This window comes from Miniopterus schreibersii (genome assembly GCF_964146895.1).
Source record: "Miniopterus schreibersii genome assembly, chromosome: 7".
Taxonomy (NCBI): domain Eukaryota; kingdom Metazoa; phylum Chordata; class Mammalia; order Chiroptera; family Miniopteridae; genus Miniopterus; species Miniopterus schreibersii.
This window is the reverse complement of record NC_138108.1, coordinates 23,164,223-23,268,464: the sequence shown is the minus strand read 5'-3', so window position 1 is coordinate 23,268,464 and position 104,242 is coordinate 23,164,223. Positions and strand designations below refer to the sequence as shown.

The 104,242-nt window shown below is 37.8% G+C and overlaps 5 protein-coding genes and 1 pseudogene across 15 annotated transcripts; 2 read left to right on the top strand and 4 right to left on the bottom strand.

Annotated features, from left to right (window-relative positions):
- The first annotated feature begins 1,894 nt into the window (after positions 1-1,894).
- On the top strand, positions 1,895-16,188 carry BZW1 (basic leucine zipper and W2 domains 1). Its single transcript, XM_081141922.1, has 12 exons — positions 1,895-2,010; positions 3,194-3,267; positions 4,974-5,150; positions 6,756-6,850; positions 7,887-7,952; positions 9,012-9,147; positions 10,128-10,237; positions 10,373-10,543; positions 10,998-11,144; positions 11,653-11,791; positions 12,755-12,877; positions 13,255-16,188. Exons 2-12 carry the CDS (start codon positions 3,204-3,206, stop codon positions 13,284-13,286), a joined length of 1,260 nt encoding a protein of 419 aa, XP_080998048.1. The 5' UTR covers positions 1,895-2,010; positions 3,194-3,203; the 3' UTR covers positions 13,287-16,188.
- Positions 16,189-24,375: 8,187 nt separating this feature from the next.
- On the bottom strand, positions 24,376-32,472 carry CLK1 (CDC like kinase 1). The gene is made up of 13 exons (XM_081141756.1): positions 32,328-32,472; positions 30,853-31,013; positions 30,312-30,540; positions 29,203-29,293; positions 28,735-28,801; positions 27,381-27,497; positions 27,122-27,288; positions 26,313-26,407; positions 26,088-26,217; positions 25,714-25,796; positions 25,220-25,299; positions 24,864-24,954; positions 24,376-24,747 (listed from the first exon to the last, which is right to left on the bottom strand). The coding sequence occupies exons 2-13, from the start codon at positions 31,011-31,013 to the stop codon at positions 24,604-24,606; spliced, it is 1,455 nt and encodes a 484-aa protein (XP_080997882.1). The 5' UTR covers positions 32,328-32,472; the 3' UTR covers positions 24,376-24,603.
- Positions 32,473-33,937: 1,465 nt separating this feature from the next.
- On the bottom strand, positions 33,938-46,178 carry PPIL3 (peptidylprolyl isomerase like 3). 3 transcript variants are annotated; one of them, XM_081141767.1, is made up of 7 exons: positions 45,823-46,178; positions 45,175-45,244; positions 43,768-43,842; positions 42,404-42,497; positions 41,626-41,693; positions 37,665-37,783; positions 33,938-34,905 (listed from the first exon to the last, which is right to left on the bottom strand). In XM_081141767.1, exons 2-7 carry the CDS (start codon positions 45,175-45,177, stop codon positions 34,779-34,781), a joined length of 486 nt encoding a protein of 161 aa, XP_080997893.1. In that variant the 5' UTR covers positions 45,178-45,244; positions 45,823-46,178; the 3' UTR covers positions 33,938-34,778. The 3 variants fall into 3 exon arrangements, with proteins under 3 accessions (XP_080997893.1, XP_080997894.1, XP_080997895.1); XM_081141768.1 differs by lacking the exon at positions 45,823-46,178 and adding an exon at positions 45,587-45,610; XM_081141769.1 differs by lacking the exon at positions 43,768-43,842 and having other exon boundaries at positions 45,823-46,134.
- On the top strand, positions 46,172-63,246 carry NIF3L1 (NGG1 interacting factor 3 like 1). Of its 6 annotated transcripts, XM_081141762.1 has the most exons (8): positions 46,208-46,458; positions 48,083-48,161; positions 48,266-48,726; positions 49,468-49,630; positions 52,231-52,357; positions 54,042-54,180; positions 55,784-55,867; positions 60,014-61,984. In XM_081141762.1, the coding sequence occupies exons 3-8, from the start codon at positions 48,291-48,293 to the stop codon at positions 60,196-60,198; spliced, it is 1,134 nt and encodes a 377-aa protein (XP_080997888.1). In that variant the 5' UTR covers positions 46,208-46,458; positions 48,083-48,161; positions 48,266-48,290; the 3' UTR covers positions 60,199-61,984. The 6 variants fall into 6 exon arrangements, with proteins under 6 accessions (XP_080997890.1, XP_080997888.1, XP_080997887.1 ...); XM_081141764.1 differs by lacking the exon at positions 48,083-48,161 and having other exon boundaries at positions 46,172-46,252; positions 60,014-63,246; XM_081141761.1 differs by lacking the exon at positions 48,083-48,161 and having other exon boundaries at positions 60,014-63,246.
- On the bottom strand, positions 61,963-62,408 carry LOC308559249 (centrosomal protein of 19 kDa pseudogene; annotated as a pseudogene). The gene has a single exon. The product of its transcript is annotated as a centrosomal protein of 19 kDa pseudogene (transcript).
- Positions 63,034-94,943, bottom strand: ORC2 (origin recognition complex subunit 2). Of its 3 annotated transcripts, none has more exons than XM_081141753.1 (18): positions 94,628-94,943; positions 93,809-93,861; positions 92,903-93,006; positions 92,334-92,477; positions 87,125-87,214; positions 84,137-84,229; positions 83,414-83,445; positions 80,995-81,055; positions 78,584-78,777; positions 77,261-77,359; positions 76,805-76,914; positions 75,103-75,235; positions 74,175-74,271; positions 71,760-71,906; positions 70,979-71,150; positions 66,722-66,783; positions 65,929-66,047; positions 63,034-64,758 (listed from the first exon to the last, which is right to left on the bottom strand). In XM_081141753.1, the coding sequence occupies exons 3-18, from the start codon at positions 92,997-92,999 to the stop codon at positions 64,672-64,674; spliced, it is 1,737 nt and encodes a 578-aa protein (XP_080997879.1). In that variant the 5' UTR covers positions 93,000-93,006; positions 93,809-93,861; positions 94,628-94,943; the 3' UTR covers positions 63,034-64,671. The 3 variants fall into 3 exon arrangements, with proteins under 3 accessions (XP_080997879.1, XP_080997880.1, XP_080997881.1); XM_081141754.1 differs by having other exon boundaries at positions 93,809-93,888; positions 94,628-94,920; XM_081141755.1 differs by having other exon boundaries at positions 93,809-93,855; positions 94,628-94,919.
- Between the last annotated feature and the right edge of the window lie 9,299 nt (positions 94,944-104,242).

Genomic DNA, 104,242 nt, shown 5'->3' with positions numbered 1-104,242 from the left:
CTCTTTCCATTCCTTTGACAGGTCAGGCCCCTCGCACTGCTGTTTACTTAGCCTGGAAGGGCACAGATTCTGGACTCAATAAATACTTAATGATTCAATATTTGAACTTGGAACTCTTAAATGGAGATAAAGCTACATCCCTGGGAAGGTATGAGACTACCATGTGTGACGGGTAGTCATGCCCAGGTCTATAATTTTTCTTTTCTTTTTTTTAAATCCACACCCGAGGATATTTTTTCCATTGCTTTTCAGAGGGAGTGGGAGAGAAAGAAACATTGATGTGGGAGAGACACATCCATTGGTTGCCTCCCGCACGTGCCCCAACCGGGGCCAGGGATCCAGCCTGCAATGGAGATAGGTGCCCTTGGCTGGAATCGAACCTGGGACCTTTTAATCCGCAAGCCGACGCTCTAACCCCTGAGCCAACCGGGCTGGGGAGGCCTGTAACTTCTTTAGTAAAAGTAAGCCAGCCCTGCCTGTTGTTCCTGGGCATCTGGGCTAACACTCCTTGGAAATGCCCAAAGCAATCCTCCTTTCCAGGCCCCTGCACGAAGTACGCACCTCAAGAGAGCACATAATGTTAACTCCCCCGTAATCCAATCCCCATCTTGCTTTCTCCCACTTTCACTCCCTCCTTAATTCCAAATGTATAAAAGAAACTTCAAAACGCACTCCGGAGCATTGGAGATCTAGCTTCCCCACATATGCCGTCAGAGCGGCCCACATAAACCCTTGCTGTGAGACTCACTTCAGGCTCGGGCATTTAAGTCCGTGACACGCGTCAGAAGGCAAGACAGAAGACAAGAGGCGCGAGCACAGAAAAGAGGGGCCGGCAAACACAACGAAGCCTCGGGGAGGTGACGAGGCCAGAGGGAGCGACGTTTCGGGAGGCCGCCGACACCGCCTTAACCGCTCAGAGGCGGCGGCGGATGGTACCGAGCGGGGGCCGAGGGTAGAGAGTTAAGGAAGTGAAATCACACAGACTAATTTACCAGAGCATTTGATAAAGGGAAGCACGATCCGGAGAGGGTGATTTTAGGGACAAACCCTGTTTGGGGGGTTTCTCTGGCAGGAGGAGGGTAAGGAAGCCATCGGCGAGGCAAACAAGGCGCGCGCGGGCGGCCGGGCCTCGCCGCCTCCCCGCCCGCACCAGCCGCGGCCTCCTCGCGCCCCTGCTCGCGCCCGGCTCCCTGACGACTCGTCCCCAGGGCCTCTCCAGAGCGCGGCCTCCAGGGCGGCGGCGGCCCCGCTAGCGACTGGTTAGAAAGGCACGCTCTCGAGCGCCTCACCGACCTTCCTAATCCTGCGGTGAGGCCGACCGAAGCGCTGCCTCAAGTCCCCCCCACCGCCGCACTCGATAGAGGACAGCGACCGCTGCCAGGAGTGGCGACAGCAGTCCTAGCGCAGACGGTCGCCCCGACCATGCAACTGACCCTCCCTGCCCTCGGGGACAGTGCGCGGCCCCACCCGCCGGCCCCCGCCAACCCGTCGCCCCGGGCGCCTCGGACCCGCTCGGCGCGAGGGCTAGGACCCAGCCCGCAGACCCCCGGCCCCGCCCTCCGGCTTCGACTTCCGGCGCTAGAGGGGGGTCGCGGGGGTAGGGGCTGGGGCGCAGGTGCCCGACCTCCGAGGCTGGGGGAGCCTTTGTCCTCCCAACCCCTCCATGTGCAAGGAGGCCGGATGACGGCGCGGTGAAGGAACGATAGGCTAGCGGAAGACGAGTGTACGGGAAACCTGGCACCCGTAACGGAATAAGAAAGGCTACAAACCCCCACCCTCCCCTACCCTCCTTTCCCGCCGCGAGCTCCAGGGAATGGAAGAGGCGGGGGCTCGGCGCCCGGAGAGGGGCGGGGCAAGGCCCCGGAGGTGGAGATCTCGCGATAGGAGGCCGGCTGGGCGGGGGCGGCGCCTCTTCCCTCCTCCTCGCGTTAGTTCCGGTCGCAGAGGAGAGACGCCGCAGTTGTCGCCACATCTGGAATTTCTGGCCCTTTTCTCTTCGCCTTAAATTCGGTGAGGCTCGGCGCCCTCTCGTCTGGGGTCGAGGCTGTGGCCCCTTGTCGGGGAGCAGAGAGTGAGGCAGGCGGCAGGCTCCGTGGGCCGGGCTTGGACGGACCCCGGCGGAGGCCGTCGCCTGAGACCGGGCGGGACCTGGAGCCAGTATTCGAGGGCCGGGGCCGGGGCCGCCGCCTCGTCAGGGAGGCCGAGGGGCGGCCCGGGCCCGAACGTGGGCCCCGAGGGTGCGTCGCGGCGCCAGAGGCGGACGCAGTGGCCGAGGCAGCTCCCCTCCGGCCCTGCCCGGCCTGGGTAACAAAGCCGCCGCGGCCTCTGTTGGGTGGTGTACGCGTGGGGGGTTCCGGCGGGCGGGGCGGAGGAGCCGCCACCACCACTGCGGCCGCCTCCCCCGCGGCTGCTTTCGCTGGAGGGCGGGCGGATGTACGGGGCGGCTGGGCCCCCGGCGCGAAGCGCCTCGGCGCCTGTGGTCCGCTCGTTGCGGCGGGCGTCAGCGCCGGCAGCGGGGTCAGTAGAGAAGGGGCTGCCGCACTGGGAGCAGCCCCTGTGGCGCCCCGCCGAGACCAAGCGGGTACTAGGCGGGGTCGCCGGTGGTCGTTCCCGCGGGAGGCACGGGAAGGGTGTGGATAGGGAGACACGTGCCCTCGGAGGAGGCTTGGACTGTAGGGCATGGGGCAAGGAAGGCTAGGCCGCTGTCAGTTTTGCGGGCGGGAGTGGTGAAGCGTCCCTGCGGTCACAGGTACGGCTTGAGGGTAGGATCTCCCAGAAGGGATTCGCGTTTTGACAAGTGTCCTACAGTGACATACACGTTGACTGACTAGTTGGTAATCTCTGTTAGCCTCTGTGGTGCTTAACAGTGGAAGGTGTCGGGGAATTTAAAGAGGAATGAGAAAGGGACCAGAAATTATGAGTGGGTGATTTGCCACCAGTCACTGGCTCTATAGTCGCCTAAAAGCGTACTTCAGGTTCCATCTTTAAAGGGTTTCTTGTAGGGAGAAATGCAAGCTTTGAAGTTATAGTTAATTAAAGCGAAGGTAATTATTTTTGCCTGTCCAAGTATATTGTCAATACTGAAAGTGCGTGTACAATTAGTTTTATAAGTAACTCGACCAAGGTTTGATGCTTTGTTTTAGAAATGAATATTATAGCCCTGATTTTTAAGGCCTTATTTTTTTTCTCCTAGGGTGTCTTTTATGAATAATCAAAAGCAGCAAAAGCCAACGCTATCAGGCCAGCGTTTTAAAACCAGAAAAAGAGGTAAATAATTTATGTTTTAAAAATATCTCTCTTTAGACCTCCAGAATAACATGTCTTGGTTCCTCTGGATGGCAGTTGCTCAGTACTAGAACCTTAAGAGAAAATACCAGAAAGGAACTTGAATTTCTAGTTGACTATTTCAGATACCCTAAATATTTCTAAGTAATTTAAATTTATTTATTTATTTGTTTATTTTAGAAAAGTAAAAAGTACGGGCTGCATTTTCAGTGGCATATATTTCATTTAAGCAAATTTTTGCTTGAGGGAAAAGGTTAATTCATACAGAGAGAGCTCCTAATGTGATCACTAATTTCACCCAGACGTTCTGAAGATTCATGAGAAAAATCAGACTTGGCCCCTGGGGGTTAGTTGTGGAACAGAGTTAACATTGTAATGTTTTTTGAAATTAAATATTTCTCACAGGCTTAGTAAGAAAAGTACTAAATACAATCTACTACTTTGTATCAGGGCACTTAGATGAATATTGAATTTTGTAGCAAGGCACTATTATACACTGGTGATACAAAGTTAAATGAGATGTGGTCTCAGGTATATTTTGTATTGAGTTTAATATTTTTCTCCCAAACTTTTCATTGTTGCTCAAAAGCACATATCAGCCTTATTTTATAGGAGATTTTGAGGAAAAGGAGAGCTGGGTCAACTACTGGTTATAAATTGTTTTTCTACTCTGTGTAGAGATACTTTGAGATATATATTTTGACTCTTTTGTAATGTCTGATTATAGTTTGTCCCCTTGTAGTGGGGAGACCAAAGAGTGATTTGATTCTAGCCTTTGCAGATTCGTTTACATTTAAGCCAGTAGATTTTATGAAGAGGAGAAACAGAGGTTGGAAACCAGAGCAATTTAGCAATAATAGGAAAGACCCTGGATCTTCTTAAGTACGTGGATTGCTGGTATCACCTTTATGTAAATAATTTTATCGTTAGCATCAGGAAGAGATCTCACTTCCTCGTTTCCAGATTGAGATCACTCATGCCCTCCTAAGTCTTGATGATTGGGTCTTGGCTAGAGTGAACAACCATCCTCATTTATCTAGGACTGAATAGTTCCCAGGGCTAAAAACACAGTGGGAACAAAAAGATCTACTTCACAATGTTATAAGAATGAATCAAGGGAGCTACTGCAGTTTCTGTCATATATTGGATCTTCATAAGTACCAAAGGAGTGGATTATTTAGAAAGCATACAAAGTATTATGAGCATTTAAAGAAAAGAATCAACAGCTCCAGTATTTGGACAAAATTTCACTTAAGAATAAAATTTATCTGAGGTTTAGAGGATGTCCTAAATTTCAGGAAAGCCCAGAGGTGACAGAAGAACATTCCTGGTAGAAATTGTCCCCTGGCAGTAGGAACACACTAGCTTATTTAGCTCACTTAATGAGACTTATGTGAAAAAAATAGTGGAAGAAAAGCTACATAATTCTGTGCCTAGGCACCTGCCTTGTGCTAGCAGAGGGGAAACTTGCACAGGATGTGTGTTTAGTTTCCTGTTTGTTTGCTGGCATTCCAGGTATTGAATAATCTAGCTTGTGTTTGATTTTTTCCAGCTGTTGAAATAAATGAAATTGTGATGAATGTGATTGACTTATTCAGTGGTTATAACTTCCTAAGGTGGTGGTTTCATGGCATTTTGGTAAGCCTTTTAAAACTAAATGTTTGGGGGTTTTCTTTCCCCCCCCCCAGATGAAAAAGAGAGGTTTGACCCTACTCAGTTTCAAGACTGTATTATTCAAGGCTTAAGTGAAACTGGTACTGATTTGGAAGCAGTAGCAAAGTTTCTTGATGCTTCTGGAGCAAAACTTGATTACCGCCGATATGCAGAAACACTCTTTGACATTCTGGTGGCCGGGGGAATGCTGGGTAAGTGTCTGGGTTTTGTGGGAAGTGTGCTATATGGAGAAGATTGTTAGAAACCAGACTATGAACTATTTGAAAAACCCATCAAATTGGGGTAGCTTTGGTTTTTTTAACCCCCTTAGGATTTTTCCACTTTTAATTCCCAGTTTTATAGCAAGTTAGCATATTGCCTTGCTCTGTCTAGCTTTATATTTAAAAGTGTTACAGAATTATAACATTTGGACATAATTTTTCTTTTCTGATAACCTAAAGCCCCTATGAGATCCCCAGTCAGTGATTCTCCCCTCCCGCTCTGTGTTTGAACAGGTTGAAAGCCCCTCCCTCTTGTTCTGTCTTACGAAATACTTCTATATATATCTGATGCCTCTAGTCCTGTATGCTTCAGTACATTAGCTACTAGATATATATATGTGGCTTGTCCAAATTGAGATGTGCTAGAAGTGTAAAATACACTGGATTTTAAAGACATATTTCAACAATACTTTGAATACTAGAATGTTAAAAACTATTTTGATATGTTGTGTTAAAGTATAATAAAATTGATTTCACCCTTTATTTTTAATATGGCTACTAGAAGATTTAAATTACACTACATGGCTCACATATTTCTGTTGCAGTGTTGCGTTAACTTAACTCCTGCCTCCACCCTCAACAGCTCACGATATCTTAACAGAATTTGCTAGTTAGTTACATATCTTCAAATGTGATGGTGATTTCATTTCCATAGCTTTTTAAAGTATTTCAAAATGTTTTCATGGTATTATTGTATTGACCCTCACAGCCAAGCTGACAGAACCAGAACTCCATTTGTATACGTGCAGAATGGAGGCTTAGAAAGGCTTCAGTGATTTGCATGCAGTCAAACAGTTCAGTTGCTTAGTGGTAGAACCAGAAACTTAACATTCATACATTCTAGTGACTAGTCAAATGAATTTTTTTTTCATTTTTACCAGTTTGTAGTAAGAATTATGAAATATTCTATCTGCTTACTATTCATAATACTGCTATCAATGAGCCTGTTTATAAAATTATTTTAAAACATTAAATAAGGAAATCTTCAAACAGATCCTAGAGAGAATAGTATGAACTGCTGATCTGTTACCCATCTTCAATAATTATTAACAGTCTTACTCTGTTTATGCCCTGCCAATTTCATCCCCCCCTACCCCATATTTTAAAGTATATAGACATCATTTTATCCATAAATACTTAGAAATGTATCTAAAAGATAAAGTTTCTAACTTGTGGATTTTTATAGCCAGCCTTTTTTGGAAGCTTGAAGGGTGGTTTTCTATATGTGAAGTTATATATTAAAACCAACTTTGAATATCTCCACTTGAGTGACAGATTTGGCACTATTGATTGAATGGTTAATGCATCGAGTTTCATTGAGTTGGCTAAAGTGGGTTATTTCTGTAAATTGTTTCACTTTATTCACACATATTGAACCACCTAGCTGTGTTCCTACTGAGAAATTGACTTGGTTTTAAATCATCTGCTAGAATTTTTATCATTTTATTTTATAATGAGAATCCTCACAGAAAGTAAGATTGAAATGGTTACTTATTTTAAATGAAGGTCACTGCAAATTTTTTGTATTTGTCCTAGCCCCAGGTGGTACACTGGCAGATGACATGATGCGTACAGATGTCTGTGTTTTCGCAGCACAAGAAGACCTAGAGACCATGCAAGCATTTGCTCAGGTAAATAAAACTTTACATAATCATTTCAGTTAGCTACTATCTATCTGACCGTTTAAGGGAAAGTCTATTTTTAAGAGGTTGCAGTAGAAGATTGAAGGAATTTGAATTGAAGGTTTTAGAGTCAATGTTCTTGGTGAAATATGATGAATTAGAAACATCAGAATGTGTTGAGGAAAACAAAGTAGAAAAAGATTGAATTAGCTCTTTTCCTCTTTGTCTCTCTGAAATGAATCCATTTTTAAGAAACAAAAAGTCAAATTGAAAAGGAAAATCAGTTCCCTGTCATGATTTCCATCAAGTTATTCTGCATATAACTTTTTTTTTTAATATGTCTTTATTGATTTCGGAGAGAGAGGAAAGGGGAGAGAAAGAGATAGAAACATCAATGATGAGAGAGTCATTGATTGGCTGCCTCCTGCAGGCCCCTGATTGGGGATCGAGCCTACAACCCAGGCATATGTCCTGACTGGGAATTGAACCACTATCTCCTGGATCATAGGTTGATGTTCAACCACTAGCCATGCCCGGCAGGGCTGCATATAGCTTTAAAACTGAATGAATTACAGGCAGATTAGCTTACCAATCAAAATCTCATTTGAAGATTTCATATGTAGTTATGTTTCCATTACTGTAAGCCAAAAATTCAAATGCATCTAACAGATATTGTTATCTATGTCATTAGGAAAATAGAACTGTATTTTATGATCTTATGCTGTTAATGTCCTGCAAATGGGTAAATGACATATTTGAGCAATAATTAGTCTTTGCTTTAATATTTGGCAATAAAAATCTATTGTGGGGTGCTATTAAAGTGTTAACAGCATCACATTGGTACATTGGAGGGTTTGGGAGTTAGCAGACTCTTCCCAAGCTGGTTTAAACAGCTTATAAACTTATATCTAGTAGAAGGTTCACTTCTTTGCTGTTTTAGGAGATACTACTAGAGAGATTTCAGTCGCCCTGACCTAGATATTTTTAGGAATCTGGCATCTGTACATGTGAATTTATTATTATATTTCTTTACTGTTCTTCATAGGTTTTTAACAAGTTAATCAGGCGCTACAAATACCTGGAGAAAGGTTTTGAAGATGAAGTAAAAAAGGTACGAGGAGCAATATGCTTTGTGGGAAACAAAGTTGAGGTCAAAGAGGGGAGTGTTAAATCCTAATTCTGCCACAGATTTGAGATCATTTAAAATGTAACTGTCATTGGTACTTGTTAATCACTTCCACTTTTTCACCAATCATCATTCCATCTGGCAACCATCAATTTGTTCTCTGTATCTGTGAGTTTGTTTCTGTTTTGTTTTTAGATTTCCACATATATGTGAAATCATATGGTATTTGTCTTTCTCTGATTTATTTCACTTAGCATAATATTCTCTAGGTCCATTCATGTTGTTACAAATGGTAAGATTTTGCTCTTTTTTATGGCCAAGTAATATTCCATTGTGTATATGTACCACAGCTTTTTTTATCCACTTGTCTGTTGATGGGCACTTAAGTAATGCAGTGAACATAGGGATGCATGTATCTTTTTTAATTAGTGTTCAGATAAATACCCAGAAGTGGGATTGTTGGGTAATATGGTAGTTCTATTTTTTAATTTTTTGAGGAACCTTCGTACTGTTTAGATTTGAGATAATTTTAGATATTTAGGTAGGCTGATTCTGAAATGTAGTTTCGGGATAAATCATTTAGTTTAATTTGCTATACACTGTTCCTTAGCTCTGTGCCCAAACAAATGGCAAAAGAACTAAAAGCCAAAGTGGGGTTTGTTCAAAAGAGAGAGAGTAGAGGATCAGAGCTAAACACATTGAGAAAGAGAAATTTAGCTTACTTGCTATTTGAGTCTTAGATATACTATGTATAGGTGTACAGAAAATCTGGTAATTTTTTTAGTAACACAGAGTATCTGGCACTACTCTAAACTCATTTAATATTCACGAAAACCCTGTGAAGCAAGTTTTATCCACATTTTACATATGAAGAAACTGAGGCACAGAAGTTACCTCTCCTAAGATCGCTCAGCTAATGTGTATTATAACTGAGACACAAACTTGGATGGTACTCCAGAGCCCATACTTGTAACCAGTATAGTATGCTTTACTGCTTCTCTTCATATAGTTGCTCTTTTAACCCATAACTGTTTATTTTTATAGCTGCTGCTGTTCTTAAAAGGTTTTTCGGAGTCGGAGAGGAACAAGCTGGCTATGTTGACTGGTGTTCTTCTGGCTAATGGAACACTTAATGCATCCATTCTTAATAGCCTTTATAATGAGAATTTGGTTAAAGAAGGTAATTAACTTTTAGTAAAGTACAAAGTAACTTTTAGTAAAGTTTTTAGTTGGCTGAGAATAGGGTAGATAAGAGCATGAAAGATGAACTGATACAAAAGTTAGGATAAAGTTTATCTAGATTTGACTTGTTTAATAGCCTTTTTAACTGTCCTTAAATTTAATAGGTTGATTCAAATTTGTTAGACATTTGTATACTTTTGGCATTCAGGGTTAATGGCTTGCTTTTAAGCATACAGCAAATGTCCAGGATCCAGGCACAATGTGATTATAAAGTAAAAAAAATTTAATTCCATGGTAATCCATAAGGAGATTAATTACAATTGGGAGACTTTGGAACATCTTTAATAGAGAAAGTGCCAATGGGGAAAATGTCAAGGAAAATAAGTTCTTAATATAGATTTCCATACTTAAATTATACTTTACAGTAGTAAAGCTGACCTTTTTTGTTTTTTTTAACGGAGTACTGAATATTTTTTATTATTTTTACAATCCTCACCCCAGGATATGTTTTTATCAATTTGAGAGAGGGAGAGAGAGAAACATTGATTGGTTGCTCTTGTTAGCACCTGGACAGGGAAATCAAACCCACAACCTGGGTATGTGCCCTGGACAGGAATTGAACCCATGACCTTTTGGTGTACAGGATAATGCTACAACCAACTGAGCCACACCTGCCAGGGCAAGAGTACTGAGTAATTAACGTTCCTTATTTTAATCCTCACAACAACCCTGTAAAGTGTAAAAACTATTAACATCATTTTACACATTAGAAAACAGTTTAACTTGACTAAGAAGCAACCAGCAAATGGTAGAATAGAGAAATTGGAGTTGAATGGTGAGCAGTAGCAGAGGGAAGTTCAGGGGTAAGTGTGGGGATAAAGTGAGTAATCCTGTATGGTTGAACTATGGAGGGAGGAAACGGAGGTGCAGTGGTTGAATCCAGGAAGGTGGTTATGTTAAGTGTGTTCTTCTCTTTAGGCGTTTCAGCAGCTTTTGCTGTAAAGCTCTTTAAATCATGGATAAATGAAAAAGACATCAATGCAGTGGCTTCAAGTCTTCGGAAAGTCAGCATGGATAACAGACTGATGGTTTGTAACTTCTTTCATTCTTTTTTGGCAAGAAAGTGTAATAAGGGAACTTTGTCATTTGTAATCTGTGAAGAAAGAGAAGTTTTTCTTAATCTGATTTAGAGATAATTTAACTAGATTAAATTCTCCTTTCAGGAGCTTTTTCCTGCCAATAAACAAAGCGTTGAACACTTCACAAAGTATTTCACTGAGGCAGGCCTAAAAGAGCTTTCAGAATATGTTCGGAATCAGCAAACCATAGGAGCTCGGAAAGAACTCCAGAAAGAGCTTCAAGAACAGATGTCCCGTGGTGATCCATTTAAGGATGTAAGATACTTTTGTTTCAACTGTCTTTATATGGCTAAGTTTTTGTAAAAGAAAAATTTTAAAGTATTTCACCAGAGTGGGCTTTAATTAATAGCTATAGAATATTATGCTGGGGCTTTGCCTCTAGTGCCTTACTGGCACCAGAAATTATAGCACTTGGGGGATTTTGTAGGGTGCAAGCCAATGGACAGACCTCTGTTTCCATCTCAGTCCTTTCCTAGCTAGTTTGCCTATATCTAAAATAAGGTTTGAACCAGAGGTGCATCTCTTCCAGTTTTAGAAGCTTTCTGATTACATGTGGTACACGTGGTGGTTGCCACTTACATGAGAACATGTTTTTATGCTTTAGTGTAAGATCTAATTTTGATGTATGGAGTATGTACATACATAATAACATGTACATACATACATACATACATACAATTTTTGTTGACTAAATTGGATTCTTTTGCAGATAATTTTGTATGTCAAGGAGGAGATGAAAAAAAACAACATCCCAGAACCCGTTGTCATTGGATTAATCTGGTCCAGTGTAATGAGCACCGTAGAATGGAACAAAAAAGAGGAGCTTGTAGCAGAGCAAGCCATCAAGCACTTGAAGGTATTAAATCTGTGCCTTGGCAAGACATTCTGCTTTTAAGTTGGGAAAAGTGAACTGTTACTGGGCTTTTCTAAGAGCATTTATCACATCTGATTCCTGGGGATAATTCACAAGTACATAAATAACAATTCTTGATGTAACTTTTTAAAAAATCTGACTTGGGCTTTGTTTGGTTCACAGGTTAAAAACGAATACATGTTTAAAAGTAGCTTATGCCTGTAATTTGGTGGTTATTTTTTAGGGAATATTGGAAAGTAGAAACATTTTCTTTTTCCTTTAAAATATTAAACATTGTATTGACAGTTATCTGGAATCCTTGGTGCAGTATTGCTTATTTGACGTAGATGCTTAGCAGATTTTTCTGCTTTACTATTTGTTTTGATTTCCACTAAGTATAATATAATTCACAGCGGTTGTAAAAGATGAGTTATATTCTATATTTTAGAAATTTTATAATGGATGGTTAGCAGAATGAATGACTAAATCTTTTCTCCCTTCTCTTCAAAAGCAATACAGCCCTCTCCTTGCTGCCTTTACTACTCAAGGTCAGTCCGAGCTGACTCTGTTACTGAAGATTCAGGAGTATTGCTATGATAACATTCATTTCATGAAAGCCTTCCAGAAAATAGTGGTGCTTTTTTATAAAGGTAATTTAAATTTTCAATTTTGTGAATACATTTAATAAAAACCCTAGAATACTCAAAATAATTCCAATGAATAGTTGTCTTAGCACCAGCTCCCTAAAATATTTTACTCTAATCACAGGATTGAGTTTCTCCCAGGTTTGATCCCCAGTCAGGGCACATAAAGGATCAACCAAAAGAAAGAAAGAATGAGGTAACGAACTCCAAGTAGCCCATGCTTCAGTGATTATCAGCTTGTAGGTTTCTTGAAAGAATCTATAGCCCTGCTTATTTGCTGCCACTCACATTATTTAGAAACAAATCCTAGACATCTTTATTTAATTCTTAATTCTTCCAGTATGAATCTGTAAAGTACATGGGCTTTTTTATTCTTTTTAATAAAACCAGTGTCATTTTCACACTTTGAAAAAATTATCAAGAAGAAAAAACTCAATGGGAAAGATTTAAGAATAAAATTACCTATCAAATATCTCTGATCATTTATCACAAGGTTTCTCAACCTTGGTACTACTGATATTTTGGGTCAAATAAATCTTGTAGGTCACTATCCTGTGTGTTATGGAGTGTTTAAAAGCATCCCTGACATCTTCCCAATAGATGCCAATGGTACCTCTCCCCATTGTAACTATCAAGAATGTCTCTAAACATCGTCAAAATCCCTGGGGGGTAAAATTGCCTTCAGTTGAGAGAATCACTGGTTTAATGGGTGTGTTTATTTTTCCTAATAGTAGATTCAGACTTTGGCAACAAGTTAATTAAAAGTTTTTTTTAATGTAGGGCTCTCATTTTGTCTTTTACGTTTTTCTTTAAAAATTAACTTGTTGAAGATATAAATTAAGTGTTTTGAATGCAGACGTACTTTTTTCAGTAGAATCTTTTTTGCACCTTAGGTGGATTCTGACTCTGCATGAGTTAGAGAAGTGTATGAGAACTCCCCAAATGTAATGATCACTCTCTTCTTTATAGCTGAAGTCCTGAGTGAGGAGCCCATTCTGAAGTGGTATAAAGATGCACATGTTGCAAAGGGGAAAAGCGTCTTCCTTGAACAAATGAAAAAGTTTGTGGAGTGGCTCAAAAATGCTGAAGAAGGTAAGCCTCCTCTTTCGTGCAGTTTGCTTGGTAAAACAGAACTAGTCAAGTGTAGCCATAGCATGTGTCCACATATGCTGCCTTCTTTGATTCAGATACTGCTTTGTACCTAGAGTACAGATTTTTGTTGATTTATTTACTGTAAGGCAGGTGAGGAAAACTAGACTGTCGAAATATTTTGATTGCCATAATACTAAACTTTCATAGGAAATTTGAAAATTCTGAGATTATCTAATAACTTTGAGATTTACAAATGAATACTTTTGAATATCCCTCTCATATAAATAGGACATTAATAAAAAGCTTTGCAGTTATAAATGGGAACTTTTGCTTTCTGATATTATATAATGCTTGACTGCATTTTCCCCCTTTTCTAGAATCTGAGTCTGAAGCTGAAGAAGGTGACTGAATTTTGAAACTACACCCTCAGTAAAGCAAACAGGAGTTGTAGATAAAATGTCATGTCTCATGTGTCCTGGTTCTTACATCTTCCTACCTCCCTATATCAAGCATGATATAAGGGCTTTCATGGCAAATTTTATTTTAACTGTTTCTATGGTTACTGGAAATGTTGGGTTTAGTTTCTAAAACCATGTTTTAAGTAGCTTACAGGAGCTATAGATTTGAATCTAATGTTGCATTATTAGTCTTTTCAGTTATCTTCTACCTCCTGTATTTTCTACTGTAATAATGTAATTTAAGGCCTTCCACAATGAACAGTTCACTTTTTTCCTGGGTTTTCTATATAAACAGTTTTCAAGATATGATTTGGTTAAAAATAATTTGTTATAAAAATTCTGTTTGCAAATTAAACTGTAAAAGTATCCAAAGTCTCAAAAAGCAATGATTTGTGTGATAATTTGGTATGCCCAAATCCCTCCTCATTTATGAAAATCTCATATACAGTAATTGAATTAATTAACATGAATCTTGAGTATTTGAACCATTGCTTACATGTTAATATTTTCTTGCATTTTTTTTAACCCCAGATGTTTTTCAGCTCAGTTGTTTGCTCTTTGATTTTCATTCCTTAGTGAAGCCATGGAGAACAAGCTTGAAAGTGAGGTCTTTGGGAAATCCCATGTGGCAGAGGTGGTGGGAAGAAGAAAGTTGAGCTTTTTCCCATTGAGAAACTTTTGCAATTCAGTTTATATCTTTCTAGGCAAAACATAGAAGTATTCTTTTCATACTGTTTTCAACTGTTCCTTTAGAAAAGTCTTGTCATTTAACGAATTTAACACTTGTCATACATTTAGATTGATAGGAAAGGACTCATGAAATAGTGTAATGAAATGACTGTACTAAACCCAGTAAATTGTTGAAAATGTTAAGTGTCAGCATGTTCTAATTGGAACTCTAACTATAACTCTTATTTCCTATTGGCTTAGAGTATTTGGTGTAAAGAATGGATTGCAGTGGTAGGACCAGCATCATTCTCTTAACATTTCCACTAATTAATGACTCAAGCATCTGGCTATTAACGTACCCTAGTTGCCTTTTTTTAGTTTTTAATTGCCATGAGCCAAATACCTTTTCTATACAATTCATTTATTTTAATGGCTGCCTTTTAATTTTCGTCTTTTCTTGCCGCCACCCACTATATATGTAGTGAGTAGAAAACAAAAGGTGACCACACTTTTTGGTGGAAAGACTTCATCTTAAAAGATGATTTTGGAAGTTTTGATTGTTGAAAGAAACTAGCTTGGAATAATGCCACCAGAGCCTGAGTGGAAATTGCCCCTTTCAAAGGTGCCATTTTTGTGAGCCAAGAATTTGGTGTTTAACAGTTCATCTGGAGGGAATAACATGTAGTATAATTTGAAATAAAGGTGTATAGTAACCTTAAGAAGAGCATTATTACTGATACCATTGTGAATGGGGTGAAACTGTTAAATGAATAAGTTTGATTATAAAGTTTTCATGCACAGGCAAAATATATTCACTAGGTTTCTACGTAGTGATCTGCTTTTGCTTTGTAATTTGTAGTCCTCAAGAGACTTTTAAAAAAAATAAAGTCCATCCTTATACTTAGGTTATATAGATCAGTCTTCTTTATTTTTTATTTTTTGTAAATTCCATGTTAATGTCCACTGGTAACTGTATTTTATACATTCAGCCATCTACTATGTAAGCATTAAATAATTGCTCTTTTCATCCTTATAGCTCCCAAACTATAAACACCTACAAACAATTCTGATGTAGCGGAAACTACATAACATTTCTACAACCAAATCATTGCATGTTACCGCCATTTAAAGTGTACCCTGTTCTATTATATACTGTGTATAGTGAAAGAATGTGTAGTCTTCCAGAACTACATTATGATCCTTGTCTGATCATAGTTTTTTTCTTCATAATGACAAAGTAGTGTTTACTTACTACAATATTATAGTAAATGGCTATCACCTATAACAGTATAAAGAAAGGGAGTGCTTTCTGAAAAGACTGCAGATTTTCTTTTTGAATTTTAAGTGGTAATTTTGGAGCTCAGCTGCCAATGCCAACCTATGGCCTCAAATATGTAATTCTTAATCCAGATGTTAAAATTGTACTTGTATGATTGGATAAATGTTGATTTTCCTAACTTGGTGTCAGTTTCAGAGGATAAGTCTCTTAGATGCCATAATTAAATGTGTGTTTAGAGCTAATCATAAGTTTCTTAATTATTCTGGAGTATTGTCCTAGAGATATTTATTATGCTGTTCTTATGAAAAGTCCAAATACGAAAAACACCAAGGATATTTTACACAGCATTAATGATGGTGGTAAGAGGAAATGCATGTGACTGAGAGATTGACTTCTAATTCAGTGTTTCTCAAAGTTCATTATCACCCTCCCCCAGGAAGCCTTTTTAGAGTTTTCTAATAGCACCCCAATAAATTTATTATAGATAAGCTTGTATGTGTATTGTATCTGCTTTATACATTAAAAGAGTAAGGGTTCTTTTGGCCCCATTTGGGGGTGATAACCCCCTTTGAGGACGCATACCCTAGTATGTCTTTTTTTTAAACAGGAGAGGACCTAGAGGTAGACATTTGCATTGGCAGGCATATCTTCATGCAGATCCATATCCTGAAGCAGTTATTAGAAAATAGAGAAAATTTATTTTCTGCCGATCACCATCTTTTAACAGTTACACTTCGCTTGTCTGATGCCACCATAGGCATCAGACAAGTCATTTCCCATTGACTTTGGAGGTCTTAAGAGATTCTTACTTGATTGTAAATGTATCGTAATCATTGGGGTTCCTTCTAATCTATAAAAATGAAAATCCTATGTGAGTGATTTAATTAAAGTTCTTGGGCAAAACACTTTGGCAAATGGTATTGAAATGTTCTTGATGCATCTACTCTCATACTCAATTAGTTTGCTCGCAGGAACTTGCAGAACTATTGTGTTTTAAATGTAACATAAGTCCCAGGATTTTAGTGTACATTACTACCTAGACTATTAAATTAACGTGGTAAAAATTTTACTTAGATATTGTTTACAGGTGCCATGTAAAATAGATTAATAAGCGTTTCTGTGAGAATTTTTCAGTAGGCTTTAAGTGGACTCTGGAAGATATAATCAGTACTCTTGACTTTAAAATAATTTATAATTGGCTTCTGTCTAAAAACTTGGAATGAATTTGTACCTGAACACAGTCCTGTGCATAACTGTATGAAACTTGGTGTGGATCAGGAAATCTCCCCAGCTCCCTTTCCCCTCCACACTTCCCCCACTATTTAACTGTGGACAATTAGGAGCCACATCACATCCAGTCATTTTAATTTTCCAGTGCATTTATAACCCTTTTATCCCTATTCTAGGTTATACTCGTACCTCTAAGTGAATTGAGAAAAGGGTGAGTCACTGTCGATTTAGTAGCTCTTAAGAACCTTGGTTGACCTGGCCATTGTGGCTCAGTTGGGCATCGTCCCTTGCAGCAAAAGCTTGCCAGTTTGATTCCTGGTCAGGGTGCAAGCAGGCATTGTGGGCTTGATCCCGAGTAGGGGGGCGTGCAGGAGGCAGCCAGTGTTTCCCTCTCACGTCAATGTTTCTCTCCCTCTCCCCCTCTCTAAAAATCAATTTTTAAGAACCTTTTTAAAAGAACCTTGGTTAACAAGATGGCGGCGTAGGTAACAGCCACCTCCCGCAACCACATCAAAATTACAACTAAAACACAGAACCACCATCACTCAGGGCCTCCTGAAATCTGGCTGAACAGAAGCCCCGCAACCAGGGAGCTGAAGCAGCACCGAGAGCGGTAGGAGGGGCGGAGATGGGGGTGGATCGGGGCTGAATCGGGGAGGCACGGCTGCGGGCCCACACCAGGTGCTGTGGTTGAAACCTGGAAGGGAATCTCGGCGGCGGAGGTTTCCCGGAGGAGCGAGGGGTCCCAGCCCCACAGCAGGCCCCTGGCCCAGGGCTCCAGGCTGGGAAGAGACGTCCCCACAACTCCAGGCTGTGAAACCAGAGGGGACTGTCCCTGAGGGTCGCGGAAGCTGAGGGAGCCCAGCAGCTCCTATTAAAGGGCCCGAGCACATACTCAGATGCTCCCTCTGAGCCCAGCGCCGGGCAGCAGCCTGAAAGGACCTGGGACACTGGGAGGAACTAACCTGCCTGAGATCCGGGCGAGAGGTGGAGGGGCAGCTTCCTCCCAGGCAGAAGGGCTGGCAGAGGCCATGGCTCCTTTGGCGAGTCCTCCCCGCACACAGCTGCAGGCAGGCGCCATATTTGAATCTCCAGCACCTGACTCACACCTTAGACCCCGCCCCGTGATTCCCGGAGGCCCCGCCCCTACCCATCTGCAGGCTCATCCAGGCCATTTCCAGGGGCTTTTCTGTGCAAGTGGCCTCTCAAGCCTCATGCTTAGGACTTTCCTAATATCTCTCAAACAAGCAGCAGTGTGCCCCATACAGGTTGATAAGTGGCCCCAGGCCTGGCACTAGTGGCAGCCTGCATTGGCTCATAGCTTGGCCTCTCCTGGGCTCCTCCAAGCTCAGCACAAGTAGCAGCCAACTACAGTTTGCTGTGCAGCTCATGCTGGGTGGCCCTGGGCGAGGCACTGGCAGAGGCCTCCCGGGAGGCCCCAGAGACAGTGTGCGTGGTGACCAGATTCGACCACGCTGGATTGCAACCCTACCACATCCATGAGTGACACTCAAGGGGCGCACTTGGTGAACACCAAAGCTCCACTGAAGTAAATCCTGATCCATAAGGGTGTCTCCAGCACAGCAGCTCTTTGGCTGTAGTTGCAGCTGGTCCTCATAGCTGATTGGCCTGGGGGTCAGTTCCTCCCAGGGACGCCAACAGCAACCAAGCCTCAACTACAACAGGACAGTGCACACAGCCCACACAGGGGAGCACCTAGAGGGCCCAGCTCAGGTGACTGGGGAGGCTGAGCCACTGGACCCTACAGGACACCTACTACACAAAGCCACTCTACCAATTCCAGGAGACATAGCAGCTCTACTTAATACACAGAAACAAACACCTGGAAGCAGCCAAAATGTGGAGGCAAAGAAACATGTCACAAAGGAAAGAACAGAAGAAATCTCTAGAAGGGGAACTAAATGAAATAGATCCAAGCAAGCTAACAGATACAGAGTTCAGAATAATGGTTATAAGGATGTTTAAGCAGATGGTTAGGGAAATAACTGAGAAAATCGATAACATAATAAAGTACCAATTTGAAATGAAGGCTACAGGAATTGAAATGAATAATTTACATGGAATCAACAGTAGAGTAGAGGACACTGAGAATCAAATCAGCAATTTGGAACATGAGGAAACAAAAAACACCCAACCAGAAGAGCAAAAAGAAAAAAGAATCCAGAAATATGAAAATAGTATAAGGAGCCTCTGGGACAACTTCAAGAGGCCCAACATTCGTATTATTGGGGTTTCAGAAGGGGAAGAAAGACACCAAGGAATTGAAAACCTATTTGAAAAAGTAATTACAGAAAACTTCCCCTACCTGGGGAAAGAAATAGACTTACAAGTCCAGGAAGCACAGAGGGTCCCAAAGAAGAGGTACCCAAAGAGGCCCACAACAAGACACATCATAATTAAAATGCCAAAGGTTAAGGACAAAGAGAGAATCTTAAAAGCAGCAAGAGAAAAGCACTTAGTTACCTACAAGGGAGCACCATTCGACTGTCAGCTGATTTCTCAACAGAAACCTTGCAGGCCAGAAGGGAGTGGCAAGAAATATTCAAAGTGATGAAAAACATGGAACTACAACCAAGACTGCTCTACCCAGCAAAGCTATCATTTAGAACTGAAGGTCAGATAAAGAGCTTCACAGACAAGGCAAAGCTGAAGGAGTTCATCACCACCAAACCAGCACTACAGGAAATGTTGAAAGGTCTTCTTTAAGAAGAAGCCAATGAACAAAAGAATCTGATGAACTAAATAGATCCAGGGACATTGACGCATGCAACAGACGATCATATTTCAGAGGAAAGAGGGAAGGGGGTGGAGGGTGGGAAGAGATTAACCAAAGAAGTTATATGCATAACCCATGGACACAGTTAATAACGGGGTGAAGGCCTGGGAAGGGGGTGGGAGGGAAGTGGAGGGGATCAATTGGGGGGGAAAATGGGATACCTGTAATACTCTCAACAATAAAGATAAATTTAAAAAGAAAAAGAAAAAAAACAAAAAGAACCTTGGTTAAAATAAAAGCCTAGGTGCTTGTGGTGCCTACTATAGTGCTTTAGAGGAGACAGTAGTAAACAATCTACTGAATCCTTTGCTTTGCAGGCTTTATCTAGAGTGACCAATATCTCATTAAACTGGCATTAATTAGAGTGTTGTATTAGTGCAGCTTTAGGACTATGCATAAAATGTGTAGAATGAATTTGGGGTGCTAGAGAGTTATCAAATATAATTGAGCTGTTCCATTTCAGACAATTTCCAATCAGTGTAACCATTTAAAAATATCTAAGGAAGCCCTGCTGGCGTGGCTCAGGAGTTGAGCACTGACCTATGATCCAAGAGATACGGGTTTGATTGCTGGTCAGGGCACATGCTCCAGTTTCGGGCTCAATCCCCAGTGGAAGGGGGTGGTGTGCAGAAGGCAGCCAATCAAATGACTCAACATTGATGTTTTTCTCTCCCCCTCCTTCCTCTCTGAAGTCAGTAAAGACATTATTTTATATATATAAGGAAGAAAACATTTTTTTAAAGCTGAAATCCTGAAGGCTCTGCCTAAAAGTTAACTTTAGAGGTAAACCAGCTGGGGGAGTAAGTAACCCATTTATAGACTGAAGCCTCTGTTTACTTCAAAACGATGTTCTACATTCTCTGGCGTCTTAACAAAATATTTTCTCTGTAAATACACCTCATTTTCATTCTAGTTAGGAGTGATGGATCTCAGGATGGCAAATATTTGAAAAATGAAAAAAACTGGATAGCCCATAATCCAGATAGTTCATGGGGCTCTGAACAACCTCAAGTGCAGACATCCAAGCCAGTCATTATATTGCTGTGTTATTTGTTTAACTGAAATTTGCTTTTTGTCTGTACCCTTGAGATTGAATAAAATTTCATGAGACTCTCTGTTAGATAAGCAGTAACTGTTGCGTTGGTTGTTATATGCTAATAATCCTTAAGTGCTTGAGTTGCTTAAGGCTGAGTCCTTGTAATACCATCAAAGGGCCTGTACCTCCAGAAATTTTTTTCTTCAGTTTTGCTTGTTTGGCTCACATGTACTTCAAACACATAACCAAACATGTACATGTTCAGAAAATGCCAGTGTTTCACTTCATAAAATAGTAATGCCATCTATCTTCCCAGAAAGGGATCTTTCCTTTTCAGCCCTCACAGGTAATAGATCAAGTCCTGCTCATACCAGTTCCAAAATAACTTCTCCATTACCACTACCCTAATTCAGGCCACCAGGATCAGCTAGGGTAGTCTTAAATGCAAGGGTTAACACAACGGAATACCAGTATTAATGACATACATACACCCACTAGGCACTGTGGTCCAGTTACTAGAAAGCTTTATTTAAAAAAAAAAACAGTTCGGCTGGTGTTGCTCAGGGGTTGAGTGTCGACCTATCAAACAGGAAGTCACCGTTCGATTCCAGTCAGGGCACACACGTGCCTGGCTTTTGGGCTCCATCCCCAGTTGGGGGCATGCAGGAGGCAGCTGATCAGGGATTCTCATCATTGCTGTTTATATCCCTTCCTCTCTAAAATATATTTTAAATTTTTTTGTTTTTAAAAGAAAAGGGCTGGGACAGGGCCCTATGGTGAAATTCCTGCTTGATCACTTAAAAAATATATAATACATATATGTATATATATATATACACACATACATTTACAAGAAAATAAAATACAGTGAGCCCTCATTGATCCATCACCCAGTTTCAATTGTTATCTCATGGCCTCCCTCCAACTCCTGGGGTTTTTGAAGCAAAACCAAGATATCTTAACTTCTAGGAACCTCTCTCTGTGACTGTGGAAAAGGAGGCAATTCTCTTCTATTGGAACCAGGGGCTACAGGCAACCATTCTTTGCCAGGTGGAAGCTTTAGGGACTTCCTATCTCATGCAAAACAAAATCTACAGTGATCTGCAAAGCCCTTCATGATCTCAACCGTGGCTGTTTCTAACCTCATCTAAGTCTCCAACACCAATTCAGCTTCAACCACCCTGGGTCTTGCTGTTCACTGAATAGGCTGACTTTTGTCTGGGACAGTTTCCTCTCTGCCTGTACAGTTTTTCCTGGGTTATCTACATGCATCTGTCCCTAAGAACTCTGCTCCAAAAACGTCATCCATTCAAAAAATATTTACTGAGTACCTTCTATCTACCTGGCATTGTTATTACTCTTGGTAAACGCAGGGAACAAAACATCTGTCAGAGAACTTACCTTTCAGAGTTGCATAAAAATAAGTTCCTATAGAAAAAATGCAAAGGGGCATATGCATAGTGTTGGCAACAGCTTGTGGCAAATTTAGTCAGGAAAGGCCTTGCTGAAGTGAACAAAACCTGGGAAATGTATATTATCAAGAACTACACTTGGTACAGGAATAAGGCCAGTAAGGCTGTAGCACTGCATTAGAGAAAGCTGTAAGTGTCAGAAAGATGGAGTGGCACAGCAGATACTACCAAGGTGGTTGTAAGGACTTTGGTTAAACTGATAGACCTTTGGAGGCTTTTGAGATGAGTGATACGGAGTATACAGGCTCGCTCTGGCTTGTTAATAGTCGGGGTAGTTGGGTGGGTTCCATTGATGGTCTAAATTCTTTACCGTTGCCTTTGTCCACACCTTTTGCTATGTAACCTTGTAATGCCCTCCCATGTAGATTCTGGGGCTCTGAATTACTCCAACCAATGGGATTTTAGCAAATTGGCTCCAGAACACCCCCATTCCTGAGGCAGGATAAGCCTCAAAGCCTGAACTGCCTCTTAACTCTAATAGGCCCGTAAGGTTTGTGTCATCCAATCGAACACATTTTCCTTCCAGTCACGCATGTAGCCAATTCTCTTTTGACTTTCTTAGGCTAGGAATTAGTACAACTGAATATCCCTGTCAGCATCTTCAATGGTAAAATCTACACATGTCAAAATTTAGGGTTATAATGAATTTGTGGCTCTTAAGAAAAATTCAGAGAAATCCTCTGCACAGGGAACTTTGGTGTAACTTTAACTTCATTAGTTTTATGACTAATTAGGAAATGCCATGACGATTTTGCTCATTGTTGGCTTGAGGACTAAAGGGTCCTGGGTTTGATTCCAGCCAAGGGCAGGTACCTTGGTTGCAGGCTCCATCCCTGGCCCCAGTAGGGGTGTGTGCAGGAGGCAACCAATTGATACGTCTCTCAATCAGTGTTTCTCCCTTCCACTCTCTCTGAAAAGCAATGGAAAAAAATATCCTCAGGTGAGGAAACAAGTAATATAGGCAAAAGCACGAAGATTTAGTGACATTCCAAGGTCATGCAGCTTAAGGGCTAGATTTGAATTTAGGCAATCTGGCTCTGGAGTTGGGATCCTTACCTTGGCAACGAGGAATTTATAGTATGATCTACACATCTGCTTAAAACCTCTTGGCCTTTATTGTATTTTTAAATTTCTAATAAAACCCTAACAGCTAGACATTCAAGTACAAGAAAATTCATCTAGACAGACCTTACATCCTTTACAAAAATTAACTCAAAATGGATTAGGCTTAAATGTAAAACACAAAACCAACCACCAGAACAGAAAACCTAGATGATTCTGGGTATGGTGACTTTTATAGGTACCACCACCAAAGGCATTATTTACGAAAGATAAACTTCCAAAAAATTAACTTCAGCCCTAGCTCAGTTGGTTAGAGGGTCATCCCTATCTTCCCCCGCTTTCTCTATCAATGAAAAACTTAAAAAAATTATTTCTGCTCTGCAGAAAACAGAATACACGCCACAGACTGGGAGAAAATATTCACAAAAGGAACACCTGATAAAGGACTGTTACCCAATATATACAAAGAATTTGTGTAAGTCAACAGTAGGAAAACCACCTAATGAAGACAGTCTAAGGGGAGAGAGGTCAGTGCCCCTGACTAGTCAGGTATTGCATGTTTTAAAAATTCTTGCGGCACGTAGACTGAAAAATGTTTTTAGTGAAAGCCCATCTGAAAAGGACATGTACAATGATTCCAACTACGACATTTTGGAAAAGGCAAAACTAGAGACAGTAAAAAAAAAATCAGTAGTTACCAGAGGTTGAGGGTGGGAAGGAGGGATGAGTACACTTTTAGAACAGTGAAAATATAGCCTATGATGATGGATATGTCATCATACATTATTCCAAACTAATGTACAACAGCAAAAACAAACCTGAAAGCAATCTATAGGCTTTGGTAGGTTCATCAATTACCACCTCTGGTGATGGGTGCCGATAATGGGGGAATACTATACAATGTGAGGGGTGGTGCAGGAGGTGTATCAGAAATCTCTCTGTACGTTCTCAATTTTGCTGTGAACCTAAACTACTAAAAGTCTTAATTAAAACCATGGACAAAAACTTGACTTACAGTGACTTGTTAATTCAGACTTGGCTGTAAAAGATTTTAGAAGCGTCTCTGATGTCCTGAAGGGAGCATAGGACCTTAAGCTGTTTGCAGAATCCCATTTAGGAGGAGACAGGAAAGCAGCAGTATTAAATATGAACAGGAACAAAGGGAGAACAAATCTTCCTGGTTTATCTCTAGTTCTTTATATCCTGTAATTTGTTTTACTTTGTTACTGAATTTATTGGGATGATATTGGTTAAGAAAATTATATAGGTTTTAGGTGTACAACTCTATCACACATCATCTGTGTACTGTATGGCTGTTCATCATCCCATGCAATTTGGTTTAGTGAAGGAAGGCATTAAATCCCAATGCTGGCAATCACTAAAATGAAAACAGTAAAACTAAATATTCCCAAAGACTTAGGAAAAGCTCCAACAGAAGAAACATGTCCATTCTTTAAAGTGCCAAGAAATAGAAAAATGGTGCTAAAAACAAATTGTACAGATTCATATAAATTTCATAAAAACAAAATTTATTATGAATAAATCATTTTATACAGAAATCATTGAAAAAAATCATTATTTAGCTATAGACTTAAATCAAATTATCCAAACAAAATAAACATGGCAATACAAAAATTTAAGAAATTTACAAAAGCTGTACAAAATAACTTAATTAGACTGATACAGTCTATAAAATTTCTTCTCTCACTGTACAATTAGAGATCTATGCACTTTTTTTTAAGGGATGAAAGAAAGGATGTTTTAAGGCTTCTTTGAGTGTAATCCTTTTAGTTGGATCATACTCCAACATTTTCTGAATGAGGTCAAAGAGAAGCTCATGTTCAGCATCCTGAGAAAGCATAAATTCCTGAAAGGAAAAGAAAGACAGTCAACAGCTTTTTCTACCACCACTTACTATACTTTTATTTCTCCACCATAAAGAGACTTCACTCTAGGATCATTTAAGCAATGACCCAGGCTTACCTTCAGAGGCTTACAACGCCTTGACACATATCTGCCAGCAGAGCTGTGTTCATCCCAGTCCAATCGATCATGATGGAAATATTTACGTTTCCTAAGAGTAAGTCAATATCCATATTTATATTAACAATGAGAACTTAAACATCTACCAAGAGTGACTGGTTTAATCAATTACTATGCTTTACAGATAAGACTAATGTCTTTCCAGAGATTTTAAAAGGCAGCCTAGAGGTAAGTAATTACCTTGCTAGGAAGCCAGTAACTACGTGAAAAAGCATCAGTCCGACTTCAGTTTTATAGTTCTCATCAGGACAAGAGATCAAGTGGTACTAAGGATAGCATTTACTCTCAAAACATACCTGGTTTTCTGGATCATGTGTTTTGGTAAAGGTCCAAGAATCCTTTCCATCATTGCTAAGTGCTCCTTACTATCATGCGTCTAAAATAATAAAAAGAAGCTGTTAACTACCTGAGCTTACACATTGTGCTTTCTCATTTAACATAGCTGCTACATTTCCAATCCTTGCATGATTTAGACACAAGGAAGGCGATTACTAAAAAAAGGCCTAGTTTCAGAAGTTACAGCTAACAACAAAAACTATTTAAGGCTTCCAGAGTAAGATCACCAAAGATTTCCCTAATTCAACAAGTTTAATTGTTTCTAATATAAAGTATTTTAAATAAAATAATAAATCATAAAATGCCCAACATTAGTATTACATAATTTTTATTTGTATTTATATTTATTTATATTAACAGTCTATGATGGTGGGGGGGAAGCTACCTAAATAAATGTTTATGAGTTAGTGGTTCATTCACATAAACAGGCACTTTTCTTGTGCAAAGCACTTACTGGAAATACTGTAAACCCAAGGTAGTATTCAATAAGAATACATCCTATACTCCAGACATCACATGGTTGGGACCATCCTAAGGCTGCAAAACAAAACAAAAACTGTTAGGGAAAAAAAAATCCTCAATGTTTCTTAAAAACATTTAAAATAATGTGTATCATTTGATGTTTGAGCTAGATTCTAAAGAAATCACTTAACCCAAAGTCCTTAATGTGGTTTATGACACTAATTCCTTAAAAGGGAAAAAGATGAAGTCTCACAAAAATAAAACCTAGAACTATAAGTAAATTTTAAAATTTACAACTGTAAGTAAAATTTTAAAAATCAGCTTCAATAAAGAAAAAGGTTCCCAAAGGAATTAAGAAATACTTACCTAAAATAACTTCAGGTGCCCTATAATGTCTTGTAGATACCAATGTACTGTGATGTTCATCATCATATGTTGCACTTCCAAAGTCTACAACTTTAATATCTGGATTTATTAAGGTACGTTCATCACGTTTCTAAAAGCCATAAATATGATGGTTAAGAAGGCATAATATTAAGAAGGCATAAAATATTAATTTAAAGCCATGAAGATGACACACTGAAGACTTACCATTTTGGGATTATATGCCTCTGTGTAGTCAGATTGCACAAATAAGATGTTTTCAGGCTTTAAGTCTGTGTGAGTCAACTTATTACTGTGCAAAACTGAGAATGAAACAAAAAGTTGCTGTAACCTACAAATCAAAGCCCCAAACCCCTACCAAACAAAAGCAAAAACACACCTCCTCTCATGTCTTTCCCACAAGCCTGAAGTAGTAGTCAACATTCAATAGTCTGCTAGAAAACCACCAGGGACTGAAAACCACTACCCTCCTTAAAAAATTAGCCCACAGACAGCTAATTCTTTAAAAAAAAAAAAATGAAGAGTTGCCCAGCCGGCATGGCTAAGTGGTTGAGCTCCAACCTACGATCCAGGAGATTCTGGTTCAATTCTCGGCCAGGGTACATGCCCGGGCTGTGTGCTCAATCCCCAGTGGAAGGCGTGCAAGAGGCCACCGATCAGTGACACTCTCATCATTGATGTTTCACTCTCTCTCCCCCCGCCCTTCTGTCTCTGAAATCAATGAAGATACATTAAAAAATAAAATAAATGAAGAATACTTTCACTGAATGAAATGCAGTTAAACTGACCAACTTTTACAATGAAGTGATCACCCTGGTAAGTCTGGTACCCATCTGACACCATATAAAATTATTACAATATTATTGATTATATTCTCTATGCTGTACTTTACATCCCTGTGACTTTTTTTTTTTAACTGCCAATTTCTACCTTTTAAGATCCCACCAAGATCCAAATCAGACTGACATTAAATTAGTCTCAAGCTCAAGTTTCTGGAGGATATGCCAAATACTTACAATTCACAGACTTGCATATCTGATATGCCATCTTCCTGATATGATCCAGTCGAAATGGCAGAAAACCATTTTCCTTAATAAAATCATAAGTACTAAGTCCTAGTAGTTCAAATACAATGCAAATGTGACCACGATGCTCAAACCACTCCAACATCTGGACACAGCGGCTAAAACATGTGAAAAATAACTTAGTACAGCTTCTTACAATCTTCTGAAAATTTACCTGGGGCCATTTTCTAAGTTCTACTTTGATACTTACAATGTACTGTTGGGGTCTGTTGTATTTAAGTGTTCCAGAACTTGTATTTCTGAGCGAGCAGCTTCACAGTATCTATCCACATTTTTAACTATTTTTACTGCTACATGTCTACCTCCCCTGTTAGAGAGAAAGTTCAAGTTATAAAAATAACAGATCTTTGGTTATATGTAAGTACTCTCTTCTAACTGCAACTCAATGTAAGCAACTAGAATGACCTTTGGGCATATGGTAAGGTCAGCAATACAAATTATTTTTTGATCCTTCAATTAAACTATGTATCAACAGTAATTTAACAAAGTATTAGATATTACTACCTCAATTTGCATGCCAACTGAGAATTAAAACTAATGTACATAAAGCAATTGCTTCCTATAGTGCCTGTCACTGGCAAGTATTCTCTCAAATCTTCTTTTGGTCCAGGTTAGCAGAAAACTTGCACTCTGAGGAGGCATGGATCCCATCTTAGGTCAGCATCTTACTAACCAATAGTAGGAAGCCTCTTTTAACAAACTACTTAGAAAAGCTTTGCCATTCCAAAGGAAAAATTGTCAAACAGGGAACCAAAAAAGAGGGCAACAGAAAAATTTCTTATGCTATCTTAAAAAATTCCTACCAGTAGTTTGATGGGCAAAGATAATTAAACTTGTAATACCAATCCGGCAAAGTCTCAGCCCTGACAGTGCTATCAGGTTAAATTACGGCACTTTCTAAAACTACAAGGTCCCTAGAAAATTACTCTAAAGGCTGCTTCAATAGGTACGGGATAATTAAGCAAAGCTCCAAAGACTCCTAATATATAAATCAGGGCTGAGAACCACTGTCTAGAAGAGGGAAAGAAAAAAAAAAGATGGCCACAGCTGTGCCTAGTGAGGAAAAAATCCTATTTTCTGAAAAAAAATCTGTTTTCAGCTTAAAACTGAAAGTAGAAGCTGCATATACTACTAATTACTACAGCTTAAAAATACAAACAGCTAGTATCTTTTACTGGGTGGGACTTTCCTAAATACAAATAAAAAACTCAAGCTAAAAGGGTAAAGATACATCTAACTCATGGTCAGGACAGACCATATTCTAAAGCTAAATATGTTTTCTTTTCTAAAATGTTTCTATTGATTTTTATTTTGGGGGGGGGGGGAAACAGCATTGATGGGAGAGAGAAACATTGATCAGCAGCCTCCTGCATGCCCCCTACTGGGGGCTGAGCAGCAACCTGGGCATATGCCCTGACTGGAATCGACCCAGTGACCTCTTGGTGCACAGGACAATACTCAACTGAGCCACACTGGCCAGGGCTACATATGTTTTCTATACTGTTGTGATCACTCCTAGTACAATCCCAGGATAGGAAACTTACGCTTTACGATCGATGCACTCCACGACTTTTCCAAAAGCTCCTTCACCTAAAGTATCAACAATTTCATCTAAAAGAGAAAAATTAATCTCAGTCACACCAAGAAGTGAAAATACTTTGCTTATCATAATAAATGCTATAAATGCAGATTATTCTAGTTGATGCTATAAATTCCCTTATCACTATTTTATTGGTCAACACTGTCAAAAAACATGTAACTATTTTTAGGTCTAATTTCAGTCTTAAAGCTAATTTCATTTAATTTGATTTACTGTTTTGGAAGTTCTACATAGCAAACATTAAATTTCTAAAGAAAGCAAAAATATAATTCCCCCCACCACCAAAAGAAATGGAAAGAAACAAAACAAAACAAAAACAGAGAAAGAAAAGATTTCCAAATCCCTGAAATCTTAATCTATAGATAATAGATGTTATCTGAAAAGTTAATAAGTGTTGAAAAATATTCTATACATCTTGCACTTAGTACGTCTCCACTCTGACAGATCAGGTGACCCTCCTCATCATCCTCTACACTCCTGGATCTTTTCCTTCGGTGACTCTTCTGGAAACGTCAAGTGGGCGGCACCAAGATCATCCAGCCAATCAATATACCCGAGTGAATTCAGGGCAGAATACGAAATTCATTCAGCGGGGAGATATTCAGGCATTCAGATACACGCCAGGCCACAAACGGTTGGCAGGAGCAATTTCAAATTCAGTCCCCAGAAATTCACAGGGCACATAGTTTATGTTAACAGGAGAAAAACATGGCAAGGAACAGATTTTCAGATAAGATACTCAAAGTGGCAAGGCAATAAAACATAACACAATTGTTTTCTTTAAAAAAAAAATGCTTAGTTGTAGCATTCACTGAAATATAATTTTAAGTTTCTAGTGTCCCAATTTACTGCTGCAAAATTGTAGGATGTAATATTTACTTGTAAAAGTAGACTGTGGCCAAATTAAGATTTCCTAACTAATCTAAGAAAACAAAGTTTTAAGACAGTAAATAAAATTAAAGTCCTAATTTTGGGGAGGAAAAAATGATTTGGCATACAAGAATAACACGACGATATTTTAAATGCCTTCTGAGCTGATCTCCAAATTAATACACATCCCATAATTTCATATCTGTTAAGTGGTTTGCTTAGTGAAAAAAAGTATTAGAGAGAATGCTTTGCTAGAACAAAGATACATCTAATCCTCAATCATACAAAAATAAAAGGCCTAGTCTATCTTTGTGGTAAGATTTCAATTTATCAAAACAAATCAGATTTCTTGAAGTACCATGAAAAATCTGTCACACTATCTTGTAATCATTTCTATGAACCTAAATTAAATCCCCTCCACTATTTCACTGAAATGACAGTTGCCAGCTAGTAGTAAAATCTATTATGTAATTAAGTATATACTGTACTCAGGGAATTTCCTATCCAATGCACAAACAGAAAGAATCCTGTAAGTTAAAATTGAGATGACTTCATCTTAAACAGAACTTTCTCAAATGATCAAACACAAATTAAAGTTTCCTGTTCAACACGGGAAATAAAACTTCCAAAATGTTTTAAAAGAGCTCATACCCCATGTGAACGATGATGTGTAGTGCTGTGGTGAATCCTGTGTTTGCTTTTATAACTACTTCTTCCACTTCTACCAGAGGACTTGCTACTATGGTTCTGATATCTGCTTTCATGGTCCCTATGACGATGTCCAGATTCACACCCTTGACTGTAGTCATTTCTATATTCATCAATGTAGCGTCGACTATAATAGTCTCTCTCATTTATGGATCTGCTTTCCAAATAATGGCTAGAAAAAATTTAAGAAAACAACACTTTTCCAATGCTTTATGCTAATACCAAGTATCTTCCAATTCTCAGTAAATCTCTTAAGGTAACTCTTAGATTGTTTTCCCCACCAACCAAAAAAACCCACACAATTTTACAAACATTACAAGCCATCATTGGAAACAGAAAGGAATGGTAATCAACGTTACTTATTTTAAGTGACATTAGTTTTAATTATGAAAATGGATCCGCCCCCCCCCCTTTATCGAGACAACCGACAGATAACACTGTAGTGAAAATGTATTTATGTATGTATATGTAATACCCCCCTTACCTATCAGATGTTTTAGAGTGATCGTATTTGCAGTGCTTGTTCTCCCGGGCACTGCTATGTGATCTCTTCCTCCTCTTATGACTGCTGCTGCTCCTCCATTTTCCACACTCCCAATCTTTTTCCTCCCAATCAGGACAGTAAGTTCTCTTCGAGTGTCTCATCTACACAAAAGAAAAGTTTTCCCCAGTTTTAAAGGATCCCACGTCAACAATGAACAGTTTAATAAAATTCTTCTTTGCAAATTCACTCTAGTTAGAACATTATCAATTTTGGCAAAATCGTATTTTCCTGCCTGCGGAAATTTAATATAGGTTCACATATGAAATTCTCCCCATTTAAACGTGCATCAAAAGCTAGCCTCCAACTCACAAGGAACCACAAATGTTCTCAGCAACAGAACCATCGTTACTGAAAATTTTTGTAAAGGGGTAAAGTCAATCATACTACTAAGGCCTTAAGTCAACGATGGCATCAGAAAGCAAAACGAGGAGAGAGTAACCAAATAATTTAGATGCATATATGCACAACCCAAGGACACGGACAATGGTGTGGAGAGGGACTGGGGAGAGGGATGTGACGGGGTGGAACGGGTCATTGGGGAGAAAAAGGGACATCTGTAATATTTTAAACAAAAATTTTAAAAAACACACAAAAAAAACCCCGACAAAACACCGTCTTTTGAGTGCCACTCCCCAGCACGTACGACAATGTAACAAAGCCTAGGTCGTCCTCAGAACAGTCTTACGCAATCAAGTTAGGAGAGAAGAAAGCCATCTTCCTTTCAGAAATGTTTCGAAGAAAAATCTCCAACAACTTGACTCCTCGTCTCTACACTCAATCAAAACGCTCCAAATGAAGCACAGAAATTCAACACGAGAAATGCCTAATCACACACGCCTTCAAATACTATACTATATCTCTCTTTTCTCGGGTTCCCCGAAGACACTGAGAAGACAGACCCTGGCGATTTCCACACCAGTCCTATAAGAATCAACTAGACGTTAAATGATATCAAGTTATAGCAGGTCAATGCGTTCTTTGTCTCAGTTTGCTACGAACACAGTTCCTCCAGAAACGTAATTTACGCAGAACCCAAGTAAACAACCCCCGCAACAGGCAGCTTCGCCGCCTCCGCCCCGCCGCCATCTTACAGCTCGGCGAGGCGGCCACTGCAGACAAGATGGCGCCAGCGCCCGTCCGGGCTCGCCCCCGCCCCGAGAAAAGCAAGCGTTCGCGCAGCACTCTCCGCTCGCAACTCACTGTCACTACCCTCAGTCAGTGGCTGGGGCGTCGAGGTTCAAGCAGAAACTCGCAGCGACTGGCTCGACAGAGCTGGAGTGGGGCGAAGGGAAAAAAGATCCCCGTGCAGGACTGCGGGCAGCGGCCGACAAGCCTGGCTAGGGGGGCATCACCAGGCGCTCCCGAGGCACACAAAAAAGGCCCCGACACCTAGCCCGCTTCCTCCTGCGTCTTACCGTCCTGGCCAGAGAGTTCAAGCCGAAGGCGACAAAGCTTGTAACGCGACAACGGAGAAGGCGCAGCTGACAGCGGCTGGCTGCGATGGGCTCCGAAAACAAAATGGAGCTGACAGTCCTCTGCGTCAGGACTCTTCTCGAAAACAGTGGTGACGTTGCGAGGCCGACTCCGCCCCGGGGCGGGGCCTTTGCCCTGCAGGGGGCGGGGCGGCGCGCGGTGGCCGCCGTGTGCGCAGGCGCCGGGCCCGGACGGGCGTTGCTGAAGGTGAGGGCCTGAAGCTGCACACGGCGGCCATGTTGGCCAGGGTCCGGTTCGGGTCATGGGGCAACGGCGCAGTTATTGGAAGAGTCTCGTCTGTGCTCTTTAAAAATTGTATTTGTGAACGCTGGAAACAAGGAAAAGTACGTTCTTTAGCGTACATTATGTATGGCCTGCGTGTTTGGGAGTATGTTCCCAGTTAATTTTAAGTCAATCCCCACTATCTCAGTGACTATTTGTAAGCAGTGCCTTTACAGAGGCAGAAAGGTTCAGTGCGGTCATTAGGGTGGGCCCTAATCCAATATGACTGGTGTCTGCCTTTATAAAGAGGTTAGGACACAGGCACAAACGGGAAAGACCATGTGAAGACAGAAGTTGGTCACGTTCAAGCCGAGAGGCTTGGAGTAAACAACCCTACCCACACCTCCATCTCCCAATTTCTGACAGTCTGGACCCAGGGTTGGCCAACTTTTTCTTAAAGGGCCATATAAGTCTCAGGTTTATAGGCCATTTGGTCTCTGTCACTACCAGTCAATAGTGCTGTTGAAGCACAAGCCAACCAGACTCAATACTAAATGAATGGGACTGACTTCCAAGAAGACGTTATTTACAAAATCAGGTGGCCAACTATGTTTTGCCAACCTCTTATTTAGATGGGGAACCATATTCTTGTCCTTTTAAAGAGAATTTTGGATGATTAACATTATAGTCTTCTTCATAGTTCATTAACACATGGAGCTAACCAGTCAACTCAGGGTGAGTGGGCAGAAATCAATGTGCTGCATCTTGTCCTCAAGGTGGGCAGCCAGTATCCCTCCCTATCTGAACTCCTTATGGCTATGACTGAGCTGACTTTATAAGACTGAGGTCTAAGAACCAAAAAGTGACTCTACTGGCGCTACTTTAAAAAATGGCAGAGTTTAGAATAAAAATTGACGGGATGCCAGTCAGTGCTAAAAAATCCTGACAATCAGTAAAAGATTCTTAAAAGTGATCACAAAAAATTCAGTGACATGTTTGGAGAAGAATATCAGGTATAACAAGTGGCAAAACAAACTCTGGCCAAAAAGGGCCTTTAATACTAATTCTAGAAACCTAAATGATTAAAAGGCTGAAGCAAAATGCAAGAACATTAGTATAATTGGCACCTCAGTTTAGTGGAAGGCATAGATGGTAACGACAGGACTGCTACAAGCTAACTCCCGAACTGTAGTTAAGAACAAACCAAAACATTTAAATCAGCCATCTGCAAAAATGTTTGGTTTTAGGAACACCCAACATCTAATCAAGGTGATCTAAGCAGTAAGTGGAACATGGTTCTTGACAAAATCAATGGTAAGAGTCTGATAAATGGCCTGATTAGGTAAGAGCCCTCTGGTGGAGACAAATATATTAGGAGAGCAGCTTCCATTACTTAATACAGAATACTTACTATATGCCAGAAGCTTTATACACATTATTTCTTTTAATCCTCACAACAGTCTGAGGGAATATTATTTATGAATGAGGAAACTAAAGCTTGGAGATGTTAATTTGCCTAAAGTTAGTAGGAGACAGAGCTGTGATTCAAACACAGACCGAGCTCTACAAGTGGTGTTCTTAACCAACTAATTACTTTTTTCAAATGGATCATCTGTAGAACTTTATCTTGTAATATTTTAAAAGATATGCTTTAATGTTCCACGGGCAAATCAGTTGGGAAATTCTGAGTGTTTACTGGACTCTAGGATATCTCTGAGCCTTTATTATAAATCTAAAGACCAAAGAAAATAGCAAATACATTGGCTAGCCTCTATACCATCTCTTTATCTTGCCCTTCCTCTCTCTAGCTGCACAAAGTGAACAACTATGGAAAATAATACTTCCATGATGTAGTCTAGATATAGTAGGAGTTTATAATTAGGGTGCTCAAAAATGACTGATATGAGACTCAGCATTTAAAAATGAATGTTTCTATGTAACAAAAATTAAACATGTTTAGAAAATTAAACACATTGGATAATAGTTATAGAAAAGAATATGCTCAAGAATGGGAGTAAAAGCTATTTGGTTCCCTTTGGTACCACCAACTCAGGAGATCTTAGTTGTAAACAAGCAGGATGATGCAATCTCTGACATAATTAAAACTGGATAAACAACAATAGGTGTGTTTCTCAAATACTGTGCCAAGTATTTGTCCATGTCCATTATAGCTATTGAGCAAATGGGTTGGCATGAATAGTTATATCCTTAATGTGTACATCATTAAGAGGTCGGTATGTCTTCTCATTTACTGGTAACTTCTCCAATTCATCTAGAGTCTCCAGACCATCTATTACCCTGTAAGAGAAACAATATAATGAATGAACATTTTCTCAGATTGAAACACAATATCCAAATACACATAGCAATTATAATATCCTTAAGAGAAAAGGACCATGACTCATAGTTCTCTGAATTCCCTAGTTGAGTGTACAATAAAATACTGATTTGACTTTCTAACATAGATATGGGCCAAAATTCAGAAACAAAAATGCATTCTTATGCCTTTAGACAGTAATAACAATGGGTAGGAATATTCCCACCAAAGTATCTAAGCATTGTATTCTGCCCCATTTATACAGCATAGCTACAATGGGGCCAATATAATTAGTCAGAAGATTTCTTTGCTATAGGAAATATCCAGAGAAAGTATGTAAGGATGACACTATTATAAATACTGCCCTACTCTGAAGATCCATAAGTGAGTGGCCACTTTGCACTTGATTGTTTTTGTCCAGAAGCAAAAATTAAAAACACCATATTTAAACAAAGAGCAATAATAATAAAAATAGGAAAATAGAAGCCCTGGCCAGTGTGACTCAGTTGGTTGAAGTGTCGTCACATACACCAAAAGGTCGCAGGTTCGATTCCCAGTCAGGGCACATACCCAGGTTGAGGGTTAGATCCCTGGTCAGGGTGCATACAGGAGGCAACCGATCAATGTTTCTCTCTCACATCAATGTTTCTCTCTTTCTCCCTCTTCCTCCTCTCTCTCAAATCAGTAAAAACATTTGAAAAATAGGAAATGAAAAGATGAACAGTTAAGCCCACTTGCAGCAAGCTTACTTCATGTTTCCATTAAGAAAAAGAAATATTGAGAGCTATCCTTCAAATATGTTTTGAAGTTAGTTTAAAACATTTGCTAAGAAAAGGCAGCTTTTTAGATTATACCTCTTAGTACAACTCAAATTAATTCTCAAAATATATGTATAGAATGTATTTACATTTAATTTTGCAATTTCACTAAAATAGTACTGTAACCAAACCTTTTGATTTTACTCCCAAATGTATGACAATTAAGGTCTTTAAATTGTAAATTTTAAAGGTTTTCCCACTTCTGGGTCAGTAAGAGAAATAGAGGATATAGAAAACAGAGCTCAGGCACAAAAAGCAAGCAAACTGTGCTAAGTCAGTCCAGTCAAGTATCTGGGACATAGCCCCTTTGAGAACGAGTGGAAAGCTATATACCATCTTCCCAGAAAAATGTGTGTGCATATACCTGAAACACACAATTTCAAAAAGTTAATGGACTTAAAGGTTAAAGGATAAGAATCTTTGTTCTAGCCTAGCCGGCGTGGCTAAGTGGTTGAGCATCAACCTATGATCCAGGAGATCTAGGTTCAATTCCCCGTCAGGGCATATGCCTGGATTGCAGGCTTGATACCCAGAGGGGGGCATGCAGGAGGCAGCTGATCAATGACTCTCTCATCATTGATGTTTCTATCTCTCTCTTTCCCTGTTCCTTCCTCTCTCTGAAATCAATAAAATAAATTTAAAAATCTTTGTTCTAAATTTTACAGTTTTGTCACAAATCCAGTAAGATCTTGGTAATTACCCATCAATAATTATTAATGGTGGGTTAAGGGAGAAAGTAAAAGGAGGGGAACCTAGATTACCTACATACACACAAAGAATACTAGAGACTGTAATACTTCATTAATTATTAATAATCTAAATTAGACATGTATATGGAATGAAAAAGAAAGTTGTAGAGTCTTCTATTTTTAATTAGCCTAACTTGGCACTCAAATTATCAAATAAAACAAACTCTAGAACTGTGCCTTAGTTTATTGAGCAAAGTAAATACTTGCAGACAGACAAACTGACTTCCTATTGATTTACAAAAGCAGTCCCCAGGAATACTGTTTATAATGGATATTCTGGCAGAGACTACTAAACACCTCCCTAGCATCCAGTTTCCCCTTCTCCTTACTCACAGAAACCTCATTTCATTGAGAACAGTAATGCGTCTGGCTAAAAAACATTTCCTATCCTCCCTTGTAGGTAAGGGATAGCTACATTGCAAAGTTCTGGATCTTCTAGAAAAACTCTTCTAAAAAGGGGTAGACTTAGCTAGGCAGACCTTTTGCCCTTTCTTCTCTGTTCTGCCTGGAACACAGATGTTCTGGAACTGTGTTGCCCATACTATGACCACGTGGTGAGCTTAAGGATGGAAGCTAAAGATGGTTGAAGCTAAAGACAGAGGCACCGAGAACATTGGTGACATGATGGAACCACCATCCTAGTCCATCTTGTTTAAGCGACTATTTTTCAGATCTGCTGCAAAATGCTATTCTCAGTGAAAACAGACACATTACTATTAATTTGCACAATGAACCAGGAAAAAAGTATTAGCTTCTCTTTTATAAAATCAGGAAACTGAGGCTCAGAGAGGTTATAACTTCCCAAGGTCACCAGGCTGATAAATAGTAGACTTAAATTCCAGGTATGTTTAGCTCTCATACTGCATTTTCTTTTTTTCTTTTTAAAAATATATCTTTATTGACTTCAGCGAGAGGAAAGGAGGAGGAGAGAGAGAGAGAAACATCAACGATGAGAGAGTCATTGATTGGCTGCCTAGCCCGCAACCCGGGCATGTGCCCTGACCGGGAATCGAACCCCGATTTCCTGGATCCTAGGTTGATGCTCAACTGCTGAGCCACGCCCGGCCGGGCTCATACTGCATTTTCAATATTAGTTATGCTACTATCACAGCCACTTATATACATCCCTTTCAATGAAATTCCAAAGAAGAAAACCATAACCAGGAGACTCACTTTCCAAATACTGTGTACTTCATGTCCAAATGTGGCTGCTTGCCATAGGTGATGAAAAACTGTGATCCATTGGTGTTTGGGCCATTATTAGCCATAGATACAACACCTCTAACATTGTGCTGAAAAAAAACAGACCAAAGTATTAATTTATCTGTGTTTTTAAATAAATATTCCAAATACAGGACTAAAACAAGACATGCACTCTTTAACCTCCCAATATTTAAGGAACCAAGAAAACATATTAAATGATTAACAGCTTCTACTTGGGCAAACACAAATGTACAGTTGCTGTATTATCTGTATCTCTGAAAACATATATGTAAGTTGTTTATATATCAAATCATATCCTCCAATTTCATTTTCACTTTGGAGATGTACAGCTACAAACACTTTAAGCAATGCCAATGTATAACAGAAAGAATCCTTACATTTATATTAAGGAACAGTGTGCTGGTATGAAATGATCAGGCAGACAATAAAACCAAAATCCCCATAATCTCTTCACACATACACTGGACTCTGGCTAGTTTCTTTATCTGTAAAAGAAGGGAGTTTGGACTAGTTCTGGGGTTTATTCATAATTCAAATGCTGCCCAGCCGGGCATGGCTCAGTGGCTGAGCATCAGCCTAGGATGCAGAAGATCGCAGTTCAATTCCCAGTCAGGGCACATGCCTGGGCTGCGGGCTCGATACCCAGTTGGGGGCGTGCAGGAGGCAGCCAATCAAGGACTCTCTCATCATTGATGTTTCTATCTCTCTCTCCCCCTCTCCCTTCCTCTCTCTGAAATCAATAAAGATATATTTAAAAATAATAATAATAATTCAAATGCTCACAAAGGTCAGTAGATAATAAACTGATGAGTGGGCAGAACGTAAACTTTAGGGAATGGTGGAGTCTAGCTAAAGGAATAGTGTATCTCTTGCCTAATGGCATTAAACATTTTTTTAACCAACTGCCATAGAGAATGCATCTATGAGTCTTCTACCCATTGGCAGTCAGTTCATAACCTGAAGACTAGATGATCTAAGGAAGGTCTCTTCTAGGTCTAATATTCGTGATACTGTTTGTTATACAAGGGACTGTGTACAGGAATTAAAAGAACTTTACAGATAAGATTGAAGACGTGACAGCTCATGTTATAGGGAGGTGCCTGAGTATGAAATACACTATAAATAACTCTAATGATTAGTCTATATTTAGTTATTCACCAGGGGACACTAATGAGACAAGCAATAGAGATACATATTCCCCAATTAATTTCATTTTCACTTTGGAGAAGTACAGACACACTTTTAGCAATACAGTACCAATGTATAATAGATGTAGCTACATCAAGATATTAATGCTTTATTGTCTTCCTAAAAGGTGACTACCAATCAAATGTAATATTTAAATGTATCTATATTTTATTGATTTCAGGGGAAGGGAGGGGGAGAGAGAGAGAGAGAAACATCAATGATGAGACTCATTGAATGGCTGCCTCCTGCATGTCATCTGCTGGGGACTGGGTCCACAACCTGGGCATGTGCCCTGACCGGGAATCAAACTGAAATCTCCTGGATCATAGGTCAATGCTCAACCACTGAACCACACCAGCTGGACTCAAATGTAGTCTTTAATACATACACGAGAATATATGTACCATTTATAACTTAATAAAATACATACCCATTAACCCATTTCTAAGCTTTAGGAATTTAAAATTTATCAAACTTGCATGTGTATGTGCTCCTCTCATGGATTACCTTAGCCTTCTTCTTATCGAAGAAGTAACCACTATTCTAATATCTTTATACATGCCTATACAATATACAGTTGATTCTTGAATGGGTCTTGAACACAGGTTTGAATTGTGTGGGTCCACTTATACACATTTTTTTAAAATCTGTGGTTGGGAGTCCACAGATTTGGAGAGAATTCTATGCACTGATCTACACATAAAGTCTCCTATTTTATGTAGGGGACTTCAGCATCCTTGGATTTCAGTATCCACGGTGGTGATGGGGGTGTCCTAAAACCAATCCCCCATGGATACCGAGGAATAAAAGTTATACATGGATAACTTTTGGGGGTCAAAAGCTATACATGGATTTTCAACTATACAAGGAGGGTAAGTCCCCCTAACCCCCACACTGTTCAAGGGTCAACTGTATTGTTTCCTTTTCCTTGTTTCTGAGCTCTATAAAATAGTATCATACTATTTGTAGTCTTCCAGGCATGCTCTCTACACTTATGTTTCTATGATTCCTACATGTATATGAAGCTGTAGTTCTTTTTTACTGCTGTATATTTCACTCCTGAATATACTACAATATATCTATCCTATGATCAATAGACATTTGAGTTGTTTTTAGCTCTCTGCTATTAAAATAATTCTCTAGGAACACTCTTTTATGTGTCTCCTGATGCACATATGTGAATTTTCTAGGGTAAACACTTGGGAATGGAATTGCTGGGTCAGAGTATGTGAATATTCAATACACACCCTCAACTTTGATGTATAAGATAGTGATTCTTAACTCTGGCTGTTGAAGGAATCACCAGGGAACCTTAAAATATAGTCAAGGCCCTAATCAGTTCTACTGATTATTTTTCTCTATATTTGGGGATGGGGGGATGAGAGGAGGTAAGACCCTAATTTTTTATATTTTTAAAACTTCCTCTGGTGAGTCTGTAACAGCCAAGGTTGAAAAACACTGGTATAGGATTACAGATTAGTGTTATGAAAGCTGTCATTAATTAATGTCTAAAAGGTTGTTTTGTTTCTAATTCAAGAAAAGGATGACTTTTAAATAATTTAGCATTTCCCAACCTCAACTCCTATAACAAAAATAGTATTTCTTTATGATAGAAAAGCAAAAAGATAAAGTAAATTACCCCTAGTCTGTCCATCCAGAGATAAACACTGCAATGAATTTTTTTTTCCAGAAGATTTCCAGGGTATATTTTATTGATTTTAGAGAGAGAGGGAGAGAAGGAGAGAAACACTGATCGGCTGCCTCCTGCACGCCCCTACTGGGTGGGGATCAAGCCCACAACCCGCACATATGCCCTGACCAGGAATCAAACTGGCAACCTTTTGGTGCACGGATGATGCCCAACCAACTGAGCCACACCAGCCAGGGCCAGGGCATATATATTTTTTTTTCAAGGAGAAATTAGAATTTTATTTTTTCAGGGCATATTTTAATGTAACTGAAATATAATATAATAAATTACATATTCTGATTGTAGGGAATTTGTCTCTTTTTTTCTAATTATAAAATTATCATTCTATGCAGATACAAAGTTTAAAAGACCATAAAATAAACTGTTAATTGTTGTCCTCTCTGGGAAGTAGAACTGATTTTTTTTTAATAGGCATGTATTGCTTTTTTAATTTTAGAAAACAAAACAAGAAAATGGTTTAGAAAGTTTTAGAAAAAATATGATAAAGAAAATAAAAATCCCTAATTTTAACATGCTAAAGATATATTTATATGCACTTCTCTTTCACCTCACTGAGATCTACTACAGGCATTAAGTAACGTTAATGCATGAATATTTAAACATCTAACAGATGATGATAAAAGTTGGTGATTGATAATGGCACTATTGCAACCAGGAGGTCTGCTAGTCTTTCCTTTTCACTCTCAAACAAGGCTAATGATTTGCATCATTCAACATGAATTTTATAGTGAGACATTAAGCCCCTTTGGTATATTACTGATAGGCTGGACCCAAAGATGAGCTCACTTAGTATCAAGATCCATGTGATAGTGAGATTCCAGTATATATTTTAGGCTAGAACTGCCATGTATATTTTCTCCCTGATATCATTTATCAATTGTGCAGAAACTACAAAAAAGTACATATATATGTTTACTAATGATGTTAACTTGTGTTACTACAACATATGTATCAAAGTTTCCAAGTGTACACATGGCATGAGAAAATAATTTTGAAGCACTGGGGACATACCTTAAGATATTCACTGTATTCATCCTCAAATTTCTTGCCCCAGATACTGTTACCTCCTCTTCCAGTACCTATATTACAAGACAAATAAAAGAAGTATCTAATTAGAGAAAGGGTTTATTTTCTTAAACTTAAAGGCTAGTTCAAAGTATAACTCTTTAAGTACAAATAAAATTTGATATGTCCCTTTTTTTTTTAAGCTGATATCTTTTATTGGTGAGAAGAAGTGTTTTTATTTTTTATTATTATTTTTTAAAATTTATTTTTATTGTTGAAAGTATTACAGATGTTCTCTTTTTTCCCCAATGACCCCTTCCAACCAGCACCCACCCCTTGCCCTAGGCCTTCACCACACTATTGTCTATGATATGTCCTTTCTTACTTCCCCAAAATTTCACTTTATAAACCAGAAAAATAAAATATCTCTACAAAAAAACAAAAACGCTCAATACTATTCATACTTTAGAGCTAGGTACTAGTAGCTTCAGCTTAAAAATTGCTTGCTGCCCTGGCCAGTGTGGCCAAGTGGTTAGTGTCAGCCAGCAAACTGAAGGGTTGTGGGTTCAATTCCCGGTCAAGGCCATGTACAATCCCTAGCCCTGGTCTGGGCACCTGTGGGAGGCAACCAATCCATGTGTCTAATAAAAAAATAAAAATAACTCGCTGTTGCAAGGTAGCCCAATTATAAGAACTCTGCATGCTTTTATTTTTCTATTGTTTGTCTACCCCCACTTCTTCACACTATATACCCAATTCTCTAGATATTAATGGAATAACTTACCTGTGGGGTCTCCTGTTTGAACCATGAAACCTTTGATATTTCTATGAAATATACAGCCATTGTAGTAATTACTGGCACAGAGAGCCAAGAAATTCTGAAGAGAGTAAAAGTAATGATTAAGAAATCATGTAGCAGAAACACATTTAAGATAAAGAACTAATTGTACTTACTGAAAACACTGTAACAACCTATTTAAATGCCTATGTCTTTTAAGCATTACTTTGGATGATGTCGCTTCCCTACCTAAAGCACTTTAATGACTTCCTTCAGTTTTTGGACTAAAATACAAACTCCTAAGCAGAGCCTAATATGCCCTGCATGACCTGGCCTACCTCTACATCTCATCATAATGACCCCTTCCTGTTATTTACTATGTTTACCCCATTAGCCTTCTGAAAATTCATCCCAAAGAGGCAGGCTTCCCCCGCCTTGAGGACTTCATACCTGCTATCTTTCTATCTGGAATGTTCTTTTTATATATCTTCCTTTTTTTTTTTAATATATCTTTATTGATTTCAGAGGGAGAGGGAGGGAGAGGGAGAGAGAGAGGGAAACATCAGTGATGAGAGTCATTGATCGGCTGCCTCCTTCACACCCTACACTGGGGATCGAGCCTGCAACTCAGGCATGTGCCCTGACCAGGAATTGAACAGCGATCTCCTGGATGACAGGTTGATGCTCAACCACTGAGCCATGCCCGGTCAGGCTCTTTTTATATATCTTTTCATGGAGATGCCTTCATTACTTTTCACACTCAGTTTTAAGTATCACTTTCTTGACTAGGCCCACCCTCACCTTCTTTTAAATAATTCCTTCCCCATTATTCTCTGTCTCAACATTTTATATCTTTCAAGGCATTATCACTCTCTAGAAATACTTTTTTTCTAGAATAAATTCCCCCCGCCGCCCCCGCCTATATTCCCACCTAGAATATTGGCTCCATGAGGGCAAGGAATGTGTCCTGTTCATCACTGTATTTGCAGATACTGTCAAGATAGCCTTTTATAGATAACTGTTGAATGAATAAATTATGTATAGCTGACTCTTCTTCCTTCTGTCCTTGTCATTTAAACAAGTGAAATAATGTAAGGAACAGTTTTCTTATCTGATATCTCATGATTACTTATGTTTCCTAAGGAAAATGAGCCAAAAGGAAAAGATACCAGCCACTCTACCTACCCTTCGATATCAAGAAAGGTTAAGTGGAAATCAGGCCAGAAATGATGGTGGCTGGTTTTTCCTGACAATGGTTTTATACGAAAGTGGTTTGGTTTTTTATGTTGTTGACTTTTTAGATCAGTCAATTTCAAAATGATTATCCTGTTGCATTAACTCATTTTTTATTTGTACATAACGGTACTCACTTCACATGTTTTGGGTGTCCTCTCACAGAAGATTTCTATTTTAATATCACCTACATCCGTATGCAGTGTCACCGACTAAAAAGGAGAGAGAATGTGAGAACAAATGAGATTTCTTCAGGTGACTATATGCACTGTATGATTTCCCTAAGTAGATATTAAAGATGATATCTAAATAGCATAGAAGTACTGTTTCAGAGATGACCTGTCCATATAGCAGCTCTAAGAGATAAGTTGTATTCCTTCAAAATTTACTTCAGCAGTAGGAAAAGCCTCCAGGAGATAAATATAAAGGTTAGGGTAAAATAGTATCTATGCTAAAAATTGGGGAGCAAATACTGTGCTGGAAATAATTATTTTAAGCTTGAATTTTTCATCAATAAAAATAAAAACAATTGTAATATTAGAATTACTGATTTAAATGGCATTCACTATCATTACTATTTATTGAAAAATAGTAAGAGAATGACTTTCAAAATATAGTTTCTACCATTTCTCTTATGTAATTTAATGGTAAGGGGCCAGGTTAAAAAAATTCCTGCCCGGCCAGGAGATCACAGTTCAATTCCTCGTCAGGGCACATGCCCAGGTTGCAGGCTCGTTCCCCTCCAGGTCCCCAGTCAAGGGCGTGCAGGAGGCAGCTGATCAATGACGACTCTCTCATCTCTCTCTCCCCCTCTCCCTTCCTCTCTCTGAAATCAATAAAGATATATTTAAAACAAAACAAAAAAACAATTCCTTTCTCGACTAAAGACAGGACATAAAAAGCATCAGTGTTTCTAGATTCTAAATGTGCAGAGGTAACCGTAGTACTTTTTCCCCCCTAGTATTCTTTATTTTTGCTTTTTGTTTGTTTTGGTAGCTTGAATACTCCTTTTGAATACATCTCATTCCAGAAAGAATGAAAATTATTATTCTGGAGCTTCCTTTTTCATTTCTCTTCTTATTACAATAGTATCTAGCAGTCAGAGTATGGCCAGGTTGAAGATAGAAAGCAGGGGGTGTGTGTGAGTTGGGGGAGGGGGACATGGGGCATTATTCTTATTGCTGTTCTTCTACTTCAAGCTCTAGTTGCCCACCTTAGATACAGAGCAAAAAGTTCCAATTAAAATTATAACACCAGGGCTATACCCTTCTGCTCCTCCTACTCCCTCTTTTCATCTCTACCTTGTAATCAATTTTTTTTCTATAAAAGGCAAATTCTGTGTGTTTTAAGTGAAAACATACATAACTTAAAAGTAATTTTGCTTATTTCTGGTTTTGCTTAGAATCATTTTTCACTGTAGACTTCTACAGTTTATCATTTCCCTGTCTTGCCATTGATATTTCCACGCAGTTTTATTTCCCTTGACTGAATTTCTAAAAATTACTTCTAATGAAAGGCACTCATAAGAATTCTATAAAACTTACCATTTTCCTTCTTGATGGTTACTGTTAGTTTATTTCTCACAGTCTTATTGAAAGAAGTCCGAGAATGAATCTCCATTCCCAAAAGGAAAAAAATAAGTTCGTTTTTCTCTCTTACTTCACACATGCTTATGTTTACTGAATATTTAAAAGAAAAAGTCTCGAAGAGCATCTCCCTACCCCCCCCCCCCCAAATAATAAAAATGCGGTTATGGAAGCGAGGAAGAGATCCCCCCGCCTTAAGCCCCTCAGCCTCCTACCCGCCCGGCTCGCTCTCCCGCACGAGCCCCGTGCGGTCCTGCCCCAAGCGGGGGCCCCGCCGCCCGCGCAGCCCCGCAGCCCCCCGCGCCCGGAGCGCGCCACCCCCACGCCTGCGCCGCCACCTACCGCCCCGCCTGCTCCAGTCCCGTCTCACCGACCCGACAGCCCTGTCCAAAATGCCTTCATCCCAGTACCTTCTCGATGTCCTTCCCCCTAGCAGCCATCACTAATATGCCATAGGCTTTATCAAGTTGTTTTATCTGTTTCCACAGCCTCCTCTCCACCCAGAATGCTCACTCGGAGCAGCCCAGGAGCTGCAGCCCACAGCGCTCCGCGAGCGCAGAACCTGAATAAGCCCCTGGCCGAGCGCGCACGCCGGCCCCCACTTACCCGGACGCTTCGGTCAGCGCAGCGCCGGTCAAGTCAGACAAGTGCGGGCGCCCGCCACCGCTCTGTAGATTCCAACTTAGTTTCTTCAGGCCACCGGAAGCCGAGCGCGCAACCCATTAGCGAGAACGCCCTCGCAGGCTCGCCTTCTCCGCCCCCCTCCCTATCGCACAGCAAAACGACTAGAACTAGGAAGACAACGTCACTTAGATCCCACCCGGAACACTTCAGACAGTGAAAAGGAGCTCTTTCACTAATTCCACTAGGTCAGGAATCCCAGCCCGGAACTACTCTGGACAGCCTCTAGAGGTGCCTGGGACTCAGAGGTAAAATGCGAGGGACCACTTCCGGCCGGCTCCTTCTCCGCAGCGGATTCCCACCGCGCGGCGAGTGCGGGGCCGGAAGTGACGCCCAGGGAGTGTTCCTGGGATCGGTGAGTCTTGAGAGATTTAAATCACCGCGGACGAAGCTGCAGACTTCGTGGTCTGTGCAGGCTGCGGCTGTTTTGCGAGTGCTGCAGCAAAAGGAGGCCGAAGAGGCGATAGAGGCGGAAAGCTGGCTTGCCTCCTGAGAGCCTAAGACTCTAGTGGGGCCGTGCCACCTGGGCTCTTCATTATCCTGGCAAAGGCCTGAAAGTAGGTGAGGTAACTTAAGAAGGCGCAGTTTGCAGGCTGTAAAGTGGGATCTACTAATGTTACTTAATAACACACTGGGTGCTGACTCTAGATCAGGTATTGTCCCCAGCTTTACGTTTCCGTCTTGCGACGAACTATGAGCTGAGCACCTCCTTTCTTCAGAAGTGGAAACCGCAGAGGTTGAGTAATTTGTTACACAGCTGTGGCCCTTTAGAGTCTTTGCTCTTATCCAACATTACCACGCTGCCTCCCACTGTTGTTAATTCTGGCACCAAGGTACGCAGCTTTGCCGTTTCCTAACGTGTGAAATGAGGGCTGTTCCGTTATTTCCAAAGCCTCCTTCAAATGTAACAGTAGGTAACTCAAGTATAGGTGGTGGCCCACCTGAGCTTCACTTTCGTGCCGCGCAGATTTAGAAGAGCCTGGAGAGTGGAGTTCTGTCAGGACGTGGAATCTGGAGAGTGGAGATGATATAAGGACGTTTGAAGATCTTCCAGGACCCCAGGCTCCAGTGGTTAACTCAGGCGCCACATCACTTCAAATCATATATTGAATAAAAACTCACATATTAAGTATTTTAGCTGTAGAAATGTTTTAAAATTTCTTTTGAAATCACCGGGTTATGAGTATTTTAATTAAATTTACAATCGGCTATGCTTTCTTGCTAATTATTGTGCATACTATTAAATGCTTTTCTTCAAAAATTTAGGAATGGAGTTGACAATGTTATCTTTTGTATTGGATATAGCTGTTTGAACGATTTTCAACCAGTGTGCAGCAAGAATTTTTAAAGCATGCAAAACCTGACTTTAGTCAGGGGCACTGACCTCTTGGCCCGTAGATTGTCAAATAAAAAAATGACAACAGCCAATACAACAATAGCTGTCTTGTGTGAAGGAATCAAAATTATACCTGTATTTTTTGTCATATCGGCAAAAAATATATTTTTTGGTGTGCCTCAGAATTTAAATAATTAGTGTATGTGTGCCATGAGATGAAAAAGGTTGAAAATCGCTGCTCTAGAAGGCTTACAGACTCTGGGCACTCTCCCACCTCTTGATCCTAGCCTTCCTGTAGCAGGTGTTGGTTCAGGGGCAGCAGCTCTGCCTTTTTCTGTCTTGACCCTGCCCAAGTGACGCATCTGTACACTTAACTTTTTATATCTATTATTTTTTTTTTAATAAAGTACTTTTTAATGCCAATATATTCTGCTGTGATGGGGGTAGGGGACTGTATCAGTCTGTACAGTAAGCATTTAGTGCTTGCTGGCCTATGTTGGTGATACTGAGATATATAAAAGTTCCAGTTTTCCAGTAGCATTAGCATACTGGGGAGACAAACAGGAATATAATCTGAGAATACTAGGGCAGAATGGAGCAGGGCAGGGAGGAGGGAGACACTGAAAAGGAAGATTTGTCAAGACAGGCTTTATTTTAGGAATTTGAAGGGGACTTGGAAGGATCATATTTAGAGAAATGGAGAAGGCAGGAGGGTGGCTGAAGCAGGGATGGCAAGAACAAGAGCAAGGGTGTGGTAGGCTCTGGGGAGGAGGGGGTGAACATCTGTATGTATTATGTGCCCGGCTTGAGCCAGGTGACTTACACTTATCAATCCATTTGCTCTTCCAGATGGCCTGTGAGTGTTTTGGTTTTATAGATGAAACAAGCTCAGGAAGGTTAAATAACTTACCTAAGATACCATGTGCTGGTGAGTGGCGGAGGCAGTGTATTACTGCAGCTCTTTTGCTCATGATTTGCAAAGGTCCTGGCCTAAAGTGTACATGTGCACCATTTTTTGTGTTTTAACTTCAGATACTCAGTTTTACCTGATTTCTGTATGTTGTCATCTCACGTACGCCTGGTCCCCACAAGAGTCCGGCTTGTTCATTCCCTGATCCGCAATCCTTCCTGTTACTTCATGGATTTGAAGGCTCTCCTTTCTTCCTTGAATGACTTTGCATCCCTCTCATTTGCTGAGAGTTGGGACAATGTTGGCTTACTGGTGGAACCAAGCCCACCACACACTGTAAACACACTTTTCCTGACCAATGATTTGACTGAAGAAGTGATGGAGGAGGCACTGCAAAAGAAGGCTGATTTCATTCTCTCCTACCATCCGCCTATTTTCCGACCCATGAAGCGCATAACTTGGAAAACCTGGAAGGAGCGCCTGGTGATCCGGGCTCTGGAGAACAGAATTGCTATATACTCTCCTCACACAGCCTATGATGCTGCACCTCAGGGAGTCAACAACTGGTTGGCTAAAGGGCTTGGTGAGAAGCCTCTTGTTTCATATTTTCCCAATAAATAACTTTGAAATTTTAGAATGTCTTTTCAATAGAGTTTTAACTGCTTTAGGGATGGGACCATTATTCTGTGTTTACATAATATATTCAAAAACAATGTTGTTAAAGTCTGGCAATTGCATTTAAAAATAAAAGTTTTATTTATTAATGAGTGAGGAGAGCATAGGAAATCATTATTGCTAGACCAAGCTTTGTGAGTCCTCGCTCATGTAACATAGTACCTACCACCCAGGCACTCCAGGAATGCTTGTTAAATTGAATTGAAAGCTCAGGCCTCTTCTCTGATATACTTAGAGTTTTAATGAGGGAATTCAGCATATGTGTTTTAGCTTTATTTTTCGTCTTTTTAGTTTACTTGCTCATTTTGGGCTGAAGCTTTTATGAGGATATAGTCTGGATTGATGTGGTCAAGTAGGTATGAGCATTTGTACCCTGAATCATGGTTTACATAAGTAAATTTAATAAGCAGTCACAATTTTACATATCTAAAATTCATGCATCAGTCTTTCTCCAAATTTTCATGATATTTAAGAGTCTTCTGGAAAATAATTCGGAAAATAAATTTGATTTTGTATGTCTGATTAAATCCCTCATTTTGGGGTACTGTTTTGGTTGTATCTGTAAGGGATATGTATATGTGTGTATAGTATATAAGCATCTGAGAATGAAAATTTACCAAAACTCCATTTTCCTACAATTTTTTTCTAGGAGTTTGCACTTCCAGGCCCATACATCCTTCCAAAGCACCCAACTACCCAACAGAGGGAATGCACAGAGTAGAATTTAATGTTAACCACACCCAAGACCTGGACAAAGTCATTTCCACAGTGAAGGAAATTTCAGATGTTTCCGTCACTTCTTTTTCTGCTAGGTACAGTATATTTTTATCTTTTTTTGGTGTGTATTTATTTGTAACGATCTTCCTTAAAAATTCTATAATTCTGGTATTTAGGTTTGAAACATTGTTTTCATAAAACAGCATGCTTCTCATGCTTTTCAAAACAGTAAAAATGTTAAGTAACACTTATTTCCTGTGTGGGAGAGATTATACTATACTATTTACATACAGTATTTCTCATCCTCTTGGTAATGGTGAAAGGTAGTTGTTTTTACTTACAGTACAGGCATACCTCGGAGCTATTATGTGGGTTTGGTTTCAGACAAGCATAATAAAGCAAGTATGGTAATAAAGTAAGTTGTAATCTTTTTGCTGGTGGAGGGTCTTGCTGTCGATTTATAAAAAATGAAACACCTCTGAAGCTCAATAAAACGAGGTATGTCTGTATATAGATAAACTCTGGTGATATACTGATAACAAAGTTTTACTTTTATCAGTTCCCAGCAAATCAGTGATTCCCAAGCCCTTTAAAAGAAAAATAAATTGCCCGGCCATAGTGGCTCAGTGTTTGAGCCTCAACATAAACCAGGAGGTTACAGTTCGATTCCTACTCACAGCATATGCCTGGGTTTCAGCCTCTATCCCCTTTGGGGAGCCTGCAAGAGGCAGCTGATTGATGATTCTCTCTCATCATTGGTGTTTCTCTCTCCCTTCCTCTCTCTTCCTCTCTTTGAAATCAAAAACATGTTTAAAAGGGGGGGAAAAGAAAAGAAAAATACATTAAGGTGCCTCTTAAAAAGTCAGTCATTTATTTATTTAGGACAGATACCAAAATGTTGCCTCATAGATTTTCTTTTAGGTTCATTTATCCTATAAAGACAAATTATACAAAGCTGGGATTTAATAATTGTTTAAAAAACAAAGATAAATATAATGACTTTTTAATAAAATAGAAACCTATATTAGGCTACACCAAAAAGTGACTACTTTGATGAGTGGTTTAAGTGTAGATAACTTATAGTAAAATCATTGCAAATGTTCTCTAACAGTATTGGAGAATTTCAAGAATCTCAAGAAAAATTATCTCTAGGAGTTTGCATAGATTCTAGTCATGAATGTCTTTTACCATACTGAAATACTGTGTAAACACTGAAATTCAAAGAAAATTATACGAGTAAAGCATGAAAAAGGCAAACAATATAAAAGCCTTCCTTGTCCCTTCTACCCAATCCCAGTATCTTCAACTTAAGTCATCTTTTTCCTTGTTTTCAGAGAAGTGGGTATCTTTCCAAACACATATGGAGACATGAAGAAATGTATTGTTTTGTTTTATTTATTGTTCTTTTAATTAAATGGTCTGCTGTATTTGCCATTTTACTAACAAGATGTCTTAGAGATCTTCCCATGTAGGTGTATATAAAATCTCTTTCTTTTTAACTGCTGAGTAATCTTTCTTATTATGGATGTACTATAGATTCTTTAAGCATTCCTCTTCCTAACTGGTGGAATTTTTTTTTCAATGGATGTACATTTAGTTTGGTCCTAGTTTTACCACATTAAAGAGAATATTTTACCATTTTGTTTGACCGTTAAAATTTGACCATTAGTCAGGACCCAGGCATTGTTTTTGCTTTTTCTTTTAAAAGCTCCACAGATTATTCCAATATTGACAACTACACTTCCAGGTTATATTTTAAGGTGCCTTTTAGTTCTAGAATTCTATATTTATAGAGTTTATGGTTAAATACACAACTTTCTTGATGCCAATCTTTGGAGTATCTCTAGGGCATTGCTTCTCAAAGGGTGATTCAAGGACCCCCTGCCTCATTGTTAATGGAGTATTTATGAAAAATGCAGATTTTTGGCTTCATCCTAGATCCATGTGTAATTAGAATGGGGTTTGCCTGAGAATCTGTTCAGGAAATCTTGTATACAATGTTGTTTGAAAATTAACTTCTTGCCCGGCCGGGCGTGGCTCAGCAGTTGACTGTCGACCCTGGATCCAGGCGATCCGGATTCGATGCCCCGTCAGGGCACATGCCCGGGTTGCGGGCTCAATCAATGACTCTCTCATCATTGATGTTTCTGTCTCTCTATCCCCCTCTCCTTTCCTCTCTCTGAAATCAATAAAGATATATTGAAAAAAAAAAAAGAGAAAAAAAAGAAAATTAACTTCTCTGGGGCTTTAAAAAGAATTCAGTTTGCCCCAGCCCATTCACAGATATTGTTTCACATCTGAAAAGGGTCCAGCAGCTGTCATTTTAGGAAGCGACTCATGACCGGATTAAGAGCAGTTAGAACTGTGATTTCAAGGTGAGGTCCTTGGACTAGCATCAGCAACACCAGGAACTTGTTAGAAAAGTAAATTCTTAGACCCCACTTAGACCTAATGAATCAGAAACTAGGGGTAGGTCCCAGTAATCTGAGATTTAAATAGTCTACAAGGTGCATTTAGAATGCATTTTGATGCATTCTAAAGTTTGAGAAACACTGTTCTAGAAAATAATTTGATTTGGGATTAAATCCTAAATTCCATATAAATCTAATCTATTATAGGAGGTTGTAAACTACAGATTATTTAAAATACATTTTGTTTCTATTTATCCTAAACCAGTGAGTGACTTTTTTTCTAGGACTGATGATGAAGAACAAACACGGATCAGTCTGAATTGTAGTCAGCAGGCTTTGATGCAGGTGGTGGCTTTTCTTTCCCAGAACAGACAGCTTTATCAGAAGACTGAAATTCTGTCACTGGAGAAGGTAATAAAAATATCTTATATTGCCGAGCATTTTTGTTCGGCACAATGATGTTGAGGGAGGGCATAATATTCCCTGGAAAGTATAGTCAGAAAGGAAGACATTCCAGGAATAGAAAATTGTTGGTACTTGTCTTAGTCCATTTGGGCTGCTTTAACACATTTGGGCTGCTATAACAAAATACCACAGGCTGGGTAGCTTATACACACATTTATTTCTCCCTGTTCTGGAGGCTGGGAAGTCCAGGATCATGGCACTGGTGCATTTGGAGTGGTGTCTGGTGAGAGCCCACTTCTGGTTCATAGATATGCTTTCTCTCTGTGTCCTCACGTAGTGGAAGGGACTAGGGATCTCTCTGGAGTCTCTTAAAATGCACTAATTCCATTTGTGTGGGTTCCACCCTCATAACTTAAGCACCTCTCAATGGCTCCACCAATACATTTGGGGTTAGGTTTTCAACATGCATTTGGGGGGCGGGGGCAGAAACATTCAGATCATAGCCGTACTGTTTAGTTACAGGGTCACAGGTTTGGTCTTTTATTTTATACCCTCTGCCTGGACCATTTTATTCATGCCTTTAACTTGACCGCCATTTGTATGATGATTCCTACATCTTTACCTTTTGGCTCAGAATGCTTTCTTAAGTTGAACAATGAAAAGGAAAAAACACACACCCATATTTCCAACTAGTTTCTAGACATTTTCCATTTATGGATCCCACAAGTATTTCAAATACAATAAATATATACAAATATTATTCCCATGCCACCCCTTTAAGTACTACAATTCTTGTTTCTGTTTCGTTGGTGTCACCATCATCTACCTTATTTTCCAAGTTTCCACAACTCTCCCTGCTTCTGTAAATCCAAGCCCTGCTGATTCTGTCCCCAAATCTATAAAATGTTTCTCCTCTCTATTTACTTTGCCATCACTGTGGTTGAAACTCTCATCTTCCCTCATAACAAAATACCACAGGCTGGATACTTATATACACATTTATTCCTCCCTGTTCTGGAGGCTGGGAAGTCTAAGATCACGGCACTGGCACATTTGGAGTGTCTGGTGAGAGCCTGCTCCTAAGTGGGCACCTACAGAAGACAGTCCAGGCATAGTGTGCAAAGCCTTTCATGACTGGCCATGGCCGTCTCCAGTTTCTTGTCAGTCCCTATCCCCTGCTCTGCACACCAGCGACACTGTCCACTTTTGGATCCGCCCTCAGTGTGCTCTCTCATACCTTGACACCTTTGTGCATGCTGTTTAGAATGCCTTTCCACCTCTCACCCCATCCCTCTCCTTCCACAATGAACTTGATATCACTTCTGTTTTAACTCCTTTCTGGTCTGTCCTTTGAGACTCAAGTCCTTGTAAAACCTTTGATTCTACTTTCTCTAAGACCCATCTCATTTATTTTGTCATTCCTTTGTGCTCTCATTAAAAAGTAGTACCTACCTTGTATTTAAACACTTTTATTGTGATTGTTTATTTAAACATCTGCCTTTCCAAGAGACTGAGAGCTCCTCTAAGTCAGAGAATATTTTTGTCAGATTTGTATCCCCTAGATATAAACTTTAGCCTTGAGCTGGCTGTAGTGAGCCCACAGTATGCATGTTATATTGATCTCAGCGTTTGCTAATAGGTTTTCTAGGACTAATGATGGACAGTTTTTCTAACTTCTGTTTCTCTTCAGCCTCTGCTTCTGCACACTGGAATGGGACGGTTGTGCACCCTGGATGACTCTGTCTCCTTGGCAACCATGATTGAGCGAATCAAAAGGCACCTGAAGCTATCTCATGTTCGCCTTGCTCTTGGGGTAGGGAGGACCTTAGGTAAATATGTCTCTTTTATTTGTCCAGTATACATACTGTTAACATTGGGCAAAAGTTGAAACTCTTGATTGTATTAAGTGAAAGAAAACCTGCTAGCAGTCATGGGAGATGACTGACTGGTTTACCCTATCGATCAGGGTGGTCTAGGTTGTGCTATAGTAAACATCTCATTGGCTTCAATAAGATTTATTTCTCCAGTCTGTTCATCTTAAATTGGCAGGGGAAGTCTGTCCATTGTAGGCTGGTTGCTGTTGCAGAGGGAAGGTTTTGGAGAGTCTTAAACCATCAGTTAAACGTTCTAGCCTAGAAATGAACTTCTGTTTAACTCATAGTCCAGGGTTAGTCACGTTGCCCAATCTAACCCAAGTGCCATCCTGCCACGTGCCAGGAAGAGGGCTGGAAATTATGACTTCTCCAATGTGACTGTTGGCATTTTACAATATGGTGATATTTTATAGTGAGGGGCCACTAAGTGAAGGGATCCACTGTTGTTTCTGAGTCTTATAGCCACTGTCTTTTCTTTTGGCTTTTCCCAGTACTTTTGGGAACAAAAGGAACGAACCGAACATTTGTTGGATCCCTGTAGTTTGCCTAGCACTGTACTGAGTGTGTCAAGCATGTGAGTTCCCACTGCAAAGGAGCCCAGAGGTTGAGTGTAGATTCTGAATGTCTTGGGTTCAAATTTATCTGTCCTATTTGCTGCATGACTTTAACAAGTTATTTAACCCCTTGTGTCTTGGTAGCCACATCTGTAAAAACTGTAGTAATAATAAAACCTAACTCATAGATGTATAATTGATTACATGTGACAGGGCACAGTGACTGGGACACATTAAGTGCCATAAATGCTATTAGCTCTGTGGCAGGTATTAGTGTTCCCATTGCATCAGTAAAACACTGAGGTTCAGAGAGATACTTATCTTATCCAGAAGTCCACAGTTGGATCAAATAACTCATGGGAGTTAATTTCCAAAGAAAATAGGTCGCAGAAGTGGGATTTGACTTCGGTTCCAACTCCAAAGCCCCTCTTTTGAAATAAGCAGTTACGTGACCACTAATGAAGCTTCCATTCTAGAAACCTAAGTTATCAATACTTGTTGGATTTTGGCTTGAAAGTTTCTGTTATTTCACTATTCAGAGGATGCTCTTTTGAAGTAAATATGGTATTTAAAAATTTGTTAAATCCATTTGTAGCATTCCACCTAGCCCTTTTAGTTCCTCTGCTTCCACACCTGAGAACAGAGATAGTGCTGCCTACCTCTCCCTGTTGCCTGGGGACCCAGGCGAGGCTCCTTTACCTAGTAGCGTTGCAGTATAGCCTAGAGCTGTACTATTAGCATTATTTAGTGGTGCCTCATATGGCCTTGTGCAGCCATGTATGCGTAAAGGAATAGTAACCCTGCAATACCAAAGAATAATCTGTTTGCCTCTATGAAGACGTGTTTTGTTATTTTTTAAAATTCAGTAAGCAAAATTGATACACTGGTGATGAGACAGACCAGGAGTGAAATCTGCATTCCATTTAGGGTTCTTGGTACAAACTGTAATAGTAAAATGAAGGGGAATTATAAAGTATTAGTATCTTGTTTCTTTTATCTTGCAGAGTCCCAAGTCAAAGTTGTGGCTCTGTGCGCGGGTTCTGGGAGCAGTGTTCTGCAGGGGGCAGAGGCCGACCTTTACCTCACAGGTAGGCCAGCCTTTGGATTTCTTTTCTACCCTTTTGTTTTTGTGTATATCCTTTCCTAACCTTGGTTTATTTTTTAGAAGTTAAAAAATAGCAAATTTTAGGGCAGTATCTGACATATACATGGAACTAATAAATGTTTTTTAAACCCAAACTAATTAGGGACCACACGAAAATTGGGAACATACCATATTCTTTGTGGAGGGAAAAAAACCATTTAATAGTTTATTATTAGATTATTTTAAAATACTGATGTTTAGCATTTATTTAACCTATCTTCTTCCTAAACATGCTTTCTCTCCGATTCCATGTCACTTTCTACATGTTGCCTTAGCTAAAAGATGGTTCCTCTTACTCAGCCCTAAATTCAACCATCAGTTCTTGTCAGTTCTAGCTCCAAAATCTTTCTAGGACCTTTTCCTTTCTATCTATCTAGACATCATCTCCTACCCAAAGAACATCACCAAGCCTCTAATCTTTTATTATTTTTTTAATCCTCACCCAAGGATATGTTTTTATTGATTTTAGTGAGAGAGGAGGGGGTGGGGACAGACAGAGAAACAGAGAGAGAAACATTGATCGGTTGCCTCCCGTAAGCGCCCCAACCGGAGATTGGATTTGTATGTCCCCTGACTGGGAATGCAACCCACCACCTTTTGGTGTACAGGACAACTGAACCACCTGGCCAGGGCAAGCCTCTAATCTTAATTATCCATGCACTCCCCCAAATTTTACTCAAAAATACAAATTTAATGGTGTATAATATCCTGGCTAAAAAACCTTCAGTAATTTCCATTGTCCTGGTGAAGCCTGAACAATGTTTCATTCTCTTTATTTTCTTTCTTTCTTTTAAAAAAAAAAGATGTTGAGGGAGAGGGAGAGGGAAAGAGAAATAGAAACATGGATCGGCTGCCTCCTGCATGCCCCCTACTGGGAATCAAGCCCACAGTCTAGGCATGTGCCCTGACTGGGAATTGAACCTGCAACCTTCTGGTGCTTGGGACGATGCTCAGCCAACTGAGCCACACGGGCTGGGCTCATTCTCTCTCACGTAGCCTTTACTTACGCTGTTTTCTCTCACTGGAGTGCCTTTTTCTTGCCCCTTTCTTTGTACTTCTAGAGATAAGCTCAAAAGATACCTCCTCTGAGCAGCTTTTTCTGCCACTCTCCGGCTCCTTCCTTGATGGTCATGCCTCCTGTCCGGTCCCTGTCGCTTTGTCCTTAACTTCCTCTTTGCATTTCTATTGGATAGTAATTGTTTGGCTCCCAGGCTTTATGCTGTTCTTTCAGATAATAACTGATAGGTAACATTGCTCATCGCTCCTCCAAAGGATTTGGAGGCACCTTGTACATTTGCTGCTACCAGCTGCATTTCCACCTTTAATCCTTAGTGTTAGGAGTTAAAGGTTACTTTTCCCACTTCTAGGATCAAGACTTTAGAGTTTTAACTCTCTGGCCATTCCCTTGGCTACTTCTGTGCCTCTTCATTACTTTGCCTCCTCCTGCCTCCCACACTCATGCCTTTTTATCTAGCACAGCCTCTTACGAAGACTGATACACCTGAAACATTGTCACATCCGGAAGTATAGAGGTGCAGCATCCCAGCAAGCCTGATGTAATTGCTCTGAACCAATTGAAAATATACATAACCATCGTCTGCTTTCTTTTCTATCCTTCTGAAGATGTAAGATTTTTATAAGCCCTCAATCTTGTAGCAGATTGAGATAAACTTTTAATGTGTAGGCAATTTGACAGCATTTGTAACATTTTGCTTTGAAGGAAATTCAGACCTATAGAACAGTTGCAAGAAGAGTACAATGAACTTCTGTATGCCCTTCACCTAGATTGCTAATGGGTATATTTTGCCACTTTTGTACATTCTTTCTCTCTCAGTGTACATATTACATATGTATGTATATTTTTGTGTGTGTATAAATATGTTTATATATTTGTTTCCACAAAAGACATTTTGTAATCTGTTGTAGACATGATGACCTTTTACCCCTAAGTATATCAGCATATATCTCCTAAGAGCAAGAACATTCTCTTATATTACCATGGAATACTGTTCAAATTCTGGAACTAAATACTGTTAAAATACTTATTTAATATAGTCTGTATTCAAAAAAAAATTTTTTTTAAAATATATCTTTATTGATTTCAGAGAGAGGAAGGGAGAGAGAGAAAGAAACACCAATGATGAGAGAGTCATTGGCTGCAGCCCGCAACCTGGGCATGTGCCCCGACCGGGAATCGAACCCCCCAATCTACTGGATCCTAGGTTGATGCTCAACCGCTGAGCCACGCCTGGCTGGGCTGTATTCAGATTTTGCTAGCTGATCAAAATGTGTAGTATTTTTCTGGTTGATACCCAATCCAGGGTCACATTCTGCATCTGGAATGGTTCCTCAGCATTGTCTTTAGAGCATTGATGTTTTGAAGAATGTAGGCCATTTGCTTTGGTATATATTTCTTAATTTGGGATGTCTGATTGTTTCCTCATAAATAATTACTATTTTAAAACTGAGTGTGTTTTTTAATTCTAAAGCAATATGTGCATCAGATAAATTCACAGTTCACACAGTTCCAAAATGTTGAAATGTCCTTCCTATCTGTTTACTTGGGGAAAAAGAACATATCTTCTTACCTGGCCGACTTTAGATGTCTATGATCTGTGAAGCGTCACTTTGGATCTAACTTCAGGGATGAGAAGCATCTGTCAGAAGACCAAATATAGGCCTCTGCTGCCATTCATCACCCTTCCTTTGAGCTTGGCATGAAATTAGGTTGTTAAGGGAAATATATCCCACGAAGACCAGCAGATGGGGAGCTTGCTCCTAGCAAATACTGTATAAATGCTCTCATTTGCTTTTTCTCTCCCACAGCTGCCATCCTGTGCCAGGCTTTTCTTTCCTTTGCTTTTGGCTACTATTGTAGGGCCTTCATGGATTTCCCCATTTCTGTGCCTTCTCCAGCCAGTGCATTTATAACCTGGGCAGCCAGACTTGGCCGTTCTTAAAGCATGGGTTCTCTTTTTTTTTTTTTTTAATGTTTTTATTGATTTTAGAGAGGAAAGAAGGATATAGACAAACATCGATTGGCCTCCCACTGGGGATCAAGCCTGCAACCCAGGCGTGTGCCCTGACTGGGAATCAAACCAGTGACCTCTTGGTTCACAGGGCGATACTCAACCACGGAGCCACACTGGCCAGGCAAGCATGGCCTCTAACTGGGCTACCTTAGCGTCTTTTTCTCCTCTTACTTTACCTTCACTATTATAGATTAAGATGTTTTAATAGGTGCTTGAATAAAAAAATATTTCTTATAATGAAATCACACTTAGGGGGTGGAAATGTGGGCAATAGAAAATTTGGGGGGGAACCCTTTTTTTCCTTATTTTTATGCCTTTATATTTCTACATATATTTCAAAATTATGCTTTTTGTGAACAAGCCAAATTGTGCAGAGAATCTTTCTGCTCTTAAATTAGAAGTTGTCAAGTTCACAAATGGTGCTCTTAGAAATTCAGAACATTTGAGTTTTCCCGAAATCTTTTCACAAAAGATGAGACACTCTCCCCACAGCAACAGAATTTCTAGGAATTTTGCTTAAGTCAAAGGAAAAGACCATTTTTTAGTTTAGAAATAACATGAAGATCGTTTCACCCTTATGAATGAGACTAGGGTTGCTGCTGAAATTTTTGGTGCTCACAAAGCACAAAGCAGTCTTCTGGAAAGTATACCTAGGGTTTTCCTGAAGCATTTGTTATTTAATCCTTACATAAGAGATTTTCTGAAAGCCCCATTTTACTTAGCAGGTCTTTAATTTTATTGTGGAAACAATTTGAGTGGATGTTCTTGCAGGTCTGGTTCTCACAGTATTAGATGCTGTTTGGATATGCGAGTTTGGCTACTTGTCTTGGGTCTGCCGAGGAGAAAGAATTTAGAATTCTCAGTAGGATGGTCTCTGTCTCTTTAAACTGGAGGGCATGTAAGAAACCTGTACGTAACTTTCTAGATTTATATGTGAAGTTCTGCTGTATTACGTTTGCTTCATACAGCATGCAAACTTCGTTTTTCTGTTGTTATGGTTCAGTATTGCAGACTCTGTGTCTAATCTTTTAAGTATTTGCTCTCTCCTTTTCTGACAGGTGAGATGTCCCATCATGATATTTTAGACGCTGCTTCCCAAGGAATAAATGTCATCCTCTGTGAACATAGCAACACTGAACGAGGCTTTCTTTCCGATCTTCGAGATATGCTGAATGCTCACTTGGAGAATAAGATTAATATTATCCTGTCAGAAACAGACAGGGACCCTCTTCAGGTGGTATAACGCACACGGGAATAGAATGACAGTCTGCTTTGCAAGTCATTTCGCTCCTAACTCAAATGCACATGATAAGTGGAGTTTGTATCCTTCAGGAAGAATGTTTGGAATGTACATTGTCATTTCTGGTTTGTTAATCTGCTTTACCAAATGTTCTGTAGTTTTTAGGGTAAAAAATGTAACTATTATTAAAGACCAAATATTCAGCCCTGGCCAGGTAGCTCAGTTGGTTAGAGCGTTGTCCTGATATGCCAAGGTTGAGGGTTTGCTCTCTGGTCAGGGCACATACAAGAAGCAACCAATGAATGCATAAATAAGTGGAACAACAAATCGATATTTCTCTCTCTGCACCCCAAAACCAATTAAAAAACACACAAATATTCATTATAAAGAACAAATTTAACATCCTTGGTAAGTAGTTCAGGTAATCCTCTCCTTAGCTTAATGGATGGAATGTGTCATTCTAGATCTCTCTGCCCATGGTTAATTTTTAAATATACTTTAAAAACTTGGGATTTGAACACTTATTTCTAGGTAGTATTCTCTAGGAGGTGATAGCTCTATGTATTCCTGTTTCTAGATTACTAATGTCCCCCCTAAATTTCAGACTCTGGATGAAATTTATCAGCATGAGTTTTGTTTTCTTAAATATACATGGTAATTATATAACTTGTTTTATTATATTATTTTTTAGGTAATGTACCTATAATTTTATTAGTAATATGTAAAGATGATTAGCTTTCAGATAATACTAGTGATTATACAATATTAATTTTGTGCCAGGCACTCTACTAGGTGCTTTATAAACACTTTCAATCCCTTATAAACAAGCATACAAGTATTGTTCCCATTTTAACAGACTAGCACACTGAAACAGTCATCTCACCTCCTAGAATGTAGGAAAACACTTTCTGAACAGTGCTGCTGGCTCCACATTTCAATTAGCTGAGGGGAAAAGTGTAGATTTCTATAAGTTTTCTATTTTCCTTTTTTTGGCAGTACCTATTGTTCATTTACTGTGGGTAGATTTCACATTACAAACCTCTTACCTATGGGAAGAGATTCAAGGTTTTAGAATGTCTTTGGTGTATATTTCCTGGGCAGAGGGGCAGAATTCCCCTGCTGCCCATCAAATGACATGCACTTGCAGCTGCAAGGAACAGTGCAGGGCTATTCCTCTACTCCCAAATTAAATACTTATAAAACAGAGTTAAAATATGTATATATAAACACACACACATACACATAACATATACAAGATAATCCCCTGGTACCCATATATATATGCCCTCCAATCTCTTTACTACCCTTCCCTTCCCCCCCCCCCCCCCATTTCTCTCATCTGGAATCCTATATAAGCTTCTATTCAAATAACTTCCATTTCAAGGGCCAGGCAAAGTCCCATCTTGCCACTAAAGGACAGTCTTCCTTGACTACTCTACAGTAATGTAGGTTTGGACCCTTTTTTACCGTAAGCATTTGGCTTTAATCTTTTTGCTGCCTAATACTGTTAATTAGCTTTTCACAAGTTTGTGACATATCTCCCAATTAGATTGTAAGCTCCTTAAAGTCAGATTCCTATATTCTGTTTTTCTTATATTCCTCATGTACCTACATAGTAGGTGCTCTACATGTCCTGGTTTTTAAAAGTAACATGGTCAATCTAAATATGACCCAACATGTATATTTAGTGTTTACAGATTTTTCTAGAACTAATCTACATTCTCTGTGTAAACATGCAGTTTCTGCTAGCCCAATAAATCAGCTGTCTCAGTCATAGGACTGCAATTGTTCATCCTGTGGGAACTGAGCTTCAATGTCATAAACAAAATTTGGATCATCCTTCTAATTTGTCTCAAAAAATTCATCCATGATGTTCTTCCTTTTGGCAAGTTTCCTGTCATCAAGTTTGTTCAGGTCTTCCTCAGGATCAATGGTGGTTTCCTGTCGAATTTGTTCCACTGTTTCTGCCAAGCACTGCCCCCACAAGTAACCTCATAAAAAATGGAATAACTTCTGTAGCTGTCTCAGGGACACTTGTTCCAGGTAACTCTTGTGTCATGGATTATTCTTTAATTGTTCAGCAGTTCTGTTGTAATCTGAAAACTTTAGAAAAGTTTCAGACAGGCATGGCTTTTCCCCTTCATTTCATCTTCATAGATGAAGATAACAGCTGGAAACTGGAACCTAATTCCACATTTCTTGGCAGTGCACATCCTTCTTACACTTCTGATGAAAACGTGTTAGTAGCATAAAGACTTCCTGGAAATGGAGGCAAAGGCTGACAGCTGGGCGAGCTGACTCCCAAGCCAGGGTGTTGGGCTAGGGGCCCACCTAAAAGTTTTCTTAGTAATTTTTTTTAAAAGTTAAGCAAAAATCTATTAACCATAATCCAGACTCACTGATTTTGTGTATGAATGAAATATTCATATATTAAAATGACAATGATGATACTAAAAATGTCGAATTTCTGGAATGTCACAAGAATTGATTGAACACTGCCTCAGGAATTCAGTCTTATGCCAAGGTAGTGGAGTGTAAATGTCTGTTTTACATCCTCTGTGCCCTTTCTTGGCCTATTTACTATTTTATTAAGAGCAGCCAGAAAAGTCTTTCAAGGTTTCTGGTCTCTTCAGTCTCACGAGAAGTAAGCAACAGCAAAAATTGAAGCCTTAGCAGCCAAACTCTGATTGAGCTTAAGAAGCATTGATGCTGAAACAAGTTAATGAAGAGCATGTAATTCTACTGAAGTCTTCATCAGATCTGTAAGATGCATTCATAAAATTTTTAAGGAACTTCAAGATGATTTTAGTGAAAAAAACCAATACTATAAATGAGCGATTCCATCCATATTGACTTTTTATTAGTAGTAAAGACTATTGACATACTCCTTGCAAATAGTATAGGCACAAAAATTATAAAAATAAACTAGTAGATATTTAAGGGCAAATGTAAAGTTTTCACATTAGGTCATAAAAGATTTTGTATATTTTTTTATACTGTGTTGTTATAAACTAGATATGTTAAGCAAAAAAAAAAAGGAAAACCAGTAAGTATCATATGCTACCATTTCTGTTTTTAAAAGGAAAAAATACAGCCCATGTGCATACACTACCTCTGCAAGATTACTTAAACTACCAATGGTTGCCTAAGGGACTGGATCAAGGAATAGAAAAGGAACTGCTTTTCATTGATTAGCCTTTGGTATAATTTAAAAAATTTTTTAGACTCAATCATGTACAAATTCTTAAATATTTTAATTAGTAATTGTCTTTAAACCCTTAATTCATGGACTTAATATAAAATTGATTAATTATATACCACAAAAAAATGATTAAAAAATTCTGAGCATTTGGGGAAATATTTTCGTGAAAGAAATGAGTAAAAAAATGCTGATGTGGTACATACTTTATTACAGTGACATATTAATGAAATTCATTTCCAATTATGAAACCTTTCATGGAGTATGTGAAAACTGTAAGCTGACTACAGTGGCCAAAGTTAGCCTTTTTTCTTAGGAAAGAGAAAAGGCCCATGTAAATATTTAGGAGGCTTGAAATTGTCACTGTAAGAAAATAAATGAAATGTCTCACAGTGCGTTAGCCAGCCATTAATATGCTACTCACCTGCATGTTATTCAAGACAAAAAATAATGTCAATATAGAAGAATAATTAAGTTTTTATTTTCCGTTGTCTTGAAAATAATGACTAATATGTAGTTCAGAAGTGTATTTCTCTAGCCTGGCTTCTCACTTGTATGTGAAAGTGATGGCACAAATGTTAACTTCTGAATACCACGTTTCATTATTTTTCGTGTGCTTTCTAGGCTGGGTATACACCCTATATACTTGTTACACTTTTCCCACTATCCCAACTGAATAGTGTCATGCCCTCGCCACCCCTCCCCCCTTTTGTAGCTTATATCCAAAAGGAAAAAGCTGGATCACCTAGTTGTCCCCAATTTAACACCTTTTGTTAAGCAATTTCAGAAACAGTAAGCCTTCTTTGTTTCACTTACCAGTTCTGACACACAGAACAACAAATAAAGCAGACTTATGTGATGCCATTGTCTTTGTACACTCTGGAACAAGCACATTTGCAAACAATCAGCTCCTGGAGTGTTAAAAGGCCCTCAAAAAATCAGGAGTAATATCACCTCTAGTATAAAAGAATTAAAAAACATCTAGTTCCACACAGTCCCTGAGCACACTGTTCATTCCAGCAAGAATCTCCAGAGAGGTAATGAATGGAAGGCACATTTTCTCCAACCTGAGAACCACTGAACAGCACAGTACTAGAGATGGTAATTAATTAGCCAGGCTAATCGAGGTTAATTCATGACATTCCCCCTCCCAATTTTAAATCTTGTACAATGGAAAAAGAGTCTGATGTTGGAAATAAACACACCACTTTAGACTGGAGGAGTGGCAGCTGGAGTACAACCACCTTTCCACAGGATACTCAGGATCAAGGACAGCTTCAAGACTCCTCTTCTTCCTTTTCCAGGAACTCGGTCAATGTTCCAGTGTCGATAGGAATGAATAAATATTCCACTCCATCAGTTCCCTAAAAGATGTAAGAATACCCTGGATGTTAGTCATTTGTAAGAGATAAATTTAAATCCCATCATAGGTTAAAAAGTGTATTTAATATTTTATATAAATTTAGAAGTATAAAAGTTAAGGGAAAAGGGCACACAGACATAAATCTATTTACACTGAGTTTATAGTTAAGTCACTTTATAGTGGCAAAGACTAGAGGGTGAGTAGGTGGGTATTTATTTTCTTCATCCTGCTCTTTATAGACAATCTTACACTACTGATTTCTCTGTTCTTTTATTCCTTCAACTGGATCCTTTCCATTGACTTTAAAATACATTTAGGTATCTCCCATTTTTAAGTAACTCTCACTGAACCCTTGTTCTTTTCCAACTATCACCCAACCCCTGTACCTTTTCAGAAGAGTTGTCTATCAACGGTGGTCTCTATTTCCTCACTTTTCCCTCAACCCTGCACAACCTAGCTACTGCCACCGTTATCATGTCACCAAAAAAGCTCTTGCTTAGACCAGTGATTTTCAACCTTTTCACCTCATGGCACACATAAAATACTATAATTATGCGACACACCAAAAAACATGCTGTGTTTTTTGCCAATCTGACAAAAATAGGTATAATTTTGACTCACACAGGACGGCTATTGCTATGTTGGCTGTTGTCATATTTTTATTTGACAATCTAAGGGAGAAGAGGTTAGTGCCCCTGACTAAACCAGTCAGGTATCACGGTTTAATATTCTTGTGGCGCACCGGTGTGTTGTGGCACACCGGCTGAAAACTGCTGGCTTAGACAGAGGGATTCCATATTCCTAAGTCCAATAGGTCTTTCTAGTCCTTGGTTGGCCTCTAAGCAGCACCTGACACTGCTGACCATTCTTTTTTTCTTAAAACATGCTTTTCTTGGCTTCTGTGACAACATATCCTAATTTTCTTCCCGACTCTGGCTGTTCCTCTCACCTTGCAGGCGTATTTTTTAGTTGGCTATTAAATGTCACACTTTTAGGCTTAGTTCCTGGCCGTCTAATCTCATTACCTTATCTCTTTCTACAGAACTAAATGAATCCTTGTGACCTATCATGGAACCTCAGTTCCACAATCAGATCTCAGTCAAAGGAACACTTGACCTTAAGTAAACAAGAAATGCTATTCCTGGAATATGCTATAACAGCAAAGTCTCACCTTCTTAGTTTTTATAAGCTTGTGGTCCCTAAATTCAGTTAACTGGGCCCGAAGTGTCAGATCACTATTGACAAGGAATGCCTCCCGACACTGCTGGTAAAAATCTTGAAAAGAAAGTCCTGGAGAGTTCAAAAGGAGATGTGAACATAAGTCAGCATTTAAGACATGATCCCATATGTGGATACCCAAACCAAAGACCACAGAAATAGTGCTTGTGGCCACAGTATTTCAAAGCAGTCATTCAGTATTGATTTAAAAAAAAAAAAAAATTGGTAAGTGCCTCTGGAAGAAGCAAAACTAGAGAATACTGTGGCTTATATTTTTTAAACAAAAATGATTGGTTAAAAATAGTCAACTGACCAAGTATTACATAACCCTGTAGGCAGTTCTAAATAGTGTGAACAAAGTTGACTTTTAAAGAGGGGACCTAGTAAGGCATGAGAGCTGAACGATTATTAAAATGTTTAAATTAACACATTTTTACTCCAAGGGAACAAAATCTCCTAAGATGCCCAATGTATGAAATATATGTAATTGGTAGATACACATCCATTGTTAGCACAATAAATTTAAAAAGCAAGCTGGGCTTGCCTTTCAGTTCACATTGATGAACAGCCTGTTCAGCTGTGCATCTGTAGGGCTGTTAGAATATTTGCCACGTGGCAGACACCATGATCACAGAGCAAACCATTTATTCATCGCTGTGAAAAACTGTAGTGCTAGTATTAGATTCCAGAAAAAGGAATTTATGGGGTGAAACAAAGTCACACAACTTAATATAAATATTGGATACCTATATAAGAAGGGTTATCCTGGTTATCCAGCTGATACTTTATTAGTAGCCTGAAAATCCCCCTAGAAAAAAACCAAAAAACATATAGGAATTCAAATCCAAAATGTTAACATCAAAAGATAACAGCTAGTAGTGAAATACATGAAGGGAATGTGAAATACTTGGCTTGTCTACATTAGCTCTGTTCCTTTCTCCAAGGACCATCATATACTGGCCTACTTAAAAAGAAAACACTTTTTAAATTCCTTTTAAGGAAAATTTAGGACTATTTTTTTTTTTTTTTTTTTTAGTCAATAGGTTAGTGCACTATAGAAAATGGAATATATAATAAAATCTAATGAAAATATCAATCCCATAGCCCTAAAATAACAACACTAACATCTGATGTGGAAATGATACTTGTGTGTGTTTTCTAAAATCTTTGTGGAATAAGGCAGGTTGAAAACACAAATTCATGCATTTATATATGGTATTTACACCATTTTATACCTCACTTTTTCACTTACTGATTTTTATTTATTATTTTTTAAAATATATTTTTATTGATTTCAGAGAGAGGAAGGGAGATGGAGAGAGAGAGAAACATCAATGATGAGAGTCATTGATTGGCTGCTTCCTACACACCCCCTGCTGGGGATCGAGCCCGAAACTGGGGCATGTGCCCTGACCAGGAATAGAACCTCCATCTCCTGGATCCTAGGCTGATGCTCAACCACTGAGCCATGCCGACAGGCCACTTACTGATTTTGAATTATTTCTGTAGGAGAGTGGACCAAGTGGAATTATGGGGTTGAAAGCAATGTTACACAAACTAAGATTCCTAGGAGTCCTTGGGTATAGCAAAAATGTTAAACCTCTGCATTTTCATTTTTATGATAATGTAGAAAACAGTTACTATAAATATACTTGGCTTATCTAAATAACCACTGTATAATTAAGTATAATTGACCCTTGAACAATGAGAGGGGTTAGGGGCACCAATCCCTCCCCTCCAAGTAGTTGAAAACCCAAGTATAACTTTTGACTCTTAGTTGTCCCTTGGTATCTTCCAGGGATTGGTTTCAGGACACCCTGTAGATACCATACTCCAAGGATATTCAAGGTCCTTATATGAAATGGCGTAGAACAACGCATAGAGTTGGCCCACCGCCTCTGGGGATCCCCAACCATGGATTGAAAATACTGTTTTTGATCTGCAATTGATTGAATCCATGGATGCAAAACAAGGGGATACTGAGGGCTGATTATATATTTATTGAAAACAGTCTGAGTGTAAAAAAGTGGACCTGTGCAGTTCAAACCCATGTTGTTCAAGGGTCAACTGCACTGCCACTGACTCCACAGCTATATTTTGGTTAAGACTTTTTTTTAACAATGCAATATAAGTACTCACAACAATAAATATTATCTACAGGGTGTCCTGAAACCAATCCCTCGAAGATACCAAGGGACTTTTTATTTATTTTTAGAGAGAGTGGAAGGGAGGTGGAAATGGGGGGAGAAAGAGAGTGAGAGAGAGAAAAACATCGATGTGAAAGACACATTGATTGGTTGCCTCCAACATGTGCCCCGACTAGGGCCAGGGATTGAACCTGCAACTCAGGTACGTGCCCGACCGGGAATCAAACATGATGCTTTGGTGTTCAGGCGAACACTCTAAACACTGAGCAACACCAGCCAGGGCTTGGTTAAGATTTTTGACCAATCACATTCATAGTAAGTAAAGACTGAACAATATTGGCGTTTGCAGAATGAACCAAAATTTCAAAGTAGTTTAAATATATTTTTAAAAGTGTTGAAGGCTAGCACACATTTAAGTATGCCACATTAAAAAATATATGCTTTAGAGCAGTCAGCGTCATATTTAATGTTGTGAGTACTTATATTGCATGGATCCCCAATTTCATACATAGCAACTTGCATTAGCAGTAAGCATAACAGTAAAATTGAAGACTTTTTCTGTTCCTAATTCCATCAAAAATTTTGATTAGATACCCATTTAATACCTATTTCAATATTAACACAATGCTAATCTTATTTTCAAGTGTACAAAAACAGCTTTATAAAATAAAATTCATTAGCATGAGGGAGTCTTGTGATAATACAGTTGAGTGTCTTGATTGGGAGGTAGTTAAGCAAAGCTACATGTGACAAAATCGCGTAACTAAACACACACACACACACATACACACAAATGAGCGCATGTATTAATGGAGAAATCGAAATAAGTAAGCAGCTCCATGGATCATGCCAATGTCAGTTTCTTGGTTTTAATACTGCACTGTGGTGTGAGATGTTGGCATGAGGGCTAGTTGGGAAAGAGGTGCTGCGAATTCCCTGTACATTTCTTTGTAGCCTTCTGTGAATCTATAATTATTTTAAAACAAAAATTTTAAAAAGAGAAACAAATACATGGAAAATAAACTGCTAGCAAAAAAGCCCAAGATCTATTTGAAAGTTCCTGTGTACCCCATCTCCTACCTATTCCCCTCCTTTCTTTTCCAGGGTCATTACTATCCTAAATTAGGAATTTTTCATATCCACCTACATTGAAAAGTTTTTATTCATATATATACATATGAATAAATGTATTTATTTATATACACATATAAATAAATGGGCAAAAAGAGGTTTAGAGTTGTTCGTATGGCAAATAATACAGTAATTAAAAAATAATAATACAAGAATAAACTGTTTCACATACTCATAACTGTAAACCTACTTTTGCCCATCCTGTATATATAAATTTGAACACCATATACTATCATTTTACATGCTTTTTATTTTTACATCTACCATCCCATCCAATTTAATATTTGTCCTGAACAAAAATGTCTGGGTGTGGGCACTAAGTGACATTGTCACACTACTGTTATTCCACATAAGTTAAACTCCTGGCTGCCAATGCTGCTTCTAGATCCATAAGGTAGCTGGGCTGTGGCTTCACCTCTCTCACTGCTTTATGATTCTGTTCTACTGAGATGTTCATATTTTTTAGTCAGGCTAAATCTTTTTATTTTTGTTACATTTAATCTATGATGCAGTGTGTTTGGCCCAAGAGAAGATGAATCAAAGTGTGAAAGTATTATGCCATCTTGTACAGAAATGTCCCCTCATTGCTCTTTTTTTAATGTATTTTTTTATTTTTCAATTACAGTTTACATTTAATATTATTCTGTATTAGTTTCAGATGTACAGCGAAGTGGTTAGAAAGTCCTGTACTTTACAGAGCGGTCCACACCCCACCGCCCGGCTTCAAGTACCCACCTGGTCCCATACGTAGTTATCACAATACTGACTGTACTATCTATGCTATAATCTACATCTCTGTGACTAATCTGCAACTTCCCTCATTACACTTCAAATAAAGAAAAACGTCTTTGCTAGTCTAACTCCTTATTCTTAAAATTTTTTGAGTTTTCTGTTTAAAACACAAAAAAATCATTTATGTTTTGATTTATAGATCTAATAGATTTCTAACTTGGAAGGAAGTGCTACTGCCTTTATATTATTCAGTCCACTAAAGAACATAGTATTTTTATTCAAATCTTAATGATCTATTCTCAACAAGGTTTGTTGTTTTTTAACACGTTGTCTTGTTAAAAATAGTTCTAGAATTGTATGCTTCGGTGGTGGTGGTGTGATACTAAAAGTCTCTTTCAACAAGTTAATTTTCATACAATTTATTTTTTTGCTGGCTCATGCTATATCCATTTTCTTAAGATTTTATTAACTCAGATATGCCTCTTGGTTAGGCTGCTGAAAGTGCTTCACTGGAGACATTATACAAAGATGTTTAAAAGCATGAACCTCAGAACCAGGCAGATTTGAATAAAAATCCCTGTGCCCTTTACTATCTACCTTAGAGTGGTTATGAGGATCAAATGAACTAGTTCATGTAAAGGAGCCTGTGTTTGAATTACAATACTTATATGTAATTAAAAATAACCATCAAATTTAAGTAAAATCCATCAAAGTTCTGCTTTTCCTCCATAATGACCACCAAGATGCTCCTATTCACAAATATAAAAATCTATTATGAAAAAAAAATGTTGGTACTCCTGCTTTATTATTGGGCAATTTGGTAGACTACTATTGAGTAGTCTGATATAACCCAGTACTAGGGACTCTTATTACTACTATTCTCTTAATCCTTCAGGCTAAGTAGGAACTTTAGTATTGCCATTAAAACTAGTAGTGCATGCTTTAAAATGTATAATTTAAAAAAAAACAAAAAACTATAATTTTCATTCTTACCTTGCATTAGGGGTAAGGCTTCGTAAGACATGAGTTAGGGAACTAAGTGGTAGTGATCCAGACTGTTTAACCAGAAGAGAATTCTCATAGGAGGTTTCTTCAGTATATGGACTATATGTAGTGGTTTCATACCAGAGCCAGTTATAAAGACTCTGCTTTACATGATCCCACACTAGAGCACATGACGAAAGAAATGAAAACAATTACTAATTATTTCCATATTGTTATGTTACTAAATTCCAAATTCCACTCTAGGGAAGAATGAGACATTAAATAAAAAATGAATCCTGTAAACTTCTGTTTTTGCCATTTCCCCATCCAAATCAGTCCCTAACAATCTAATTTCATTGTCAATCAACATCTGAATTGTCATTGGTATATTAAATATAAGTTAAAACATATTAGTGCTACCAAGGCATTCTTTTACAAAGTTTTAATAATTTAACATTTTGTTCAATAAGATTATCACAGTTTCTGAATTAAATTGCATAAAATAAATGTTGCTATACCACAAAGAGTAGAAAAAGATCAAAATAGCAGTTGGGTCTCCTCTCTTTCGAGAAGTTTTAGGTGTAAAACACCTCCTTTAGAATCTGAATTTTTATTTCCAATTATTATGTTCTAAAACAGATTTAGGACACCTAGATTTTTGGCTACCTGTGACTTTAAAGATGCAATAAAAGAAAACTGTACTAAAAAAACAAATGCTGTGACAATAGTAAGAAAATTAATTTTGTAAGAAAGATATGTCAAGAAAGAAAAATAGTATTATTTAACTTACTGAGCGGAGCATTGAGGTGATCAATAGATGCTATAAGGTATATGTTACGTAAAGATGACAATTGTGCAATAATTTGCTGGCTTTTGTCTCCTCTCAACATCTGGCTATCCAAATTGTGGATAAGAAGGAAGAGTTCTAAAGAAGAATCTAAAAAAAGAGAATTCAATTATTACTTTCAACGAGTATTTGTGAAATCCCTACCACACACAATATGGATTAAAGAATCTATTGAAGGACAAAATAACTATTGCTTAGGGATATACAATTTATTTGGGAATATATGTCATTCATTCATAAAGTAGGCAAGACATTATTAAAGTCTTTAAAAAATAAAATTCACTGAAAATCAATAGGGACTGGAATGATTAGAGATTTAACTGGAATGGCGAGTACTTGAATCAGACCATAAAGAAAGCAGTTTTAATAAGGTATAGGAAACATGGCAAGATGTATATTGGACTGGAAGTGAATCTGTGCATGTTGAGTTGCAAGGTGGGAGTGGAGGGGAAACACACAGGGAAAAAGAAAGGGTTCTCATTAACCATTAAGAGTTAATACAGAAAACCCTAATTATCAAAAAAGCCAAAGGAGACAATAAAAGGGAGGGGAGGGGCTTAGGATATTGCTCAAGGGGTCAGGAGAGTGAGAGAAGTAAAATATCGTAAGTCAATGAAGGAAGAAATTGGAGTATTAAGCTGCCAAACCCACTAAATACTGCAGATATCAAGGTAAAGGATGGGCCAAGGCCAATGTGTTTAAAAAGAAGGAAATTACAGGTGATCTTCAAGCGTACAGTTTAGGTAACACAAAAGCAAGAAATTAAGAAGGAAATAGGTAAAGAGCAGAAGGCAGGAAATGTCTTCAAATACTATAATCATGCCTGGCCGGTGTGGCTCAGTGGTCGAGGATCCACCCATGAACCAGGAGGTCACGGTTCAATTCCCAGTCAGGGCACATGCCCGGGTTGTGGGCTCGGTCCCCAGTTAGGGATGGTGCAGGAGGCAGCCGGTCAATGACTCTCTCATCACTGATGTTTCTCTCTCTCTCTTTCTCTCTTCCTCTCTCTGAAATCAATAAAAACATATTTTAAAACACACACACACAAACCAACAAAACTCTAAAACCATATTGAAATAGGGAAATAAAATAGCATGGAAGGGCAGTAGAATCAGGTAATTTTTTTCCCTAAGATAGAAAAAGTCCTATACATTTTTAAAAGCTATTTGTAAGTCTCTCAGGAGTTGATAAGAAATGGGACATTTGGCAATTATGATGGAGGATGAGCCTTTTAGAGAGAATAAATAAATTTCTCCTGGGGATAGAGGAACAAGAGAGGCAATATAGTGACAAAGATTCTGAGATGACATTTTCAAAGTCTAAGCTTCCATGAATTCCAGAAGCCACCAATCAACAGTATTTAAATTATATACAAATAAACATATAAATTACACATAAATATATACTACATTTGTTTACACTATATAATGATATGTAATTACAATTACAATTATATATAATTGTATAACAAATATATATCAGACATATAACATGTATGACATACACAATACATATATAGTATATATATTCATATATATGAAACAACTTAGGCATCTATTTTTTTTTAAACATATTTTTATTGATTTCAGAGAGAGGGAGAGAGAGATAGAAACATCAATGATGAGAGAGAGTCACTGATCGGCTGCCTCCTGCACGCCCCCGACTGGGGATCAAGCCCACAACCCGGGCATGTGCCTTGACCGAGAATTGAACCTCAATCTCCTGAATCCTAGGTTGATGCTCAACCACTGAGCCATGCCCAGCCGGACAGGCATCTATTTTAATGAGCATACAAACAATACAGAAATTATCCATCAAATCAATTAAGCATAACCAATTACTCCTTTTAATTCTTAAGCAATGACTAAATGATAATTGTTAGAGCCTAAATAATTTTATTTCTAATTTTTTGAAATGCTCACATAACCAGAACATTCACACCAAAAGAAAAGATGTTTTTTACATTCCAGATTTTAGTATATGAAATTACTGACATGCAGTGATAATTGCTCAGAGTAAATAAGAAAGTTTTATAAAAATATTAAATATTAAAGTACCAGGCAAAGTGTACCAATCAACTGGGGGCACTTCACGATCGCCAAATGAAACCTGAAAATTATTCTGAAATAAGAGGCTTTGGCTATACAAATTCAAGGTGATAGGAGTAATTCTTTCCTGTTAGGTAACTAGTGAGGTTCACAGAAACAGAAAACACTGATTATTTTAGATTAATCTAAATCAGCATTGAGAAAAGTGCCATTATTAAAATAATCATCATTTTTGTGTGTACTAATACATGAATACGTAAAAGTGTATGCTTAGCTTAACCCTAAAATTAGAGCATCTACTTCACATTACCTTCTTTAAATTTGTTTGTTATCCAGTCTAGCTGATCCAGTATATTGCGGAAAGTACCCATATGATTGAGGACTTCTTCTGTTATAGAATTCAGGATCTGTATCATAAAAGCGCAAGAGATACATCAATTATAACCTATTCTGTCATATAAGATAAAAACAACTAGCATATCAATCCTTTTTTATAAAATTAAAAATAAATTTGGATTTCCCACCAAGTATAAAAAAAATCACTTTAAAAAATTCTACTGGTACTTAAGTATATCTATATTCATAAGTTATCTATATTCATTTTTTTGTATAAGTTATAGTTAAAAGAAAGAAAACAGAATAGCAAAGATGTAAAGATAATATAAGAGGGATGCAAAATGCCCACAAAAAACCCAATAATATGAGAAACATTAGAAAACTATTGATTTATCAAAGGAAACGGGACACAAACATTAAGGACACTTTTAGAAAGGAATACTACATCAGTTAATATCCAGCACCCAAAAGATTTATATTAATTTTCAAATGATGAAGAAATATGAGCATTTGGAGTAAAAATGAGCTGTAAATGTATTAAAAACTACAAAGTATTACTTATATTTTTATTAGAGTACCAAAGTGACATAAAAGCATTATAAAATTGAGGTCCCCCATAATCCAGTCCTTCAGAGAAGTATTGTTAGTATTTGGTATAGTACACAAAGCTAACTTTTCTCTAAGATTTAACATAGATCAGTTACAAAGTAGGAAATTCAAAGATGGGGATTCAAAGCTAGAGCCCTCTGAGTATAAGCACACGATCTTAAGCACTATGTAGTTCTACTAGTAGGAAGGCTAAAAGCAAAAACTGAACACTCCATAATGAGAAGTAGCATCCTCATTAACATGGGAGTATAGACTGGCAGGAGGTTGTTCCTTATAACATCTTTGAAACTTACAGATTTCACACTGATTCCAGGAAAGAAACCATTGATGACAACATGAATGGAATCTTGCAGCATGGTGGCTCGAAACCTTTCTAGTAAATCTCTCTTAGAACCCAAACCATAAAGCACAATGTTGAACCCCAGGCTGTTAGGAAAGATAGCATTCATGAAATTAAAGTTCAGTACCTCTCATTGCCAATTTTATAATCAACCAGTTTCCTTAATTTAAGCTTATAAAAGAATACAAGAAGAACTGGGATGGCTAAATAACTATACTGATTCCCAACTTGATCAAGGTAAAAGCACAATTTTATTATCTGTTTATACCAAGCTTAGAGTTCCAATTTTAGTAGCTTGCTCTCCAGCTCATATTACTTTCAAGCTGCAGATGCTGGAAGGTAAAAGGACAACATGGTAGGTGCAAGGCACTAAAAAGTTTTACAGGCTGAAGTAGAGTTTTAATTGACAGATTAAAATGGAAAGGTAAGCAGGGGCTAGGTCACAAAGAGCTTGGTAAGTCAACTAAGACATTAGATTTTATTCCAAGAACTATGAACACTTACTAGTAACTACTCAGTTATTAACTGAAAGGTTTTAAGTAGGAAATTAGCAGGATCTTTTTAGAAAGATAATACTGGCTAAGTGAGAGGAATAGATGAGGAGGGACAAAACTGACTTGAATTAGGTGTCAAGGAGAAAAATGTAAGGTGTCAAAAGCTTTATACGTCAAATCAATAGGATTTGGAGAGTAGTTAGATGTGGCAGGTGAGGTAAAGGGAATACTGAAGAATAACTCAGTTTCTGGCATGAAACTCTACTTGAATGGAGTGACAGTCATTGTGTTAGGCAGCAGGGGCAGGTGGGAATGATGGGTTTAAGATGAGTTAAATTTTATGTACATTGAATTATTTACAGGACATCCACATGGAAACCTCCAACATTCAGATATTCATGTCTACTGTTGAGGATTGAGATCTGAGCTGGGATGGGCTGGAGATAGAGTTATGGAAGTTATTCACACATAAAAAGCAATTGAGGCCAAGAGAGTGAATGAGAAGACCCAGAACATCACATACTAGGGGTCAAGCTAAAGTTCAACTCCATGGTTGTTTATGGAGGTCAGGCAGAAACAGTATTTATGTGATGCTCTGTAGCAATGCAGGATAGCCTAGAAATAGAAGAACACAAGAGAGATAACGCCTTAAGTAGAGATTAGCAAGGTAGAAACAGCAGAAAAAAAGAAGGGAATTCAGAGAGCTAGCAAGTCTACTGAAGTAGCTGACTATGAGGTGTAGGCTAGGAAGCAAAGCAAATCAAGTTACTGCAGCTGACAACTGGAAGAAGGAAGAATTGGTGGATCGGGGAATGAGATTAGAGTGAAGAGCTCCTTTATAAATTTATAATGAACAGATCATAAAGAGTTACTGAGAGGAGGTAAGGTCCTACCATGGAAGATAATCATTCTATTCTTATTAGCATAACCCTTTGACCTGTTACTGGCAAATTAAATTAAATTTAGAAAAGACAAATTTCTTGAAAACTAGAATTTCTGAGAAGAGCCATACAATAATGACATTTCTACATTCATACATAAATTAAAAATGTGTATCAAGAGTGTTTCAAAAAGAAAATTAAATGTTAAATTACTTTGATTTTAACACAGACATATATTATTCTTTAATTTACAAGGGTTTGCAATGATGACACTACTTACTGTAACTGTAGCATCCATTTATGAAATAATTGTTCATGTTGTTGATTTAGTTGTTTAAGTTCAGCAGAAAAGGAAGGAGAAACCTTGCTCAATAAGTTATGCAAAGTTTGCTTTTAAAAAAAAAGGAAGAGAGAGGGAAGATAATCACTTTCAAACCACATACATCAAATCAATTCAAACTAAAAATATTTCCTTAGAGGTAGAAGTTAGAAGAGGACATTAGTTTGGTAATAAGTGCATCAACTGAGTACACATAGTATTTCAAATATGATTTAAATATTTGTTAAATTTTTTAACATTCTTTTTGGTACAAATATGTGATAGCAGTAAAGAATTTGCTAAGTTTTTTTCCAGAACCATTTACATGATTATAAATTCCAAATATAAGGCTTTAATTTCTAAAAAGATTGTTACCATAAAGAGGTAATGTTAGAGGTAACATTCTTTGCAACATACCTGATCCAGTTTAGCTCTCTTTAGTTTCTGCAGTGTTCTATCAGACGTTAAAACTTTTGAACTGCTGTGAGCTTCAAAATATTCTTCTACTAAGTCACTCTGAAAGTGCAAAGTCATTTCTTAGTTTCAGATACTTGTTTTATATCAAAACTAGGCAGTAATATTAATGTAAAATAGGATATGTGAAATTCTTTATTTGGCATTCAGTATTTTCTATTTAAAACAACACAGATTTTGGACCAAGCGAATTTAATTGTAGTGATAAAACCGAGTAACTTTTAGGATCATAAAAGTGAAAGAAATGACTAGACTGAAGTAGTCTATTCCCTAAAACAATTCCTACATCCCAACATATAATTTCCATTTAAACTTAAAAAAGTGGAGGTTTACCTATCAGAATCTTTGTCTTGCCTCACACAGTCTGAGCAAATCTTTAATATCAGTACAGTTGAAGTACCATGAAATGAGGAAGATACCAACAGCAAGGTAAAAAAGACTTGCCTGCTATTAGTCCAGTAAAATGGCTCTTACTTGTTCTACTGATTTAGGGCACAGCTAACCTCCACGGTGGTTAGGAAGGGATGAGAAGCCATTCAAGCAGTTGGCTTCCTAGACTGCTCTAAATCTTTCTACAAAACACCAGGATAATTAGCCTTTTCTCAAACCATGGTGTCTACAGTGTTCTTCCAAAGAGCTCAGCATGGATCCATAGCCCCATTATTTATTACTCACATTTACCTGAACACAGCAAAATGTTACAAAAAAAAAAAACTATATAAGAAGGTATACACTGAGAAGTCTTGCCCCCAATTATCCAATCAATATATTTTTAATTAAAAGCTCATCTTTATAGAACTGAATTGAGATGTCACCTTCAGCATATATTGATTGTGGTAGCGATACAGACAGACCAAGGCAGAAAGTCCAGAAATAGATAAAGATACATCGGAATTTATGTCAAAGGCTAACAAACTATAGAAAAGTGAAGAAAAGCCCTGCCAGCACGGCTCAGTGGTTGAGCATCCACCTCTGATCCAGGAGATGACCGCTAAATTCCCAGTCAGGGCACATGCCTGGGTTTTGAGCTCAATCCCCAGTAGGGGCTGTGCAGGAGGCAGCCAATCAATGATGACTCTCTCATCATTGATGTTTCTCTTTCTCTTTCCCTTCCTCTCTCTGAAATCAATAAAGACATATTAAAAAAAAAAAAGTGAAGAAAAATATTATGCTGATTCCCCTATTTGGATCTCTTCTCTTAGGGCAGCAGGTCTTTGAGACACTACATAATTTTTCTTGAAGGTTTAAGTCTCTCTCTTCACTTACTGTTTTATCTCTTTTCATTTTCTTAGAAGGCGTTTCTTTGCAAACAGGAGTTGAAATTACTCTATTTTGAGCTTGAATCTTTGGGTTCAATATGACTGTATTAGTGTCCTCATCATATTCTTGTGCAACCTCTTCATCATCCTCTGAATTGGAAGTGGAATATTCACTTTCGCTGTCAGAATGAGACCTTGGAACTGTGGGGGGGAAAGCAATTGGGAAATTTGACAGTTTGACAAGAGAGGTATTGTGGGGTAACAGGAAAAATGTGGGCTTTAAAGTAAGAGAATTTGACCTCTGGTTTTGTCATTACTTGCTGATGATTTCACCAGAGCTAGTCATATAAGTTTTCAGAGCACCAGTTTCCTCAATTATCAAATGAGACTAATACTAATTTAATAGACCATTATTAAGATTAGAGTGAGATGTATGTAAAGCAATTAACAAAGCCTGACACACAGAAACTGTGGCAAAAACTGTCAGTCATACCTACGACCATTGTCTTTCCTTCTTCCTTGCCAACAGAATTCCAATTTTGTAAAATGTGGCAATGTGCTCCACCCTAAGGGATAAATAATCATGGTCTCTTCGTTTGCAAGATACTTGCTTTCTCAGCCTCCTTTGCAACTAGGGTTGGCTATGTAATCCTTTGACCAGTGGAACTTGAGGGAAAATTTGCTGGAAGCCTCTGGGAAAGATTTTCCTCGCCTATGGAAGGAAAGCCCCTTATGTATACTCATAGCTTAAAGCTATGGAGGTCATTGTGCAATATGAAGTATCGAACCTAAAGATGAAAAATGGTGGCAGCAAAACAAAAAGATAGGAAGAATCTGGATCCTTCATGACACTACTGAGTCTCTACATCAACCACGGAACTTTGTATCCCTAGACTTCTTATGATTTCACATACTTAAATGTGGATTAAACTGCCTACTAAAAATGTCATCCTAACTGATACAGCAGGTAGCTACTATTTTAAGTACTACTAATACACAGGCATATTCCATCCCAGAAATGATACAATTACATTTTTAAACAAACCAAGCCACTTCTCCCCTTCCCCAAATAAAGCTGGTTTTATACTCATAAAGTAAGAATAAAACTAGGGTTTACATTCAACAAAGTACGTATAAAACTATTATAAAAGGTTAACTTCCAAAATATGAGTGAAATAACTTTAACCAAATCATTAAATTTTGAACAATATATTTCAGAATATCCAGAGTCAGCATACAACAAACATAGATATTAAAAGGGGGAGGACGACTTGATTATATGGGCACAGATAGCTTAGCAGATTCGTAGTTGCAAAGACTGCTGCCCATGGTAGACACATGGGTTAGAAGTGGTAGGAGGTACCAGAATATGTCTCTATCTTATTTATATATATACATCATACATGTAGGTATGTATGTTTGGTGGTGATTGAGATGGAAAAGGAAGTTCACCTTAAAAGGATTCTTATTTGGGATAAGGAGAAAACACAGGACATGGGATGTACTTGACATAAAATAATCATCAAAATAATAATAAAAAATAATCATCTTTTATTGCTTCAGGTATCCAAACATTTAGTATTACCCTTTTTATGAGGTAGTAGCATTAACAGCTCTATGAAATCTATACTTTGAAAAGAAAGGACTATAGCATGAATTTGATGACTTTAATTAATATTATTGGTCAAGGGGTCAACCCCAAGGAAGAAGGGGACATCTTTCTGAAATACAAAGGTCAATAAATCATTTGCCCCAAAGTTAAATATTTAAAAATATGTACATATTTTTTAATTTCCATAAGGTAGGACCCATGTCTGTTTACTTGGCTGTGTAAGGCATTCAGTACGACTATGAATATTTAAAACTACTTCATTATAAAATTTCTAAATAAATTAACAGACATACTTCCAAAACTGTCTCAAAACAAATAAACTGAAAGGCTTGTTATTTTATTGGAGAGACATCTTAACTAACATCAATATCCATCGACTATAATGTAAAAGACATAATGCTATGTTTTATGTCTTAAAAATATAAGATATAGACCTTGTCCTTAAGGAATCTACAGTTTAATTGAGAATGTGAACATATCCTATCTTTCATAAAAAGAAATAGCAATAAGTAGGTATAAGAATAAAAGATAATAATAGCTAATACCTGTTAAGCACATATCAAAGTCAAGCACTACACTAAGCACTTCTGACATCCTTTATTTCAATTAAACTCAAAATAACTCTGGGGCTGGTACCATTATTGTTCCTATTTTGCAAATGAAAAAATAAAGGGATAGAGAGGTCTCTATAAGTGCCTGGCCAAAGATAAAAAGCAAGCAGCCTAAGACTAGAACCTTTATACTTAACCATTACTGCTCTTGTTTAGATGCTTCTTTTTATAAAAAGTGTAAAAAGAAATACATACCTATAAATCTTTTCCTTAGACCACAAGGTGCTGTTGACAGAAATTCACTTTTATCATTGGACTGTTTAAAAATAAAAAAGTAATATAGTTTAAATAATCAAATAATGATGATGACATAGAAATTAACAATGGATCTGAGTGAAAGAGGCTAGAAGAAAAATATTTTGTTTTTAATAGACTACATTAGAACTAGATGAGCTTGGTTCCTAGAACTAGAAGACAATGACAAATGGATTTCTTGGGGGGGAAAACAACAAAAATGATATAACAAATTCCAAAGGCTTCCTAGAGTGACTCTAGAAGTTGTATTCCAGACATCTGTAAATTATGTGTGTACTTCTATTTTTATGTAAAGAAAAAAACCTAAGTATATCAGCCTTTTGAACTACTCTTCACCCATTAGATTAGCAAAGTATTTTTTTTTAAAAAAGGTATTCATGTCCATCGATGATGAGTAAACAAGGAAATAGGCACTCCTATGCATATGGCAATGGGCCTTTTAATATGGTGGAAATTTACTGGTGTTAAAGTATCACATTCTGTGAGGAAGAGAAAAACAGAGATTTATACTTTTTGCTTCTGTATTTTTAAATTTTTAAACATTTTACAAAAGTAAAAAGTATATTTTTCTTTTCCTCACAGAATACACCATTACATTTCTAGGACATTAAAATGCCCACTGTTGTTTACATGTTCATTTTTAACGGTACTGATAAAAAGATAAAGTACCTTTGTTTTTGGGCAATATGAAACTATGACAAAGAATTTAATTTTTCTATCTTTTGATAGGTTTCGGTGCTAGTTGCAAATAAATTTTGATTTGGGATACCAGTAATAGTACCATAATAACTGAGCTGGTCCCAATGGACTTATGAAGTATATTAAAGTATGTTTCAAAAGTTTTTATATAGATCCTCAAAAATTCTTTTTACATTTTGCTATCTTGATCCAGTACACATGTACATATATAACTAAAAGAAATGATAATGAAATAATACTTACAAAACAGAAAATTTCTATTTTATTCTATTTCACTTTTTAAACTTCAAGTCACATCCTAATAAATTGATTTTAAAATCAAGAGTTGAGACAACAGCCACCCATATAACTTAATTATCAAGTCTGAGAACACCTGTGTCAAAATAACTGTTTCCCAACAGTTTGTTCATTTGGGCAACCTGTTGTCCCACCAGGACAACAGATTACTCACTAGAGTAAAAGAGTCTGATTATCAAAGAATAGTTTACTTATTAAGACTTAGTTCAAGTCTCTCCTTACTGCGTCCACCAATCTTCAAGTATTATGTCATGAATTTTGTCTAATACAGATCCATTCCCCATCTTGATAGATGTGCCTTAAACCCCTTGAGTCCAGACCTCCACAGCCCTACACATATTTGCTCCTGAACTCCCCCATCTAAGACAGTGCACTAAGACTGTCATAGTGATGTCTCTTACTATGGTAGATATAATAGTTTTATTAACAGGTTTTCTGATAGGCCCTTGGGAAACTGACATGATTCACTAAGATGTGATCCACAACTTAAAAAAGAATTTGCTAATATATCTAAATTATTGACTGGGTTATGGAAATACATTTTATTCTTTTGTAATGATAAAATATACAAGATATAATACAGGAAAGAAGCATTATTAAAGACAAAGGAGACTGTGACATCTCTAATGCCTCACGTAGACTGCCTAAATGGGACATTCCTGCACAGGCCATAACCACTGCCCTGAACATTCACATTCTTATAAAAGAAGTGAATTTAGCCTGTATACAAGTCCAGGCATGTCTAAATCTAAAGCCACCCAGACCTGGACACACTCACCACTCACATACTCATTGTCATGGATTTGTCCTTGCCCATCTGGGCTTGCCGACATCCAGCAGGGCCACTTGACAAGGCATAATGAAAAATCAAAACCACAAAAACACAAAGGAGAGAATAAAATTTCTCAATCCCTTTCAGCTACCCTGGTATGAACTTAACAAAACTAATTTAGTTTTCAAATGTAAATCCTAAAAGGGTAGACTAATGGATTTAATGGAATCTTGGGACCAACCCCCCAAGAAACAAAAGAATGTTATATACAAAAGCAAAGCAAAACAAAGCAAAACCATAAAATTCCCAGGCCAGCTCTATGTTGGAAATACTCAGAGATAGTTCTGACACAAAAAAGGCATAACAGTAGGGTATGAAAGACCTGGCTTCATCTTCCAGTTTTTCTCCTGCCTACCTAGGTGAACTTCACTCTCTGAACCTCAGATTCCTCATTTTTAAGTTAGGTATTTAATTGGAAAATACCTGTAAATTATAAAGCACTATATAAATTAAGAGACACAATTGCTATTTTTCATCAAGTCTTATTTTATAACACCAAGGTTTCTGCTTGTTTTTTAGTCAATTGCTTACCTTCAACAGAACTTCATTTGAAGTCGAATGCCCTAAAAAATGAAACAAAAAGCCATTATTTACTATAAATACTTCACTTTTCATCAGTTTAGTTTCATTAAAAGCAAAGTGAAGTTTCTACCCGGAAGCCACCACATACTATAGAATTCTCAACTGACTGAATCTCCACTAGAGGCTGAATTGTCACTATTAATTACATGATTAATCCCATGAGTGGCAGCTATGTCCTGCATTTCTGTAGCATCCATATAACAAGAAAAAAATGGAGCCCTTTTCATTGTTCGTTATTTAAAAAGTATACAGTTCAACCTAGTTGGAATGGGTCACTCAGAAACAACTGCGCCATAATTCTGCACAAATTATAAGACTTTCAAACCCCCAAAGCATTATTTTAAATAATATTTTCCAAAGCAAATCTTCCGTGAACCTTTGGCTACCTCAAGCAAATAACAGTGTTTTTGTTTTGTTTTGTTTTTTTGACAACAAGATTTTAAGACTGTCTCTAATTGGCCCTATCAATCTGCACAACTTCAACCAGAAGAGATCTTTATTGGCAGCTAAACATGGCACACAAGTTGGAGTATTTAACTGCATTTTGTTGAATGAATTTTCAGAAAATAAAATAAAATATATAAATATGTACTTATGACAGGGAATAAAAACATACTATAACTTGAAGCAACTATGAAAAACCCTCTTCAAAGAACTGAGGTAAAATCTTACCCTTGCTACATTGAGGAATGTTTATCATACTTTCAGGATCATTCTTCAAACTGAATGATGCATTTTTTCTTGGTGTTTTTGCTAGTTCTGAAGCTGTAAACAGAACAAATATACAAAATACCTTTTAACAGACAATAGATGAAGAGGGGAAATAGTCTTATTTCACTTACATAAAGTCTTTAAAAAAAAGAAAGAAACCTGTCTGCTATTATTTCCTTCTTTAAAAAAAAAAAAAAGAGAGAAAATAAAGTTGAATTTGTGTAAATTAAACACACTTTACTGACTCAAACTCTAGCATATTTCAGTTTTACCCTCCAAGATACTCATGAGAGTCCCCACAAATACACTGGCTTCTTTTTTTCTTAACCTCCTTGGTTCTCTGCTCCTTCATTAGAGTTTTTTCAATCTTTCTTTGCAATTACTCTTCCATTTGGATTCAACAACATTATCCTGGTCCCCTGGCTACTGGCGGTAGTTATTCCACCTCTTTTTCACTGTCCTCACCCTCCTCAACAGTCTACCTGTAGGTATGCCTAAGGCTCAGGTGTCGATCTTCTCATTACATTTGAACAATATACCTTTTTTGGACAAAAGGCTGCTGATCCACAGGATAGGGAAAAAATTTCACATCAACAAAAAGCCACAAAGTACAAAGTAACCTGAGATCATTTTGGTTTTATACTGAAACATAAAAATTCTCTATCTGCTTTTAAGTAATTATTAAACTACAAAAGAATCAAGGAAAAAAAAGGAAAAGTTGAAAAGGAAAAAGAACAAGAGTCATCCATGTACGGTTACTGACTCTAATAAAAAATTAGGGCCTATTTTTGATTATTATGCATGTTTTTTTAATTTTCATTTTCCTGATAATTCATTTGTATTTTATTTTACAGAACTGGTCTGCAACATATTGGAAATTCTAAAGGAAAATTCCTCTTTGCCTAATGATAGTTTCTCATCAGGTTATTATCTGATCCTACCTAACCAATCTATTTTCAATTTCCCTAAAGTCACCTTTCTCCAAGTTGGTTGAACTCCTCACCATCCTTTCTACTTGGTTTTTCTGCCTTGGCTCTTTTGTTCTCATTTATTTAGTCAACCTGGACATGTATTTTACAAAGCCTTCCAATCTGACCCCTAATCTATTTCTAGCTCTATATCATGGTTAGCTTAATTATATTTAATCATTTATACTCAGGATAATATATGATTTTCTGGCAGATCATAAGTTATTTAAAAATGTTAAGGCATTCTATTTTATTGATATATTTATATGTAACCACAATTAGCAGTAATACTTATAAGTAAAAGAAACTCTTTAAAGAGTATTTCGACTAAACAGAGGTCCTAACTAAACACAGATGTTGGAAAACGTAATCAGTCTCAAATTATCCAGATAACTCTCTTTTCATGACTGTGTATTTCTTTCAGACATGATGACAGAAATGCAGAACATAACAATATTTAAGTTTCCTGCAGCACATACCAATATAAGACACATATCATTATGGTTATCTGCATGTTGATGATCTACTTGGAGAACTTCTACTTGATTACTTCTCTGGGGTTCCACTCTTTTCACTATTAGTTCTCCTCTCTCTCCAGTGTTCTTTGTCCTGCTTCATTGTCCTCGGGCTTCATTTTGGTCTTGGTGTCTATCTGATCCTCCCTCTAATAATTACATTAGCATTTCTTCTCTGGTTTCTCAGAGAGCGTATACAGAATTCAGTCATTTTCACAAATCAAAAAACTTTTACTTTCACTCTAGCCAGTTTGGCTCAGTGGATAGAGTGTCGGCCTGTGGACCAAAGGGTCCCAGGTTCAATTCTGGTCGGGAGCATGTGCCTCAGATGCAGGCTCGATCCGGGTGCCTGTGGGAAGCAACAAATGTTTCTCTCTCTCTCCCTTCCATACTCTGAAAAACAATGGAAAAAATATCCTCAGGTGAGGATTAAAAAACAAAACCAAAAAAATCTTTTACTTTCTTAATGCAGATAAACACATCAATTAATGTAAATTACTGTATATACAATGTTAGGTTCAAAATTAATGATGTATTTAATATTACACCTTTCAGAAAAACTGAGTTTTACAAATGACTGAATTATTTTCAGAAAGAGGTCTTATAATTACTTCTTATATGTTCCTCATCAGTGTCAACACTTAACAAGACTGCTTTTCACTTGATCTTGAACACTTCCATGGTCATTAGCTAGAATGGCTGCATAAAAATATACCACTTAAGAAATATATGTTGGTGCCTTATAAATATAGATTATAAGCCCTCTTATACTGCTGTTACATTTTACCGGGTAGTGATTATTACTCTATAGCTCTTGACTTTTCAGTATTCCCAAACCTTCATATGCTTATGGACCACCTTAATTTTCAAAGTGCTTTCACATGTTATTTTCTTTCCTCAAAGCTTTCAAAAGTGATAACTCCTCATACAACAGGACCCAAATATAGTGCCATCTGGATTTTTTAAAAAGAATTAAATGGACAGTTTAATTTTAATGTTATATGTAATTTATTACAGTCTAATTCTCTGAAAATCAGTAATTCATGTGTAATTGGTATCAGTGGTAACTTGGGAAAGAAAATGTTAGAATAGCCCATTCCCAACAATTTTATAGAAGTAGTTTTCTATAATATAAACAATATTTTTCTATATAGAGTGTAAAACTCTTACATAATAAATTCAGAATATGCCTCATTTACTTAACAAAAACTTGTTAAGAACCTATGCTAGATGTCATAGGAAGAAAAGGAAGACAGGGTTCCTACTATGAGAAGCTTATAACCTAGATGAGAACTGAAGACATGTGACTATGAAAGAACAAAAACTAGTGACTTTAACTACGCTTGGTAACCTAATATACAACGACATTCCTCACCATTCTTTTAGGGATGCACTGGGGAATGTGGTTTAACACACCTTCTTAGAAAAGGGGAGCAGTGATCACAAAAGCAGAAAAGTCAACGCACCTAATTTAGCCATCTTTTCAGGGTGTTTTCTATTCTGAAAAGAATAAACTTTATTCCCACCAACGGCAGCAGAACCATTTTTCAAAGATTCTGAAAGAGAAAATACAACATGCATTTAGGAAAAATGGAATTTAACAACAACAAAAAAAAGTAACATTTTAACTAAAAACTTAAGACTTATACCCATCATTGTCTAACATAAAGGTTTAACAATATATATTCATACATAAATATTCTAAAGTAAAAAATACTCAACAGACTATGATACTGTTTATGTAAATTTTAAAACACGCACAAATTTATTCAGATACACAAATATATATATATATATATATGCATATACATACATATATATATATATATATTTGTTTTAAAAGCCCACTAAAAAACCCCTCCAGACTAGAAAGACAGATATTCAATTCATGATAGTAGTTGCCCCTTAGAAGGGAAGGAAGAAGCAACTTTATTAAGTTATGTTTCCTTTATAAAGCAAACCTGCAAAGAACAATTGCTAACTGAGGTTGAGATTTAAACACAGTTTTTACATGATAAAAGCTCTCTTGCTCTCAATTAAGACCCTGACTTAATTTCATTCTTCAGTCTTCCCTTTAAGTAACAACTGTTAGCTACAACATACTGGACATTCATGGCTAGTAGCGTACTTTAGCACAGAAATTCTCTAAGTATGGTCTAGGAGGTCTCCAAGGTCCCTCAGGCAAAAGCTATTTCATAATAACACAGACATTTGACTATCTGACTCTATAGCAATAGCTTCTCAGCCTTTTGGCTAAGATCAAGTGAAGAGCGTGTAATGAGGTTTTCCAGACTATAAGATGTGTGAAGACATCACCACCCTGTTGGCTACTGGAATTCGTGGAAGCAGATATGAAAATCCAGCTGTCTTCTATTAAGCCAGAAATCAAAGAGGTTTACAAAAATGTAAAACACCACCCTCTTCACTATTTTTTAAAAATAGCTGTTTTTCACCTAAATATATGTAATTTATATTAACATGTAATGGGTTTATTACTGTTACTACAAAACAGTACCAAACTTTTCCAAAGTTGATGTTCACTCTCCTTATTATTTGAGTTCCCACTGCACTACACTTGGGATTATCCAAATTCCTTAATCTCTGCCAATCTAGTGATTGCAAAATGAATCTCATGGGAAAGGGTATTTCAATTTGCCTTTTCGTAATGACTAAGGAGGGTGAAATCTTTTCACGTTTTTTACTTTCAGAAGAAGAAATATCTTCTCTATCTTGTGACTTGTCTTTTCACTTGTTTATGGTATCATTTAATGAACAGAAGTACTGAAATTTTTGAATGGACTTTATGCTTTATTATTATTATTATTATTATTATTATTATTATTTTAAGTCCTCACCAGAGGATATTTTTTCCATTGATTTCTTAGAGAAAGTGGAAGGGTAATGAGAGGAAACACTGATGTGAGAGAGACACATCGATTAGTTGCCTCCCACATGCGCCCTGACCTGAGCTGAGGACCAAGCATGCAACCCAGGTACGTGCCCTTGACCGGAATTGAACTCACAACCCTTCAGTCCACGGGCTGACGCTCTAACCACTGAGCAAAACCGGCTAGGGCTACACTTTATGTTTTAAACTTGAGTGGAAGGTATAAAGATTTCCCATATACCTCCTGATCTCACATAAGCACAACCTCCCCCACTATCAACATGCCACACCAACATGGTACATTTGATACAATTAGTAAACCTACTTTGACACATCATTATCACCCAAAATCTATATTAGGGTTCACTCTTGGTGTAGTACATTCTATAGGTTTCTACAAAAGTATGATGGCACATAGCCACCATTATAGTATCATACAGAATAGTTTCACTGCCCTAAAAATCCTCTGTACTCAACCTATTTATCTGTTCCCTCCTTCTGACCCTTAGAAACCACTGATCTTTTTACTGTCTCCATAGTTTTGGACTTTCCAGAATATTGTACAGTTGGAATCACAGAGTATGCAGCCTTTTCAGATTGGCTTCTTTCACTTAGTAATATGCATTTAAGGTTCTTCCATGTATTTTCATGGCTTGATAGCTTTTTTTAAGCACTGAATAATATTCCATTGTATGAACATGTCACAGTTTATTTATCCTTGGTTGACTTTTTGTTAGAAATTCCATGTTTTCTAAAGCATTTACTCTCAAAAGGAACAATATTGCTCCTGATGAAATGAAAACTGGCTCTAGGTGCAAGGAGGGGGAGTATGAAAAACATCCTACATATTACAATGTTCTGTGGCCCTCCAAAGAGTGATAATACATATAGAAATGTACAGCATATATGTAGTATTAAAATTTCATGGATGGGGTGATTAGGAGAAAATGTTTAAAAGGTTCCTTAGAGGATGATAATTTAAAAAAAGGCTGAGACACTGCTCCAAGGCAAAATTTCCCAAATAGTCTGCAGAAATTAAAGGTATGGGTATTGACCCTATTAGGCCTTTGAGGATGCCAGTCAGGGTCTATAGGATGGGTGGGAATAAGGCTCAGAAGCCCTACGGCATTTGTCCCTGGTCTGAAGCATTCTCCTCCATTTATTCTAGTATGCTTTCAAATATTTGCTGTGGGTACTATTAGGTGAAAAAGGTTGGAAGCACTGAGTTTCTACTTACAACTATAATAAGAAACAATTTTTAAGAAAATGCTTTTTGAGTCCAAATGGCTTGGCTCAGCGGTTGAGCATCGACCTATGATCCAGGAGGTCTGGGTTTGATTTCCAGTCAGGGCACTTGCCGGTGTGCAGGCCCGATCCCCAGTAGGGGGTGTGCAGAAGGCAGCCAATCAATGACTCTCTCATCATCGATGTTTCTATCTCTCTCTTCCATTCCCTTCCTCTCTCTGAAATCAATAAAAATATATTTTTTTAAAAAAAGAAAAAGAAAATATTTTGGAAAAAAAAATTGCTTTCAATCTCTTCTTAGGTCTAGCATAATAGGTAGTCAAGAATCCAAAGTTCTCTTTAAAATATGCCCTAAAAAATGTCACCTCTCTGTTGGGAGAACTTTTCAGAGAATTCACCCTGCCCACTAAGCCTATTGAGGGATAACAGTCACTTTCTGTACCGTGTCATTTAACACTGGGAATAAAAGCAGAAGAACTGACTAAAGATGTGACAAAAATGTCGGGAATAGTCATGATGGCTATTTATAAGCCAAATATGAGTAAAAAATATGTACAAGAGGGAGATAGAGACCATAGAGAGAACAGAACAGATGCACAGAGATGACATGAGGGAGCCTAGGAGATCCATGAAAGCAAAGTCTCTCAGTTTCTACTGTGGTCCCAGTCCCCTAGTGCTCAACAATACTGATTTCGTTCCTTGACCTTTATTTTTTTAAGCCAACTTGAATAGATCTGTGCTCTTTGCACCCTAATATAAATCTGTGCTCCTTGAACCCTAATTAAATATAATTTAACCCTAAATAATTTAAGTATAATCTGGCAGGAATCTGGCATGCGTAGGTTGGAACATTATTTCTTGGAATGTTCTTCTAACTCTCTCTGTAAATAAGATCAAGATAATAGTGAAGTGACTTGCTTTATGAAATTATTTCAAATTAATGAAAAATATAAATATCTTAAATAACTGTGGAGTGGCTGGTCTGTAGAATCTGTCTTTCTAGAAGTAATTAAAGGAAGACAAACAACCCAATTAAGAAATGGGCAAAGGACGTGAATAGACACTTCTCCAAAGAGGACACACAGATGGCCAAGAGACACATGAGAAAATGCTCAACGTCGATAATCATCAGAGAGATGCAAATGAAAACCACAATGAGGTATCACTTCACATCAACAAATCAACAAACGACATGTGCTGTCGAGGGTGTGGAGAAAGGGGAACCCTAGCACACTGCTGGTGGGAATGCAGACTGGAGCAGCCACTATGGAAAACAGTATGGAGGTTCCTCAAAAAATTAAAAATGGAGCTGCCTTTTGACCCAGTGATTCCACTCCTAGGAATGTGTCCTAAGAATCCTGAAACACTAATCAGAAAGAATATATGTACACCTATGTTCATAGCAGCACAGTTTACAATAGCTAAGATCTGGAAACAGCCCAAGTGCCCATCAGTAGATGAGTGGATAAAAAAGCTGTGGGACATATACACCATAGATACTACGCAGCTGTAAAGAAGAAGGATCTCATACCCTTGGGGACAGTATGGACGGACCTGGAGAAAATTATGCTAAGTGAAATAAGCCAGGCAGAGAAAGAAAAACATCACATGATCTCGCTTATACGTGGAATCTAAAGAACTTAATACACTGATGAACAGAATAGATTCAATGACATGGAAGCATAGATGAGACTGACGAATGTCAGAGGGATAGAGGAGGGGGGGTGAGTGGAGGGGGAGAGAATAACCAAAGAATTTATATGCGTATATGCACAACCTAAGGACAGGGACAATGGCGGGGAGAGGGACTGGGGAGGGGGATGGGACAGGGTGGAACGGGTCATTGGGAGAAAAAGGGACATCTGTAATATTTTAAACAAAAATAAAATTTAAAAATTAATAAATAAATAAATAAAATAAAAGTAATTAAGAGCAGGACCAGTTGTTTGTAAAAACAAAAATACACTATAGAGCCCTAGCTGGTGTGGCTAAGTTGGTTGGAGCATCGTCTCATGCACTGAAAGGAGGCAGGCTCTATTCTGTCGGGGCACATACCCAGGTTGCGGGTTCTATGCCCAGTTGGGGCACATATGGAAGGCAACTGATAGATGTCCCTCTCACATTGAAGTTTCTTTCTCTCTCTCCCCCCTCTTCCTCTCTCTCTAAAAATCAATTTTTAAAAATGTAGAGAGAAAAATCTGTAGTAGAAACCCTGTACTTCCACCCTTTTCAACTGTAGAGAAAAAACCTAAAAGAATGCTTTCTCATGAGAAAGATATTAATATAGCATATTACATGAAAAGAGTTCTGGAGATGGATGGTGGAGATTGTAGCACAACATTTTGAATGTATTTAATATAACTGAATTGTACTCTTAAAAATGGTTAAGATGGTAAATTTTATGTCGTGTATTTACAGTAAAAAAAAAACTAATTGGAAAAAAACAATATGGTACACCACTGCCTAACCTGCCAGACTACTATGTATCTTGCAAAGCAATTTTGGCTATTTATAAATATACATTCCCCTCTGTCCCCAAGTACCTTGAACATCTCGTCCTAAAACTTCCACATAGTTCTTATCTTTTAAGACTTCCTGGCCATCTTCCTCCAAATCGTATTCCGGCTTCTTTAGCATTTTTTTTGTGTTGACCAAAAGTTGAGGTCGCTCCTTTTTCAATTTAGCTCCTACAAGAATATCCAAAGAATTAGAACATGACAGGTATAAATTCTTTTTAAACATTATATTTAAATAAGTAAATAAATGGTACTACTTATATTATCATTACTAAAAAGATGGAAAAAAATTCAATGTTTTATCTTTGATTAAAGTATAGACCACTTTTCCACAGCTTATATAACTAAGTTAAAAAACAACAACCGTGAAAGTGTGTTACCACCACTACTGATGATTTCATATTAGATAAGGCCTATTTTCAATTTTCAGTAATGTCTGAAAGGAGTAAACTAAAAATTAAAGTAGTTTTTTACAGTCTAGTATTACTAGATCAAATAGTTTGTGCTATATTTTCAAAATAGGTTAAAATATTTTAAAAAGTGAAATAATTCATAAGCATTACAAAGGTATCTCTTCAATTGTATAAACTTAGTACCTCCTTCTCTATCAAGAATGTGATTAAGAACGTCATCATCTCCCACAAACCGAACCTCCAGCATCTTGCTTTCCTTTAATTCCAGTTTACTCATCATTGCCAACCTAAACAAAAGCAATAAAGCACTCAAAAGAGATGAAAAATTCATAACCAAATATATTATGCATTATTGTATTAATATTATGTTTTTGATAATAGGTAACTCAATTATTTATTTGAAAAATAAAAGAGGAAGAGGTGTCTGAGATTTGAAAAAAAGCCAAATCCAATCAAGGCAACTAAAATGTAGTAACAGGAAAACAATTCTGCCTATAGAATTGGAATAACATTACCAGAAAGGGAATGGTTAACACATGAGAGTTTAGAAAAGGTGTAACCAAGCAAAGAATATGGTTTGGTGGATTTTAATTTCTGCTCACTAGAAAGATACAGTCCATTTGTAGAAGTCTGTGTATTTCACTGGTATACCAAGCCTGGGTCAAGTAATGCGCAAGACTTCCCTTTACTATTATTGCATGCTTACCAAACCACTTTACAAATATGAATATGGCTTTCTAGGTATCTTAGTAACTAAAGAGTAAACATAAATCTTTCCAATACTTCATAGTTCTTCACTAAACAAACATGAGTTTGGCAAACAAAAGATTAAGCTACTCTGACAAAATTTAGCTTCATAATTTATAATAGTAATAGCCTGAAATTAATTAATGATGATTTCAACTAGCTGCCAGCCAATAAGTTTACCCAAAAAATGAATTTTTTCCTCTCTTATAAATCCTATTTTTGCCTTATCTCCTGACAAGAAGAAGTACTAACTGTGCCCCTCATGAGTCAGTTATTTGCATGCAGGTAACTTACTAAATGTTGTAACTAGCACTTAAATGACTTGCCTTAGTTTTCATTTACCTTTAAAGGTACCACATTCTGCAGTTGGAAAATTCAGGTAGAGTCACCTGTAACTGAAAAAATAACTCAGCCAGCGACAGCTAATAGGAAAACAAAAGCAACCAAAGAAGGTCATGAACTTAACAAGATGAATAAATGAAGTTCTTACAAAGCCAAAGTTATTATGATAGTATTTAGTAAAGGGTAAAATGACCATTACCATTTTGCCAAGGAAATCTTAGTAACTGAGACCTGGATTAGGGGGTGGATATAGAGAAGAGCTCTACCAAGAGAGCCTGGCTTATCAACATTTAACAACTAAGCGCCGTCCCCGGGTGACAGTTCGGTTAGAATTCATTCGGTGCTTCCAGGCTGGGATGACACCCGAGTTTCGCTCCAGCGGTGGCTCTGGAACGAAATCTCTTTCCCCTCAGCCCTCAACGTACCCGCTCCTCTCCCAGGACATCACCGCGTTCATTACAGATACAAGTATCTGCAGTTCTCTCTTTACAGTCACAAAGTTCCTTATGCCAGGAAACAGGCATGTTGGTAACAGGTGTCCCTAGCACAGAAGGCCTATTGCTGCTGGACAGACAGACGAAAGGTCTTTCCAGAGGGAGCCTGTCACCCCAAGTATTTACGGACTACGGCGTGGGCCTCGCGCCGCTGCTCAGTTAGTTGGCTGCGCTCGGCCAGCCGGGGGTCCTCGGGCCCGCGGGGCTTGGAGGAGAGTCTGGGAGAGAAAGGGGAAGACGCAGCGACACAGCCGGGAGTGCGAGCGGAAGCCCGGGGACTCGCGCGCCCCAGCTCCGACAGGGGGCTGGACGCACCTCGACTCACCTCACAAGCCCGCAGCCGAGCCGGAGAGGGAGGCAGGCTGCGCGGGCGCCCACCACGCACCGCTAGGTCCCCGCCAGGCACCGCTCCGGCCTCCTCACGCCTGCCCGACGTGCCCCCACTGAATGGTCGCTGCCAGGAAGGCGACTCTGGCCCGACGGGGAAGCCAAACTCTAGTAAGAGATGCCAAAGCCGGCTCACAGAGTCCCGCCGCCGCAGTGTCCGACTCAGGTGCCCCAGAGGCTGGCGGGGGATGGGAGGCCCGCTGGGGCACACCGAATCTCCCGCCCTGCTCAGAGGGCGGAGCCCCGAGAAACCAATCGGAGGCGGGGGCTGCCGAGAGCGATGGCTCTGCTGGCCATCTGGCGCCGACATGCGGGCCCCGCCCACCAAGGAACCTGCGGAAAACTAATCCCAAGGCGTGGGGTTTGGGCCTTTCCTTTCCTCTTTCCGTTTCCGGGGAAGGGAGAAAAGTGTGTCTTAGATCCCAGGAAGTTTGCAGGACTGTCGCTGGCTGAGCGTTTTCTCTGTCTTGAGAGAATCTTAAGTGTTCACTGGTTTCTCTAGATACCTTCTTTTGAGGAAAACTATAATAAGGATGAATTCACGTTCCTTTTTGTTTAAACGTTACCTCTGTGGGCGTGAAAAGTAGGATCCAGGGTATCTCTAAGGTTAGGGGTGAGGAGGGAGATAGTCCTCTCTGTAAAGAAGGGAATTAGAACCCGGCGCTCAATATGGAGACAGGATGAGGCTGCTAATGGAATGAAGAGACAGGGAAAGCAAGGGTCAGAGGTAGAACGAGACAGAGGAAGAAAGGGAGTGGACCTGCTGGGATATAGTGTTACCCACTGACACAGTGCTAATTCACTTGGATTCAGTCATTCGTTCAAAACAAAACTCCAGAGGCCCCTGTGAGGGCTAGAGTGAAGAAAGGTCACTACAGTCACGCTGCTAAATTACTAAAATCAATAAATAAAATTTTTTTAAATGTGGGATATAGTAAAAAAAAATTAAAAAATAAAATATATATTCTAACATGATGACCTCCATTTGATGAAGTAGCAGTGAGGCTGCTGAGAAAGTGGTACTTAAAGTGATGAAGGCTTGGAACAGAAACTGAAGGGAATAAGAAAGGGGACAGGCCAAGAAGTTCAAGGACCTCCAAGGGTTGGGGGCAATGAAATCGTATTGATGCATATGGTGTTCAGTGGACAGAATTAAGGGGATAGAGAAAGCAGATTGCAGCATTGATAAGAATTAGTCTATTTTTGAAATATTTATGGAATGAATATCTTTCTTATATTGTCAATTACAGGAAGAAGGAAAGCTTAGGTATAAAGACCAGAGGTTGTCAAAGGATTAAAGAGAGTTTTCAATGTTGTTTGCACATGAGAGTTATCTGGGGAACTTGTAAAACTACTGCTGCCAGATCTCAATCCCAGAGAGTCTGAATGTGGCCTGGTCATCAGAATATAAAAATCAAAATTCCCCAGATGATTTTAATGTGCAGCTAGGGCTGAGAACTACTGAATGAAAAATTGGCAATAAAAATTTTTGTCAGATATTGACCTGGATGCTATACATTAAACACATACGTGGTAAGGGTACAATATCAGTAGCAAATGCCTCAGCAAATAATTTCTACCAAGAGATTCTTTTTTTCTTCCTTTTTTTTTCTTTACCCAGAGATTTTTTTAAGATAATTTGATTTCAATCATGCTCAGGAGAGAAAAAGTGATTACTTCTGAGCATCTAGGAATAAAAGAGAATATCGTAGCCAGAACCTACTTTATTTCCAGGATTTTCTTGTGCCAGAGATGAGGCGGCCCTAATTAAGCCTTAAAAAATGTACACACAGAAATTCAAGTTCTGGGAAACTAGCTTTAAAATATAATCAATACAGAAAGTTTCAGTGTGATAAGCCATGACTTAAAATTTTCTTATTGATGAGAAAGAATCATCAATTTGTTGTTCCACTTATTTATTCATTCATTGGTTGATTCTGACCAGGGATCGAAACCTGCACCTTGGCGTATCAGGACGATGCTCTAATCAACTGAGCTACCCAGCCAGGGCAAGAAGCCATGATTTATAATAACTGTTAATAAGTTAAATATCTATAGATTTCTTAAAATCCTGTGATCATTTTAAGGAAATGGGTAAAGCCTATGTTTGGGAGAAGTCCCTACTGAATATTGGGAAAAATGAAAAATCGTTTTGAATGTAATAGTGTTTCTAGTTAAATCATACAATTCAGAATTTATGGCTGCATTGAGTCACCATGACCTAGCCATAAAAAAAAAAAAAAAAAAAAAATGTTTTCATTCCTAATGTGTATTAAACATTGTTGCTTAAGATAAAGGGCCAAAAGTGATTGGCCCATCAAGTGGGTTTTAGTTCAGTCCCACCCCTTTCTAATGTAATGTAACATCTTGATCAAAATGAGGGCCGTTTCCATGAATTACATTCATCCTATTTGGATTATGGCCAAGGGCTAGATTTAAACACGACTTTTCTACACTCTCCCATGTAGTTTAAAATGACATTAAATCATAAAATAATTGCAAGTCCAATAAAATTCTGATTTCCTCCCAAACTACCTGAAAGCTTTTTTCTGGGGTGGTTGGAGCCAAGGGCCTGTAAAAATTTTTAAGTTTTATTTTTGGGAGACTCCTCTGCTTTATTATGGTCAAACCAGCTTTTCTCAACTGAGGTTCCTCATGTGAACTACAGAATGACCGTTTTCTCATTTCTCCCAAGAATAGTACATAATTAAGGAAAGTACATAACTAGAACCATTGTCTATGTCTAGGAGAGAAGTTAATTTATAACTATGGCTGCCTGGGGGATTAGGGCTTCTTTCATGGATTTAGTTTGCCTATTAGTATTCTAACTCTACTGAGATCCAATCCCCCTTCCTTCCCATTCCACACAGGGGCCTTGAGTTTGTGGGAATAGGGCAAGTGTACTTAGAGTTGAGAACAGTCAACACTGTGTGAAGTATTTTATGAGGTTAAGTGCACAAGTCCATGAGCCTGAGTGGGTCCAATCCCAGCTCTACCACTTACTAGCTCTGTGACCCTAGATAGATGAACTTTCCTTTTCTTATAAAAGAATAATAATAGTACTTATTGGATACTGTTGTATTAATTGAGTATTGAAGTAATGCCTTTTCTTTAAAGTATTTAGAACAGTGTCTGGCACATCCTAACACCCAATAAATGTTAGTTATTAATGTCTAATTCACATGAAAAAAGTCTTTGGACCATAAAATATTGTGACCTGGACCAGAGTTGTTTGTGTGTCGAGGGATATCTTATTAATATTCACTTTTTAAAAATCCTCACCCAAGGATATGTTTTTCATTGATTCTAGAAAGGAGGGGAGAGGGAAAGAGAGAGAAACATCAATTGGTGGCCTTCCAAACATACCCCAACTGAGGATGGAACCTATGACCCTTCAGTGCACAGGATAATGCTCCAACTGAGCCGCACCAGCCAGGATTATTCACTATTTTATTATAATATCTTAATGACTTTTTCTTTTGTACTTTACATTTTCTAAGGTTTTCAAAATGAGCAAATATTACATTTTTAATAAAGGAAAAAAACTAGAACTGTCAACTGGTGAATTTCGTCTTTCCTAACTAATGCAGATCCAGAGCCATGGAGAAAACAACAAAAACAGGCTCGGTGAGTTGCATATACCATCCTCTTCTGGAACTGCTAATCTGTAAGTGATTTTGGATTAAGGAATAATAAACAAGATATAAAGAAACCTAACATGCTCTGTATTGCTTGGATCTGAACAAGAGACAGAACAAAGCCTTGGTCTATAAGTAAGGAATAATAGCCGCACGGAAAAACTGCACAGAAGAAATTTTTCTATCAAGTGAATGAAAGGGAAGGGAAAATATGACCTGAGGCTCAGCCCTTCATTAAAGCCGTTTTCCAAGGGAAGGCTAAAGTATACATTAGAAAACACAATCTGGAGAAGATGAAGTTTAATGATTAGAGAAAATGATCTGCTGGTAAGAGTGTGCGGAAAAAGGCACTTCAAAATACATTGCTGAAGAGAGTGTAAATGGTACTATAATAATGATGGCTCTTTATAAGACCCATGAAAGAAAATTTTCTAACATTTCAGTGATAGAAACAGTTGTGCTTCACCCGAGAAACTGATTTAACTTAAGGATACCTGAAAATCACATCATTAATCTTCTCTCAGCATTTAGCTGCTTTAAAGTTCAGAGATAAATTTGTATCTCAACAATAACATACAGAAATGATTAATTTTACTTCTGCCTTCACATTCATTCTTATTTATTTAATGTTATATGTAGTTGTATATATTGCCTTAATTTTATAAACTGCCTTAATTTAATAGGGTGTCATATAAATAAAAGGTTCAGACATACATAAATTCTTTGAAAAAATGCAATAAAAATGCAATTAAAGATCATTTTAAGGTATGAAATTTAGGTAAGATATAAAATTAACTCAGGGAAATCCAGTCAAAAGCCAAATAAAGCTGTATTTTTATACTGTACAAAAGAAAATTTACATTCTTAATGTAACTAGATACAACTAGGGAAAAATTACACATCTCTCAAGGAACACAATATTTAACATCTTACATAGGTTTCTGCATTACAGACTAATAATGAATTTTATACATCTTTATTTACAATACCTTAAAATATTTTTTCATCTCTGGCAGATATTTACAGGTCAACAGTGTCTACATTTCACATTTCAACAATCAACGTATTAACCAGTTCAGTAAGACAGTTAAGATAATGGCTTACATGCACCAATAAATATGATCTTAAACGTGTGGGGTTTTTAATTCAGCTCTGGGGAAAAAAAATAAAGGTTTTCACTAGTCCTAGGTTGAAAGAACATCAGTCAATAGAGATCATACTTTCTTCATGCCTATCCTATTTAAATTTTCACCAGCACTACTCTCTGAATACTTGGGAAATTTATATCAAGCTATAGGTTGATGCTGGTTTAAAAGGGGGGGGGGGAATGGAGCTGATCTATCATACATTCCATAACCTTTTATGAAGCAAACATGTGAAAGTTGGATATTTTCTTTTTATTTGTCCATTTTGACAGAGATCAGACTATATATTATGTAAAATAATACAAGTAGTAAAAACTTCAGAAACTGTAGCTCAGGAGGGCCAATGATGGGGAAAATCATCTTTGCACCATAAATACTGTTTCGCTTAGCTACTTAAACTGAATGTAAAGCCAGCATAATTTTTAGAATAATAAAAAAGAGTCACTGTAAAGTAGTTGATGTACTTATTACAAATATTTTAAAACACATGGAGCATTGAGCATTATCTCTCAATTCAGTTTGGATGATAAAACCCACAAACCTACATTAGTAATTGTTAGAAAACCAATCTTCTTTTTCCAAGATAGCTGATAGATATATTCATTACTTTTAACTACCAACTGATATGAAAAAAATAATACAAAGAACCTGTTTGAAACATCAGTTAATATACAATTACATTTCATATTTTCTACAAAAAATCATAGTTTAAGTAAATCTTTTAGTTCTTATTGGTCTATACATTTTAAAAAAAGAGTATTTTAGCTTTTCATAACCCAATCATGTTTTTCTGCAAAGAAAAAAATACACCCAGAATGATCATATACATAAATTATGTAAACATACCATTTTAACCCATATCATACTTATTAGAAATAATTGCCATTGCCCATTTGAAAAGGTGCATTTCCATAATTTCCCCCTCAATTTTACTTTTAAAAAGTCACAATATCATACAATATTGTGTGATACTTATTCCTAACTTTAGGAACTCACCCCCTTTTTTATTTAATACTGATGAACAGAATCCTTAATATGAGTTAAGGAGACATGAAAATGTGCCACAGCAATAATATTTGGACTTAACCTTTAACTAGTACTTTTGCTGGAAGTGTAAATGTTGATACTTTACTGACGATAAGAAAGCCTCAGTGGAATCTTGTAGGTACTGTATATCTATGTTCCAGATCAAAGAATATGTTTATATCTATTCCCTCAGGGCTAGAAAGCAATCTTTCACGTTAAAGTAACTTTATTCCTTAACAGTTAGGTACTTTAAAAATTATATTTGGTTGGTACATTTTCTTTGGTAAATTTTGTAATCAGTGAAGACATAAAGAATTTCCTCTGATATAATTAACATTAAGCTGTTGACACTCAAATACAGCAAACCAGATTAATATCAATTCTTTAGTTGTGGATGGACTGTCCAATTAAGTTCATTTCACTTTAAAAATAAAAGAATTTCAAAATAAAATAATTTCTTTATTTAACCTACTTCCAGATACACAATTATTTTTTAAAAAGACTCATTTATACTTTAAGCCACACCTAGTCCTAATTTTTTGGATAAAATCTATTATTAAACATAATAGCATAATAGAAGTCTGACTGTGCCTTAATTTGTAAACATTTTCTCAAAATCCAGAAGCAAAACATAGAACTTTCATTTCTGTACTATGCTGCCAGATATTTCACATCATTCCTAGCTTTCTGCTAACTTCTACCCTGAACTGTCTGCTCTTGTATAAATTTCTCACGTGACCAATGGCTTAACACTACAAAAATACTGGAGAGATTGAGGTTACCAAAATTCTGTGGTTTTATGGTCAGATTTACACAGGCAGGGGAAGTGTGGGTCATGATGACTCCTATAATTCTCATGGCTTGGGATCACCACACAAATTTCTGGCACCGTCAAAAATCTAGTATAGTTTAAGTACACATTGGATGACTCTATGAGTAATATTTCCTATGTATGTTCAGTGCCAATTTGATATATCCATTAGGTACATAACAGGTAATACTAAAATTTATGTCTTACACTAATCAACATAAACACCTTGGCAATGGAAAACTGTACCAATCTAGTAATTCAATATAATTTTATTTGTACTGTTAAAAATTTTACACTGCATTCCATCCTTAAAATCTGGAAAATATGCTAATATTTAGTTTCAGTTATCAATAATATCTAGTTGTTTTTCAAACAACTTGTTTCTAAGAAGCACTTTAGAAAAAATTAAAGTATTACAAATAAGGATCTCAACCGACTTGGTGGTTTAAAACAGGACAATAATCATTCAACTTGAAAGATAAAAAGTATCATGTTCAGACTGTTTAACATAGGCATAGCATAGAAAAGTTGCCCTAAGATTCTTATAGATTTTCCAACCACTGGCATGACCTATTCAACATTTTTAAACTGAAAAATAAATAGGTAACTGAAATACTGATTTTAAAAACCATAAAACAAAATTTACTTTGTAATCCAAAATCAGAAATGGAGGGATCCTCCTTGCCAGTGTTTATATAAATAGTGTATTACCCCCTAAAGACACATACTAATTTTTTATTTACAAATGAACATGCAGAGAATTGAATGAGATAACTGATTGTCAACAACTAAAGTAGTCAAAAATGGACCCATAACAAACCTCACAAAGTAAGGTAGGAAAAACACACCACTTCATTAAAATATTCACAAATATAGTGCAAACAAATGTATCTGAAAGGAATTATTTTCAGTATTCCAGTGTCTAATAAATATTATAATTAATTTAAAGCTACTAAGTGGAATTTGAGAGTATAGGTTGGAATTATTGAGCTTATATAGCTGACACTACCACATTTAAGACATTTTATATGGTATATACACTTTGAATAACATGATGGTCACCATTCCATTATGAATCATAAACTTTGCGCTACAACCCTTTTTTAATCATGTAAGGAAATGTTGCTTTTGTCTATCTGCTCTAAGCACAAGGAAGGTTCAATCTCTTTTGACATTAGAAATTAGTGGAATTGAATTTAATTTTTACTTTGCAATGCTTCATTGTACAATACAATTAACTTGCTACTTAGGTGACTGAAAGCTGGCTGATTCAAAACTTACTGATTGAAGACATTTCACTGGGTTTATTTTTACATTTAAATAAATCCCCAGCAATATAATCCACTATAAAATGGCAGCATATACTGTTATGTGGCAGAAAATAGTAAGGCATAAATTAGAATAAGGAAAATGTATCTATCCTGATATCTATGGTATAGATACCTACATTTCCAACACATCCCTATCTATATTTATTACTCTACATTTTTCTGGATTTAACACTTAATGTGTTGTATTCACCAACTACTAGTCCAAAATTATACAAAAACTGCAGAAATGGAGAGTGTTACATAACACATTTACCATAGTAAAAGTAAAGGGAGGCAGTAGGGTGCAACTATGCATTTGATGGGAAACAGGAGTTTTATTCTGGCTCTGCTTCTTAGTTATGTGATCTTGATTATGTCACAACCTTTTTGAGCCTCAGTTTCCTGAGGATGGATGGGGTGGGGGGAATGTTGTTACAAGACTAGCAGAATCATCTCTATGGTCTCTGCTAATATAAAAATTCTGACTTTATAATAGGCACAGAAGAGTAATTAGGAGGGTAGGGGGTCAGGATTTCAAATTACATCCACCACCACCCCCTCCCCTAGCTTCCAAACTGTTTTTTAAAAATTTTACTTCTAAGTTAGCTTTTCATTTTACATTTTAATTTGCTTTCTAGTAACATGATTTCAATTAATGTCATAGAGAAGAGTTCCCCAAACCTTCAGATATTTCTTAATCCAATCTGGTATAGATGGCATCAAATTGTTTTATTATAGAAAACAAGTATTTTCTCCCTAATCAGCTTTTCCACAGATAAAAGGGCTTTTTTCTTTTAAATGAAAGTTAGAAAGTATAAAACAAAAGTATGTTAAAGGATATTGCTGGCATGGATTTTTAACAACTATTGTATATCTGAGAACTATTTTTAATGAAATCTAATAAATAATGTAGATGAATATAAAAAATCTCTTACAAAGTTTGACTTATGGTTTGTTAAACTAACTCATTCCATTTAAACTATACCTTGCACAGGAAATCTGTTCTAAAATCCTGAATGCAAAGTTTGAACTAAATGAAATGTTTCTTCATTGGGGCCAAATCACATCACTTAAAAGAATGAAACACAAATGTTATGGGCCATGCAACATTAATGTGTTACATATACATACAAAATATATACGTATACACACAGATCAATGAAATCCCCTAAGTTGAAAGTTTTCAAAACCAACTTTTCAGGTATAAAATTTCTAATAAACTAAAGGGAAATCTTATATTACAGCTTTTTGCTGCAATTTAATATTATTTTGTGGGTTTTTTTGTGTGCTTTAACTAAACTCATACAGGAGTTAGATGCCAATAAATGTACAACTTGTTGAATTAAAAACAGCCTCCTAAATCAACTGGACATTTCTGTCATAAAAGTAACTGACGTCCAGCCATAGTTAAGTACAAAGCTCTTTTTCTTTCATATCTAAACTTTGCTTTCCTTACTATTTTACAGATCTTTACACTTCATTTATTTTGGATACTTTTTAATTCATTTATCTGACTTCTCTTAATTAGAAGGGATACCTAAAATATGTCTTTGTGATATATACATATACACACCATATATACACGCACACACACACGCACACACACAAATCAATAAATCTCTA

Bases quoted from the DNA above. Each gene is read 5' to 3' on its own strand.
- BZW1 (XM_081141922.1), top strand. From the start codon at position 3,204: ATGAATAATCAAAAGCAGCAAAAGCCAACGCTATCAGGCCAGCGTTTT. The intron at 5,151-6,755 runs GTAAGTGTCTGG...TATTTGTCCTAG, and splicing joins GGTGGCCGGGGGAATGCTGG to CCCCAGGTGGTACACTGGCA. The intron at 11,145-11,652 runs GTATTAAATCTG...TCTCTTCAAAAG, and splicing joins AAGCCATCAAGCACTTGAAG to CAATACAGCCCTCTCCTTGC.
- CLK1 (XM_081141756.1), bottom strand. From the start codon at position 31,013: ATGAGACACTCGAAGAGAACTTACTGTCCTGATTGGGAGGAAAAAGAT. The intron at 27,498-28,734 runs GTAAGTTTCCTA...TCTCTCTAACAG, and splicing joins GAGTGCATCGATCGTAAAGC to GGGAGGTAGACATGTAGCAG. The intron at 24,748-24,863 runs GTAAGCCTGGGT...TTTTCCTTTCAG, and splicing joins GGCGTTGTAAGCCTCTGAAG to GAATTTATGCTTTCTCAGGA.
- PPIL3 (XM_081141767.1), bottom strand. The intron at 41,694-42,403 runs GTAAGTTATTCC...CTTGTAATATAG, and splicing joins TCAAACAGGAGACCCCACAG to GTACTGGAAGAGGAGGTAAC. The intron at 34,906-37,664 runs GTGAGTCTCCTG...TTTCTCTTACAG, and splicing joins AAGTACACAGTATTTGGAAA to GGTAATAGATGGTCTGGAGA.
- NIF3L1 (XM_081141764.1), top strand. From the start codon at position 48,291: ATGTTGTCATCTCACGTACGCCTGGTCCCCACAAGAGTCCGGCTTGTT. The intron at 48,727-49,467 runs GTGAGAAGCCTC...ATTTTTTTCTAG, and splicing joins CTGGTTGGCTAAAGGGCTTG to GAGTTTGCACTTCCAGGCCC. The intron at 52,358-54,041 runs GTAATAAAAATA...GTTTCTCTTCAG, and splicing joins AAATTCTGTCACTGGAGAAG to CCTCTGCTTCTGCACACTGG.
- ORC2 (XM_081141753.1), bottom strand. From the start codon at position 92,999: ATGATGAGTAAACTGGAATTAAAGGAAAGCAAGATGCTGGAGGTTCGG. The intron at 92,478-92,902 runs GTACTAAGTTTA...ATATTCTTGTAG, and splicing joins CATTCTTGATAGAGAAGGAG to GAGCTAAATTGAAAAAGGAG. The intron at 83,446-84,136 runs GTAAGATTTTAC...TTCATTTTTTAG, and splicing joins CATTCCTCAATGTAGCAAGG to GGCATTCGACTTCAAATGAA.